The sequence below is a fragment of the Mobula birostris genome, chromosome 18 (assembly GCF_030028105.1).
Source record: "Mobula birostris isolate sMobBir1 chromosome 18, sMobBir1.hap1, whole genome shotgun sequence".
NCBI classification, from domain to species: Eukaryota; Metazoa; Chordata; class Chondrichthyes; order Myliobatiformes; family Myliobatidae; genus Mobula; species Mobula birostris.
Genome location: NC_092387.1, coordinates 3,065,562 through 3,209,740, shown reverse-complemented (window position 1 = coordinate 3,209,740; position 144,179 = coordinate 3,065,562). Strand labels below are relative to the sequence as shown.

The following is a 144,179-nucleotide window of genomic DNA, read 5'->3' as shown; positions in this document are numbered from 1 at the left end:
CACTTCACACCGACCAGCATTTCAACAAAATGTAAAAGTATTATCTTCAGGCACAGATCACCGGGTCTTGGCAACTTTTCTGTCTTTAATTATTTTACATTTCCAATGTACAGTTTACCAACATCCTGCATAGCTATAACTTCTCTTCAACTACAAAACATTCACAATAAGTCCAATATGTTATTTGCCTTCCAGCTAATTACTTCAGTCGCATGATACCTTATGTTTCATGCACAAGAACACCTGTAGCTTTCGGTACTTTAATCTTAATCTAACCCAGTGTCTGCCCTTTGATCCTTTCTACACAGTGCATGACCTCGCATACTCCCGTATTAAATCCACTTGCCAAATTTTTGCCGACTCATCTAACCTTCATTACAGTATTTATCATGCAAGTTTTTTATATTTTATATGTATTTATGTTTAAGGTATGTGTGTGTATATATACTTGCTCTCTTCAGTTACCCTGCTAGGAGCAGATGTCGTCAAGTGATGCCCAACCTTCGTGGACGATTTCGACCTTTAACCACTACACCCTCCAATTGGCGGGTTAGCAGTGGTGGTTAAGTCTCTGCCCATCTGCTCCTGAAAGTCTCTCTCTGCTTCCTCCCCCATCCTGCCAGCTGCTTGGTTCTTGCTCTTTTCATCAAGACCCAGCTACTACTACTATGTTGATTCAGGCCTAGGGGGCCGGGGTCGGGCACGATGACCCAGCGCAGACAGCAGTCTCCATGCTGACCTTGCGGGGAATCCTCTACAGCTCATCTCCGAATGCCATGTAGGCTTTCCTTTGTCCCTGCGCTCCTGGATTAAGGACTGGTACTTCAGGGCCTTCCTCTCCTGAGCCTCCTCGTATCTTTTCTCCCATGGTACTGTGAGCTCCAACAGGATGATTTTCTTGCTTTCAGTGGACCACAGTATGATGTCTGATCAAAGTGTGGTTTGCAGCACCTCCAGGAACTACAGCTTCCTGCCATATTGACTCTTCCCTTCCCCCCCCTCTTCCCTTCCCCTCTTCCCTTCCCCTCTTCCCTTCCCCTCTTCCCTTCCCCTCTTCCCTTCCCCTCTTCCCTTCCCCTCTTCCCTTCCCCTCTTCCCTTCCCCTCTTCCCTTCCCCTCTTCCCTTCCCCTCTTCCCTTCCCCTCTTCCCTTCCCCTCTTCCCTTCCCCTCTTCCCTTCCCCTCTTCCCTTCCCCTCTTCCCTTCCCCTCTTCCCTTCCCCTCTTCCCTTCCCCTCTTCCCTTCCCCTCTTCCCTTCCCCTCTTCCCTTCCCCTCTTCCCTTCCCCTCTTCCCTTCCCCTCTTCCCTTCCCCTCTTCCCTTCCCCTCTTCCCTTCCCCTCTTCCCTTCCCCTCTTCCCTTCCCCTCTTCCCTTCCCCTCTTCCCTTCCCCTCTTCCCTTCCCCTCTTCCCTTCCCCTCTTCCCTTCCCCTCTTCCCTTCCCCTCTTCCCTTCCCCTCTTCCCTTCCCCTCTTCCCTTCCCCTCTTCCCTTCCCCTCTTCCCTTCCCCTCTTCCCTCCCCCCCTTCCCTCCCCCCCCTTCCCTCCCCCCCCCTTCCCTCCCCCCCCTCTTCCCTCCCCCCCCCCTTCCCTCCCCCCCCTCTTCCCTCCCCCCCCTCTTCCCTCCCCCCCCTCTTCCCTCCCCCCCCCTCTTCCCTCCCCCCTCTTCCCTCCCCCCTCTTCCCTCCCCCCCTCTTCCCTCCCCCCCTCTTCCCTCCCCCCCTCTTCCCTCCCCCCCCTCTTCCCTCCCCCCCCTCTTCCCTCCCCCCCCTCTTCCCTCCCCCCCCTCTTCCCTCCCCCCCCTCTTCCCTCCCCCCCTCTTCCCTCCCCCCCCTCTTCCCTCCCCCCCCTCTTCCCTCCCCCCCCTTCCCTCCCCCCTCTTCCCTCCCCCCCCTCTTCCCTCCCCCCCCTCTTCCCTCCCCCCCCTCTTCCCTCCCCCCCCTTCCCTCCCCCCTCTTCCCTCCCCCCCCTCTTCCCTCCCCCCCCTCTTCCCTCCCCCCCCTCTTCCCCCCCCCCCTCTACTTATTAATTTTTCCATTCTGTTAACTTCTGAAATTTTTCAACTAATGGCTGCCCAAATTTTGATTCTCATAGGCACACCATCAGGTTCTGGAAACTTGCTTGTCTTTTCCTTTTTCCAACACTTTGCCCCTCATGACTGAGATCATTACATGTTCTGCTATGCCATTTGAAATTCACGCATCTCTGTATATTTGGGATATTTACAATGTCCACCATTGTGACATCCGATGTAAAGTATTAATTTAGCAGCAAATTCCTTGTTTCTCGTCACTAATTCCCCAGTCTGACTCTCTTGAAGTCTTGCAATTACTTAGCTATCCCTTTTTTATATTTCTATAGAAGCTCCTGCAGGTTGTTTTGATATTACTTGCCAGTTTTCAGAACAATTGTTGCTGTATAGGTAAGGGGAATATTTGAGAGAGCAAGCCTGAAGAAAGGGCGGTTCTGTTTGCTCTTCACCTGAGGGATTTGCGTAGTTTTTCCTCTCACCTGATCTACCGAGCATCTCCTACAGTTCTGCTGTGTGCAGCTTTTATTCTTTCTCTTTATCTGAAACTCATTTCACAGCTTTTACATGTTTTTAATTCATATTCTTCTCTATCTAGCTCCCTTATTATCTTATCAAACAGCTATATAGCTTTTACAGCTTAGTCCTGGACAGCCACAACCATATCCTTTGTTGATTTTACCTGGTCCCTCAGTCATCATTCCCTCACTCTCTGCAATTTAATAAGTACTTATTTTCTTTCTTTCCCAATTCTGGTGCAGAGTTTTCGAACTGTAGCATTAACTTTATTCCCCGGTCACAAATGCTGCTAATTTGTATTTCAGGATCTATGTCTTGACTTTGACATACTAGTGTTCAAAGAGGCAAGTGCTGAACTTTATGTTGTCTCTCAACAGCCAACCAAGTCCCAAAAGCAGCATTAGAAAGGAAAGAGCAGAAAGCAACAAACAAGAATTCAGTAAAGCTGAAAAGCCCCATAATTTAAGGTAATAACATGTCACTGTCACCTAATTGTACAATTGTCTCATCACTGGGCTCCCTATTGCAATGGCATTGTTAATGCTGTCTGACAACTTTTCAGTTCTATACAGGTTTTCAGCCTGATTCAGGGCAAGCATCTCACTTGACTGGTATCCATTCACTTTATTATGCATTCATCCCCTGCATCACAGGCTGTTGTGTGTACCACTGAGGACTGTATTCAGTGAAGTTCTCCACCTTTGCGACTGTAATAGCGTCCCCCACATCCATCAGGAGCATCAGCTATGGAAGTACCAACACTTCCAAGTTGCACATCACCCTGACTTGGAAACATCATTCATTAGGGATCTCAGTCCTGGAAATCCCTACTCAGCAGCACTGTGGGAGGAGCCACAAGACCATAAGATATAGGAGCAGTATTAGGCCATTCAGCCCATCAAGTCTGCTTTGGCATTCCATCATGCTGATCCCAGATCCCACTCAACCTCATACACCTGGCTTTTTGCCTTCTCCTTTGATGCCCTGACTGATCAGCAACTTATCAACTTCCATCTTAAATAAACCCACGGACTTGGCCTCCACCACAGTCTGTGGCAGAATATTACACAGATTCACTACTCTCTAGCTAAAAAAAATTCCTCCTTACCTCTGTTCTAAAAGGTCGCCCCTCAATTTTGTGGCAGTGCCCTCTAGTTCTGAATATCCCCACTAGAGGAAACATCCACCCTATCTAGTCCTTTCAACATTCGGTAGGTTTCAATGAGATCCCATGCATTCTTCTAAATTCCAGTGAGTACAGTCCCAAAGCTGCCAAATGCTCCTCATATGTTAACCCCTTCATTCCTGGAATCATTGTCATGAACCTCCTCTGGACTCTTTCTAATGACAATACATCCTTTCTGAGATATGGGGCCCAAAACTGTTGAGAATACTCCAAGTGCAGTCTGCTTAGTATCTTATAAAGCCTCCACATTATCTTTTTGCATTTATATTCTATTCCCTTTGAAATAAACACCAACATTGCATTTGCCTCCTTACCACAGATTCAACCTGTAAATTAACCTTCTGGGAGTCTTGAACAAGGACTCCGAAGTCCCTCTGCACCTCTGATGTTTAACCTTCTCCCCATTTAGATAATAGGCCACACAATTGTTCCTTTTACCAAGATGCATTGTCGTAAATTTCCCAACACTGTAATTCCATTTGCCACTTTTTTGCCCATTCTTCCAATTTGTCCAGGTCTTGCTGCAATCACATTGCTTCCTCAGCACTACCTACCCCTCCATCTATCTTGTATCATCCGCAAACTTTGCCACAAAGCCATCAATTCTATTATTCAAATCATTGACAAACAATGTGAAAAATAGCGGTCCCAGTACTGACCCCTGAGGAACACCACTAGTAACTGGAAGCCAACCAGAAAAGGCCCCCTTTATTCCCACTCACTGCCTCCTGCCTGTCAGTCATTCCTCTATCTATGCCAGTCTCTTTCCTGTCACACTATGGGATTTTATCTTGTTAAGTAGCCTCATGTGTGGAACCTTATCAAATGCCTTCTGAAAATCCAAGTAAATAACATCAACTGCCTCTTCCTTGTCAACCCTTCTTGTTATTTCCTCAAAGACCTCTTAACAGATTTGTCAGGCAATACTTCCTTTTACAGATTCCATGCTGACGTTGACTTATTTTATCCTTAGTCTCCAAGTACTGGAACCGAAACCTCATGCTTAATAATGGACTCCAACACTTTCCCAACCACGAGGTTAGGCAAACTGACCTATAATTTTCTTTCTTTTTGCCTTCCTCCCTTCTTAAAGAGTAGAGTGACATTTGTAATCTTCCAGTCCTCCGGAACAATGCTAGAATCAAGTGATTCTTGAAAGATCATGACCAATGCACCTGTTATCTCTTTAGCATCCTCTCTCAGGACTCTGGGATGTAGTCTGTCTGGTCCAGGTGACTTATCAACCTAAGACCCTTCAATTTGCCTGGCACTTTTACCTTTGTAATAGCAATGGCACTTACTCCCGCTCCCTGACACTCACAGACCTCTGGCACACTGCCAGTGTCTTCCACAGGGAACACAGATGCAAAGTACTTACTAAGTTCACCTGTCATTTCTTTGTCCTCCATTACTACCTCACTGGCATCATTTTCTAATATCAAATCTCACCTCTTCATATAACTGGAAAAACTTTTAGTATCCTGGTTTAGAATCAGAATCAGGTTTATTATCACCGGCATGTGACATGAAATTTGTTAACTTCGCAGCAACAGTTCAATGCAATACCTAATCTAGCAGAGAGAGAGAGAAAAAACATTAGTAATAAATAAAATAAAACATAATAAATAAACAAGTAAATTACGTATATTGAATAGATTATTAAAAAATTTGCAAAAACAGAAATACTGTATATTAAAAAAAAGTGAGGTAGTGTCCAAAGCTTCAATGTTCATTTAGGAATTGGATGGCAGAGGGGAAGAAGCTGTTCCTGAACCGCTGAGTGTGTGCCTTCAGGCTTCTGTGTCTCCTACCTGATGGTAACAGTGAGAAAAGGGCATGTCCTGGGTGCTGGAGGTCTTTAATAATGGACGCTGCCTTCCTGAGACACCACTTCCTAAAGATGTCCTGGGTATTAGGATGGAGCTGACTAGATTTACAACCTTCTGCAGCTTCTTTTGGTCCTGTGCAGTAGCTCCCCCATGCCAGACAGTGATGCAGCCTGTCAGAATGCTGTCCACGGTTACAGCTATTGAAGTTTTTGAGTATATTTGTTGACATGCCAAATCACTTCAAACTCCTAATAAAGTATAGCCTCTGTCTTGCCTTCTTTACGACTACATCAATATGTTGGGACCAGGTTAGATCCTTAGAGATCTTGACAGCCAGGAACTTGAAGCTGCTCACTCTGTCCACTTCTGATCCCTCTATGAGGATTGGTACGTATTTCTTCGTCTTACCCTTCCTGAAGTCCACAATCAGCTCTTTCCTCTTACTGACATTGAGTGCCAGGTTGTTGCTGTGGCACCATTCCATTAGTTGGCATATCTCACTTCTGTACGCCCTCTCGTCACCACCTGAGAACAATGATTGTATCGTCAGCAAATTTGTAGAAGGTATTTGAGTTATGCCTAGCCACACAGTCATGTGTATACAGAGAGTCGAGCAGTGGGCTAAGCACACACCCCTGAGGTGCGCCAGTGTTGATTGTCAGCGAAGAGGATATGTTATCACCAATCCACACAGACCGTGGTCTTTCGGTTAGGAAATCAAGGATCCAATTGCAGAGGGAGGTACAGGGGCCCGGTTCTGCAACTTCTCAGTCAGGATTGTGGGAATGATGGTATTAAATGCTGAGCTATAGTCGATGAACAGCATCCTGATGGTGGTGTTTGTGTTGTCTAAGTGGTATAAAGCCATGTGAAGAGCCACTGAGATTACATCTGCCATTGACCTATTGTGGCAATAGACAAATTGCAATGGTCCAGATCCTTGCTGAGGCAGGAGTTCAGTTTAGTCATAACCAACCTCTCAAAGTATTTCTTCATATATATATATATATATATGAGAGATATATAGATATAGTAACTGGGTTACCTGTCTGAATGCGCCCCTCTGCTGACTGCTCCTGTGGCTCCTCCCACAGAACCCTGAATAAAGGTGATTGCGCCATTGCTCCTCCCTCAGCCTGGGGCAGACACTCAGCATGCTGGAGGTCACATTTTACTGCTAATAAAAGCCTTTCAGTATTTACTGTACTTCCAGTCTTTTGGAGTTATTGATAGTGCATCAGGTATAATTGTTGCCTTTTTGGAGCAAGTGGGCACTTCTGCCCGTAGCAATGAGAGGTTGAAAATGTCCTTGAATACTCCCACTAGTTGGATGGCACAGGTTTTCAGAGCCTTACCAGGTACTCCATCGGGACCTTCTGCCTTGCCAGGGTTCACTCTCTTTAAAGACAGTCTAACATCGGCCTCTGAGACAGAGATCACAGGCTATATTATTGGCTAGTCTGCCTTCATATTTCATCTTTTCCCTTCTTATAGCTTTTTTAGTTGCCTTTTGTTCGATTTTAAAAGTTTCCCAATCATCCAACTTCCCACTCATTTTTGCTACCTTATCTGCCCTTTCCTTGGCTTTTATGCAGTCCTTAACTTCCTTTGTCAGCCACAGTTGCCTACCCCTGCCACTTGTGGGACTACTACTTTTGTGGGACATATCTATCCTACGTCTTGTGAATTATTCCCAGAGATGTCAGCCACCTCTGCTCTGCCGTCATCCTTGCCAGTATCCTTCACCAATCCACCTGAGTAAGCTCCTCTCTCAGGTCTCTGTAATTCCCTTTATTCCATTGCGATACAGATACATGTGACTTGTGCTTCTCCCTCTCAAATTGCAGTCTGAAAAGCCATCTCGGAGGCATTCAACAAATTACTTTTGCAAACAGACATCAACCTGATTTTCCCAATCCTCTTGCATATTGAAGTCCCCCGTTACAATTGTGTCATTACCCTTATTACATGCCTTTTCCAGCTCTCTTTGCAACCTCAGTCCATACCTTGGCTACTGTTTGGAGGCCTGTAATGGTTCCCATAATGGTTTTCTTTTAGCTTGCAGTTTCTTAACTCCACCCACAAAGGTTCAACATTCTCTGACCCTATGTCAACTCTTTCTAAAGATGTAATTCCATCTCTTACAAACAGAGCCACACCACCAGCTATGCCTTTCTGCCTGTCCTTTTGACAAACAATAGAACCACAGTTTTTCAAGAAGCTGGCTTCCACTACCTTCTCAGAGAAAATAAATGCTGGTCTTTTCTCAACATCCTGGTTACAAATACAAATTTGGGTCTTCATTACCACCAAATAAACCACCAAAAACAAACCACCCTTACAGGCAACTTCCCTCTTTTTCACCACACAGATTTTATTTCTATCTATTGCCTTTGATATTAAGATGGCAGAAGTCCTGGTCGTAATGGTCTCTCCAACTCCAACAAATGGTGCAGATGTGTGTCTTAAACATTTTTCTTGTGATCACAAGACCCTGTTAGACGTTAGTATTATAAAATATCTTATCAATTATAGGGATGAGTTACAGCGGATTGAAAAGCTTGAGCATATAGACCTTAAGAAAAAGGATGTGCTGGAGCTTTGGGAAAGCATCAAGTTGGATAATTCTCCAGAACCGGATGAGATGTACCCCAGGCTACTGTTTGAGGCGAGGGAGGAGATTGCTGAGCCCCTGGCAATGATCAATGCATCATCAATGGGGACGGGAGAGGCTCTGGAGGATTGGAGAGTTGCTGGAAAAGTTGATGGAAAGGATCCTGAGAGGCAGGATTTATGGATATTTGAAGAGGCATAGTATGATTAGGATTAGTCAGCATGGCTTTGTCAAAGGCAGGTCATGCCTTACAATCCTGATTGAATTTTTTTGAGGTTATGACTAAACATATTGATGAAGGTCGAGCAGTAGATGTAGTGCATATGGATTTCAGCAAGGCAATTGATAAGGTACCCCATACAAGGCTTATTGAGAAAGTAAGGAGGCATGGGATGCAAGGGGATCTTACTTTGTAGATCCAGAATTGGCTTGCTCATAGAAGGCAAAGAGTGGTTGTAGACAGGTCATATTCTGCCTGGAGGTCGGTCACCGGTAGTGTGCCTCAGGGATCTGTTCTGGGACCGCTTCTCTTCATGATTTTTATCAATGACCTGGATGAGGAAATGGGGGGATGGATTAGTAAATTTGCTGATGACACTAAGGTTGGGTTGTGGATAGTGTGGAGGGCTGTCAGAGGTTACAGCAGGACATCGATAGGATACAAAACTGGGCTGAGAAGTGGCAGATGGAGTTCAACCCAGGTAAGTGTGAGGTGGTTCATTTTGGTAGGTCAAATATGATGGCAGAATATATTAGTAATGGTAAGACTCTTGGCAATGTGGAGGATCAGAGGGATCTTGGGGTCCGAGTCCATAGCTCAAAGCTGCTGCGCATGTTGACTCTGTGATTAAGAAGGCCTACAGTGCATTGGCCTTCGTCAACTGTGGGATTGAGTTTAAGAGCCAAGAGGTAATGTTGCAGCTGTATAGGACCCTGGTCAGACCCCACTTGGAGTACTGTGCTCATTTCTGGTCACCTTACTAGAGGAAGGATGTGGAAACTATAGAATGGGTGCAGAAGAGATTTACAAGGATGTTGCCTGGATTGGGGAGCATGCCTTTTGAGAATAGGTTGAGTGATCTTGGCCTTTTCCGTGGAGCAATGGAGGATGAGAGGTGACGTGAGAGAGGTGTACAAGATGATGAGAGGCATTGATTGTGTGGATAAAGTAAAGGCATCCGTTAGTCTTGGGAGACCATGGATCTACGCCTGGAAAGTCTTCACTCTCCAGGGCACAGGCCTGGGCAAGGTTGTATGGAAGAGTAGCAGTTGCCCATGCTGCAAGTCTCCCCTCTCCACGACACCAATGTTGTCCAAGGGAAGGGCATTAGGACCCATACAGCTTGGCACCAGTGTTGTCACAGAGCAATGTGTGATTAAGTGCCTTGCTCAATGACACAACACATGTTGCCTCGGCTGGGGCTGGGGCTCGAACTCACGAGCTTCAGGTCGCTAGTCCAATGCCTTAACCGCTTGGCCGCGTGCCCACGGTTGTGTGGATAGTCAGAGGCTTTTTCCCAGGGCTGAAATGGCTAACACAAAAGGGCACAGTTTTAAGGTGCTTGGAAGTAGGTACAGAGGAAATGTCAGGGGTAATTTTTTTACACAGAGAGTGGTGAGTGCGTGGAATGGGCTGCCAGCAACGGTGGTGGAGATAGATATGTTAGGATTTTTTAACAGACTCCTGGATAGGTACATGGAGCTTAGAAAACTAGAGGGCTGTGGGTAACCCTAGATAATTTCTAAAGTAAGTACATGTTCGGCACAGCATTGTGGGCCAAGGACCTGTATTGTGCTGTAGGTTTTCTATGTTTCTAAAATACTGCAAGTCCGGTTCACTGGCGAGACCAAAAGTGGGGGGCAGTTGTTGAGTGAACCATTTCATCATACTACAGCATCACCTGTCACAGCTATCTTGGGGAGGGGGTGCCATAGGTGTTGTGGGAGAGAACAGAGGTGCAGTGAGCACACTGAAATCTGTGCTGGGTTGGGGACTGGCCTCTCCCATTGGTGCTGCTCTGCAGTGTTCACCTTCTGGAAGATTAGCTGGATTGCCTGCGGCTGAATGAGGAACTGCTGAGTACTTAACTTGCAGAAATGTGGATCCACGCACATTCACTCTTTAGACCATACCACTCAGAGACTTGGGCTGTATTATGTGACCGTATGTGCTGTAGAATGCTGTTGCATTTAACTTTCTCCACGTATGTGGTTGAATGACAATTAAACTTGAACTAATCTTTTCCCTGTTTGCTGTTAGAAGTTATTAGTGAGATTTGTTATCAAATCTCTGCAATTCGTTTGTTGGTAATCTTTAGACAGTTGCTGGGATTTAGCTGCACACTTGATGAGGGCGTGCAGATATACTTAAGGTTCATTTATTATCAAAGAATGTATAAATGATATAACCTTGAGATTTACTTGGCCACAGGTAAGCACAAAGCAAGAAACCTAAAAGAATACGTTCAGGATAGAGGCGGTGTTCCCATTGCTGGGCTGCTCAAAGCTGTTTCCTGGAGTTTAGAAGGATGAGGGTGATCTTCTTGAAGCTTGTAAGATCCTGAGAGGGCTTGACAGGGGAGATGTCAAGGTGGCACACACAAAAGCTGGGATCTCAGCAGGTCAGGCAGTATCTATGGAAAGGGTTAAAGAGTTTTGTATGTGTTCATCTGGATTTCCAGCATCTGCAGAATTCTTTTGTTTATGAGATTTTAAAGCCACCAGTGGTATCATGGCAACCGCACTGAACTTCAAGGCAAATGGTCTTGAGTACAAATCCGGTTGGCTCCTTGCACGTTTTCCATCTGTGCTGGGTTGAGTGTCGGTTGTAAAAAACAGTCAAATGCTACAGAAACAGCAAAAATGCTGCCTGATGTGCCGCAAGGAGAAGAAAGGAACCAAAATGCGATGTTAAGAGGCTCAAATGAGGGGAGGTGGGGCCTGGTAATTTAAAACTATAGTACAGAGAAATTTCTCCTCACTGAGTGGAATGAGGTCTGAAATTTTCAATCCTGTAGACTTGTGGAGGCTTTATCATTAGAAGTATTTGAAGTGGAGGTACAGTAGTTCATTTTTTAAAAGAAAGGAGATTGATGATGGTGGGGGTTTGGCACATCCTTTTCTTAATGGTGTGCATAGACTTTAAGGTTAGTAGCTAGACGGAGTAACTGTGCTCATTGTTCAGTGGGTACAGTTTTAGTTTGGGAGCAACAGCTAGCTCAGGAGCACATCTAAAGCACTGCGAGTGGATGTTGTCAGATATGTATCATATTCAATATACTTGACTATTTTCTGAATGACAGCTGCAATTGATCAAATTGGTTGAGACTACCTTGGGAATAAGCTAAAATGGTCATTCACAAGGCATTTTTAGTTTGAGATTCCAAATGCTTCACATTTGCCTTTTGCATTCAGGAACTGGACTCTGCTATTATTGAGGATGAGGAAGTCACTACAACTTACCAAGATCCGAGTTTTACACTGATAGCAGGTGTGAACATTGAAGAAAAGAATGAAAATAGTCAAACAGAACTGTTTTGGCTACCTGCCTGTTATGTTCTTTGGGAAGCTAAGGGTTTGGTATAAACCCAGCAAAAATTCCGTAGCATTGACGTGATGATAAAATACCATGTTCTTTTCAAATACAAGAGCGCTCTGACTAACAGTGCTGATTGAAAAATTCAGCAGTAAATTGTTCTGTATTCCCAAAGGGAGGAAACTGTTTCCAGTCTTTGTCAGAGAGTAGGGAACACCTTTCACTAAAAGGTGATACTGTTTGAAGTTGCCTGTCTGATGGCGCAAAAATTTCGGGTCCCAAAGTCTCAGTGAACTTTTACAAACTGTCTTCCCACACTTTAGAGATAAAGGTGATTGATAAAATTTAAAATTGAAGTTGTGTGTGTTTATGCAGGTCTGACGGGATGCTGACTTCTGGAGTGTCAGGGCTGTCAATTGCAGAGTCTCACCTGGCCGAGCTGGACAGAGACACATTACGCCTGTACGGGGTCGGTGCTCTGGAGTCCCTGGAACGCAGCTGGGGCGTCCAGGCTGCTGCTGCTGTCACAACAGTCTCTTTCATGTTTATTGACTTTGATGACATCATTCCCATATTGCCACGGTTAAGGATTAAATTCCCAAATATTTTGGTAAGTATTTTTGGATGGTAAGGAATTGAGAGAGGTAACTGTGAGAGTCAGATTGAAAGGAGATGTGATAACAGGACAGGGGCCTGTGAGAAAGTGTAAGGGTAAAAATGATGGTCTCTGGCCCAGAGCAACAAAGTGTCTCAGTGATCGAACAGTGAGATTACCTGGGGCCAGGACTGGGGAGAGATTACAAAGTGTCTCAGTGATTGAATAGTGAGATTACCTGGGGCCAGGACTGGGGAGAGATTACAAAGTGTCTCAGTGATTGAATAGTGAGATTACCTGGGGCCAGGACTGGGGAGAGATTACAAAGTGTCTCAGTGATCGAACAGTGAGATTACCTGGGGCCGGGACTGAGGAGAGATTACAAAGTGTCTCAGTGATTGAACAGTGAGATTGTGCAGGGCCAGGACTGAGGAGAGATTACAAAGTGTCTCAGTGATTGAATAGTGAGATTGTGCGGGGCCAGGAATGGGGAGAGATTACAAAGTGTCTCAGTGATTGAATAGTGAGATGACATGGGCCAGGATTGGGGAGAGATTACAAAGTGTCTCAGTGATCAAACAGTGAGATTACCTGGGGCCAGGACTGGGGAGAGATTACAAAGTGTCTCAGTGATTGAACAGTGAGATTGCGCAGGGTCAGGACTGAGGAGAGATTACAAAGTGTCTCAGTGATTGAATAGTGAGATGACATGGGCCAGGACTGGGGAGAGATTACAAGTGTCTCAGTGTTTGAATAGTGAGATTACCTGGGGCCAGGACTGGGAAGAGATTACAAAGTGTCTCAGTGATTGAACAGTGAGATGACATGGGCCAGGGCTGGGGAGAGATTACCAGGAAGGAGCTATCCTTAGTAAATAGGGAAAAGAGACAATAGGAAGGAATTCAGAATTAGTTATATGGGTGGGATCTGCACCCCTTCCAAGGGGTGGGGGACTGGAGCTCTCTGCACCTTTAGATATCCTGTGCTAAAACAGGAACCTACTAGTATGAAATAATAACCAAAAGCCATTGGGCACACTGAGCTAATCAGACAGAATTTGAGGTGTGCCATGCTGGTGAGGCAGTTAGCACGACACTATTACAGCTCGGAGTATCGGAATTCAATTCCGATGCTGCTCTGTAAGCAAGTTTGAATGTTCCTTCCCATGTTCCCGTGGATTTCCTCCAGGAGCTCTGGTTTCCTCCACAGTCCAAAGACTTGCCAATTAGCAGGTTAATTGGTCATTGTAAATTGTCCTATGATTGGGCTAGGGCTAAATCAGTGTTTTGCTGGGTGGTGTAGCTCATCGGGCTGGAAGGGTCTGTTCCTCACTGTATCCCTAAATAAATAACCAGGAATTTTACACATTAACCCTTCCCTCACCTGACACCTGTTTTCAGAATGTTTATTTGTATCCCAACACAGGTCATTCTGAGCAGAGCTTTCAGCCTCTCTTGTAGCTATGTGTCTGTTTCTGAAATTATACATCAGGACAATAGTTTTCCTTGAAATTTTGTCTATTGTTGTTTTTCCTGTTTATCTGTGATAACAATCGTTTTTGTTTCTTTAATACAGATTTTATATTGTTAGTGTTTATTGTCAGTGACCCTAATGAGAAGTTTGAGGCAAGAGCTTTGCATCCAATCCACTTCTTGTGTCACTTCCTCACAGCACTTCAAGTTCCAGGACACCAATCTGCACAAACTGCAGCAGTTCAACGCGCTGGCACTGGGTCGCCGACTGGACCAGCTTACCGTCAGTCCTCAGGGGAACCCAGTGGTGAACTTCACTCTCTGGAAGTACTATGTCCTCTTCAGGCTTAATCATTTTGGTCTCCAAAAAATAAACGGTGTAGAGGTAAGCCTGTCAATCTTTGGAACAACACACAAAGCTCCTGGACCTCCAGCTTCCTCCTCCTGCAGTCAGTAATCAGCACTTTTGTTTTGATATTGAGTAAATGGTTGTTGTTCTGGAAACCATTCAACCACATTTCAGTCTCCCTCCTATATGCTGTTTCATCACCACCTTTGATTCGGTCAATAGTGGTGTCTTCAGCAAACTTAAATACAGTATTGGAGCTGTACTTAGCCTCACAGTCATAGGTATAAGGTGAGTAGAGCAGGGAGCTAAGCGCTGATCTTTGTAGTACCTTACTGGTCACAGAGTGCCAACATGTAAAATACTGTTAATTCATATTCTCTCCCTCCTGACTATTAGTTAACCCACACAGATATAATAATCCTATGAGTCAGAATATTGTGTAATGACCTCATGTATCATGCCACAGTCTTCTGGTTTAAGATGGCAATGGTGAAACTCAGCGACTGCTTGCTGGCAGCAAAGAAAACTACTAACTATTTTATTCATCCTACATTCTATCAAAAGCAATCACTGTAATCTCACAGTAATTTCTCTTTTGGAGTTGAGCTTTTGAACTGCAGGTACAAACTGGCATTTTTGCGGTGTGAACTTAAGGATGGTTGTGGCATGGTGTGTACAGGTCGAATTGAAGCTGCAGGGCCTGGGCCAAGAGCAAGGAACAAGCTGATGTTTGACTGATTTAAGTGCTGGGAAGGTCAGGTACGGGCTGAATTGAGGTAGCGGGTCCCGGGCCCAAAGCGGTAGGGTCCAAGTCCGAGAGCAAGGAACCATCTGAGCCAGATTGAAAAGGTCAGGGTGTCGAAGCTGGAGGTGAGGGACGAGCCAGTGTTCAGCTCGCTGCTCCCAAGGTTTACTCATCTCTTTGCTAAACTGAGGCTGTATCCTGAAACTAACGGGCTCCTGGATCAGCTGTGCACTCACTTTCATGAACTTCAGTTCTGAGTGTTATTTGCTTCCTTTTATTGTTTGCATGATTGTTTTTTTTTTATTTCTGTACTTTGAGTGTTTGATGGTCTTTTTTGAATGGGTTCTATCAAGTTTTTAAGAGACTACTAGACAGGAATTTAAGGTGGGGGGTTATATGGGAGGCAGGGTTTGAGAGTCAGCACAACATTGTGGGCCGAAGGGCCTGTACTGTGCTGTACTATTCTATGTTCTATGTAAGTTTCTTTTGTGGCTCACTGTAAGAAGACGAATCTTAAGGTTGTATAAAATATACATAATTTGATAATAAATGTACTTTGAACTAACTTTGTAACAAATTCACTGGTTCCCTTTATGTTAATAACAGTTTGTGTTGTTCTTTTTCTGCCATTTCCATAGCACTTAACTGTTTTTTTTACGCTGAACCCAGCATAGATGGAAAGCGTGCAATCAGGTGGCCGGATTCGAACTCGGATCCATTCACCTCGAAGTCTGGTGCTGACGCCACTACGCCACCAGCCAGCTTAATTAATAACAGTTATATTTACTTATATTCCCTCCCTCCCTCCCTCCCTTCTTGGAGTGGAGTGACATTTGTAATTTTCCAGTCAAAGATCAAAGCAAATTTATTATCAAAGTACATATATGTCACCATATACAGCCCTGAGATTAATTTTCTTGCAAGCATAGTTAATAATTCCATAATAGAGAGGGGGGAATGTCGACTCAGACCATGAAAGGCCTGCGTCGGGCATTTTCATGCCTTACAAGGCGCAGGTTGGAAGTCTGTGTGGGGCGCCACTCCTCGCATAGACACTAGAGCAATGTGTGATTAAGTGCCTTGCTCAGGGACACAAACACGCTGCCACAGCTGAGGCTCGAACCAGCGACCTTGAGATCACTAGACGAACGCCTTAGCCACTTGCCCACGTGCCCAACACAACACATATTCCATAATAGAATAATAATCATAAAACAGTCAATGAAAGACCACACCAACTTTGACATTCAACAAACTGTGCAAATACTAAAAAGGAACAAATAATAATAATAAATAAAAAGCAAGTGTCGGGAAGATGAGATGAAGAGTTCTTGAAAGTGAGTTCATAGGTTGTGGGAGCGTTTTACTGATGGGGCAAGTGAAGTTGAGTAAACACTTTGGTTCAAGAGCCTGATGGTTGAGGGATAATAACTGTTCCTGAACCTGCTGGTGTGAGTACTGAGGCTCCTGTACCTTCTTCCTGAAGGCAGCACTGAGAAGAGAGCGTGACCAGATTGTGTGTGATCCCTGATGATGGATGCTACTTCTCTGCGTCAATGGTTTGTGTAGATGACATGGTTCCAAAGGATTTCATGTGACACTCTGGAACCATGCCAGAATCTATTGATTCTTGAAAGATCATTACTAATATCTTCACAATCTCTTCAGCTACCTCATTCAGAACCCTGGGGTGTAGTCCATACAGTCAAGTTGACATATCTACCTTCAGACCTCTCATTTTCCCAAGCACCTTCTCCCTTGTAGTAGCAGCTGCACTTACTCCTGCCCCCTGGACTCTTGAACTTCTGGCATACTGCAAGAGACTTTCACATTTCGGTCCGAAACGGCAACTGTTTATTCCCCTCCATAGATGCTGTCTGACCTGGTGAATTCCTCCAGCATTTTGTGTGTGTTGCTCTGGATTTCCAGCATCTGCAGAGTATCTTGTGTTTATGAATTATGTTACTATTAGAGAACATTAGAATGGAGAGGGTCAGTAGCTTTAAATTATTTGGCATTAACATATCAGAGGATATATTCTGGGAACAGCACATAAATGTCATCACAATGAAGGCACAACAGCACCTTTACTTCCTTAGAAGTTTCATTCCATTTCATTCTGTTGAAGTAATCTCAGAAAGTGAGCAGGCTGTCTCATGCCTCTACCACACTCATGACTTCTGACAAATTAATACCCCAAAGCAGCGGTCCCCAACCACCGGGCCGCGAGGAAACGATATGAGTCAGCTGCACCTTTCCTCCTTCCCTGTCACGCACTGTTGAACTTGAACATAGAGTTGCCAATTGTCCCATATTTGCCAGGACATCCTGTATATTGGGCTAAATTGGTTTGTCCCATACGGAACCTCCCGTGTCCCGTATTTCCCCCGCTAAGGTAGAGCGTTCCTATGAAACTGTTCGTAAGCTGAAATGGCGTAAAGCGAAGAAGCAATTACCATTAATTTATATGGGAAAAATTTTTGAGCGTTCTCAGACCCAAAAAATAACCGAACAAATCATACCAAATAACATATAAAACCTAAATTAACTGTAACATATAGTAAAAGCAGGAATGGTATGATAAATACACAGCCTATATAAAGTAGAAATAATATATGTACAGTGTAGTCGGGAAGATGAAGGCAAAACCGATTTGTGGGGAAAAAAATCAGCACGTACGCACATGCGCACACAGGTGCCCGCGCAAGGCTTCATGGTCATGGCAGTCTTTCTCGGGGTAAACACAAGTGTCCTGTCAACACACACAAAAATTGCTGGTGAATGCAGCAGGCCAGGCAGCATCTATAGGAAGAGGTACAGTCGACGTTTCAGGCCAGGACCCTTCATCAGGATTTGACTGCTACTTTTGTCCCTTATTTGGGAGTGAGAAAGTTGGCAACCCTAACTGTAAAAGACATGTTGAGGTGAGTTTAACCCGACTTGAACACCACCCCCCCCCCCCCCACCCCGGTCGGCCGGTCCGCAAGAATATTGTCAATATTAAACCGGTCCGCGGTGCAAAACAGGTTGGGGACCCCTGCCCTAAAGTATTTCATCTGCTTCTGAAGATATCTCTTGCATGATTACAAGGTTGACTGAAATGTGTACAACTGTTTGGCCCAATATTAGTTTCTTACCACAAGATTCGCCAGCGACTTGTTCCATTGTGATGTGAAAGTATTTGTTGGCAAAGACTTAAGATCCTCCCTTTAAAGTACAATACTTGTTCTATCATTTGTAACAGGTAACTCCCATGGATATAGCAATGAGTGAACGATTCTTTGGAATTTTATCACGTGTGGCTGCCTCTCATCTACCCCAGCCTCGACTCCTTTCATTACTTGGAGAAATCAAGTAAGAATTCAATTTAATGTTGGTTCAGTTCCTATACCATAAACACATTTATTGATGTTTGCAAAAAAAGTATTCGGGAATACATTAGGAGTAATCTAAGCATTTGAAAATGAGAGTTCAAGTCTCACCTGTGAGGGAGCAGTACGTTTTTGGTGCTGTCATTTTGGTGCTGTAGAACCGAGGGCCACTCTGTCCTGACTGGTGTGTACAAAAAAAATAGGGGGCCATTTGTGAAAAACGCATGAGCTTTCTTGTTCTCTGGTGAATATGTATTTGTTCTTGCATTGTCCACATTACAACACAACATTATCTTCTGTTCAAAGCATTTTTAGCCTTGACCTTTTGGGATGTTCTGAATATTGTGAAAGGTGCAATTATTCCTTCTTCCCATCTGTGGATGTTTGCAACTAACAGTTGTGTCCAAATGCTCCTTGGGTATTTCAAACGATTGGTGATGTAGCGCAGATGAAAAGGAATATTATACTGAGGCACTTCCTGTTGAATCCTGATCCATCAAAAACCTCATTGATATGTGATGTCACAGGCACCAAATTGTTGGTTACTGGGTATGTTCCACATTTCATTCTCTGACTTCCTGTAACTTACCTTGGATGAATATCACTTTTAAATATTGCCTGATGTTTCTACTCTATCTCTGAGGCTATTTTTGCTATTCATTTGTGGAATTATTGATGTGTTTTTTACTACCTACAGTATTTATCATGAGTCCTGATGGTGGAAATTATCTGCAGTAGCTGTTGTTAACCCTGCACGTGCAGTAATACAATAATAGCTGCATGTTGCACCCTATTTCCAAATTTGATTCCATTAGGCAACATGGTAGCGTAGCAGTTAGCTAAGCACGTTACAGTGCAAGTGATCGCAATCATTGGGGTTCAATTCTTGCTGCTGTCTGCAAGGAGTTTGTATGTTCTCCCTTTGACTGCATGGGTTTCCTCAGGTGTTCCGGTTTCCTCCCACATTCCAAAGATGTATGGGTTAGGATTAGTAATTTGTGGTTATGCTATGCTGACGTTGGAAGAATAGGGACACTTAATCATCCTCAGATTGCATTGGTCTTCAGCACAAAGGACACATTTCACTCTGTGTTTTGGTGTACACGTGACAGAAAGCTAATCTTTATCAGTGGAACTGGGTTTAACGTGAATGTTGCACAAAATTGCTTTATGTGTACGGTCATTAAAAATGACTGAGGATTAATTGCTTTGCCCAGGACCAGCAATATGGGAAGAACCAAGTGATGGGGTCTGGAGGCATCCAGTCTTCGGAGGTTTAGACAGCATGCATTCTCTTAAAGCCGTACAGGTCATACATGTTATGGAAACCAATTCTGCCCGAGGTATTGATTGCTGATCTCAGTACCAGAGAAAGTGCCACTGGCTAGTTTCAAACTGCTCCAAAGCAACCATAAACTGGCTTCCACTGGAGCATTGTTTACATGAGCGGCTCAGTTCACTGCCATAGACATAGGAGCAGAAGTAGGCCATTTGGCCCAGTGAGTCTACTTTGCCATTCAATCATGGCTGATCCTTTTTTCCCCTCCTCAGCACCACTCCTTCTCTCTGTCACCTTTTATGCTGTGTCCAATCAAAAACCTATCAATCTCTGCCTTAAATACATCCAATGACCTGGCCTGCACAGCTGCCTGTGGTAATAAATTCCACAAACCCTCCACCCTCTGGCTAAAGAAATTTATCCACATCTTTATTTTAAATAGATGCTCCTCTATCCTGAGGCTGTGCCCTCTTGTCCTAGACTCCCTCCACCATGGGAAACATCCTTTCCACATCTATTCTGTCTAGGCCTTTCAACATTCGAAAGGTTTCAGGGAGATTCTCCCTCATCCTTCTAAATTCCAGTGAGTACAGACTCAGCTATCAAACGTCCCTCATACGATAACCCTTTCATTCCCAAAATCATCCTTGTGGACATCCTCTGAACCCTCTCCAATGCCAGCATCTTTTCTGACATCTTTTTGTGCTAGAAATGCTTTACAGGCCACGCAGCATTTGTGCGGAGAGATACAGAATGAATGTTTGGGGTCAATGATATTTCATCAGAATGGTTCACCTGTACCTTGATTAGACTTCATTGAAAACATCAAGTCCCTTTGTCCCTTACACTTCCCAGAAATGCTTGTTCTACGCCAGGCTCAGGGATGTTTGAATGCCTCTGACACACACAGAGTAGTTAAAAAATTAAACTATTGATCAAGTTAGCTATACTGAATTATTTAAATTTTAATTGAGGTTTTGAAGATAATTATAAATAATTAAGCACCACAGTTGAAAATTATTCAAACAACTAAATGCATTTAAGTTAACTCAATAACTGCTGGAAATGGCAGGAACCAGTCCGAAGGTTGGTGGTGACAATCCTCAGGAACTTCAGGACCTCCATGTTCAGCTGAGTCGTCACCTGAGCTGTTCCGGACAATCACTTTTATTCTAACCTCAAAAATCATCTTACTCCTGTTCCATCAATGCCAGGCGTTGTTTAATACAATTTAAAATCCTACATAGACTACATTGCTCATCCCAGACGTGTCCCCAATGTGTGAGAAATGCAAGTCCTCGGGGGCAAATTTGTTGCATAGTTATGCTTTATGTCCCAGGATACAAGAGTATTGGAAGCAAGTATCTGAGGTCCTATCGAAGGTTCAGATAACACCAGGCCCCATTTTAATAATTTTTGGAACTTCTGCGAGGTCAGATAAATTCCAGGCTACCCAGCAACAACTCCTGACCTATGGCATACTTAATGGAAAGAAATTCATACTGATGTTCTGGAAAAAGGAGGAAACTCCATCACTCAGACAATGGCCGGCTGAATTAATGGATATTCTGCATCTAAAGAGGATAAGATACGTTATCAAGGACAGACTCAAGGAATTTGAAAAAAATCTGCCAACCGTTACTGTTGTATTTAGAAGAGACCGACAGCTGAACTAAGTGTGGGGGGGTGCTAGGACCTAAACAGCACATACGAGAGGGGTGAGGGGAGGGTGGGGCTGGGAAGGGGAAAGGAGATGGGGTGGTAGGGTTTCCTTTGCTTTTTGCTTGTTTACTGTACATACATTCATTTGACTTTCATTATGTTATAAGAAAGAAAAGAAAAAAGAAGCATTGTACTTTAGGACATTGTCGGTTGTGGTTAAGCTAATGTTGCTTCACAATAAAAATATCTGAAAACAAAAGAAAATCATCTTACTCAGCTGAGTGCAGGCTCTCAGGTTGAGGGTCATTTTGGTTTTTAATTTAGATTTCCAGCATCTGCCTTTGTGATAATGTCTTCATATTAACTTTGCTAAGGTTAAAAGCTTGCAATATTTCAAGCAACACACATAAAAGTTGCTGGTGAACGCAGGCCAGGCAGCATCTCTAGGAAGAGGTACAGTCAACGTTTCGGGCCAAGACCCTTCGTCAGGACTAACTGAAGGAAGAGTTAGTAAGAGATTTGAAAGTGGGAGGGGGAGGGGGAGATCCAAAATGACAGGAGAAGACAGGAGGGGGAGGGATGGAGCCAAGAGCTGGGCAGGTGATTGGCAAAAGGGATATGAGAGGATCATGGGACAAGGGCCCAGAGGGAAAGAAAAGGGGGAGGGGGAAGCCCAGAGGATGGACAAGGGGTATAGTCAGAGGGACAGAGGGAGAAACAGGAGAGAGAGAGAAAGAATGTGTGTATATAAATAAATAATGGATGGGGTACGACGGGGAGGTGGGGCATTAGCGGAAGTTTGAGAAGTCAATGTTCATGCCATCAGGTTGGAGGCTACCCAGACGGAATATAAGGTGTTGTTCCTCCAACCTGAGTGTGCTTCATCTTTACAGTAGAGGAGGCCGTGGATAGACATGTCAGAATGGGAATGGGACGTGGAATTAAAATGTGTGGCCACTGGGAGATCCTACTTCCCCATATTTCAAATACTCACTGGCTTCGGAGCTTTTTGGACATTTCTTACCTGGAACTTTCATCGGCAAGAGTAAATGATGCATGAACAAACACAATCTTAATGTGGGCAAATTTGATATCTAACTTAAAAGATCTTTTGTTAAAATAAGAATGCTTTGTCTGGGTATGCACTACTATTCAGTTGGTTGGTGGAGGGGATGGGGGAGAGAGGGGTGGAGGGGGCTGGTGATGAAGGTTGGAGGGTGGCTGGGTTAAACAGTCAAAATGTAATTGGCAATTGGTTGTATTGAAAGTAATTTGTTTGTGTTGCAATAAAAAATTTGTAATAAAAAAGATGAAACACACATGGTTGATAATGTTGCGTGCTTTCTGACGGTGTGACCAGACTTGAAATGAGATGAATTGCTAACATCATAAATTACAAAAGAGACCTCTTTCCCATCTCCCTTCGCAGACCAAAAGCGGCCCACGCCTTCGTTCTTGCTACTCCACCTGTCAGGATGACTTTGGTGTTTTCAGACCTGGTGCTTTATTCCACTGTGCAGTCACTGGTGTATAGTTCAAAAAACCCGTAGAGAGGCTCCTTAAACTGTAACAATTTTTTCTTCCAAGAAAGAAACAGCTGAATTTCATACTGGCGGGGAAAGGAAAGAAGCCTGGGATCACAGTGGATGAGTGTAAGGACAGCATAAAGCTTGGAGCTGAAAGCATAGGTCGTGCTATCCTGAATTACTCCAATAAGGACATCGCCACAGAACAATTAAAGGTAAATGCAGCCTGGACTCTCAAACCGATGGGTTTCTATTGCCTTTTGCTATGTGTGTGTCACTTGTTGACTGGACTTCGTATTCCTTTAGGTTTGTCTATTCCTCCAAATCCACCCCACAGCTCATACTGCCAAATTTTGTTTCATCAGCAGATGTAGATATATTGTACTTGACTTTATCTAGATAAACAACTGAGGTATTAGCACTGTTTCCTGCAGCACAACTTTTAGTCACAGCCTCCCAATTCAACAATGACCCATTCAATCCTGCTCCTTTCTTCTCTATTCTTTTCCTGCTTATATATTATCCCAATACATGCTCTCTAATTTTATTTTCTCATGCACAGCCCTAATTGAACACTATATCTGAAAGTCCAAATACATTATTTATACATACAATATTTATCAGGGCCCTTAGACAATAGACAATAGGTGCAGAAGTAGACCATTCAGCCCTTTGAGCCTGCACCGCCATTCTGAGATCATGGCTGATCATCTACTATCAATACCCGGTTCCTGCCTTGTCCCCATAACCCTTAATTCTCCTATCCATAAGATACCTATCTAGCTCCTTCTTGAAAGCATCCAGAGAATTGGCCTCCACTGCCTTCTGAGGCAGCGCGTTCCACACCTCCACAACTCTCTGGGAGAAGAAGTTCCTCCTCAACTCTGTCCTAAATGACCTACCCCTTCTTCTTAAACCATGCCCTCTGGTACTGGACTCTCCCAGCATCTGGAACATATTTCCTGCCTCTGTCTTGTCCAATCCCTTAATAATCTTATATGTCTCAATCAGATCCCCCCTCAATCTCCTTAATTCCAGCGTGTACAAGCCCAGTCTCTCTAACCTCTCTGTGTAAGACAGTCCGGACATCCCAGGAATTAACCTAGTGAACCTACGCTGCACCTCCTCCACAGCCAGGATGTCCTTTCTTAACCCTGGAGACCAAAACTGCACACAATACTCCAGGTGTGGTCTCACCAGGGCCCTGTACAAATGCAAAAGGATTTCCTTGCTCTTGTACTCAATTCCCTTTGTAATAAAGGCCAACATTCCATTAGCCTTCTTCACTGCCTGCTGCGCTTGCTCATTCACCTTCAGAGACTGATGAACAAGTACTCCTAGATCTCTTTGTATTTCACCCTTACCTAACTCCACACCGTTCAGATAATAATCTGCCTTCCTGTTCTTGCTCCCAAAGTGAATAACCTCACACTTATTCACATTAAACGCCATCTGCCAAGTTTCTGCCCACTCACCCAGCCTATCCAAGTCACCTTGAATTCTCCTAACATCCTCATCACATGTCACACTACCACCCAGCTTAGTATCATCAGCAAACTTGCTGATGTTATTCACAATGCCTTCCCCTAAATCATTGACGTAAATCATAAACAGCTGTGGTCCCAATACCGAGCCCTGTGGCACCCCACTAGTCACCACCTGCCATTCTGAGAAACACCCATTCACTGCTACCCTTTGCTTTCTATCTGCCAACCAGTTTTCTATCCATGTCAATATCCTCCCCCCAATGTCATGAGCTCTGATTTTACCCACCAATCTCCTATGTGGTACCTTATCAAATGCCTTCTGAAAGTCAAGGTACACCACATCCACTGGATCTCCTGCGTCTATCTTCCTGGTTACATCCTCGAAAAACTCCAATAGATTAGTCAAGCATAATTTGCCCTTGGTAAATCCATGCTGGCTCGGCCCAATCCTATCAAGATATGCCGCTATTTCATCTTTAATAATGGGCTCTAGCATCTTCCCCACTACTGATGTTAGGCTAACAGGGCGATAGTTCTCTGTTTTCTCCCTCCCTCCTTTCTTAAAAAGTAGGATAACATTAGCCATTCGCCAATCCTCAGGAACTGATCCTGAATCTAAGGAACATTGGAAAATGATCACCAATGCATCCACAATTTCCAGAGCCACCTCCTTTAGTACCCTAGGATGCAGACCATCTGGACCTGGGGATTTGTTAGCCTTCAGTCCCATTAGTCTACTCATCACCGTTTCCTTCCCTAGCATTGTCAGTAATCCCTGACATCCATCCAACAATCTCTTTTTCCCCTACCATCAGGCAGGAGGTACTGTAGCATCAGGACAAGATCTGTTCTGTTAGGATGGAAACAGCTTCTTCCCCAGGTCAAGAGATGATTGAACTCCATGCCAACACCCAGGTCTCACCGCATATGAAGCACCAGTAGCGTTATTCTGTTTACTTTTTAACTTGTGTCGTAAGTGCACTTTATTTGTTAATTTATCTGTGATAATATTACTTTGTGTTATGTGTGTGAGTTATATGTAGTGTGTTGTGCACCTTGGACGGGAAGAACATTCTGTTTGGTATACATGTGTACAGTTAAATGACAAATAATGGAATGTGAACTTAACTACGTCACATCAGTTGGACAGCTTCAACCACTAAGTGCATTTTTCTGTAAGTTTTGAACAGGGATCTCTGAATCTGCTTAGGATAGAGTGGGAAAGATTCAATCAGAACAAAGATGGAAAGTGCTGCCCATACTCAGCAAATCAGCCTGCTTTTGTGGAGAGAGAAAAACAGAATTGACATGTCAGAGCAAAAATACTGTGTAGTCAATAGTGAAATAACAAAATGCTGGAGGTACTCAGTGGGTCAGAGTGTGGAGGAAAATGGATAATCAATGTTCTAGATTGAGACTCATCAACCCTCCACAGATGCTGAGTTCCTCCAGTATTTTGTTTGTGTTACTTCAGATTTGCAGGATCTGCAAAATCTCATGTGGTTCCACTTAACTGTACAATAATCTTACTCAATAAACTTTGACTTTATTTTCACTTACTTAGTATCAGGAAACGAAGATGTTTTGCCAAGCATACGTGCGGGGACTGGTTAAAGATGCTGCCCTCATCAATGTTAAAAATGAATCCCTGCACAAGCTGTGGCCACAGATCTTCATTGAACTTGTGCGAGACTGTGTCATTCAGATGAGCAATAAAAATTCACATATGAAACTGTGCCTAAAGAACATAATGGAGCAGAAGTGAAGAGAACAGGCAACTCCACTGCAGTTTGTGCTCAGAATTAAACATCTATTTGAGAGCCCTCAGCACCAGAATCACTCCATCTCCATTTACAAAGCCCTTGGAGATGTTCCTTTGCATTTCCATTTCATCGGAACAAGTATTACCAAATCACAATCTGTAAGAAAATGAAATCCGACAGGGACTGTGCACACCAGTGAAAGGAAGGCAGAACAACTGTTAACCAGTCTTCCCCTGTGACTGCAGGTATGCAGAGCAGTGTGGTGCAACAGCCTGTCTGTATAGGTATTACATGGCCAGTGTCTCCTGATAACATTACCTCTTGTGGGTTTCAGCCAAAAGCATTCTAACTGAATGTTTGCTCTTCCAGTAGCATGTCACGGTATGTTTGGATGACATAGTACTTGCAGGCAGAGTCATAACCTGTGAATTTCAACTCGCTGTTTACTCATTGACGTGGAGCTCACTGGAATCTTTCTTGGAGGTGTTATACACAGCAGTTTAAAAGTACATTGTGTTTTAATTCCGTTTTAATGGCGAGTGGAGCACAGCCTTTCCTGGCTCATTGTGCAACTTTGAGGGTGCCTCGCCTGTTTCAGGATTGCTGTCTGTAAGCACAGTGGGATCTGTTATCTGTCTGTGTATTGGCTTTACCTGTTCCCACAGCTCAGCATTGCATGAGACACCAATAACAGTCTGATTTTACAGTAACTGTGTCCCACATCCTTTATATCATCAGGCAGGTGCCACAATGTTCTCTTAACCTAAGAAGGGTTTACAGTGGAATTTTTGCCAAATTCACTTTATCTCATTGACTGATGCTGTTTTTGTTTTTATCAGACTACTACAGGGAAATGAGTAAACATTATGCTTTGATAATATTTGATGTTTCAATAGTTAATGTCATGTCCCACTGTAGACACACAGGCACCATCTATCTTCCCCTGCCCCTTACTCTTCAGTATACTTTTGCAACAAATTTGCTGAGATTATCTAACAATCTCAGCAAAACTGTGCCCAAGTCCAGCTGTGTTAAACTTAAAATACTATCCACTGATACGTTTATTAAAATAGCCAACTCATTGCATCAAGACTTTAATGCCAAAGACGTGCCATGAATTCCCCATCGTGAGTTGATTGGAGGCAGCACACACATTAACATTGCAATACATGGGACACTGTGCTACAATAGATTGGCTACTTGGATGTGGATCCATTCTGGTGTGTGCCAAGTGTGCATTAACTCTATGTTGGGCACTTCACATGCATTAGATCTGGGCATTACTACATGCTGTATATTTTTGACAAAATGCACAGTTTAGTGTTTTGATATCAGTCAATTTCTCCAAAGAGTTGCAATTCACAATTTGTGTACCATTTTTAAAAAAATGATTCTGGCTTTTCTTCTGAAAAGTTGACATAATTTGCTTCGAATTGCTCTGTTTTGTTGTGGATCTGTACTGAAAGTTTCTCTGTTTTGTGGGGTGTGAGATAGGAAACAATTAATCTGGAATTGCTGCTTTATGAATGAAATTTTATAATTTCAATAATTCATCAAATATTCAATTTGAATTCAGTGGGTTACTAGACTGGCATCAACCATCAACTGTTGAAATTTACATACTATTCATTATTCTAACTTTTTATATGCTTGTTTAATTGATGTAATGCACTTAATGATTTTTCAGGTTACATAATCACTAGACATTGTTTATATCTCAATGAGATTTAATGTTTGTTCATTACTGGTTTAAAGTCAGAATATTATTAAAGTTTCTTTTAAATTCATTCATGATTGTTTTGTTTTTCCAACAATCCAGGCACAAAGCAGTTCTTCTTGGAGGCCAAAGTGGACCCTTCCCAGAAACAGTTGTGTGTGTGCCATTCCTGAGGGGGGTTTGGCAACCTCCCTCACTCTCAGATAGCTGAATTATGTGCCTGACGTGGTGTGCAATTCCTCTCTCTTGAGGATAGACTTCCCACTGAGTTTTTAGACAAGGTGATGAGAGAGATTGATGAGGGTGGGGCAGTGGATATTGTCTACATGGATTTTAGTAAGGCGTTTGACAAAGTCCCTCACAGGAGTCTAATCCAGAGGATTAAGATGCATGGGATCTGTTTGGATCCAGAACTGGCTTGTGCACAGAGGAGGACAGTGACTGAAGGAACTTATTTGAGCTGGAGGTCTGTGATTAGTGGTGCTTCACAGGGATGTGTGCTGGGGCCCCTGCTGTTTGTGATGTATGTACATGACCTGGATGAAAATGTAGATGGGTGGGTTAGTAAATTTGCGATGATACCAAGATTGGTGGAGCTGTGGACAGTGTAGGAGACTGGCAAAGAATACAGCACAATATAGATCAGTTGTAGATATGGGCAGAGAAATGACAGATGGAGTTTAACCCAGATAAATATGAGGTGTTGCACCTCAGCAGAGCAAATGCAAGGAGGCAGTGCACTGTTAGGGGCAAGATCTTAAACATGTTGCTGAACAGAGAGATCTTGGGATCCAAGCTCATAGCTCCTTGAAAGTGGCTACACAGGTTGATGAGGTGGTTAAAAGGGCTTATGGAATGCTTGCTTTCATTAGTCGAGGCATTGAGTTCAACTTTATAAAACTGGTTAGCAGACATCCCACCTCTCCCGGAAGTTCCGGGAGTCTCCCGCATATTGATAGTGGACACCCGGAAATTATATACAATATCCCAGAAATAGATTTTTTTGAGAGGGAGAGAGAGAGCGAGCATCCTAATTGGTCTCTCTTCGTGCTAAGAGTGGTCCCCGACCACCGGGCTGCAAGGAAACGATATGAGTCAGCTGCACCTTTCGTCATTCCCTGTCACGCACTGTTGAACTTGAATGCACGCGAGGTCATTACGCACGCGTCATCCATGTCAGCAGAGGAAGAAGATCAACTCCTCGAGCTTGCAAATGACGGCGGGCTGAAAAGAATGTTTGACATAACATCTCTGTCGGCATTCTGGATCAAAGTCAAGGCTCAATATCCTGAGATAGCCATGGAAGCACTGAAAACGTTGCTTCCATTTCCAACATCATATCTCTGCAAAGCAGAATCTTCCACAATGAATGCAACGAAAACTAAATTGCGGAATAGACTGGACATAAGGAACCCCCTTCGAGTATCACTGTCTCCCATCATCCCTCAATAGGACCGTGTTGTTGCAGGGAAACAAGCCCAGAGCTCCCACTGATTCACCAATATTGGTGTGTTGCAATGATTTTATATGTTCATACGCGGAAAATATGCGCTGTGTGTTTAATATCTAAACATTACTTAAAATGTTATGATGCTATTGACTTATAAGTGATTTATAATTGACTTATCACTATATTCATGGGAGGAAAATGTGTGCTGTGTTTAATATAAAATTCATTAGATAAACCCTTTTAGAAACAAAATTGAGTGTATTAGCCACTTACAGGTGACTGATATTCCGTTCGTGATTAACACCCACCCCCCATCGGCTGGTCCACAAGAATATTGTCAATATTAAACCGGTCCGCGGTGCAAAAAAGGTTGGGGACCCCTGATAAGTAGACCTGTCAGTTTTCTCTGTGGGCGGGCTTTACAGTCGACCTCAAAAATAACGACAGTGTTGCTCGCTGCACTGTTTGCAACAGTGACTTTTCTGTTGCCCGTGGTGGGTTAAAATGTAAAAAACATGTTGAGGTGAGTTTAACGGGGGTCATTCGTTCGTTAGCATAGCTAATGTTATTTAAACTAGCTGGCTGGCTGCTAAGAAGCTACTCTATTGATGTCCTACATAATGAGGCCAAACTCCCTGTAGGCTTGCTTAAAGTTAATAGGCATCCATTAGTCTCATGAGACCATGGATTTGCGCCTTGGAAGGTTTCCAGGGCACCGGCCTGGGCAACGTTATGTGGAAGACCAGCAGTTGCCCATGCTGCAAGTCTCCCCCCTCCATGCCACTGATGTTGTCCAAGGGAAGGGCACTAGGACCCATACAGCTTGGCACTGGTGTCGTCGCAGAGCAATGTGTGGTTAAGTGCCTTGCTCAAGGACACAACACGCTGCCTCAGCCAAGGCTCGAACTAGCAACGTTCAGATCACTAGGCGAAAGCCTAAACCACTTGGCCACGCCATGTAATAGAATAAACATGATAATATAATATAAGTACATATTTTAATGTCACATTTTCTGCATATACCCAACTTGGTTTACAGATTAGACAAAATCACTAGAAGTATTACGTACACCCTTGGAGGTCGACTGGAGGGGTGGTATATGGGGTTGCAGGGGGTGGGGGTGCTACCTCCCTGAAATGAGTTTTTGCAGGGTGGAATGTCTGGATTAGGCCACATCTAGAGTATTGTATACAGTTCTGGTCACCCCACTACAGGAAGGATGTTGAGGCTTTGGAGAGGGTGCAGAAGAGGATGCTGCCTGGTTTAGAGGGCATGTGCTATCACGAGAGGCTGGATAAGCTTAGGTTGTTTGCTGTGGAGTGCCAGAGGCTGAGGGGAGATCTGATAGAGGCTTACAAGATTATGAGAGACATAGATAGAGTGGACAGAGAGTTTGTGTTTTCTGAAGATGAAATGTCTAAACCCAGAGGGCATACATTGAAGGTGAGAGGGGGGTTCAAGGGGGATGTGAGGAGGAAGTTCTTTACTCAGAGACTGATGGATGCCTGGAATGTGCTGCCTGGCATGGTGATATAGGCTTTTAAGAGACATTTGGATAGACACATGGATGTAAGGAGGATGGAGGGATATGGACATGATGTCAGTAGGAGGGATTTGTGTTTGGGTGGTCTTGATTTGCTTTTCAGCTGGTTCAGCACAGCACCGTGGGCCGAATGGCTTGTTCCTGTTCTATGTTCAACGTAATCAACCAATGTGCAAAAGACAACACAAATACAAAAAGAAAAAAAAGGCATAATAATAAAAAAATAAAAAGGAAACAAAATAATAATAACAATAGTAATAAATAACAGCAACTCCACAGAGCTGGAGCCTCTGCAGAATGCTGATGACGAAGCTAAGCTCAGGAGCCTGATGGTTGAGCAGTAATAACTGTCCCTGAATCTGGTGATGTGGGTCCTGAGAGCCCTGTAGCTCCTTCCTGATGGCAGCAGCCAGAAGAGAGCGTGGCCTGGGTGCTGGGGTCATTGTTGCTTTCCCGCAGCAGCACTCTGTGTAGATGTGCTCAATGGTACATCTCTTTTGCCTGTTATTTCTTATCTCTGTATTCCTCTAGCAATATTTAGAACTGTGTTCTTCAAGTTGGGGAAGGTGGGAGAAGTTTTCTAACACAGTTGCAATTGTCAGACCCATTGGCCTCCAGAATAATCTCCAGAAACAGGCAGCAACGTCTCACTGTGATCAGCCTCGACAAGCACCAGTCTCTCTGAAAGCCTGTCCATCGCCTTTCCGCAGTGCTACCAGAACACTGTGCTTTGGTGAGATCACAGTGCCTGATGACACAAGAAAGAAAAAAAAAAGCCCCTTTCACATCCCCAGATTTCCTGCATCACTTCACATTTAATGATTGACTTCTGATGTAATCATTCCGTGCAGATCACAGGAAATGGTCTCAAATCTTGGTTAAAGGAGAGATATTGACCAAAACACCAGAAAACCAGGTCCATTATGGGACTGTTTACCCCACTTTAGAGCACTGACACAAGAAAGCAGTGTCCCTCATCGGGGACCCCACCATCATGGTGTGGGCCATACTCTCTTCTCACTGCTGCCATCAGGAAGTGTTAGGTCTCACACCACCAGGTTCAGGAACAGTTATTACCCCTCAACCATCAGGTCCCACACACCAGGTTTAGGAATGGTTATTACCCCTCAACCATCAGGCCCACACCACCATGTTCAGGAACAGTTATTACCCCTCAACCATCAGGTCCCACACCACGAGGTTCAGGAACAGTTATTACCCCTCAACCATCAGCTCCCACACCACCAGGTTCAGGAACAGTTAATACCCCTCAACCCTCAGGTCCCACACCACGAGGTTCAGGAACAGTTATTACCCCTCAACCATCAGCTCCCACACCACCAGGTTCAGGAACAGTTAATACCCCTCAACCATCAGGTCCCACACCACCAGGTTCAAGAACAGTTATTACCCCTCAACCATCAGGTCCCACACCACCAAGTTCAGGAACAGTTATTACCCCTCAACCATCAGGTCCCACACTACGAGGTTCAGGAATAGTTATTACCCCTTAACCATCAGGTCCCACACCACCAGGTTCAGGAACAGTTATTACCCCTTAACTATCAGGTCCCACACGCCAGGTTCAGGAACATTTATCACCCCTCAACCATCAGGTCCCACACCACTAGGTTCAGGAATAGTTATTACCCTGCAACCATCAGGTCCCACACCACCAGGTTCAGGAACAGTTATTACCCTGCAACCATCAGGTCCCACACCACCAGGTTCAGGAACAGTTATTACCCTAAAACCATCAGGTCCTACACCAGGTTCAGGGACAGTTATTACCCCTCAGTCATCAGGTCCCACACCACCAGGTTCAGGGACAGTTATTACCCCTCAACCATCAGGCCCACACCACCATGTTCAGGAACAGTTATTACCCCTCAACCATCAGGTCCCACACCACCAGCTTCAGGGACAGTTATTACCCCTCAACCATCAGGTCCCACACCACCAGGTTCAGGAATAGTTATTACCGCACAACCATCAGGTCCCACACTATCAGGTTCAGGAACAGTTATTACCCCAGAACCATCAGGCCCCACACCACCAGCTTCAGGGACAGTTATTACCCCTTAGCCATTAGGTCCCACACCACCAGGTTCAGGGACAGTTATTACCCCTCAACCATCAGGTCCACACCACCATGTTCAGGAACAGTTATTACCCCTCAACCATCAGGTCCCACACCACCAGGTTCAGGAACAGTTATTACCCCTCAGCCATCAGGTCCCACACCACCAGGTTCAGGAACAGTTATTACCCCACAACCACCAGGTTCAGGAACAGTTATAACCCTACAACCATCAGGCCCCACACCATCAGGTTCAGGAACAGTTATTACCCCTCAACCATCAGGTCCCACACCACCAGGTTCAGGAACAGTTATTACCCCTCAACCATCAGGTCCCACACCACCAGGTTCAGGAACAGTTATAACCCTACAACCATCAGGTCCCACACACCAGGTTCAGGAACAGTTATTACCCCTCAGCCATCAGGTCCCACACCACCATGTTCAGGAACAGTTATGACCCCAAAACCATCAGGCCCACACCACCATGTTCAGGAACAGTTATTACCCCTCAACCATCAGGTCCCACACCACCAGGTTCAGGAACAGTTATTACCCTGTAATCATCAGGTTCCTCACCACCATGGATAAACTCAATCATCTCAACACTCAACCGATTCCATAACCTACAGACCCACGTTCAAGGACCCTGCAACTCATGTTTTCAGTACTTTTTTATACTTCCACAGTTTGCCTTGCACGTTGGTTGTTTTCCAGTCTTGGTCTCTTTACGTATAGTTTTTTGTAACATTCTATTGTATTTCTTTATTTCCCCATAAATGCCTGCAAGAATATGAATCTCAAGGTAGTAAATGGTAACTTACTGTACATGCATGTATCTGTCAATAAATTTACTTTGAACTTTGAACATGGAGAAGCAGAGCACCCCCAACTTGAGCATCAATGTTGAAAAAAATCTCTAGCAGCTCAAAGCTCCGTTCCTGGACTGGATTTTAACTTTGAGAAGAGCAAGTATTGACTGTACAGCTGAAGCATTAGCTGTTTGCTAATGTGTGATCATTGAAAATGGCTGGCCATTAACCTGGGTGTTTTCCTTTCATAACCAGGTCCTGGTAAAATTCTGGTTTGTCCACCGCAGGAGCATTCTTGTAGTTCTTCTCACCACATGAGAGGAACAACATGATTACACTGTAGAAGATTCATCTGAATATCGCTTGGGATGTCATGTTTCAGTTATGGGGAGAGACTGGATAGGTATATTTGTTTTCTCTCAAGGAGGGGAGACTCAGGGGGAACTTGACAGAATTTTACAAAATTCTGAAGTATAAACAGGGTAGAAGGAAGAAGCTTTGTTCCATGACAGATATGAATGATCAGAGGGTGTACGTTTGAAGGGATCTGAGGAAGAATTTTGTCACCCCAAGGCTGATTGCAGAGTGGACTGAGGAGACGGGAGAGGCAGGTAATTTCACTACAATACAATATCAGAACATACTGTGAAATGCGTTGTCTTGTGTCAATGATCAACACTGTCTGAGATGAGCTGGGGGCAGCCCACAGGTGTCGCCACCCTGCTGGCACCAACATAGAATGCTCACAACTTACTAATTGTGTATTAACATTCCAGTAATTTTTGAGTAGGAGAAGGAAAACTCTGATTTTAAACCATCGCTGCCTTGCCGACATACCCACTCATGGAAAAGGCTTTGGGAGTAAACCCCGAGAAAGAAATCCGGGATTTACTCCCGAAGCCTTTTCCCCTTAAGGCTGTTTGATGTTGTTTACAACTTCACTCTGGCAACCTCTGCGACAACACTGGTGCCAAGCTGTATCGGTGCTTGCCCTTCCCTTGCACTATATCAGTGACGTGGTGAGGGGGAACCCACCGCATGGGCATCAGGCGGTTCTACAAATCCTCCCACCCTGGCTTGCACCCTGGAGAGAACACAGTCCACCAGAGGTGCAAACCCATGATCCCCTGGGATTGACAGCTGCCTACTACTAATATTTGAATAAAATTGTAAACATATTGTTTGATTAAACATTCTTTGTTGTTTACATAATGCATTGCAGGTTATATAAATGACAAATGTCATTATGTCGCCATATCATATTCTCTCTTTAAGTGGGAACGAAGTTAGACTTGCATTCTTGTTTTTCTTCCAATTAGTGTTCTGTTTTTGGAGTTCACAAACATAACAATGGCGACTAAGAAAATACAGGTGCTGTCGTGCCTTCTTCATAATGGCATTAACGTGCTGGACCCGGGACAGCTCCTCTGAAATGATAACACAGAGGAATTTAAAGCTGCTGACCCTCTCCAGCTCTAATCCTCTGATGAGGACTGGCTCACGGACCTCTGGTTTTCTCCTCCTGAAGTCAATAATCAGCTCCTTGGTCTTGCTGACATTGAGTGAGAGGTTGTTGTTATGGTACCACTCAGCCTGACTTTCAATCGCACTCCGATATAATCAATCATCACAACCTAATATGGTGTTGGAGCTGTACAGCCTCACAGGGAGAAGTGTAAAGTGAGTAGAGCAGGGGCAGAGCACACAGCCTTGGGTGCATCTGTACTGATGGAGATTGAGGACAAGATGTTGTTGCCTATCCAAACTGACTGGGGTCTCAATGTGAAGAAATCGAGGATCCAGCTGCACAAGGAGGTATTGAGGCCAAGGTCTTGAAGCTTATTGATTGTGAGGGTGATAGTATTGAATACTGAGCTGTAGGGTAATGACCTGGGGATCTGGGACTGCAGGGTGATGACCTGATGGTGTGGGACTGTAGAGTGATGATCTGGGGGTGTGGGACTGTAGGGTAATGACTTGGGGGTCTGGGACTGGAGGGTGATGACCTGGTGGTCTGGGACTGTAGGGTGATGACCTGGGGGTCTGGGACTGGAGGGTGATAACCTGGTGGTGTGAGACTGTAGGGTGATGACCTGGTGGTGTGAGACTGTAGTGTGATGACCTGGTGGTGTGAGACTGTAGGGTGATGACCTGGGGGTGTGGGACTGGAGGGTGATGACCTGGGGGTGTGAGACTGGAGGGTGATAACCTGGTGGTGTGAGACTGTAGGGTGATGACTTGGTGGTGTGGGACTGGAGGGTGATGACCTGGGGGTCTGGGACTGTAGGGTGATGACCTGGTGGTGTGAGACTGTAGGGTGATGACCTGGTGGTCTGGGGGTGTGGGACTGTAGGGTAATGACCTGGGGGTGTGAGACTGTAGGGTGATGACCTGGTGGTCTGGGACTGTAGGGTGATGACCTGGTGGTCTGGGCCCTTTAGAGACAGCACTGTTTATCAATTCCAAAGATAGTCAATGATTTAACCACATAACAATTACTGTATGGAAACAGGCCATCTCGGCCCTTCTAGTCCGTGCCGAACTCTTACTCTCACCTAGTCCCACCGACCTGCACTCAGCCCATAACCCTCCATTCCTTTCCTGTCCATATAGCTGTCCAGTTTAACTTTAAACGACAACATTGAACCTGCCTCAACCACTTCTGCTGGAAGCTCGTTCCACCAGCTACCACTCCCTGAGTAAAGAAGTTCCCCCTCATGTTACCCCTAAACTTTTGCCCTTTAACTCTCAACTCATGTCCTCTTGTTTGAATCTCCCCCATTCTCAATGGAAAAAGCCTATCCACGTCAACTCTATCAATCCCCCTTATAATTTTAAGCACCTCTATCAAGTCCCCCCTCAACCTTCTACGCTCCAAAGAATAAAGACCTAACTTGTTCAACCTTTCTCTGTAATTTAGGAGATGAAACCCAGGCAACATTTTAGTAAACCTCCTCTGTACTCTCTCAATTTTATTGACATCTTTCCTATAATTTGGTGACCAGAACTGTACACAATACTCCAAATCTGGCCTTACCAATTCCTTATACAATTTCAACATTACATCCCAACTCCTATACTCAATGCTCTGATTAATAAAGGTCAGCATACCAAAAGCTTTCTTTACCACTCTATCCACATGAGATTCCACCTTCAGGGAACTATGCACCATTATTCCTAGATCCCTCTGTTCTACAGCATTCTTCAATGCCCTACCATTTACCATGTATGTCCTATTTTGATTAGTCCTACCAAAATGTAGCACCTCACATTTTTCAGCATTAAACTCCATCTGCCATCTTTCAGCCCACTCTTCTAACTGGCCTAAATCTCTCTGCAAGCTTTGAAAACCTACTTCATTATCCACAACGCCACCTATCTTAGTATCGTCTGCATACTTACTAATCCAATTTACCACCCCATCACCCAGATCATTAATATATATGACAAACAACATTGGACCCAGTACAGATCCCTGAGGCACACCGCTACACACTGTCCTCTGATCTGACACACAGTTATCCACTACTACTCTCTGGCGTCTCCCATCCAGCCACTGCTGAATCCATTTTACTACTTCGATATTAATGCCTAACGATTGAACCTTCCTAACTAATCTTCCATGTGGAACCTCGTCAAAGACCTTACTGAAGTCCATATAGACAACATCCACCGCTTTACCCTTGTCAACTTTCCTAGTTAACCTCATCAAAAAATTCAATAAGATTTGTCAAACATGACCTTCCACGCACAAATCCATGTTGACTGTTCCTAATCAGACCCTGTCTATCCAGATAATTATATATACCATCTCTAAGAATACTTTCCATCAACTTATCCACCACTGATGTCAAACTCACAGGCCGATAATTGCTAGGTTTACTCTTAGACCCCTTTTTAAACAATGGAAAAACATGAGCAATACGCCAATCCTCCGGCACCATCCCGTTTCTAATGACATTTGAAATATTTCTGTCAGAGCCCCTGCTATTTCCACACTAACTTCCCTCAAGGTCCTAGGGAATATCTTGTCCAGACCTGGAGACGTATCCACTTTTATATTCTTTAAAAGCGCCAGTACTTCCTCTTCTTTAATTGTCATACTTTCCATAACTACCCTTCTTGTTTCCCTTACCTTACACAATTCAATATCCTTCTCCTTAGTGAATACCGAAGAAAAGAAATTGTTCAAAATCTCCCCCATCTCTTTTGGCTCCGCACATAGCCATCCACTCCGATTCTCTAAGGGACCAATTTTATCCTTCACTATCCTTTTGCTATTAATATAACTGTAGAAACCCTTTGGATTTATTTTCACCTTACTTGCCAAAGCAGCCTTGTATCTTCTTTTAGCTTTTCTAATTTCTTTCTTAAGATTATTTTTACATTCTTTATATTCCTCGAGCACCTCATTAACTCCAAGCTGCCTATATTTATTGAAGATCCCTCTCTTTTTCCGAACCAAGTTTTCTATATCCCTTGAAAACCATGGCTCTCTCAAACTTTTAACCTTTTCCTTTCAACCTAACAGGAACATAAAGATCCTGTACCCTCAAAATTTCACCTTTAAATGATCTCCATTTCTCTATTACATCCTTCCCATAAAACAAATTGTCCCAATCCACTCCTTCTAAATCCTTTCACATCTCCTCAAAATTATCCTTTCTCCAATCAAAAATCTCAACCCTGGGTCCAGTCCTATCCTTCTCCATAATTATATTGAAACTAATGGTATTGTGATCACTGGACCCGAAGTGCTCCCCAACACAAACCTCTGTCAACTGCCCTGTCTCATTCCCTAACAGGAGATCCAACACTGCCCCTTCTCTAGTTGATACCTCTATGTATTGCTCCAAAAAACTATCCTGCACACATTTGACAAACTCCAAACCATCCAGCCCTTTTACAGAATGGGCTTCCCAGTCTATGTGTGGAAAATTAAAATCTCCCACAACCACAACCTTGTGCTTACTACAAATATCTGCTATCTCCTTACAAATTTGCTCCTCCAGTTCTCGGTCCCCATTAGGTGGTCTATAATACACCCCCATAAGCTTCACTACACCTTTCCTATTCCTCAATTCCACCCAAATAGCCTCCCTGGACGAGTCCACTAATCTATCCTGCCAGAGCACCGCTGTTAGATTTTCTCTGACAAGCAATGCAACACCTCCCCCTCTTGCCCCTCCTATTCCATCACACCTGAAGAAACAAAATCCTGGAATATTTAGTTGCCAATCACATCCCTCCTGCAACCACGTTTCACTAATAGCTACAACATCATATTTCCAGGTATCAATCCATGCTTTAAGCTCATCCACCTTTCTTACAATGTTCCTAGCATTAAAATAGATGCATTTAAGAAACTCTCCACCTCTTACTCTCTGATTATCCTTAATGGAGCAAACAACTTTGTTATCTTTTTCTTCCTTGTCCCCTACATCTTTGGTCTGAGTGCTCCTGATCTCTGTCCCCTGCCTATCCTCCCTCACACACTGTCTACTAGCTTTCTCTATCTGTGAACTAACCTCCTCTTTCCTAGTCTCTTTAATTTGATTCCCACCCCCCAACCATTCTAGTTTAAGGTCACCTCAGTAGCCCTCGCAAATCTCCCCACCAGGATATTGGTCCCACTGGGATTCAAATGTAACCCGTCTTTTTTGTACAGGTCACGTCTGCGCCAAAAGAGGTCCCAATGATCCAAAAACTTGAATCCCTGCTCCCTGCTCCAATCCCTCAGCCACGCATTTATCCTCCACCTCATTGCATTCCTACTCTCAGTGTCACATGGCACAGGCAGTAATCCCGAGATTACTACCTTTGCGGTCCTTTTTCTCAACTCCCTTCCTAGCTCCCTATATTCTCCTTTCAGGACCTCTCCCCTTTACCTACCTATGTCATAGGTACCTATATATACCACGACCTCTGGTTCCTCACCCTCCCACTTCAGGATATCTTGGACGCGATCAGAAACATCCCGGACCCTGGCACCAGGGAAGCAAAGTACCATCCGGGTCTCTGGACTGCATCCACAGAATCGTCTATCTGACCCCTTAACTATCGAGTCCCCTATCACAACTGCCCTCCTCTTCCTTTCCCTACCCTTCTGAGCTACAGGGCCAGACTCTGTGCTGGAGGCACGGCCACTGTTGCTTCCCCCAGGTAAGCTGTCCCCTCCAACAGTACTCAAACAGGAATACTTATTGTCAAGGGGCACAGCCACTGGGGTACTCTCTGGTACCTGACCCTTCCCCTTCCCCTTCCTAACCGTGACCCACTTGTCTGCCTCCCGTGGCCCCGGTGTGACCACCTGCCTGTAACTCCTCTCTATCAACTCCTCACTCTCCCTGACCAGACGAAGGTCATCGAGCTGCAGTTCCAGTTCCATAACGCGGTCCCTTAGGAGCTGCACCTCGGCGCACCTGGTGCAGATGTGGTTGTCCAGGAGGCTGAGAGACTCCAGGACCTCCCACATCCGACACCGAGAACAACAAACTGCCCTCACACTCATACTTCCCCCCTCCCCAAATAACAACAAAAAATGAATACCAAACCTTCCTCGCCTTGCCCATTTCTGCCTAAGCCTGTTGAGCCAAAGTCCTTAAGCCTTCACTCTGCTCCCGGCTCACTCCGCTGCCCGCAAAACAACGCTGCCCGCTGTATAAGGCTCTGTTCCTTTTAAATCTTCCGCGCTTCACTGCCCAATGTCACATGCCTGTACAGTCCCGTCTTTCTGAAAGCCGATGGAAAAAAACCAAAAAATTCAAAATGACTTCCTCCGCACTTCCGCGAATTTAGTGTTCTGTGGGTTTTCCTCTCCTTTACATATCTGCAGGGAGCACTGCACAACTCCTAGGAGATGAGTTACAAATTCCAGAGTGGATGCATTCCTCATCCCAATCCATAATGGATGTCTGTAATTCTGGCTGAGATTTAATCACTGAGATCTCTGCTCCTCCTGTCCTCACAGTCTGTAGTTCAGTTCACTTTCTTCCAGTTCTCTCTGACTTCTGACTTCACCCCCCCCACCCACCTTCTGCCTCACCTGCCAGATTGTACTCCTTCCCCTCCCCCCACCTTCTTGTTCTGTTTCTGCCCCCTCCTCCCTTTCCAATCCTGATGAAGAGTCTCAGTCCGAAACACTAGACACTAGAATACTACAGCACAGTACAGGCTCTTCAGCCCTTCCGACCCATATATTCCTTAAAAACACATACTAAACCCACACTACCCCATAACTCTCTATTTTTCTTTCATCCATGTGCCTGTCCAAGAGGCTCTTAAATACCCCTAATGTTTTAATCTCCACTACCATTCCTGGCAAGTCATTCCAGGCACCCACAACCCTCTGTGTAAAAAAAAAAAAACTTACCCCTGATGTCTCCCCTAAACTTCCCTCCCTTAACTTTGTACATATGCCCTCTGGTGTTTGCTATTCATGCCCTGGGAAACAGGTACTGGCTATCCACCCTATCTATCCCTCTCATAATCTTGTAGACCTCTATCAAGTCCCCTCTCATCCTTCTACGCTCCAAAGAGAAAAGTCCCAGCTCTGCTAACCTTGCCTCATAAGACTTGTTTTCCAATCCAGGCAACATCCTGGTAAATCTCCTCTGCACCCTCTCTATAGCTTCCACATCCTTCCTATAATGAGATGACCAGAACTGAACACAATACTCTAAGTGTGGTCTCACCAGAGATTTGTAGAGTTACAACATGACCTCTCTACTTCTGAACTCAATCCCCCTATTAATGAAGCCCAGCATCCCATAGGCCTTCTTAACTATCCTATCAACCTGTGCAGCAACCTTGAGGGATGTATGGATTTGAACCCCAAGGTCCCTCCGTTCATCCACACTCTTAAGTAACCGACCATTAACCCTATACTCAGCCTTCTGGTTTGTCCTTCCAAAATGCATCACCTCACACTTATCTGGATTGAACTCCATCTGCCACTTTTCTGCCCAACTCTGCATCCTGTCTATATCCTCTTGTAACCTTTGACAACCTCCAGCTCTATCCACAACTACTCCAACCTTCGTGTCATCCGCAAACTTACTCACCCATCCTTCCGCCTCTTCATCCAGATCATTTATAAAAATCACAAAGAGCAGGGGTCCCAGGGCAGATCCTAGTGGCACTCCACTAGTCACCGACCTCCAGGCAGAATACTTTCCTTCCACTACTACCCTCTGCTTTCTTCCTGTAAGCCAATATTTTATCCAAACGGCCAAGGTTCCACTGATCCCATGCCTCATGACTTTCTGGATGAGTCTCTCGTGGGGGACCTTGTCAAATATCTTGCTAAAATCCATGTAGACCACATCTACTGCCCTACCCTCATCAATTTCTTTTGTTACCTCTTCAAAAAACTCAATGAGGCTCGTGAAGCATGACCTTCCCTTCACAAAGCCATGTTGACTATCCTTGAGTAGACTGTACTTCTCCAAGTGCTCGTACATCCTATCCTTAAGAATCCTTTCCAATAGTTTGCAGACCACCGATGTAAGACTCACTGGTCTATAGTTCCCAGGATTCTCCCTGTTACCTTTTCTAAACAAGGGAACTACATTTGCCATTCTCCAATCCTCCGGCACCTCCCCTGCAGCCAAAGAGGATTCAAAGATCAGAGCTGCTGCTCCAGCGATCTCTTCTCTCACTTCCCACAGCATCCTGGAGTATATCACGTCCGGCCCTGGGGACTTATCAATCTTGATGTTTTTAAGAAGATCCGACACTACTTCTTCCTTAATCTCCACATTGTCCAACACACAAGCCTGTTCTATTTCGACCTCACCCTGATCAAGGTCCTTTTCGCTTGTGAATACTGAAGCAAAGTATTCATTTAGGAATTTCCCAACCTCCTCTGCCTCCAGGCAAATGTTGCCTTCTTTATCCTTTAGTGGCCCCACCTTCATTCCTGTCATCCTTCTGTTCTTCACATATGCATAGATCGCCTTGGGGTTCTCCTTAATCCTACATGCCAAGGCCTTCTCATGCCCCCTTCGAGCTCTCCTAAGTCCTTTCTTAAGCTCCTTCCTGGCTACCCTATATTTCTCATGAGCCCCTCCTGCTTCCTGCTTCTTATATCTAACATATGCTTCCTTCTTCCTTGTGACGAGTTGCCTCATGTGTTTCGTCAGCCATGGTTCCCTTTTCCTACCATTTTTTCCTTGTCTCAGTGGGACAAACCTATCCTGAACCCAGCACAAGTGGCCCCTAAACTTCCTCCACATTACTTCTGTGCTTTCACCCTTGAACATCTGTTTCCAGTTTACTCTCGCTAGCTCCTGCCTCATCAGTTCATAGTTAGCCCTTCTCCAGTTAAGCACTTTCCCATTTTGTCTGTTTTTATCCTTTTCCATAGCTATGCTGAAGCTAAGGGAGTTGTGGCCAGTCTCACCAAAATGCTCCCCCACCAAAAGGTCTGCCACCTGACCAAGTTCATTACCCAGAACTAGATCCAGTATGGCCTCTCCTCTCGTCGGCCGGTCCACATACTGTGTCAGGAGTCCTTCTTGAACACACCTGACAAATTCAGCCCCATCTATCCCCCTTGCAGTCAGGAGGTGCCAGTCAATATGAGGGAAGTTGAAATCACCCCTAACTACAACCCTGTATTTCCTGCACCATTCGAAAATCTGCCTGCTTATCTGCTCCTCGGTGTCCCGAGGACTATTTGGGGGCCTATAGACTACTCCCAGCACGGTGATTGATCCGTTCCTATTTCTGACTTCCAACCAGACCGACTCAGTGGATGCTCCCTCTGCAGCGTCCTCCCTTTCTACAGCCATGATACTATCCCTGACCAGTAATGCTACTCCCCTCACCTTTTCTACCTCCCATCCTATTCCTTTTAAAGCACCTAAACCCAGGCACCTCCATTAGCCAATCCTGCCCTTCCTCCAGCCAAGTTTCAGTAACAGCCACAACATCGTAGTTCCACGTACTGATCCATGCTCAGTAATCCGTGATCCATGATCCAAGTTCATCCCCTTTATTCCTAATACTCCTAGTGTTGAAATAGACACATTTCAACCCCTCTAACTGGCTACATTTATGTTTTGTCCCCTGCCTGTCCTTCGTCACCAACTCAGAACACACAGCATCATGCTCTTGTCCTTCTACTCTCATCTCTGCACTCACATTCTGATTCCCACCCCCCTGACAAACGAGTTTAAACCCTCCCCAACAGCTCTAGCAAACCTGCCCGCCAGGATATTGGTCCCTTTCCAGTTCAGGTGTAGCCCGACCTTTTGGTACAGGTCAGACCTTCCCCAGAAGAGATCCCAATGATCCAGAAATCTGAACCCCTGCCCCCTGCACCAACTCTTCAGCCATAACCTGCCATTCATCTGCCATAACCTCCCGTTCCTACCCTCTCTGTCTCGTGGCACCAGGCAGCAATCCCGAGATTACCACTTTAAAAGGTCCTGCTTTTTAACTTCTTTCCTAACTCCTTATATTCCTTCTTCAGGACCTCACCCCTACTCCTATCTATGTCATTGGTCCCCACGTGGACCACGACATCCGGCTGCTCATCTTCTGTCCTGAGAATACCGAGAACTCGATTCGAGATATCGCGGACCCTGGCACCAGGGAGGCAACAGACCATCCAGGATTCTCAATCTCTCCCACAGAACCTCTTATCTGTCCCCTAACTATCGAATCCCCTATCACTACTGCTCTCCTCTTTTCCCTCCTTCCCCTCTGAGCTGGCTTTTTATTTCCCTCTACATATGCTGCCTGACCTGCTGAGTTCCTCCAGCGTTTTGTGTGTGTGTTCCTCTGAACTTTAATGATTTCACTGTGATTACTTGTCCAGTAACTCAGTGATCTCCCCCGTGTTACTCTGACCTTTATCTGACTGCCTGCCCAGGAAGGTATTAACCTTCCCTTATTCTGTATATCCCTGTCATGTTGAACACAGAACATGCTGGAAAATCTCTGTGAGTCAGGCAGTAGCTGTGCACAGAGACAGCAGATGGCCTAACTCCGTCTGACAAAGTTAGATCATGTTTAATGTTGTTAATTTGTTCTATTTATTCGGCTCTACCCGAGTTCGAGATGCAGAATGGAAAATGCTTGTAATGACATTTCCCACTTCATCCAATGTGCCTGTCAAATGTAATCGAGCAAAGTTAAAGTTACAAATGTCCTTGTTTATCCTTGTAACCTGAATTTACTTTCCTCTGTAACTTGATAGTTACTCATCATTCTCTGAGCAATCTAATTTATTTTTAATTATTTTTACAAGTGTCACATATGTTTTTCCTCGGAGAGGGTGGAGTTTCTGAGACTGGTTTCATTCAATACCCCATCCCTTCATTCTGCATTTACAAAGACACTGCCATTCTAACCAGCGGCCCTTCAACGGAACCAGTTCTCTGAAGGCCTATGCCAAACAAGGTGGTGAAATTACCACAAAACCCCTCTGAATCCTCCTTGCCTCAAAGTTCCATCACACTGGAGGTGATCTTCAGAGCAGATCGTCCTGTGCCCAGGAACCAATGCTGCCCCTGTCTCAGTAATAGGGCTCTGGTAATCAGGAAAGAGTCAGTGCCTGGAGACGGAGCTCCAAACCATGAGCAGAGCATGAGATTTGCCCCCTTCTCTTTCTCTTCAAAAGTAAACTTCATCCGTGAAAAATGCAGGTAAGAAAATGGCTTTCTTTGCATCCGGGGCGTTGTCCTGTCCCGACATTTGGAGGAATATGGATCGAGTACAGGTAGATAGGTCTGCTTTAACTTGGCCTGGAGCAAGGGAGGACCAGTTCCTCTGCGTGTTTGGTGTCATCCAGTCAGTACAAATCACCAGCTGGACAATTGAACGGTAGTTTTCAAATGTTGGTGAGGGCATGTCAGCTAAATCAAAGGGCCAGTTACTTTCTGTTTCTGACCATTAGACAATCTCAAAATGAAAAAAAAACATAAATAAGTATTTGTATATTCCTGTTTTTGAAGGTCAAGTGTTTCAGTGCATTTTTTCTCTGCCCCATGACGTGTTTAGGCTGTTCTAGCTATTACATTTACAATGATTATAAACTGGGTAAGATATTTTGTAGTAAGCTGCAGAGGGATAGGAGCAGAGAATTTGGGAAAACATTTAATTGGGGTAGGAGAAAATACTGTGCTATCAGGCAGGAACTGTGGAGCATAGATTGACAGCAGATGTTCTCATGGAAATGCACGTCAGAAATGTGGCAAATGTTCAGGGAACATTTGCATGGCGTTCTGCATAGTTATGTTCCATTGAGGCAGGGAAAAGATAGGAGGGTTAAAGAACCATGGTGTGCAAAGGATGTACAAAATCTAGTCAAGCAGAAAAGAAACAACAAACAACAGGAATTCTGCAGATGCTGGAAATTCAAGCAACGCACATCAAAGTTGCTGGTGAACACAGCAGGCCAGGCAGCATCTCTAGGAAGAGGTACAGTCGATGTTTCAGGCCGAGACCCTTCAGTCCTGACGAAGGGTCTCAGCCTGAAACGTCGACTGTACCTCTTCCTAGAGATGCTGCCTGGCCTGCTGCGTTCACCAGCAACTTTGATGTGTGTTGCTTCAAGCAGAAAAGAAATGCTTTTGAAGGTTCAAGGAACTAGATACTGTTAGAGCTCTAGAAAATACAAGGGTGCCAGGAAGAAGCTCAAGAATGAAATTAGGAGAGTTAGAAGGGGCCATGAGAAGGCCTTGGCAAGCAGGATTAAGGAAAACACCAAGGCATTCTACAAGTACGAGGGGTGATTGGTAAGTTCGTGGCCCAAGGTAGAAGGAGTCAATCTTAGAAAACCTAGCACATTTATTTTTCCTACATTTACACACTTAGTCCAGTGGTCGTGGAGTATATGGATCTCTTCTTTGTAGAAGTCAGTGTCTTGGACCTCCAGATAGTGGTCTACAGCAGGGGTGATTGATAAGTTCGTGGCCTAAGGTAGACTCCCTGTGATGGCTTGGGTTTCTTCCCAAATTCCAGTGTGTCGTTGGGTTAATTCGTCACGTGGGTGCAATTGGGCAGCCGGCCTTGAGTGCCTGCTATCTTTTGAAACAAAGGCAGGTAGAATGGTGGAGTGGTGGGATGGGATTTGGCAGCTATTGCAGGGCTACAGGCATCTTCGGCCGAATGGAACAGGGTATACCTCATGTCCTGCATGATAGTGATGGTAAGAATCGGAGGAGATGGCAGTTGAATGCATGGCTGAGGATTTGGGCAGGGAGCAGGGTTTAAGATTTTTGGATCATTGGGATCTCTTCTGGGGAAGGTGGGACCTGTACAGATGGAATGGGTGCACCTCTACTCAAGGGGGAGCAATATCCTTGCATGTGGTTTGCTAGCATGATTCAGGAGGGTTTAAACTAATTTGCAAGGGGGATGGGACTCGGAGCGATAGAGCAGTGGAAGAAGTGCATGGGGTAAAGCCAGATCTAACATATAGAGAGGCTTTGAGGAAAATGAAGCAGAATAAAGGGTGTAAAGGTAGTAAGGTAGAAGGGCTAAAGTGCGTGTACTTCAATGTAAGAAGCATCAAGAACAAAGGTGATGAACTGAGAGCTTGGATACATACATAGAATAATGATGTAGTGGCCATTACAGAGACTTGGCTGGCACCAGGGCAGGAATGGATTCTCAATATTCCTGGATTTCATTGCTTTAAAAGGGATGGCGGGGGGAGGGGAGGCATTACTGGTCAGGGATACTAATACAGCTACAGAAGGGGTGGGTAATGTAGCAGGATCCTCTTTTGAGTCAGTATGGGTGGAAGTCAGGAACAGGAAGGGAGCAGTTACTCTATTGGGAATATTCTATAGGCCCCCTGGTAGCAGCAGACATACCGAGGAGTAGATTGGGAGGCAGATTTTGGAAAGGTGCAAAAATAACAGGGTTGTTATCATGGGTGATTTTAACTTCCCTAATATTGATTGGCACCTGATGAGTTCCAAGGGTTTAGACGGTGCAGTTTGTTAAGTGTGTCCAGGATGGATTCCTGTCACAGTATGTTGACAGGCTGACTAAGGGGAATGCCATACTAGATCTAGTACTAGGTAACGAACCGGAACGGATGCTCACCCACTGAGAGATCTGTGACCACCGCTCCCTGGCCTTTAACATTATCATGGAAAAGGATAGAATCAGAGAGGACAGTAAAATGTTTAATTGCAGAAGGGCAAATTATGAGGCTATAAGGCTAGAACTTGCGGGTGTGAATTGGGATGACGTTTTTGCAGGGAAATGTACTATGGACGTGGTCGATGTTTAGAGATCTCTTGCCGGATGTTAGGGATAAATTTGTCCCGTGAGGAAGATGAAGAATGGTAGAGTGAAGGAACCATGGGTGACAAGTGAGGTGGAAAATCTAGTCAGGTGGAAGAAGGCAGCATACATGAGGTTTAGGAAGCAAAGATCAGATGGGTCTATTGAGGAATATAGGGAAGCAAGAAAGGAGCTTAAGAAGGGGCTGAGAAGAACAAGAAGGGGGCATGAGAAGGCCTTGGCGAGTAGGGTAAAGGAAAACCCCAAGGCATTCTTCAGTTACGTGAAGAACAAAAGGATGACAGGAGTGAAGGTAGGACCGATTAGAGGTAAAGGCGGGAAGACGTGCCTGGAGGCTGTGGAAGTGAGCGAGGTCCTCAATTAATACTTCTCTTTGGTACTCACCAATGAGAGGGAACTTGATGATGGTGAGGACAATATGAGTGAGGTTGATGTTCTGGAGCATGTTGATATTAAGGGGGTGTTGGAGTTATTAAAATACATTGGGATGGATAAGTCCCTGGGGCCTGATGGAATATTTCCCAGGCTGCTCCATGAAGTGGGGGAAGAGATTGCTGAGCCTCCGGCTAGGATCTTTATGTCCCCATTGTCCACAGGAATGGTACTGGAGGATTCGAGGGAGGCGAATGTTGTCCCCTTGTTCAAAAAAGGTAGTAGGGATAGTCTGGGTAATTATAGACCAGTGAGCCTTACGTCTGTGATGGGAAAGCTGTTGGAAAAGATTCTTAGAGATAGGATCTACGGGCATTTAGAGAATCATGGTCTGATCAGGGACAGTCAGCATGGCTTTGTGAAGGGCAGATTGTGTCTCACAAGCCTGATAGAGTTCTTTGAGGAGGTGACCAGGCATATAGATGGGGGTAGTGCAGTGGATGTGATTTATATGGATTTTAGTAAGGCATTTGACAAGATTCCACACGGTAGGCTTATTCAGAAAGTCAGAAGGCATGAGATACAGGGAAGTTTGGCCAGGTGGATTCAGAATTGGCTTGCCTGCAGAAGGCAAAGGGTCGTGGTGGAGAGAGTACATTTGGATTGGAGGGTTGTGACTAGTGGTGTCCCACAAGGATCTGTTCTGGGACCTTACTTTTCGTGATTTTTATTAACAACCTGGATGTGGGGGTAGAGGGGTGGGTTGGCAAGTTTGCAGATGACACAAAGGTTGGTGGTGTTGTAGATAGTGTAGAGGATTGTCAAAGATTGCAGAGAGACATTGATAGGTTGCAGAAGTGGGCTGAGAAGTGGCAGATGGAGTCCAACACAGAGAAGTGTGAGGTGGTACACTTTGGAAGGACAAAGTCCAAGGCAGAGTACAAAGTAAATGGCAGGATACTTGGTAGTGTGGAGGAGCAGAGGAATCTGGGGGTACATGTCCACAGATCCCTGAAAGTTGTCTCACAGGTAGATAGGGTAGTTAAGAAAGCTTATGAGGTGTTAGCTTTCATAAGTCGAGGGATAGAGTTTAAGAGTCACGAGGCAATGATGCAGTTCTGTAAAACTCTGGTTAGGCCACAATTGGAGTACTGTGTCCAGTTCTGGTCGCCTCACTATAGGAAGGATGTGGAAACATTGGAAAGGGTACAGAGGAGATTTACCAGGATGCTGCCTGGTTTAGAGAGTATGCATTATGATCAGAGATTAAGGGAGCTAGGGCTTTACTCTTTGGAGAGAAGGAGGATGAGAGGAGACATGATAGGGGTATACAAGATATTAAGATGAATAGATAGAGTGGATAGCCACCGCCTCTTCCCCAGGGCACCACTGCTCGATATAAGGTAAGGGGTGGGAAGTTCAAGGGGATATTATTTTACTCAGGGAGTGGTTGGTGCGTGGAATGCACTGCCTGAGTCAGTGGTGGAGGCAGATACACTAGTGAAATTTAAGACTACTAGACAGGTATATGGAGGAATTTAAGGTGCGGGGAGGAGGTTATATGGGAGGCAGGGTTTGAGAGTCGGCACAACAATGTGGACTGAAGGGCCTGTACTGTGCTGTACTATTCTATGTTCTATTCTCTCCCCATCCACCTCCATGAGCTGGTTTAGGCAAATGGGATCAATTAGATTGACATCATGGTTAGGACAGACAGGATGCGCCAAGTGGCCTGCACTTGTGCTTTACCGTCCCATGTTGCAATCCACTAAATATCAGAAGAAAGATTTGCACAAGTAGTCAGCTGCCAGGGAGGTACACAGCATCAGCACAAAAATCAAACATTACTGTTGTGGTTCCTTTTTATTTTATTGTTACTTGCTTCATGTAACATACATACAGTGAGCTGTAATCCCCTCCTAAACACCACTTTATGGACATGCAATCAATCTACGTAAGCCATCTTATATTTAGTGTTTTTTTACTGTTATTTTTGTGTTCTTTACTATACAGTTTTTTAGCAGCATCGGATCCAGAGTGATAAGTATTTCATTCTCCTTTACACTTATGTACTGGAAATGACAATCTTGGAAATTTATAACTTTAGGTATTAAAGACGTTTATTGAAGAGGCTACCTTGCACTTCAGACAGGTATTAAACTCGCATTTGCAGTTAGCAATTCATTTCAATATTTCCAAACTATCCTTAGTTTTATATTTTTCATGCCTCAGTTTTCTGCTGCATGCAACCATTGAGATGGAAATCTAAAACTTTTCCTCAGCTCTAAGGACTTGCTGCTCCTGCAGCTGCCTTAGTCTCTCCAACGTTGCAGCTAGGGAGTGTTCACCGTGTACTTTGTCATCTCTTGAGTGGACCGTCACTGTGCGACTCACTTCCTCCTTCTCTCCAACCACTGTAGGCAAACATGAGGTGCAATAAAAATTGACTTGTCTTCAGTACAACTAACCAACAGTGGAACAAAAACTTCAGTGAGATAATAGAGTGCAGTAGGACACTGGGTCACCCATGCATATCGTAAATAATCGTTCCTTCTACACAAATCTTTATTCCCCTTTGGGATGGACAGGACTATTCAAAGCCTCCACAAACCTCAGCCCAAGTTTACCTCTTCTGGATTGAGTCTTGTTGCTGACCTGACCTTGCTTTTCTCTGGCTAGTCTAATTCAATGATAACCTGCTTACTTTGTCATATCCATACCGGGGACACTCACCTTCCACACCCAAGCTCCCTGATATCTTCATGGTCAGGAAACAGAGCCTGGAACTGCAGAGCTCCCACCCCCACTCTGTCACTTCCCCAGCTTGACCCATGTACTCCATGGCTTCCCACAGAGGGGTCCTGCTCACCCAGACCCATTCCCCCGCAGCCCCATGACCCCATTCCCATCAACCCTCAGCCCTCTGCCCCGTCCTCATTGCCCCTTGGCCTACTGCCTTATCCTCCGCCTCTCACCCTCTGCCCCATTGACTCTCAGCCTTCTGCTCCATCACTCTTCTACCTAACCACCCCATTGCCCCTCAGCACCCAGCCCCACTGCTCCACGTTGCCTCTTTCTTTCTCCCTTCCCTTGACCCTGAATATTCAGAGATTCCTCTTTCCGGAGAGTTCAGGATGGCACCAAAATGAATAAATTAATCTGCCATAGTAAATGCAAAATTTTTAGACTGTCCAGTGAAACTGGGTTCAAAGTGCACCATTAATTCTAGCAATAGCCGTCTATTCCAGGAGGGATCTCTCCACATCCTCGGTACAACACAAGATCTGCCAAAAGAGCTGTACCTCCCAGAGCAAAGACAACAAGTGTGAAGGTCAGGATATCTCAGCGTGGAGTAATTTACCAAAGATAAAATTGTACTGAGCAAGTTGAGCATTCCGAATCTTCATACTCAGCAAAGAGCCAGAGTCCAGGTTCACGTCAGCCAAGAAACCAGCCTCAAGCAATTCCTGGCAAACCTACAAGAGACAAGTGTTAGGAGCAGTTTGTACCAAGTAGCACACGTGACCTGTGAGGAAATTGCACTTTGCCTACCCTCTGGCCATACTCCTCACTGCTTGGGCCAGCAGGGACCACCATAACCTGCCGAGGGGAAAGCCAGAATGGCCTAGAGTTTAAAAATAAAACAGAAACAGTTAAAAACATGTTGCACAAAATCAGCCTTAACAACTCACTGCATTTCATGGATAATGTAGTCGGCATGGACTGGATGAGCTGAAGGGCCTGTAGCCATGCTGTAGTGCTATAGATTCCATTCCACACACATTCTCCTGCAGCAGTATTTCCCAACCTTTTTTAGCCCGACACCCCCAAAAGCACCTTCATAGTTGCCAATGCCCCTCTTAGGCACAATATACTTTCCAGCGCCCTTGTGGTGTAAAAACAGGTCCACCATTTTCAACAGTTCATCTCTGTGCGACAGGAGAACACACATCATAGTACAACAGTTTCTGTTTATTGTTTTGTACATTATTGCATTATTACACTGGTAAATTATTGTGTATACGTATTATTCTTTATTACTTATAGTTATTATTATTATTATTTATTATCATTGCTGAGTGTGTTTTTAAATGTTGCTGCTGTTATGAAATAATTTCCCACTCAGGATCAATAAAGTACTTATTATAATTATGAGAAAAATGATTCTGCTTTAAATTTTTACTTGTCTTTAAACCTAGCTTACACAGTACCTGTGCACTGTACAGAAGCTCTGATATCTATCTGATCCTTGAGCTTCATGGTTTTTATCAAGAGTTGAAATATCTGGTTCAAGCTGTTACAGCAAAAGCCTCACAAGTCCCCACGCACAACAATGTTCAAGCAGGTTCTGTTTTTTATGAGTATGTGGTTCACTGTATTGAAGCCTCTTTCAACAAGGTAGGAATGAAGAGCAGTTTGGCTCTTCTCCAAAGACCAGGAAACTTTGTATGACAGCATAGTCACGTACCATAAAAGCCGACATTTTTGAAAAGCATTTTTGCTTCTTCATCATTCTGAATTTTGATAATTTCTTCTTGTAAGCTCTCTTCCTGTTCTTCCACCTTGCAAAGAAATGGGTTAATTACCCTGTCTGAAATTTCCAGATTGTTCAAATCCTTGAATCGATTTTGAAAATCCTCCTTCAGTGACTGCAGGTGTAAGCAGTACTCTTGCGAATCACTGTCTGTGAAAGAGAGTACCATACTGGCCATGCAGGAAAACTGTGAGAACATTCTTCTCCCAATTTTTGGCTTATATGTTTCCAATTTTCAGATGATAGAGGACACTGCACTTTTTGCCAGGACTAAATTGAAATTCTCACCCAGCAGTTTCATTTTTAGAATGTTCATTTTGTCATACAGATTGGCTAGGTATACCACATCTCCACAGAGAAGTTTAATCATGTTTCCCAAGTTCTTGATGACTTTAAGTGAAAGTTCAACCACAGTGTCAAAAAGAAAAAAAGATATGTCTTAGGCAGCAGCACAGCCAATGCACTTCAGTGTGAAGGAGCAAGTGTTTAAACTCTTTATCATAATTTTGAATAACTGGTGAAATATTCTGCTATTTAATAGATGGGCTTTCATTTGGTTGATAGAAGATATTTCAAGAGTCATGCTTGGAAAAAAAAGTGCTGGCTGAGGTTTTTGGCTGTGGGACGTTGATGATGAATTACACAGTGGATTGCAAACATATTTTGGAATTCCTTTTTGCATAAATGCCACTAAACCAACATGGCGACATGTCATATATGGTGCTCCATCTGTTGCACAAAAAATTATGTTCCTAATCGGAATGTTTTTATACATTTTGAGATCATAGATTGATCCTTCGTTGATAATTGTTTTTAACTTTTTACGAAAGAGAATCTCTTCATTAACTTTTCCATTTTTGATAAACCGTACATATGCTATTAGCAATGCCTCGTTGTCTTGAAGTTGACTCATCCAGTTGTATCCCAAATTCTGTCTTGTAGCTCTGTGCACAGTTGACACTCAATGTCTTCACTCATTTCATCAATATGACAAGCAACAGAGTTATTACTCAGAGGATTTGATTTTAAAATACTGGCATCCATTTTGAGAACAGTGGTGGACACTTCTGATACAGCAGTTATTGTTAATCTTTCACCAATTGTGTGAGATTATCCACACTTTACTATCATTTTGGAAATGTTATAAGAAGCAACAAGACCACTATCAAGGTCATTTTTAGCTTTCTTGGCAAATGACTCCAGTGTGTAAAGCATTTGAAATTGAAAATGCTTCTTTCATCTTCTGAAAAGGTTTATCTTCTAAAACAGTAAGTAGCCTCTTCAGGGTGTCTTTTACGGAAGTGTTCCTGCAACCTTGATGGCTTGGTTAGACAGTACAGTATTACAGATAAGACACATGGGAACGGAATAAACCCATACCCCAGTTGTGAAACATTGTATTGATGCACTCTCCGTAGTTTCTATTTCTTAGCAGGATTAGAATTCAAGGCTTCTTTGCCTTCATACTGATCAAGACCACGCTGACATATTTATCCACCATTAATGGGGCTAAATTAAAATAAAAAATTAACACAAACTGGGAATGCCTATTGGATGTTCACAGCGACAGCAAGATGACATGCCAAGGAATGGTGAGGCAAAGATGAAGACAATCACAACAGCAAGAATTACACTGGCAAGGATTCAGGTTGGAATCTGAGTGTTAGTCAGGATGGAGCTGGTGTTTGGCAAGCTATTGCAGTTAGCGCAATTGACTAATCACACAATTCTTAACCACAAATATGAAGCCAAGGTCGCTTTGAACACCTCAGGAGGAATCCTTGGGGTTGTCAGGTTCACTGATTGGTTCTGGCCTCCGCTGTAACATTGCGTGACCTGTTTTCCGTAGACCTGTAGAGAAAGTTGAGAGAGTGTACTTGACCTACCAACTGTAAATTGCATGAACTCTTTCCATGCTGTGAGTCAGGAGGAACTGTTGGGCACTCTGAGTGCTAATTTACACATCCCCAATAATGTCTGTTTGGTTGGGAAGGTCGGATGAGATTGCTGTGTTTCAGACGCGTTGTGACGACAAGTGCTCACCGCCTGCTATGGCTCTTCCTGTATTCCAGTGCCTCATCCTTTTTTTTGGGAACTGCCTGCTGTACAAACAATTGGTCGGGTCTCATGCTTCAAGTTAGGGTGCTGCTTATCGACCCCCCCCCCGCCAAAGAATCTTGAACACCTCCTGACGACTTCTATTTCCTCTAACTCTGGACACTTAACTGCCCCTGTTGGGAATCACTGTCCTACTGCTACCTTGCATAATTTGGGAGGAAGCTGGAGAGAAACCAGTCACAATCTGAAGCAGAGCATAGACATCTAGTGCAGCAACTTCCTCCTCTCCTTCCACTCTCCTCCCCTCCCTCCTCCTCCACCAACGAATGGTGGGGGGTTGCCGGCAGGGCAGGGGAAAGCCCGATAAACTGGTTATACACCTCAGCCAAAAGAGTACAGTCACAATCCACACAGGCAACATTCATCAGTCTGCTCCAACAAGCATTGTCAATCATGTTGTTAACAAGGCGTATGGTGTGTAAACAACAGGAATTCTGCAGATGCTGGAAATTCATGCAACACACATCAAAGTTGCTGGTGAACGCAGCGGGCCAGGCAGCATCTCCAGGAAGAGGTACAGTCGACGTTTCAGGCCGAGACCCTTCATCAGGACTCATGGTGTATGGTGTGTAAAGGCCAACTTATACTTCTGCATCAAATCTACGCCGTAGGTACGCCGTAGCCTGATGCGCACCTCCTCAAAAATGTTACTATGCATCGCGGCGACACAGACCGCAACAACTGTGATTGGTCCGCTTGGTAGCATCGCATTTCCTCCTGCGCTGCAAAAGCTTACAAAGCTTTACAGACCTTTGAAATTATGGAGGACCCCGTGCTTGACGCCAGTTTGTAGCTAGCTGCTACAGCCTGTTGACTTCCACCTGAAGCTAAAACTCGAATGGTGATTGCCAGACTCTGAGTATACTGTGCGTATGAAGAAACTCAACACAGTGGCATAGAAACCCCACCGCCAGCTAGTGTTTTGGTGGTGAACTGCAGAGCGACATAGACTCACCAATGCACAAGTATAAATGCTCACAATGGCATAGGCCACTTGTGTAGGCTACTACGCAGAAGTATAAATCAACCTTTAGCCTTCATCAACCGTGGGACTGAGTTCAAGATCCATGAGGGTAATGTTACGGCTATATAAGACTTTGGTACTGTGTTCAGTTCTGGTCACCTCACGACAGGAAGGATGCAGATACTACAGTGGGAGTGCAAAGGAGATTTACGAGGATGTTGCCTGGATTGGAGAGCATGCCTTATGAGAATAGGTTGAGTGAATTTGGCTTTTTCACCTTGGAGCGATGGAGGAGAGGTGACCTGATAGAGGAGAGGCATTGATTGTGTGGATAGCCAGAGGCTTTATCCCAGAGCTGAAATGGCTAACATGAGGGGGCATTGTTTTTAATGTGTTTGGAAGTAGGTACAGGGAGGATGGCACAGGTAAGTTTTTCAAGAGAGGTGGGTGTGTGGAATGGGCTGCCAGCAACAGTGCCAGAGGTGGATACAACGGGGTCTTTTAAGAGACTCTTAAATGGGTACGTGGAGCTTAGAAAAATAGTGCGGTAGGGAAATTCTAGGCAGCTCCTAGAGTAGGTCTCATGGTCGGCACAACATTGTGGGCCGAAGGGCCTGTAATGTGCTGTAGATTTTTATGTTCTATGTTCTATTCAGCAATTGAAGATGGCCCAGAGGAGGAGCATGAGGATTATTCCAGGAATGAAAGGGTTAACTTATGAGGAGTGTTAGATGGTCCTGTACCTGTACTCACGGGAATTTCGATGAATGGGGGGGGGGGCGGGGGAATCCTCATTGAAACCTATCGAATCTTGAAAGGCCGAGATAGAGTGAATGTGGAGAGGAGGTTTCCTATAGTGAAGGAGTCGAGGACCAGAGGGCACAGGCTCAGAACAGAGTGAGCAACATTGGTCTCCATATTTAAGGGAAGAAGTGGGTCCAGAGTCAGTTCACAAGCATGATCCTGGGAATGGAAGGCCAAGTGCATGAAATTGTGTCTAGCTGGCTGGGTGGACACCATGGACTGTTTAGGCTGAAGGGTTTATATCCATGCTGTATTTTTCTATGACACGAAGACAAAGGTCAGTCTTGGCTGAGTGTGATAATCACAGGGAAAGCCTGTGAGGCAGACAGAGTGAGGATAAATTCTGGTCTCATCCCCACAGCCCATCTGTTACGGAGTCTCCTCTGACAGTGATGATTTCCTTATCAACATCTACTCTTCTTTAACCCAATAGCATTCCTGTGCTCAGATCTGATCAGCCAAATGAGCCCAATACAAAGTGAAACCTCTTAATGGCTGCAGACGGGAGCTGGGCACCTCTATACAGTAAGCAAGGATGGATCATCTGTTTGTTACTTCTGTCCAAACCCGGTTGCGAATTCCAGCCAGGATGAGAGGTGCAATCCCGGACAAGATCCATTCCTGTCACATTGCATGAACCATTGTCAAGGCAACAAAAATGATGAAGCATGCTCTGCATTTGATTCACCAGAGTTCAAACCAAGCTCAAAAAGGCTGTATCCATCATTAAAGACCTCCATCACCATGAACATGCCAGGAAAATCTTCTCATTGCTATCTGAAGACATACATTCAATGTTTCAGGAACAGCTTCTTCTCCTCCATCATCATCAGATTTCTGAACGGACAACGAATCCATAGACAATATCTCACCTTTTTCTCTCTGTTTTTGCAGGACTTTCATATATACATATTGGGAGGGGGGTCTCTACCAAAGGAGGTATGAGGTGCTCCTTCCCTTGATTAGCCTGTAGGTCACACTTGGGCAAGATGTGCACCTGCTTAGCCCCTCAAACAGGGTCATGTGAAGCCATGGCAGCAGGTGGTGGATGGTTGTATGAGCAGCTGGTGCACATCACAAGTCTTGGTTATGCCAGGCAGAAAATTTCTGATCATGGCTGGGGTCACCCATCTTGTAAAGACACTGTGCAAAAGAAGGCTTGGCAGCAATTACAGCCTTGTCTGATCAGAGAGGTCTCTACTAGCTTTGTACATCTGGACACTACAATTTTTCCCTATTCTTCATTACAAAACTGCTCAAGCTCTGTCTTCAAGAGGATTGTCAGTGAACAGCCCTTTTCAAGTTCAGCCTCAAATTTTCAATTGTACTGAGGTCTAGACTCTAACTTGGCCACTCCAGGACATTAACTTTGTTGTTTTAACCTATTCCTGTGTAGCTTTGGTTTTATGTTTGGGGTCATTGTCTTGCTGGAAAACAAATCTTCTCCCAAGTTGCAGTTCTCTTGCAGGCATCAGGTTTTCCTCCCTGTATTTTGCTGCATTCATTTTACCCTCTACCTTCACAAGCCTTCCAGGGCCTGCTGCAGTGAAGCATCCTCACAGCATGATGCAGCCACCATCAGTAGGGATGGTGTGTTTTTGATGATGTGCGCTGTTTGGCTTATGCCAAACATAGCATTTAGTCTAATAGCCAAAAAGCTCAATTTTGGTTTCATTAGAACATAGAACCTTCTTCCAGCTATCTTCAGGGTCTCCCATGTGCCATCTAGCGAACTCTAGCCAAGATTTCACGTGTTTTTTTTCCCCAACACTGACTTTTTTATTTGCCACTCTCCCATAAAGCTGTGAAGCACCCAGCCAATAATTGTTGTATGTGCAGTCTCAACCAACTCAGCCACTGAAGCTTGTAACTCCTCCAGAGTTGTCATAGTTCTCTTGGTGGCCTCCTTCACTAGTCCCCTTCCGTCAGGGTCACTCAGTTTTTGAGGATGGCCTGCTCTAGGCAGATTTACAGCTGTGCCGTATTCTCTCCATTTGTTGAAGATTGCCTTAACTGTCCTCCAAGTGATTTGGAAATTTTCTTCTATCTATCTCCTGACTGGTGCTTTTCAATAACCTTTTTGCGGAGTTGCTTGGACTGCTCTTTTGTCTTCATGGTGTAGATTTTGCCAGGATACTGACTCACCAGAAGTTGGACCTTCGAATACAGGTGTATTTTTACTACAATCAATTTGAAACATCTTGACTGTATACAGGTAATCTCTATTTAACTAATCAGGTGACTTTGAAAACCAATTCAAAATCAGGTGCGTAAAAAGGGCCTGAAGGATCATTGGGGACCCGAGTCACCCCAACCACAAACGATTCCAGCTGCTACCATCCGGAAATGGTACCACAGCATAAAAGCCAGGACCAACAGGCTCCGGGACAGCTTCTTCCACCAGGCCATCAGACTGATTAATTCACGCTGATACAATTGTATTTCTGTGCTACATTGACTGTTCTGTTGTGCCTATAATTTACAGATTTCCCCCGCCATCCGAAGGTAGAGCGTTCCTATGAAATGGTTCGTAAGCAGGAATGTCGTAAAGCGAAGAAGCAATTACCATTTATTTATATGGGAAAATTTTGAGAGCATTCGCAGACCCAAAAATAACCTACCAAATCATGCCAAATAACACATAAAACCTAAAATAACAGTAACATACAGTTAAAGCAGGAATGATAATGATAAATACACAGCTTATATAAAGTAGAAATATTTTTCCACAATCATTGCCTGAACTGTTCTACGTAGCGAAAATCTCACGCAAGCACTGTTGGCAAAAACACGGCGCAAGTGCTCTCCAGTAACCTTTAATTTATGAAGCTGCCAAATCATACCAAATAATACGTAAAAATACACAGCCGATATAAAGCAGAAATAATGTATGTACAGTGTAGTATCACTTACCAGAATTGGGACAGCATCGAGCACACTGATGATGGTGTGTTAGGCTGAGTCGGAGGTTGGGGTAGTGCAGTGGCCCCCACCCTCCGGGCAGCGACCCGATACATTGCCGCGAAGCATGCAGCGGTAGCCAGGAGGCACACAGCACATCTTCAAGAAAAAAGCCGAAATAAACAAGCTAATTAATTAGGTGCTGCCCGGCTGCATCCCAGAGTGCTTAAGGAAGTAGCCCCAGAAATAGTGGATGCATTAGTGATAATTTTTCAAAACTCGTTAGATTCTGGACTAGTTCCTGAGGATTGGAGGGTGGCTAATGTAACCCCACTTTTTAAAAAAGGAGGGAGAGAGAAACCGGGGAATTATAGACTGGTTAGCCTAACGTCGGTGGTGGGGAAACTGCTGGAGTCAGTTATCAAAGATGTGATAACAGCACATTTGGAAAGCGGTGAAATCATCGGACAAAGTCAGCATGGATTTGTGAAAGAAAAATCATGTCTGACGAATCTCATAGAATTTTTTGAGGATGTAACTAGTAGAGTGGATAGGGGAGAACCAGTGGATGTGGTATATTCGGATTTTCAAAAGGCTTTTGACAAGGTCCCACACAGGAGATTAGTGTGCAAACTTAAAGCACACGGTATTGGGGGTAAGGTATTGATGTGGATAGAGAATTGGTTAGCAGACAGGAAGCAAAGAGTGGGAATAAACGGGACCTTTTCAGAATGGCAGGCAGTGACTAGTGGGGTACCGCAAGGCTCAGTGCTGGGACCCCAGTTGTTTATAATCTATATTAATGACTTGGATGAGGGAATTAAATGCAGCATCTCCAAGTTTGTGGATGACACGAAGCTGGGCAACAGTGTTAGCTGTGAGGAGGATGCTAAGAGAATGCAGGGTGACTTGGATAGGTTGGGTGAGTGGGCAAATTCATGGCAGATGCAATTTAATGTGGATAAATGTGAAGTTATCCACTTTGGTGGCAAAAATAGGAAAACAGATTATTATCTGAATGGTGGCCGATTAGGAAAAGGGGAGGTGCAACGAGACTTGGGTGTCATTATACACCAGTCATTGAAAGTGGGCATGCAGGTACAGCAGGCGGTGAAAAAGGCAAATGGTATGCTGGCATTTATAGCGAGAGGATTCGAGTACAGGAGCAGGGAGGTACTACTGCAATTGTACAAGGCCTTGGTGAGACCATACCTGGAGTATTGTGTGCAGTTTTGGTCCCCTAATCTGAGGAAAGACATCCTTGCCATAGAGGGAGTACAAAGAAGGTTCACCAGATTGATTCCTGGGATGGCAGGACTTTCATATGAAGAAAGACTGGATGAACTGGGCTTGTACTCGTTGGAATTTAGAAGATTGAGGGGGGATCTGATTGAAACGTATAAAATCCTAAAGGGATTGGACAGGCTAGATGCAGGAAGATTGTTCCCAATGTTGGGGAAGTCCAGAACGAGGGGTCACAGTTTGAGGATAAAGGGGAAGCCTTTTAGGAGTGAGATTAGGAAAAAGTTCTTCACACAGAGAGTGGTGAATCTGTGGAATTCTCTGCCACAGGAAACAGTTGAGGCCAGTTCATTGGCTATATTTAAGAGGGAGTTAGATATGGCCCTTGTGGCTACGGGGATCAGGGGGTATGGAGGGAAGGCTGGGGCGGGGTTCTGAGTTGGATGATCAGCCATGATCATAATAAATGGCGGTGCAGGCTCGAAGGGCCGAATGGCCTACTCCTGCACCTATTTTCTATGTTTCTATGTTTATTTCGGCTTTTTTCTTAATGATGTGCTGTGTGTCTCCTGGCTACCGCTGCATTCTCCGCGAATTGGTATCTGTCCGCAGCCTGGGTGTTGGGGTGGTGGGTCACTGGGGTGACATCTCATCGTCTGTTTCCATTAGAGCAGGCAGCTCATCTTCTCCTATGACTGCCCGCCTCGATGTCGAAGGTCATCTGATGTGGAAGGCTTGCTTGACTGCTGAGCCTCACGCATTTTTCTATCATACAGTTCTTTGTAAGCACTCAAACCATCCTGCAAATATCCCCTAAACCTATGTACCCTTTCAAAATTAAAGTCGTACTTTATCATTACTCATTTGGTTTCGATTGTTATCCTTTCTTCTTCCAATTGCATCAGCTCTTCATCTATCAGTTCTTGGTCATGGGATGCCAAAACCTCTTCAACATTATCTTCGTCAGCTTCCACAAGCCAAACTCACTTTGTCCTTACTTCGTTCACCACGATCAAAACGCTTAATTATGTCTAGTTTTACGCTAAGTGTAACACCCTTGCGCGCTCTTTCAGGCTTTTCCAATACCGTAGTACTCATCTTGCAAACGGCTGCTCACAGGCACGTGTTTAAGCAATGCTGGTGAGAATGCCGTTCCAAATCCGGGGGAGAGCGGCGCGCTGATTTTTTTTCCCGTGTGGCCTTTTTCGTAACAGTGAAAACACCTTCTGTTAGCTAAATCAGGGTACTAATGTAGGTCTTTTGTAACAGTGAGATTTCGTAAAGCGAACGTTCGAAAAGCGGGGAACACCTGTATTATAAATTAATATAAATTGCACATTCAGACGGAGACATAATGTAAAGATTTTTACTCATGTATATAAAAGATGTCAGTAATAAAGTCAATTCAATTCAATTGGCTCCACCAGTGATGATTTGGTGTGTCATATTAAAGGGGGTGAATACTTATGCAATCAATTATTTTGTTTTATATTTGTAATTAATTTAGATCACTTTGTAGAGATCTGTTTTCACTTCGACATGAAAGTCTTTTTCTGTTGATCAGTGTCAAAAAAGCCAAATCCACTGTGATTCAACGTTGTGAAACAATAAAACATAAAAACTTTGTGTGTGGTTTTTTGTGTGTGTGTGTGTGTATATATATATATATATATATATACATATACGCACACTATTGTAATTTATAGTTGTTTTTGTTATTATGTATTGTGACCACAACACAACAAATGTCACAACACATGCCAGTAATATGAAACCTGATTCTGATTCAATTCATTGTGAAGATGGCCCTAGGACACAAGGCACGGTGTCTGTGGAAAACTCATTCTCCCTGCAGTGTTTGGTATTGGAACATTACCATTTCCCCGCATAGTTCTCTGCAAGAATAGCCACCATGCGTTCCAGTGACCCCAGCACGGCGCGATGGATGATAACGGGACAGTTGTCATCTGCTCCATCCTTGCTGAAGAGAGCAACACACAGATACAGAGATGAGTCTTCACTCTGCCACAATACCCATGGTTTTACTGGTCCCGCAAACTCATCATTCTTCAACTGAACTATTCAACCTTGGCACAGCACACATCAGACCCAAGCTCGTCAAAGTAAATTTATTAACACCATACACTACCCTGAGATTCATTTTCCAGCAGGCATTTACAGGAAAATAAAATACAACATAATTTATGAAAAAAACTATGCATAAACAAAAACTGACAAACAAAAAAGCAGATAAATTGTGCAAAAAAAAGTTTGAGAACATGAGATGCAGTGTCTTTGAAAGTGAGCCTGCAGGTTGTGAAATCAGTTCAGAGACGAGATTAGTGAAGTTATCCGCCCTGGTTCAGGAGCCTGATGTTAAGTGGTAATAACTGTTCCTGAAGCTGGTGGCATAGGAATCTGCACTTGTGGGTCTCAATGTGCACCGTGACCTGCAGGGCAGAATGGACAGTGACTCCCTCACCCGCAAGCTCAAAATGATTGTGTATCCTATCATCAATCTGCCTGATGATGTATTTACCTACTACTCAAGCACTCTACATGCAGGGAAAGGAACAGGTTTAATATTGAAACACAGGATCCCATCAACAACTTGAAACCGTGCTCACCCAACGTAGGTCAAATTAAAGCGAATGGGAAGCTGGAAGTCCAACTGGATGGTGGCACACTGATGGTATCTGCCCAGGGCATCCTTCAGGTCAACATCAATCTGCAGTCAATTAAGAGAATTTGAAAGCCTCTGGGAGGTTCAGATTGACAGCATACTCTGAAACCACACACACTCCCCAGTCTAACCTTTGGTCCGTAGAAGGCTCCGTCTTCTGCACTCAGTCTCCAGGGTTCTCCAAATGCATCCAAACTGCATTTCAGCTGCTAAAACATGGCAAATAAACCAAGCTCAGCTCTAACTGTAACACCTTTAAAACTGAAATTAATAATTTTTATGTTCATTCAAGACCAGGTCTCATTCACTGGCAACCCAATATTTACCCTTTCCAGGTAACCTGGACAGGAATCAAATACCTCCTTGCTGGTGAAACATGTTGGATTAGACGGTATAATTGTTATTGACACAACAATTGTCAGCTGTATCTTGGGTAATGATGAGTTTGAGTACAGAGAGGAAATTAAGAACCTGGTGGCATCGTGCAAAGACAATAACCTATCCCTCAACATCAGCAAGATGAAGGAATTGGTTGTTGACTTCAGAAGGAGTAGCGGACTACAAGACCCAATTCACATCGGTAGTGTGCAAGTGGAACAGGTCAAAAGCTTTAAGTTCCTTGGGGTCAATATCACAAATGACCTGACTTGGTCCAACCAAGCAGAGTTCACTGCCAAGAAGGTCCACCAGCGCCTTTACTTCCTGAGAAAACTAAAGAAATTTGGCCTGTTCCCTAAAACCCTCACTAATTTTTATAGTTGCACCATAGAAAGCATTCTTCTAGGGTGCATCACAACTTGGTATGGAAGTTGTCCTGTCCAAGACTGGAAGAAGCTGCAGAAGATCGTGAACACGGCGCAGCACATCGCACAAACCAATCTTCCGTCCTTGGACTCACTTTACACCGCATGCTGTTGGAGCAGTGCTGCCAGGACAATCAAGGACACGACCCACCCAGCCAACACACTTTTCGTCCCTCTTCCCTCTGGGAGAAGGTTCAGGAGCTTGAAGACTCGTACGGCCAGATTTGGGAACAGCTTCTTTCCAATTGTGATAAGACTGCTGAACGGATCCTGACCTGGATCTGGGCCGTACCCTCCAAATACCCAAACCTGCCTGTCGGTTTTTTTGTACTACCTTACTTTCCATCTTTCTATTTTCTATTTATGATTTATAGCTTAAATTTTTAATATTTACTGATTTTTACTATTTTTAATATTTAACATTTGTAATCCAGGGAGCGGGAAATGCAGAATCAAATATCGCTGTGATGATTGTGCATTCTAGTATCAATTGTTTGACGACAATAAAGTATAAAGTATAAGTATTTTCTGTGCAGTTTAGTCATCTATACTTGCTTGGATTTTATATAATTTTCCCTAACATAACTGTTTAGTGTATCCCCTAGTGGTCATAGTATGTACATGCAGTTGTTCAGACTGGCTCCTCGTGGTCACAACACGTAATGCAGCTGTTCAGTGTGTCCCCTAGTGGTCATAGTATGTACATGCAGTTGTTCAGTGTGTCCTCTAGTGGTCCCAACATGTAGTGCAGTTGTTCAGTGAGTCCCTTAGTGGTCATAGCATGAATATACTGTGATGATTGTAGCTGGGAGCTCAATACCCAGGATTATTGGAGGAATAGGAAGGTAAGCAGACAGGATGGTGTGGCTCTGCTGGTACAGAATGGCATCAAATCTGTAAGACGTGACATAGGATTGGAAGAAGTTGAATCCTTGTGGGTTGAGTTAAGAAACTGCAGGGTAAAAGGACCCTGATGGCAGTTATATGCAGGCCTCCCGAAAGAAGCTAGGATGTGGATCACAGTTTACAATGGGAAATAGAAAAGGCGTGTCAAAAGGGAAACGTTATGATAGTCATGGGTGATTTCAACATGCAGGTCGATTGGGAAAATTAGGCTGGTAATGGATCTCAAGAGAGTGAGTTTGTTGAATGCCTACGAGATGGCTTTTTAGAGTAGTTTGTCTTTGATCATACCAGGGGATCAGCTATACTGGATTGGGTGTTATGTAATAAACCAGAGGCAATTAGGGAGTTTCAGGTAAAAGAACCCTAATGAGGCAGTGATCACACTATGATTTGAGTTCAACTTGAAATTTGATAGGGAGAAAGTAAAGTCTAATGCAGCAGTATTTCAGTGGAGTAAAGGAAATTACAGAGGTATGAGAGAGGATTTGGCCAAAGTAAATTGGAAGGAGCTGCTGGCAGGGATGACAGCAGACCAGAAACAGTGTGAGTTTCTGGGAAAACTGAGGAAGATGCAAGGTAGATGCATTCCAAAAATGAAGAAATACTCAAATGTCAAAATAGGACAACTGTAGCTGACAAGGTATGTCAAAGCTGATATAAAAGCAAAAGAGAGGACATACAGCAAAACAAAAATTAGCAGTTAGATAGAGAATTGGGAAGCTTTTAAAAACCTACAGCGAGCAACAAAAAGAATCATTAGGAGGGAAAAGATGAAATATGGAAGCAAGCTAGTAAACAACATCAAACTGGAGAGTGGAAGTTTTTTTCCAAGTGAAAAAGAAAAGAGCGATGAAAGTGGACATAGGACCACTAGAAAATGAGGCTGGAGAAATTATGATGGGGGACAAGGAGATGGCTGATGAACTAAATGAGTATTTTGCATCAGTCTTCACTGTAGAAGACACTAGCAGTGTGCCAGATGTTGTAGTTTGTGAGGGAAGAGAGGTGAGTGCAGTTACTGTTTACAAGGGAGATGTTCAAAAAGTTGAAAGACCCAAGGGTACATAAGTCACCCAGACCAGATGAGCTGCACCCCAGAGTTCTGAAAGGGGTTGCGCTAGAGATTATGGAGGCATTAGTAGTGATCTTTAAAAAAAATCACTAGACTCTGGCATGGTGCCAGAAGAATAGAAAATTGCAAATGTCACTCCACTCTTTAAGAAAAGAGGAAGGCAGCAGAAAGGAAATTATAGTCCAGTTAGAGAATAAAAGGATCCTTTTCTGGTTGGCTGCCAGTATATTTTGCATCAGTCTTCACTGAGGAAGACATCAGCAGTACACCGGACACTCAAGGGTGGCAGGGAAGAGAAGTGTGCGCAGTCACAATTACGACAGAGAAAGTACTCAGGAAGCTGAATAGTCTAAAGCAAGATAAATCTCCCAGACCAGATGGAATGCACCCACGTGTTCTGAAGGAAGTAGCTGTGGAGATTGCAGAGGCATTAGCGATGATCATTCAAAAGTCAATAGATTCTGGCATGGTTCCGGAGGACTGGAAGATTGCAAATGTCACTCTGCTATTTAAGAAGGGGGCAAGGAAGCAAAAAGGAAATTATAGACCTGTTAGCTTGACATCGGTGGTTGGGAAGTTGTTGGAGTCGATTGTCAAGGATGAGGTTACAGAGTACCTGGAGGCATATGACAAGATAGGCAGAACTCAGCATGGATTCCTTAAAGGAAAATCCTGCCTGACAAACCTATTACAAATTTTTGAGGAAATTACCAGTAGGCTAGACAAGGGAGATGCAGTGGATGTTGTATATTTGGATTTTCAGAAGGCCTTTGACAAGGTGCCACACATGAGGCTACTTAACAAGATAAGAGCCCATGGAATTACGGGAAAGTTGCATATGTGGATAGAGCGTTGGCTGATTGGCAGGAAACAGAGAGTGGGAATAAAGGGATCCTATTCTGGTTGGCTGCCGGTCACCAGTGGTGTTCCACAGGGGTCCGCGTTGGGGCCGCTTCTTTTTACATTGTACATCAACGATTTGGATTATGGAATAGATGGCTTTGTGGCTAAGTTTGCTGACGATACAAAGATAGGTGGAGGGGCTGGTAGTGCTGAGGAAATGGAGAGTCTGCAGAGAGCCTTGGATAGATTGGAAAAATGGGCAGAGAAGTGGTAAATGAAGTACAATGTTGGGAAGTGTATGGTTATGCACTTTGGCAGAAAAAATAAACAGGCATATTATTATTTAAATGGGGAAAGAATTCAAAGTGAGGAGATGCAACGGGACTTGGGAGTCCTCGTACAAGATACCCTTAAAGTTAACCTCCAGGTTGAGTCAGTAGTGAAGAGGGCGAATACAATGTTGGCATTCATTTTCAGAGGAATAGAGTACAGGAGCAGGGATGTGATGTTGAGTCTCCATAAGGCGCTGGTGAGACCTCACTTGGAGTACTGTGGGCAGTTTTGGTCTCCTTATTTAAGAAAGGATGTGCTGACGTTGGAGAGGGTACAGAGAAGATTCATTAGAATGATTCCGGGAATGAGAGGGTTAACATATGAGGAACGTTTGTCCGCTCTTGGACTGTATTCCTTGGAGTTTAGAAGGATGAGTGGAGACCTCATAGAAACATTTCAAACGTTGAAAGGCATGGACAGAGTGGATGTGGCAAAGTTGTTTCCCATGATGGGGGAGTCTAGTACGAGAGGGCATGACTAAAGGATTGAAGGGCGCCCATTCAGAACGGAAATGTGAAGGAATTTTTTTAGTCAGAGGGTGGTGAATCTATGGAATTTGTTGCCACGGGCAGCAGTGGAGGCCAAGTCATTGGGTGTATTTAAGGCAGAGATTGATAGGTATCTGAGTAGCCAGGGCATCAAAGGTTATGGTGAGAAGGCGGGGGAGTGGGACTAAATGGGAGAATGGATCAGCTCATGATAAAATGGCAGAGCAGACTCGATGGGCCGAATGGCCGACTTCTGCTCCTTTGTCTTGTCTTATGGTCTATATCAATGATTTAGATGATGGAATAGATGGCTTTGTTGCCAAGGTGGCAGATGATACCAAGATTGGTGGAGGGGCAGGTAGTGTTGAGGAAACAGATAGGCTGCAGAAGGACTGTGGCAGATTAGGAGAATGGGCATGAAAGTGCCAAATGAATTACAATGTTGGAAAATGCATGGTCATGCGCTTTGGTCATAGAAATAAATGTGCAAACTATTTCCAAAATGTGGAGAAAATCCAAAAATCTGAGATGCAAAAGGATTTGGGAGTCCTTATGCAGAACACCCTAAAGGTTAACTTGCAGGTTGAGTTGGTGGTGAAGAAGGCAAATGCAATGTTAATATTCATTTCAAGAGGTCTAGAATACAAGAGCAGGGATGTGATGCTGAGGCTTTATAAGGCACTGGTGAGGCCTCACCTTGAGTATTGTGAACAGTCTTAGGCTCCTTATCTCAAAAAAGATGGGCTGGCATTGGAGAGGGTCTAGAGGAGGTTCACAAGGATGATTCCAGAAATGAAAAGGTTATCATACAAGGATGGCTCTGGGTCTGTACTCGCTGAAATTTAGAAGGATGAGGGAGCATCTCATTGAAACCTTTCAAATGTTGAAAGGCTTAGACAGAGTAAGATGTGGAAAGAATGTTTCCCATGGTGGGGGAATCTAGGACAAGAGGGCACAGCCTCAGGACAGAGGGGCATCTTTTTAAAACAAAGATACAGAGAAATTTCTTTAGCCTGAGGGTGGTAAATTTGAAAAATTTATTGTACAAATGTGCAGGCCAGGTTGTTGGGCAAACTTAAGGCAGAGATTGACAGGTTCTTGATTAGAAAAAGGTTATGGGGAGAAGGTCAGGGAACGTGGTTGAGGAGGGGAATAAAGAATCTGCCATGATTGAATGGCGGAGCATACTTGATGGGCCAAATGGCCTCATTCTGCTCCTTTGTCTTGTGGTCAATACACAATATGTTCACTATGTCCCCTGGTGGTTACAGTTCTTTACATGATTCTGGAAACTTCTTGGTTTCGATCTATTGGAATACAGACTGTCTGATCGGATAACTCTTATCTGCAAATTTGAATGGAATGTTTCTTCCATTCAAAATGCAGAAGAGCTGAACATATTGCCCTGCTATCTTTTCTTCTTTCTCGGTTCTTTTTTCATAGCCTCTTGACTTTTGCAACTCTACATTTCTGATTCTCTTTGTTCTATTCGAGCTTAACAAAATGATCATGAAGCAAAACGTTCTGTGCCACTTTCCTGACTTCAAAATAAACCTTGGATTAAAAACACACATGACAACAAATGTTGGAACCTGGAGGAAAATACTAACACTGGAGCAACTCAGTAGGTCCAGCAGCATCTGTGGGTGGAGGAATGAACCAGATGAAGGATCTATTTTCCCCTCCCTCATCCCCAGATGCTGCCTGACCCACTGAGTTCCTCCAGCATATTGGTCGGATCCCTGACTGTTACAGCATGGTTGGATTCTGAAGAAATCTCTTGATGTTATCATCAAACACTCTCAGAGCAGGTATACTGCAGGCTGGAGACAGAAAAAAAACTCCCTATGGATTTTCCCAAGAGGTAGTGCAGAATAAATATAAACTCCTCAAAACTGTGACTCATAACATTAAGGTTAGAAATAAAAAAGGCCAGATGTTGTACAGGATGTATTCAGTACAATCCAGAACATTCCTTTATACCATGGCCCCAAATGGATGGCACAGTATCATAGCGGTTGGTGTAACGCTTTACAGTGCCAGCGACCCTGGTTCAATTCCACCGCTGTCTGCAAAGAGTTTCTACCATCTCCCCATGACCACATGGGTTTCCTCTGGATGTTCCCGTTTCCTCCCACATTCCGAATACATACTGGTTCTGGTCAGTGAGTTGTGGGCATGCTCTATTGGCACCAGAAGTGTGGTGGGTGGCAACACTTGGGTTGGCCGATGACATAAACAACGCATTTCACTGTGTGTTTCAATGTGCATGTGACAAATAAAGCTAACCTTTCATCTTTAATTTGAAATATTGGACAACAAAAATGCTGGATTGGGATGCTTGCTTTCCAGCTAGCTTGAACTCGGCTCCTGCGTCCATGAGTAAGAGGGCCCAAGGGCAGCCTCTTATTCAATGTTGTTGTCCTTCCACAGATAATCGTGCTGCCCAGTCAACACTCACCTCTTCTGCTTTATTCCATGTGTCCACATCTCCCAGAAACATCTCTGGCCGTGTGGAGAGTTTCAGCTGGAAAGTGAAGCCAAGTACTCCATACACCGAATGCAAGAAGTCAAGGCAACCCTGTATCTCCTCCTCAATCTGCAAGATATAATCCTTCAGGTTTAACAGTCACCAAGTACACTCCAGACACACACGCCAACAATTCAAGAAGTCGAGGCAACCCTTTATCTCCTCCTTAATCTGCAGGAAGATATAATCCTTCAGGTTTAACAGTCCCCAAGTACATTTCAGACACACACACCAACAATTCAAGATAATCCACATCTTTTGTCCTCAACTGCAAATTTATACGTGGCGATTCATCATCTAGTCACAGTTTAAATACTCTCGGCTCTGATGATACTGTCCTCCATAATACAATAAAACAAACAGACCTAGGACACATGCCAGTCTTACGATTCAAGCATCCTTTATTTCACACTGTGCTGAACAGAAAACTGCTATTTTTATGCAGAATTGGCTTACCAGCTATGGATATTGACCATTTGGTAAAGTGTGTTTCTTTGAATTTCTTTCTTGCAAGATCAACCACCATTCACAACAGAGATATTAAAAGTCAATCGAGACTACAAGATGACAACCAATCACACTTTGAAGTTAGTAAAGTAATTGTCTCTTTGTTGTTGGGTATTTCACATCCGTCAGTTATATTCCTATCTTGTCAGTCTCCGGCATGCCCTGTTGTGTAAAGGAAAGCAATGTTCTTCAAAGATCTTTCGACAGAAGGTCTCACTTTTGAGGCCCCACTTGACTGGTTTAATGACACACTACCACAGTCACCCCAGCCTGTCTACAGGTGGCTTCAGCATTGTCACTTCAAAGGTCTCCTTGCCTGGGTTGACTACACACTGCTGTGGTCATCCTCGCCTGGACATTGTCTTTCCCTTTGCCTTACGGCAACCCACACAATCCTCTCAGTCTGAAAGGACGGGGATAAAAGCCTCGCACCTGAACAGAATCCAGAAAGATCCATGAGACCAGTCACAGATATTCCTCTTTCTTCTGACTACACAGAGTAAAGGCCCATAGCTTAGCCAGGGCTGCCACAGACTAACAGTGAGCACATCAGTTCGGCCAACAGAACAGTCAGTATCTCTAGGGGCCATGCCCCAGGGAGAGTCAGCACCTTAAGTGTAAGAAACTGAGCTGATTTCTCTTCGTGGTTTGAGGAAGTAGCACTGATCAAGACCAAGCTGAGCTGTAAGCCCAGGAGCACTTTGTCACCCACCTGCTCCACCGTGCAAAAGATGTGGCCGTCGTCCTGCTCAAACCGCCGCACCCTGGTCAGCCCGGTCAATGTCTCTGATAGCTCATTGCGATGAAGAACGCCAAAGTCAGCTAAGCGAAGTGGCAGCTCACGCCAAGATCGTGGGCGATGGTTGAAGATCAAGCTGAAAGAGAGTACAGCAGATGAGCAAAGTGTTCTAATGAAGAAACATTTATCTGAAGCCTCTTCCCACAGATGCAGCTTGACCAAAACTGCACTTTCTGCTTATTTCAGATTTTCACCATTTGCAGTTTTTCTTATTTTCACTGAGATTTAGTTGACTGGTTTGTAACCAATCACTGTGAAGGCCATGGGCCCAGACAAAATCCCGACTTGTGCTCCAGAACTTGCCACACCACTAACCAAGTTGTTCCAGTACAGTTATAACACCGGCATCGACCCGGCAATGTGGAAAATTGGTCAGGTATGTCCTGTACACAAGAAACAGGACAAGTCCAACCCAACTAAATACTGGCCTATCAGCCTACCCTCAATCATCGGCAAAGCAATGAAAGGGGTCATCAGCAGTGCTATCATGCAGCACCTACTCAGCAATAACCTGCTTACGGATGTCCAGTTTGGGTCCGTCAAGGCCACTCAGCTCCTGACCTCATCACCTCCTTGGTCCTAACCTGGACCAAAGAGCTAAATACCAGAGGTGAGGTGAGGTGAGAGTGAGAGTCCTTGACATCACAGCAGCATTTGACTGAGTATGGCATCAAGGTGCCCTAGCTAAAATGGAGTCAATGGGAATTAGGGGGAAAACCCTCAGCTGTTTGGAATCATACCTGACACAAAGGAAGATGGTTGTGGTGATTGGAAGTCAATCATCTCATCCTCAGGACATCACTGCAGGAGTTCCTCCGGGAAGTGTCCTAGAGCCAACCATCTTCAGCTGCTTCATCGATGATTTCCTTCTGTCACGAGGTCAGAAGTGAAAATGTTCACAGATGATTGCACAATGTTCTGCACCATTCTCAACTCCTCAGATAGTGAAGCAGCTCATACCCGAATTCAGAAGGACTTGGACAATATCCAGGCTTGGGCTGACAAGTGGCAAGTGACATTCGAGCCACACAAGTGCCAGGCAATGACCATCTCCACCAGGAGAGGCCCTAACCATTGTTCCTTGACATTCAATGGCATCACCATCATTGAATCCCCTACTATAAACATCCTGGGGGTTATCATTGACAGGAAATTGAACTGGTCTAGCCATATAAACACAGTGGCTACCAAAGCAGGTCAAAGGTTAGGAATCCTGCAATGTGTAACTCACCTCCTGAACCTGCACTCCCCCCACCCCCCCAAAGCCTGTTCACCATCTACAAAGCTCAGGTCAGGAGTGAAATGGAATACTCGCCACTCGCCTGGATGAGTGCAGCTCCATCAACACTTACGAAGCTCAACACCATCCAGTACAAGGCAGCCCATGATTAGTACCCCTTCCACCAGCATCCAATCCCTCCACCATCGACAAACGGTTGCAGCAGTGTGTACTGTCTACAAGATGCACAGCAACAACACACCGATGTTCCCAAGGCAGCACCTTCTAGACCCATGACCACTACCATCTAGAAGGACGAAAACAGCAGATACCTGGGAACACCACCACTTGGAAATCCCCCTCCAAGTCACTCACCATCCTGACTTGGAAACATATCGCCACTCACTGTTGCTGGGTCAAAATAGTCATAGTCATACTTTATTGATCCCGGGGGAAACTGGTTTTCGTGACAGTTGCACCATAAATAATAAATAGTAATAAACCATAAATAGTTAAATAGTAAAAAGTAGAAAGTAAATTATGCCAGGAATAGTTAAATAGTAAAAAGTAAATTATGCCAGGAATCATGGAATTCCCTCCCTGACAGCACTGTGGGTGTACCTATACCTCAGGGACTGCAGCTCATCATCACCTTCTCAAGGACAACTAGGGAAGAACAATAACTGCTGGCTTAGCTGGTGACACCCACAGTAAATGAATAAAAAAACAACCTCAGCTACAAGCCGGACACTGTGGGGTCTACGAGGGTCTGCATAGACTCTGTGGTTAAAGATGGTGCCGGTAACCGGCGATTTTGCGTGTGCTCTCCCAAGCAAACTGCCCTCTCCACTATCCTATATCTGAGAAACCCTTCTAAACCTCCAATTTAGCAAGATCAAGATAAACAACACCCTGGTGAATCTACTGACCCAGCTGGAGGCCACCGCGCCAGAATTGCTTCTTAAACTCCAGACCGCACCTGGACCTGACCAACGAGGCCCACCACGTTCCCGGAGACCCGCGGTCTGCTACCGTGCCGGAGCGCTTGGATACATGGCCCATTCCGATCAGCACCTCTCCGGAGCAGACGACCACACAGAAGTGACGGCAGAGACCTCAAGGTTCCCCAGACGCTTCCCTGGAGCAACCACCATAAAGCCCCATTGGTGGCCATCCACAGCAGCCGGAAGTGAGGCCTCCGCCGCCGACCTTGGAAATCGAGCCCGAGGCTCGGCTGGAGCGGCAGCCTCCGCAACCGTGACTCAGCTTAAGGACTTGTTTCAGCCAGGAGCTTGGCCATCCGGGATTAAGTGTCAGCTTCGGGGCCCAACCCAATCGACAGCCTGGGCCCCCGGCAGCTGGAAGTGGCAGTGGAACCTCCCCCGTTACTCAGCCCGACCCGGAGCACACGACGACGTGCCCCCCCCCCGCCGATTGATTCCCGTGGGACGAGTCCACCTACCTCAAAGAGCTGACAACACACTGCATCGACGGAAACCTGGAAAGATGCACTATTTACCGAGGAAGCGTGGGAAAAGAGCTGGACTGCTGGTCAGATTGAAGCTGAAGGGCTTCAGGGTCCCGATGCCCACCATCCTACTAGCTAAAGTGCAAGCCATAGAGAACAAGGTGGATGATCTTAAAGGGAGACTCACCTACTGCAGGGAGATGCAGAACTGCTGTGTATATTGTTTCACTGAGACCTGGCTCTCCCCTGCCACCCCCGACTGTGCCATCCGACCAGAGGGATTTTCGATCCATCGGATGGACCGCACGGTATCTTTGGGCAAGACGAGGGGAGGTGGTGTCTGCCTACTGATCAACACTGGGTGGTGCTCGGACACAGTGTTACTGACAAGCTCCTGCAGCCCAAACCTGGAACACCTGTCGGTGAAGTGTTGTCCCTACTATCTGCCACGGGAATTCACCTCGGTCATACTGACAGCGGTCTACATTCCTCCCCAGGCGGACCTGGAGTGTGCTCTGAACATACTGTATGCCAACATCAGTGAACTTGAGACCAGGTACCAGGAGGCTTTGCTCATTACAGCTGGGGACTTTAACCAGGCCAGCCTCAGAACCGCGCTGCCAAAGTTATACCAACATGTCTCCTGCTCCACTAGAGGCCTGAATATACTTGACCACTGCTAAACAGCAGTCAAGGATCCCCACCGTTCCGTCCCACGACCTCACTTCAGAAAATCAGACCATCAGGCCGTACTCCTCCTACCGGTTTACAAACAGAAACTGAAGCGGGAGGTCACGGTGTCAAAAGCAGTAATGCGTTGGACGGAGGAAACGGATAAGGTCCTCTGTGACTGCTTTGAATCGGTGGACTGGTTAGTATTCAGGGACTCGGCAGCTAACCTCGATGAGTATGCCTCGGCTGTCATGGACTTTATTTGGAAATGCACGGAGGACTGTGTGTCTTGCAAGACGATCTGGGTATTCCCTAACCGGAAACCTTGGATGAATTATGAGGTCAAGTCCCTTTTGAAGGCTAGAGCTGTGGCTTTTAGGTCCGGGGATACCAGTCGCTACACGGAATCCAGGCGTGAACTCCGGAAAGCCATTAAGGGTACCAAGAGGAAATATCGAGCCAAGTTGTTAGCCCAGGCTAACCAGAGGGATGCCAGTAGACTATGGCAGGGTCTAAATGAGATCACTGGGCGCAAAGAAAAGGCTGGGAATATCAATAACTGTGGCGCTTCTCTTCTTGACGAACTTAACGTATTCTACGCAAGATTCAAAAAGAAGAAGAGTGTCCTGCTCCCTCCGGATGAACCGGACCTGGTGGCCTCGAGATTCATCGTCACCGAGGAGGACGTTAGAAGAGCCTTCCTGAAGATAAATCCAAGGAAGGCGATGGGCCCAGATGGCGTCCCAGGACAGGTTTTCCGGGCCTGTGCAAGCGAACTAGCTGGAGTGTTTGCTGACATCTTCAACTGCTCCTTGCTTCAGTCTAAGATCCCCTCGTGTTTTAAGAAGGCAAAGATAATCCCAGTGCCGAAGAAGAGCAAGGTGGCATGCCTGAATGACTATTGACCTGTGGCTCTGACATCAATTGCTATGAAGTGCTTCGAGAGATTCGTTATGGCACACATCAACTACAGCCTACCGGTCAACCTCGACACTTTGCAATTCGCCTACCGGAGCAACAGGTCAACGGCAGATGCCATCTCTCTGGCCCTACATTCCTCCTTAGAACACATGGAGAATAAAGACGCATACGTAAGGCTCCTTTTCACTGACTACAGCTCTGCCTTTAATACCATCATTCCAAATAAACTGATTCCTAAGCTCCAGAACCTGGGCCTTAGCACTCAGATCTGCAGCTGGATCTTCAACTTCCTCACAGACAGGACCCAGGCTGTTAAAATAGGGGACAAGCTCTCCTCTACAATCACTCTGAGTACCGGTGCCCCACAAGACTGTGTACTCAGCCTGCTGCTGTACTCACTGTACACCCATGATTGTGTAGCTGATGACACAACAACTGTAGGCCGTATCTCAGGTAATGATGAGTTTGAGTACAGAGAGGAAATTAAGAACCTGGTGGCATGGTGCAAAGACAATAACCTATCCCTCAACGTCAGCAAGACGAAGGAATTGGTTGTTGACTTCAGAAGGAGTAGCGGACCACACGACCCAATTTACATATCGGTGGTGCGCAAGTGGAACAGGTCAAAAGCTTTAAGTTCCTCGGGGTCAATATCACAAATGACCTGACTTGGTCCAACCAAGCAGAGTCCACTGCTAAGAAGGCCCACCAGCGCCTCTACTTCCTGAGAAAACTAAAGAAATTTGGCCTGTCCCCTAAAACCCTCACTAATTTTTATAGATGCACCGTAGAAAGCATTCTTCTAGGGTGCATCACAACCTGGTATGGAAGTTGTCCTGTCCAAGACCGAAAGAAGCTGCAGAAGATTGTGAACACGGCGCAGCACATCACACAAACCAATCTTCCGTCCTTGGACTCACTTTACATCGCATGCTGTCGGAGTAGTGCTGCCAGGATAATCGAGGACACGACCCACCCAGCCAACACACTTTTTGTCCCCCTTCCCTCCGGGAGAAGGCTCAGGAGCTTGAAGACTCGTATGGCTAGATTTGGGAACAGCTTCTTTCCAACTGTGATCAGACTGCTGAACGGATCCTGACCCGGATCTGGGCCGTACCCTCCAAATATCCGGACCTGCCTCTCAGTTTTTTTTGCACTACCTTACTTTCCATTGTTCTATTTTCTACTTATGATTTATAATTTGAATTTTTAATATTTACTAATTTTTACTATTTTTAATATTTAATATTTGTAATCCAGGGAGTGGGAAGTGCAGAATCAAATATTGCTGTGATGATTGTACGTTCTAGTATCAATTGTTTGGCGACAATAAAGTATAAAGTATAAAGGGTCGAGAGCTTTGAGGGAAAGACCATTAGACCATAAGAGATAGGACCAAGTCATTCGGTCCATTGAGTCTGCTCCACCATTCCATCATGGCTGATTCATTTGCCTCTCAACCCATTCTCCTGCCTTCTCCCCGAAACCTTTCACAGCATGATTTATCAAGAATCTATTAACCTCCACCTTAAATACACTCCATGACTTGGCCTCCACAGCCATCTGTGGCGATGAATTCCACAGATTCACCATCCTCTGGCTAAAAAAGATTCCTTCTCATCTCTGTTACAAATGGATGTCCCTCAATTCTGTGGATGCGCCCTCTGGTCCAAGACTCACCCACTACAGGAAACATCTTCTCCACATCCTACAGGAAACATCTTCTCCACATCCAGCCTATCGAGGGCTTTCAATATTCGAAAGGTTTCAATGAGACCCTCCCCCTCACCTCATTCTTCTAAATTCCAGTGTAATTCCAGAGGCATCGGATGTGCCTTTCATTCCCAGAATCCTTCTTGGGAACCTCCAATGTCAGCATACCCTTTCTTAGACAAGGGGGCCCAAAACTGCTCACAATACTCCAAGTGAGGCCTCGCCAATGCCTTAAAATGCCTTAGTGTTGCATCCTTGTTTTTACATTCTGGTCCACAAGAAAGAGACCTTGGATTGCTCCAGATAGATGAATGTAGGTCCATGCAGAAAACTAAACTGGCAACAAGCACTGGTTCACCCACAGGACAAAACAAATCCTCCAAATATCTGCTGAGAATTTAAAAATAGTCAATTTTCCAAAACCAGACTTTGCACTTGATACATACCAGTGTCCGGGACAGTTCATGGGTTTCAGGGCAAACATCTCCTTCTCCACATCGAAGGTGAACATGTTATTGTAGTAGTGTTGCCAGTGGCCAGACAACTCCCACAGATGGCTGCTGTAAATATTTGGAGAGACCACTTCAGTGAATCCACGTCTTCGATACTCTGACTGTAACAGGAACAGACAGTCAGTCAAACCTGACATCCCTGTATTCACTTAACGTTTCACATCTGATGAAGCACCTTTTTAAAAAAAGGTGTCTGAAAAGAGGATGCTGTCTAAGTTGCATGCCATCTTGGTCAATGTCTCCCACCCACTACATATTGTACTGGGTGGGCACAGGAGTACATTTAGCCAGAGACTCATTCCACCGAGATGCAGCACAGAGCGTCATAGGAAGTCATTCCTGCCTGTGGCCATCAAACTTTACAACTCCTCCCTTGGAGGGTCAGACACCCTGAGCCAATAGGCTGGTCCTGGACTTATTTCATAATTTACTGGCATAATTTACATATTACTATTTAACTATTTATGGTTCTATTGCTATTTATTATTTATGGTGCAACTGTAACGAAAACTAATTTCCCCCGGGATCAATAAAGTATGACTATGACTATGACTTAAGGACAATGTGATAAACAGAAAATGCTGGAACTTAATAAGTCAGGCAGATAATGAAACAGTTAACATTTCAAGTCAAAGATTCTCTGTCATATGAAAGGTCTTTGACGCGAAACATTAACTGCTTACTTTCCACCCAAACTATTTCCAACATTTCCTGTTTTTATTTCTGAAGAGTAACATCTGCTGCTGGATGTTTCATTGGGCTGACGGTTTCCGCAGAGCAAGCTGTTGAACACAGCAGTGCAGAAAGACCAGCTGGTTGACTTTGGTAACGGTGGTCCAGGAACACCAGCTCAGGGACAGCTCCAAACTCCTCTTTAAAAAAGTGCAAGTACACCATCAATGTCAAATAACTTGTGAATGACAATTCTCTGGCAACACCCCCAGATTTTCCTGCCGACATCCTGAATTCACCTGTTGACACTTCCAGATTCTCCTGCTCGCACCCCCGGGTTCCCCCGCCCACACCCCCAGGATCCCCCGCCTGCACCCGCGGGTTTCCCCGCCCGCACCCCCAGGTTCCCTCCCCTCCCGCGCCCCCGGGTTCCCCCGCCCACACTCTCCCATCATCAACCCCATATTCTACCACTCACCAACACATGAATAATTTAGAGAAATCAATTCACTTCCCAAACCGCACATCTTGGAATGTGGGAGGAAATCATCACGTCCACAGGAAACCCACGTAGTCACAAGGAGAACATGCAAACTTCACAAAGACAGTACCCGGGTCTGGATTGAACTCAGGTCTCTGGAACTGTGAGGCAGTGGCTCTATCAGCTTTGTCACTGTTTGGGAGGAGTTGGTCAACCCCCAGAAGATCAAAACACGTCACCCCTTTGCTTTCACTACTCCTCACTTGAGCCTGACCTGTCTGCAGTCTATACCCCTGTGAGAACCATCACAGCACAAGCCCTATCGTGTTTACACATAAACTTGAGTTTTTTTTACAACATGCTGATGAAGCAGCAGTCTGTCCAACTTTCTCCACCCTTTGGCAGACGCAGTTCAAGCCAGCAAAGTGTGAGATGATTCACTCTGGAAGGTCAAATGTGAAGGCAGAATACAGGGTTAGTGGCAGGATTCTCAGCACTGCGGAGGAACAGTTGCTGCACAAGATGATAGGGTTGTTATGAAGGTGTATGGTGTGTTGGCCTTCATTAGTTGGAGGATTGAGTTCAAGACCACGAGGTAATGTTGTAGCTCCATAAAACTCTGGTTGGACCAAACCTGGAATTATTGAATTCAATTTGGCTTGTCTCATTATAGAAGACATGGAAGCTTTTGAGTGGGTGCAGAGGAGATTTACCAGAATGCCGCCTGGATTAGAGTGCACATCTTATCAATTGAGCGAGATCAGGCTTTTCCCTTTGGAGTGGAGGAGGATGCGAGGCGACTTGACAGAGGTGTACAAAACAATAAAAGTATTGACAGAATGGACAGTCAGAGACTTTTTCCCAGGGCAGAATTGGCTGATATGATGTGTGTTGCTTGAATTTCCAGCATCTGTAGAATTCCTCGTGATATGAGGGGGCATCATTTTAAAGTGATTGGAAGAAAGTACAGGGGATGTTGGAGATAAGTTTTATACACAGAGTGGTGAATACGTGGAACACCCTGCCAGGGGTGGTGTTAGAGGCAGATACATTAGGGACATTTAAGAAACTCTTAGATAGACGCATGGAAGAGAGAAAGATAGAGGGCCATGTATGAGGGAGAGTAACCAATGAGGGAGTGGGAAGATTAAGAGGTGCCCTTTCCTACCACCTGCACATTGCTCATGTGCCTGCTGCTCAAGTGAGTCCAGTAAACAGATCCGTGAATGAGCCCCCTACCTGTATAAAAGTCATCAGTGTGTTGTAAATGACAGCTCCTCTGGGGAGAAAGAAACAGCTCCCAGGGCTGAGTTCATGGAAGAAAAACAATTCCTGCTCCTGGAAGCATATAAAAGGGACAGAAATGAGAAATAGTATCAGTCACACATCATCCCACAGCCCAAACATTAGTGGAATACAGAAAAAGCATGGAGACACAACCATGTCCTGACGAAGGGTCTCGGCCCAAAAAGTCGACTGTTTATTCATTTCCATTGATGCTTCCCGACCTGCTGAGTTCCTCCAGCTTTTTGCGTGTGTTGTTCTCGATTTCCAGCAAAATCTCTTCTGTTTATTTATCTGTCTATCGAGATACAGCGTGGAATGGGCCCTTCTGGCCCTTTGAGACATGCCACCCAGCAACCTGAGTCTAATCAGAGGACACTTTACAGGACTGAGGAAGGAAACCAGGACACCCGGAGGAAACCCACATGGTGCGGCTACAGGGAGCACAGTCAGTGCTTCATGTCCATTGCTGAAGTTAGCTTGCTCATCCCTATAGCCCATCCATCAGTCTGGAGGGCAATAGTTATAAGCAATAAGTTAGATGGAATTTTACAACAATAATAATAACTTAGCAGGTCAGGTCACTTGCTCAGAAGGCAAAGGAAATTCAGCATGACACCGACAACCTTCACCAATTTTTATACAGGCACCATAGAAAGTGTCCTCTCCAGGTACATCAGAGCTTGGTACGGCAACTACTCTGCCCATAACTGCAAGAAGCTGCAGAGAGTGTGGACAGTCCAGTCCATCATGCAAACCATTCTCACCTCCACTGACTCAGTCTGATCTTCCTACTGCCTTGGGAAAGCAAGTAACATTGAAGTCCCGCCCAGCCTGTTATCCTCTCTTCCCCCACCCACCATTCAGGCAGAAGATACAAAAGCTTGACAACACATCTCACCAGACTGAACGACAGCCCTTAGCCCAGTTATCAGATACCCTGAGAATGTGTACACCAGACTGAACGACAGCCCTTATCAAAACTCTTTAGATTCTGGATTAGTTCCTGAGGATTGGAGGGTGGCTAATGTAACCCCACTTTTTAAAAAAGGAGGGAGAGAGAAACCGGGGAATTATAGACCGGTTAGCCTAACATCTGTGGTGGGGAAAATGCTAGAGTCAGTTATCAAAGATGTGATAACAGCACATTCAGAAAGCGGTAAAATCGTCGGACAAAGTCAGTATGGATTTGTGAATGGAAAATCATGTCTGACGAATCTCATAGAATTTTTTGAAGATGTAACTAGCAGAGTGAAACATAAAAAATAGGTGCAGGAGTAGGCCATTCGGCCCTTCGAGCCTGCACCGCCATTTATTATGATCATGGCTGATCATCCAACTCAGAACCCCGCCCCAGCCTTCCCTCCATACCCCCTGATCCCCGTAGCCACAAGGGCCATATCTAACTCATGGTGGATAGGGGAGAACCAGTGGATGTGGTATATTTGGATTTTCAAAAGGCTTTTGACAAGGTCCCACACAGGAGATTAGTGTGCAAACTTAAAGCACACGGTATTGGGGGTAAGGTATTGATGTGGATAGAGAATTGGTTAGCAGACAGGAAGCAAAGAGTGGGAATAAACGGGACCTTTTCAGAATGGCAGGCGGTGACTAGTGGGGTACCGCAAGGCTCAGTGCTGGGACCCCAGTTGTTTACAATATATATTAATGACTTAGACGAGGGAATTAAATGCAGCATCTCCAAGTTTGCGGATGACACGAAGCTGGGCGGCAGTGTTAGCTGTGAGGAGGATGCTAAGAGGATGCAGGGTGACTTGGGTAGGTTAGGTGAGTGGGCAAATTCATGGCAGATGCAATTTAATGTGGATCAATATGAGGTTATCCACTTTGGTCGCAAGAACAGGAGAACAGATTATTATCTGAATGGTGGCCGATTAGGAAAAGGGGAGGTGCAATGAGACCTGGGTGTCATTGTACACCAGTCATTGAAAGTGGGCATGCAGGTACAGCAGGCGGTGAAAAAGGCGAATGGTATGCTGGCATTCATAGCAAGAGGATTCGAGTACAGGAGCAGGGAGGTACTATTGCAGCTGTACAAGGCCTTGGTGAGACCACACCTGGAGTATTGTGTGCAGTTTTGGTCCCCTAATCTGAAGAAAGGCATCCTTGCCATAGAGGGAGTACAAAGAAGGTTCACCAGATTGATTCCTGGGATGGCAGGACTTTCATATGATGAAAGACTGGATCGACTAGGCTTGTACTCTCTGGAATTTAGAAGATTGAGGGAGGATCTGATTGAAACGTATAAAATTCTAAAGGGATTGGACAGGCTAGATGCAGGAAGATTGTTCCCGATGTTGAGGAAGACCAGAACGAGGGGTCACAGTTTGAGGATAAAGGGGAAGCCTTTTAGGACCGAGATGAGGAAAAACTTCTTCACACAGAGAGTAGTGAATCTGTGGAATTCTCTGCCACAGGAAACAGTTGAGGCCAGTTCATTGGCTATATTTAAGAGGGAGTTAGATATGGCCCTTGTTGCTGAGGGATCAGGGGGAATGGAGAGAAGGCAGATACAGGGTTCTGAGTTCGATGATCAGCCATGATCATACTGAATGGCGGTGCAGGCTCAAAGGGCCGAATGGCCTACTCCTGCACCTATTTTCTATGTTTCTATTTCATAACATATGCCAGTGATAATAAATTTGAATGGACCTCTCCTACACAAAACGATGAACTTTTTAATCTCTCAGCTACCTTGATGTGGTAGCACAGCAGTAAGCATAATGCAAAAGAACACCGGCTGTAAGATTAGAGTTCAGTTTCCACTGCTGTCTTCAGGAGTTTAAGCATTCTTTGGGTGACCCATGGGGTTTCCTCTGGGTGCTCCGGTTTCCTCCCACATTTCAAAACTGTGTAAGTTACGGTTAGTACGTTATGCTGGAAACATGGTGACACTTGCAAGCTGCCCAGCACAATCCTCACTGATATGACTTGGCATAAACAACATATTTGACTGTATGTTTTGATCTCATGTGACAAGAAATAAATAAGTCATGGTCCTTTCCTTCATCTGTCTGCCTGTACTGCACTTTCCCTGTAACTGTAACACCATATCCTACATTTTCTTTCTTTTTCTATTACCTTGATGTACTTGAAATGATTGGTCTGGATTACATGCAAGCAAAAGCTTTTCACTGTATCTTGGTATGTGACAATAATAAACCAATTACATCTGTGGACGAAGACCTTTCTTCAGAAAGGGGACTTTATAGCATTTGGTAAGTTCTGGTGGCCGATTCTTCTCAATTTATTCAATTAACTGAATTAAAATTCTGCTGTTGCTCTTGCAGGGTTTAAACTTGTGTTTCTGGACCATTTGTTCAAGCTTCCCTACTGCTATATCAGTAATGGACCCCTATACCAGTGATTTCAGCCATTTTAGATCACACACATCCCCCAGTTTGATTCCAGAAGGCACGTGCTAGTAATAACCCTGCAGACCTTTCCATTATCAACACAAGAAATTCTGCAGATTCTGCAAATCCAGAGCCATACACACAAAATACTTGACAAACTCAGCAGCAGGTCAGGCAGCATCTACGGAGGGGAAGAAACAGCTGACATTTCTGGTTGAAACACCTCTTCAGGATCTTTTACCATGCCTTCACTTGTTCCATCATTGCTTTGTACAAGACCATAAGACATAGGAGCAGAATTAGGCCATTCGGCCCATCAGATCTGCTCCGCCATTCAATCACGGCTGGTCCTCTTATCCCTTGCTCAACCCCACTCCCCAGCCTTCTCCCCGTAACCTTTGATGCCGTGTCCAGTCAGGAAGCTATCAAGCTCTGCCTTAAATACACCCAATGACCTGGCCTGCACAGCTGCCTGTGGTAATAAATTCCACAAACTCTCCACCCTCTGGCTAAAGAAATTTCCCCGCATCTCTGTTTTGAAAGGGCGCCCCTCTATCCTGAGGCTATGCCCTCTTGTCCTAGGTTCCCTCACCCTAGGAAATATTCTTTCCACATTTACTGTCTAAGCCTTTCAACATTTGAAAGGTTTCAATGAGATCTCCCCTCATCCTTCTAAATTCCAGTGAGTATAGGCTCAGAGCTATCAAACGTTCCTCGTATGATAACCCTTTCATTCGGGAATCATCTTTGTGAACCTCCTTTGAACCCTCTCCAATGCCAGCACAGTTTTTCTTATACAAGGAGCCCAAAAGTGTTCACAGTATCTAAGGTGAGGCCTCACCAGTGCCTTATAAAGCCTCAGCATCACATCCCTGCTCTTGTATTCTCGACCTCTTGAAATGAATGCTAACATTGCATTTGCCTTCCTCACCATCAACTCTACTTGCAAATTAACCTTCAGGGTGTTCTGCAGAAGGACTCCCAAGTTCCTTTCCATCCCAGATTTTTGGATTTTCTCCACGTTTAGGAAATTGTTTGCACATTTATTTCTACGACCAAAGTGCATGACCATGCATTTTCTAACACCGTATTTCATTTGTCACTCTGTTGCCCATTCTCCAAATCTGTTTGAGTGCTTCTGCAGCCTGTTTCCTCAACACTCCCTGCCCCTCTACCAATCTTCATATCATCTGAAAACATGGCAGCAAAGCCATCTATTCCATCATTAAAAGCAGTCCCATCACTGACCCCTGCAGAACACCACTAGTCGCTGGCAGCCAACTAGAAAAAGATCCTTTTATCCCTACCCGCTGCCTTCTACCAATCAACCAATGCTCTAACCATTCCAGTAAATGTCCTGTAATACCATTGGCTCTTCACTTGGTATGCAGCCTCATGTGTGGCACCTTGTCGGAGGCCTTCTGAAAGTCCAAATATATAACATCCACTACATTCCCTTTATCTATCCTACATGTAATCTCCTCAAAGAATTCCAACAGGTTTGTTAGGCAAGATTTTCTCTCAAGAAAACCATGTTGACTACTCCTATTTTATCATGTGTCACCAAGTACTCCATAACCTTATCCTTAACAATTGAGTCCAACATCTTCCCAACCACTGAGGTCAGGTGAACTGATCTATAATTTCTGTTCTGTTGCCTTCCTCCTTTCTTAAAAAGTAGAGCAACATTTTCAATTTTCCATCATTACTAATGCCTCCACAATCTCTAACTCTTTCAGAACCCTTGGGTGCAGTTCATCTGGTCTAGGTGACTTATGTACCCTTAAGTCTTTCTGTTTTTTGAGCATCTTCTCCCTTGTAATAGTAACTGCACTCACTTCTCTTCCCTCACAAACTACAACATCTAGCACAATGCTAGTGTCTTCCACAGTGAAGACTGATGCAAAATACTCATTTCATTCACCTGCCATCTCCTTGTTCCCCATTATTATTTATCCAGCCTCATTTTCTAGTGGTCCTATATCCACTTTCATCTCTCTTTTCTTTTTTACATGCTTGGAAAAAACTTTTGCTATCCACTTTGATGTTGTTTACTAGCTTGCTTTCATATTTCATCTTTTCCTTCCTAATGATTCTTTTAGTTGCTCTCTGTAGGTTTTTAAAAGCTTCCCAATTCTCTATCTAACTGCTAATTTTTGTCTTGTTGTATGCCCTCTCTTTTGCTTTTACATTAGCTTTGACATCCCTTGTCAGCCACAGTTGTACTATTTTACCATTTGAGTATTTTTTCATTTTTGGAATACATCGATCCTGCATCTTCCTCAGTTTTCCCAGAAACTCACACCATTTCTGGTCTACTGTCATCCCAGCCAGCAGCTCCTTCCAATTTACTTTGGCCAACTCCTCTCTGATACCTCTGTAATTTCCTTTACTCCATTGAAATACTGCTACATCAGACTTTACTTTCTCCCTTTCAAATTACAACTTGAACTCATTCATATTGTGATCACTGCCTCCTGACTGTTCTTTTAACTTAAGTTCCCTCATCACTTTCACTTCATTACGTAACACCCAATCCAGTATAGTTGATCCCTTAGTAGGCTCAATGACAAACTGCTCTAAAAAGCCATCTCTTGGGCATTCAACAAACTCACTCTCTTGAGATCCGTTACCAACCTGATTTTCCCAATTGACCTGCATGTTGAAATGTCCCATGACTATCAAAACATTGCACTTCTGATACGCCTTTTCTATTTCCTATAGTCCACATCCCAGCTACTGTTGGGAGGCCTGTATATAACTGCCATCAGATTCCTTTTGCCCTGCAGTTTCTTAACTGAACCCACAAGGATTCAACATCTTCCAATCCTATGTCACATCTTTCTACTGATTTGATGCCATTCTTTACCAGCAGAGTCACACCACTCTGTCTGCCAACCTTCCTATCCCTCTGATACAACGTGTAACCTTGGACATTCAGCTCACAATTACAACCATCCTTTAGCCACAATTCAGTGTTGGCCACAATATCATACCTGACAATTTGTAATAGTGCATCAAGATCATCCACCTTATTTCTTAAACTCCATGCATTGAGATATAACACTTTCAGTACTGTATTTGCTACTCTTTTTGATTCTCCCTAATGCACCAATACTCACTCTGGTGGCTGCAATTATGTCCGATCATCTGCTTGCCCTTCCTGACAGTCTGGCTGCACACTATCTTTGCTTTTAACTATCCATCGTATCCTGAGTCCCTTCACTCTGATTCCCAATCCCCTGCCAAATTAGTTTAGACCCTCCCCAATAGCTCGAACAAACCTGCTTGTCAGAATATTGGTTCCCCTCGAGTTCAGGTGCAACCCGTCACTTTTGAACAGGTCACACATCCCCCAGAAGAGATCCCAATGATCCAAGAACCTGAAGCTCTGCCCCCTGCACCAGCTTCTCAGCCATGCATTAATCTGCCAAATCATCCTGCTTCTACCCTCACTGGTGTGTGCAGCAGAAATCCAGAAGTTACTATCTGGGAGGTCCTGCTTCTCAGCTTTCTACCCAGCTCTCTAAATTCTCTTTTCAGGACCTCTGCTTTTCCTTCCTATGTCATTGATACCAATATGTACCAAGACATCAGACTGCTCTCCCTCCCTCTCCAAAATGTAGTGGATGTGATCCGAGATGTCCCTGACCCTGGCAGCTGGAAGGCAACATACCATCCTGGTATCCCGTTCACATCCACAGAATCTCCTGTCTGTTCCCCTATCACTATCGCTCCCCCCTTCTCCCCCTTTCCCTTCCGCACCATGGACCCATGCTGAGTGCCAGTAAACCGGTCTCTGTTGCATTCCCCTGGGAGGTCATCCTCCACCCCCACATCAGTACAATCATCATTCTTGTCTGGTGACTCCTCTGGCTTCCACCCTTTCACAGACAGCCTTATTTGTACCGTCCTTCACTCCCACTTACTTCTGGTTCACACTCAACAGACATTGCCGGACTCACACTTTTTCTTCACAAGCGTCAGACGAATTTTTAATTAATTAATTTATTTAGTGGTACGTCACGGTAACAGGCCTTTCTAGCCCAACAAGCCCACACTGGCCAATTACACTCATGAGACCAATTAACCTACTATACATAGAACATAGAATAGTACAGCACAGTACAGGCCCTTCCGCCCACAACGTTGTGCCGACCCTTAAACCCTACCTCCCATATAACCCTCCACCTTAAATTCCTTCATATACCTGTCTAGCAGTCTCTTAAATTTCACTAGTGTATCTGCCTCCACCACTGACTCAGGCAGTGCATTCCACGCACCAACCACGCTCTGAGTAAAAAACCTTCCTCGAATATCCCCCTTGAACTTCCCACCCCTTACCTTAAAACCAAGTCCTCTTGTACTGAGCAGTAGTGCCCTGGGGAAGAGGTGCTTACCTCTTACAAAGTGAAACCAAGCAACATAGGTGACAACAAGGCTTTGCTTCTAGAGGAGCTCAATGAGTGGAATAGATGTCCATTCCATCTATTCTTCTAATATATTTTGTATACCTCTATCATGTCTCCTCTCATTCTCCTTCTCTCCAGAGAGTAAAGCCCTAGCTCCCTTAATCTCTGATCATAATGCATACTCTCTAAACCAGGCAGCGTCCTGGTAAATCTCCTCTGTACCCTTTCCAATACTTCCACATCCTTCTTATAGTGAGGCGACCAGAATTGGACACAGTACTCCAAGTGTGGCCTAACCAGAGTTTTATAGAGCTGCATCATTACCCCGCGACTCTTAAACTCTACCCCTCAACTTATGAAAGCTAACACCTCATAAGCTTTCTTAACTACCCTATCTACCTGTGAGGCAACTTTCAGGGATCTGTGGACATGTACCCCCAGATCCCTCAGCTCCTCCACATTACCAAGTTTCCTGCCACTTACTTTGTACTCTGCCTTGGAGTTTGTCCTTCCAAAGTGTACCACCTCACACTTCTCCGGGTTGAACTCCAGCTGCCACTTCTCGGCCCACTTCTGCATCCTATCAATGTCTCTCTGCAATCTTCAACAATCCTCTACACTATCCACAACACCATCAACCTTTGTGTCGTCTGCAAACTTGCCAACCCACCTTTCTACCCCAACATCCAGGCTGTTAATAAAAATCACGAAAAATAGAGGTCCCAGGACAGATCCTTGTGGGACACCACTAGTGACAATCCTCCAATCTGACTGTACTCCCTCCACCACCACCCGCTGCCTTCTGCAGCCAAGCCATTTCTGAATCCACCTGGCCAAAGTTCCCTGGATCCCATGCCTTCTGACTTTCTGAATAAGCCTACCATGTGGAATCTTGTCAAATGCCTTACTAAAATCCATGTAGATCACATCCACTGCATTACCCTCATCAATATGCCTGGTCACCTCCTCAAAGAACTCTATCAGGCTTGTTAGACACAAAGCCATGCTGACTGTCCCTGATCAGACCATGATTCTCTAAATGCCCATAGATCCTATCTCTAAGAATCTTTTCCAACAGCTTTCCCACCACAGGCGTAAGGCTCACTGGTCTATAATTACCCAGACTATCCCTACTACCTTTTTTGAACAAGGGGACAATATTCGTCTCCCTCCAATCCTCCGGTACCATTCCCGTGGACAACGAGGTCATGAAGATCCTAGCCAAAGGCTCAGCAATCTCTTCCCTTGCCTCGTGGCTAGGATGTAACCCATATGTCACTGGAAATGGGAGGAAACACAAGCACCTGGAGGAAACCACGCGGTCATGGGAGAACATGCAAACTTCTCACAGACAGCGGGGGGATTCAATGAAAAGACTGATGTGGATCAAAGAAATTATTTTAAAACAGTCAGACAATGCAACGTCCTGTGTTGTGTATATACCCATTAATTTGAAATGGAGACTTAAACTGAACCACAGAAACGATCTCATACCTGTCCAATCTTCCTGTGATCCTGCTTCTTGGCTTCTTTCTGCACTTGCTCCCATTCTTTTAGCATGCTGTGGTCAGGAAATGAGATCCCATAGATTCTTTGCAATGTCTCCACGTCAGACTTGCCCTCCCAAGAAGCTGAAGAGCTCTTTGAATTTGCATATGAACAAAAACACTTCAATTTTAGCAATAGTATTCTCCTGTTTGGGTGGAGTTATGAAGCACTCTACCTGGTCAGAGATTGGAGAGCAGGTGCTCCCTCACCTTATAAACTCTGAAAACTTTAATTTTGCCGGTGTGTCTGACATGGGGTCCCTTGCACAGATCAACCAATGGGCCGCACCTACAGAAAAGAGTCAAAATCAGCAAGGATGAAGACCAGATCTGGTGTCAGCACTTGTACATAGAGGAGCTACAATAGCCCCAGGACCCTACCCATCATGAACACAAGAGATTCTGCAGATGGTGGAAATCCACAGAAACTCACGCAAAATGCTGGAGGCAGCACCAATGGAGGGGAATAAACAGTCAACGTTTCAGGCCAAGTCCATTCATCAGGACTGGAAAGGAATCAGAAACTTCAGTCTTTTTCAATCTTGATGAAGGGTCTTGGCCCAAAACGTCGACTGTTCAGTGTCCTCAATAGTTATTGGCTGATTTGCTAAGTTCCTCCAGCATTTTGTGTGTTACACAGGTTCTGCCTGCAGGTGAGGGAACATTGCAGTGCCAGATCCATGCTCCCAGTGATTCCTACAGTGCCTGCCTGGATCAGCCACAGTCAACTTAGCGAGCCCAAACTGTGCTAATTGACATCAGGACAGAGTAACAGAACCTCAGGACAACACCTTCAGCATAGCCACACTACATGACAGATTTCATCCATTTATCACCCATTTTATTCCATATCTGTACTTTAACCTCTAAATGTATTTTTTTTTATTCTTTATAATTGTTGAATGCTGTTTTTTGTTTCATGTCACACCCTGAGCAACACACCACAGCAAATTCTGAACACATGTAACTGAATATGCCAAATAAAGTTGATCTTTGAGTAATGACTCAGTGCTGCCACCCAGTGCCCATAGTTAGTTATAACAGGCTCAATGGAGGTAGTGACCACAAGAGAGCAGATGAATAACTGGTCACTTACTTGTTCCCCACCACTACGACACGATTATAAGTAAAAAGAACATGTAAATCACGGCTCTTCCTGACCTGCAGACTGTGGTAGTCGGTGTGTCAATCTTCTCATTTAGTATCTGCACCTTAAATTTATTGTACTGCGAAAGAACAGAAAGTTTCATTGGCAACTCAAACAGCTTTTACAACAGTCACAATGAAGCACAAGGCACCAACTTACACAGTTCAAACATGATAAAAGGGGCTGAGAACTCATTAACTAAGAATGGCTAGAACCTGGGTCTGTGAACCTATGCGAGTCCACTGGGGAAGTCGAAGGCCCAAAGTTTGCTGGAGGCCAAAGCGGGTCTGTCCTGGGGTTAAAGGACTGTGCATGTGTGTGGGTTGGGAAGCTTGTTTTGCAGCTGTTGCTTTGTCACTTGGTATGTTCTGATTTGTTGTGTCCTGTGTTGTTCTGATGAACTTTGGGGGCATGCTGTGTTGGCACTGGAATGTGTGGTAACACTTGCGGGCTGCCCCCAGGACAACCTTGGGTCAGTTGTTCACACAAATGATGCATTTCACTGTGTGTTTCACGTACACGTGTTAAACAAATCTGAACCTGAACCTGAAATCCACTGCTACACAAAGCACCACTGGCCATACTAACCCACTGGTCAGTGGGCACTCAGAGCCTGAAGTTCAACAGAGAAATGAAACTCTGAAATGATACACCACCACCCCAAACAAAGCCTCCTCCCCCAGGAATGGAACAGTGACAGAGTACAGTTCAGTCATGTGGGTGGAGCAGTGAACACAGTGGGTGAGATGGAGCCCGGATCACACAGTTACAGTGCGGGGCATCAGAGACCAGTCAGTCCAGCCAACCAATCGTTCATCTCCCCAGAGAGCATTCACAAGACACGCAAGCACTGGAAACGAATCATGGTTATTACCTTAAACATCTCAAGCAAGTTCTCCTTGCTCACTTCCAGTCTCTCAAATGTCTGACAATCCATCATGATTGATTTACAGATATTCTCCAAGTGGGGAAAATCACTGGCAGACACACCTCTAAGAGAGGAAAAGAACAGGTGAGGCAGTGGAACCCCTTTTGGACTATGAATGACATCAGAAAGAGGGGAGCTGGAGAGAATGTGAAGCAAAATAGCAATCAAAAGCCTTTTGTTTCTGCTTTCTCCACTGAGACAAGAATTAGAGGTCAGGGGCCAAGGTTGAAAGGTACAAGGGAAACACGAGGGGGAACTTCTTCACTCAAGAGGGTGAAACAAGCTGCCAGCTCAAGTGGTGTATGCGGGTTTGATTTCAACGTTTAAGAGAAATTTGTAGAAGTAAATAGATGGGAGGGGTATGGAAGGTTGCAGAATGATGGAACCAGGCAGATTTGGTACAGACTAAATGGGCTGAAGGGTCTGTTTCTGTGTGCAGTGTTCTTATATGCAATGTGTAGAGCAATAAACATGGAACTAATTTCCTTTCACTGATGAGAGCACTGACACTGGAGCATAGGGACAATGGAAATGTGTGATGATTTTGCTCAGGAGATATCAGCAACTTTATTCAATCTGTGCAAGCAAAGGTTCAGTCAAATAACGGAGACCAAAAAGATACCCCACACCACAAGGCTGACAGTTAATACCGCCCCCTTCAAATGTAAAGAGTGAGCAGCAGACGGTGAGCAACACACACAAAATGCAGGAGGAACTCAGCAGGTCAGCCAGTATCTATGGAGATAAATAAACAGTCAGTGTTTCAGGCTGAAACCCTTCATCAGGACTGGAAAGGAAGGGGGAAGATGTCGGAATGAAAAGGTTGGGGGGGGGGGTTGAAGAGGAGGATGAGCTAGAAGGTGATAGGTGAAGCCAGGTGGGAGGGAAAGGTAAATGTCAAAGAAAAAGGAATCCAGTAGGGAAGGAGAGTGGACCACGGGAGAAAGGGAAGAAGGAGGGGCACCGGGGGAGGTGAAAGGCAGGTGAGAAGAGGTAAAAAGCCAGAGTGGAGAATAGAAGAGGAGGGAAGGAGGAGGGAAATAAAAAAAAATCAAACGGAGAAACCGACGTTCATGCCATCTGGTTGCAGGCTACCTAGACAGACTATGAAGTCCATCAGGTTGGAAGCTCCTTCTCTCTGAGGGTGCATCATCATGGCACAACATGTCAGAACGGGAATGGAAATTAGAATTAAAATGGTCGGCCACTGGGAGGTTCTGCTTTCAGGAGATAAAGTGGAGGTGCTCAACGAAGCCGTCTCTTAATTTATGATAGATCTTGCCAATGTAGAGGCCACCACATCGGGAGCACTGGACATAACAGACAACCACAGCAGATTTGTAGTGTTGCCGCACCAGGGGGATTGTTTGAGACCTTGAACGGAGGTAAGGGAGGAGGTGAATGGACAGGTGTAGCATTTCTGTCACTTGCAGGGATAAGTGCTGGGAAGGATATTAGAGGGAAGGGATGTATGGACAAGGGAATCATAGAAGTAGCAGTTCCTGAACCACAGGAGGGTTGGAGATGGGAGAAAAGGTCATTGGTATGGGGTGGGAATTTTTGCAAAAGAAGTGGACTCGGAGACAGAGGCAACGGAAGAAAAGCTTGGCATTGTGGCGGGCGAGGAACTCAGAGAGCTGTGTGCAAAGGGGGACAAAGGTAAGGCCCTGGCTGAGGACGAACATTCTGCTTCAGAGAGGGGAAGGCCACAAGGAATGGGGAAGGCATGGAAGAAATTAGCTGGGCTCAGAGGGGGCAGGGTAGTTGAGGGCATCAGAGGAAAGGAGAGGGTCAGGGTGCTTAGGGAAGGTAAGGTGGGAGGAAGATGCTGGCTTTGAGGACCCAAGAAGTAACTGAGTGCCTGAGAGACCTGGGGTTGGAGAGTGATAGTGGGGCAAGAATCCCAAAAGCAGTAAGGTGGTCTTGGCTAAGGTCCCGGCTAGAGCTGCAGCAAGAGGCTGTGTAATTTGCAGTCTGAAGGCATCCGGGATCTTTGGAACCTGAGCTGGCAGCAGTGTAGCCTGTGGTCTCGAGCTGCCTAGGCTTGGAGTCACTGAGATCTGCATTTTGAAAATGTCCAATTCAATCGTGGTTCAAGCAGGAGATGGCAGGCTCTGTGATCTGGAGGCACCAGGGGTTGCAAATGCTGTCTGAAGATGTCCAATTGAATCGAGGTCTGAGTGAAAGACAACAGGGACTGTGGGGAGTAAGCAAGTGCAAGAAAATCAGGAGTATTTGGGAGATTGCAGTATGATGCAGTTCAACCTGGTGGGAAGGTGGTATGGGGAATGATAAGGTGGGCGACAAAGTGGAATTCCATGATTCCACAGAAAGATAAGGCTTTGTTTTAGATGGTCCCGTACTAACTGAAATCCAATGCTAAATGGGAGCCTATTGCTCAGAAGGAGCTTGTTAGACACAATACCTGTCTCCCAGGAACAAGTCACAACAGAATCCATTCTCTGCAGGTGGGTCAGTAAACAGGTAGCCTCCATAATATCGCTCCAAGGCTTCGCCCAAGATGTGGGCACTAGAGTGCCAGTATACCTGTGTTAAAAAGAACGGTAGTCCATGTGAAATAGTTCCACATACGCACACAACAGCTCGAATGACTTCAATGACATTAAACTATATGGTGATGAGATGGACACATGGAACAATGTCTGTAGTTATTCCTGTCAGTGTAGTTCCCAAATGATTTCACAATTAGACTTTGTGGCCTTGAAGACTTAGAAGGCTGCAGCAAATATGTAACAAAATAACAGTCAGGTTATTAAAAGGTTATTGGCAGAAGGCAGGAAAATGGGGTCAAGAGGGAAAATAAATCAGCCATGACTGAATGGCAGAGAAGATTCAATGGCAAAAGTCCTAATTCTGCTCCAATGTCTAATAGTTTAATACAAAAAATGATGCACCATGTTTTAAAGCAGGGGTCTCCAATCTTTTTTGCACCGCGGACTGGTTTAATATTGACAATATTCTTGTGGACCAGCTGACCGGGGGTGGGGGATGTTCAAGTAGGGTTGCCAACTCTCTCACTCCCAAATAAGGGACAAAAGTAGCGGTCAAATACGGGACATTTGTGTTTACCCCAAGAAAGACTACCATGACCATGAAGCCTTGCGCAGACACCTGTGTGCGCACGCGTGATGTGTGCATACATGACACGCGCATGCGTGTACGTGCTGATTTTTTTCAACAAATCGGTTTTGGAGTAATCTTCCCGATTCTGTTAAGTGAAACTACACTGTACATACATTATTTCTACTTTATATAGGCTGTGTATTTATCATATCATTCCTGCTTTTACTATATGTTACTGTTATTTTAGGTTTTATATGTTATTTGGTATGATTTGGTAGGTTATTTTTTGGGTCTGGGAAAGCTCAAAAAATTTTCCTATATAAATTAATGGTAATTGCTTCTTCACTTTACGCCATTTTGGCTTACGAACAGTTTCATAGGAACGCTCTACCTTAGTGGGGGAAATATGGGACAAGGGCGGTCCCATATGGGACAAACCAATTTAGCCCAATATACGGGATGTCCCGGCTAATATTGGACAGTTGGCAACCCTATGTTCAAGTTCAACAGTGCGTGACAGGGAAGGAGGAAAGGTGCAGCTGACTCATATTGTTTCATATCGCCAAATCATATCGTTTCATCGTGGCCCGGTAGCACATGCTTTGCGGCCCAGTGGTTAGGGACCACTGTCTTAAAGATCTCACTATCACCAGAAACCAAAGCAAGGATTAAAGAACCCAAACGTTACGTTCCAATTGGTGAGTTTCAATGGTCCAGTCCTGCATTTAATTCAACTGTACAGACAGTTTATATCAACACTCAGCACTGTATTTACAGCAACAATCCGACAATGTGTTTATACCAACAGTCAGCCCATTGTTTACATCAATAGACCGATATTCCATTCATATCAACAGTCCCGCCGTGAGATTATATCAACAGTCCAGCCCTGACTTTATATCAACAGCCCAGCCCTGAGTTAATATCAACAGCCCACCCGTAAATTTATGTCAAAAGCCCAGCTCAGAGTTTATATCAACAGCCAGGCCTGAGTTTCTATTAAAACCTCTGCAGTGTTTATATCAACATCAGCCCTGAATTTATATCATCAGCCCAGACCTGAGTTATACCAATACCTCCGCCGTGTTTATATCAACAGCCCGGCCCTGATTTTATATCAACAGCCCGGCCCTGATTTTATATCAACAGCCAGGCCCTGAGTTTAAATCAACAGCCCAGCCCCGAGCTTGTATCAACAGAAAACCTCTGCCATGTTTATACCTACAGCACAGCCGTTACTTTATGTCAAGTCATCTGCCGTGTTTACAATGCAGCCGAGTTTATATCAACAGCCCAGCCCTGAGTTTGTATCAACAGTCCAGTCCTGAGTTTCTATCAACAGCCCAGCCCTGAGTTTGTATCCACAGCCCAGCCTGGAGTTTATATCAACAGCCCAGCCCTGAGTTTGTATCCACAGCCCAGCCCTGAGCTTCTATCAACAGAATACCTCTGCCGCGTTTATATCAAAAGTCCAGCCTTGAGTTTATTCCAATACCCATGCCATTCTTTAACAACAACTCAGTCGTGAGTTTATATCAACAGCCCAGCCCTGTTTATATCAACAGCCCAGCCCTGATTTTATATCAACAGTCAAACCCTGAGTTTAAATCAACAGCCCAGCCCTGAGTATATATCAACAGAAAACCTCTGCCATGTTTATATCTACAGCACAGCAGTTGCTTTATGTCAGTACATCTGCCGTGTTTATAACAAGAACCCAGCCCTCAGTTTATATCAACAGCCCAGCGCAGCCCTGAATTTATATGAACAGCATATTCCTGAGTTTATATCAACAGCCCATCCCTGAGTTGATATCAACAGCCAAGCCCAGCACTGTGTTTATTGGAACAGCACACTACTGAGTTTATATCAACAGCCCAGCCCTGAGTTTATATCTACACGCAGGCCTAAGTTTCTACCAAAACATCTGCTATGTTTATATCAACATCAGCTCTGAGTTTATCTCAACATCGCAGCCCTGAGTTTATCTCAACAACTTAGTTTATATGATCAGAAAACCTCTGCCGTGTTTATATCAACAGCCGAGTCCCGAGATTATAACAATATATCTGCCATGTTTACATCAACAGAAAACCTCTGCCATAATTATATCTACAGCAGAGCCAGTACTTTATGTCAATATATCTGCCTTGTTAATAACAACACAGCCCTGAGTTCAGATCAATACCTCTGCCGTTTTTTAACAACTCAGCCCTGAGTTTCCATCAACAGCTGAGCCCTGAATTTATATCAATAGCCCAGCCCTGAATTTCTATCAATAGAATACCTCTGCCGTGTTTATATCAACAGCCCAGCCCTGAGTTTATCTTAATACCTCTGCCATTTTTTAACAAGAACCCAGTCCTGAGTTTCTATCAACAGCACAGTCCTGAATTTACGAGGGGTGATTGCTAAGTTCATGGCCTAAGGTAGGAGGAGTCAATTTTAGAAAACCTAGCACATTTATTTTTCAACATACTCCCCTCCTACATTTACACACTTACTCCAGCGGTTGTGGAGCACATGGTTCCCTTCTTTGTAGAGGTCGGCATCTTGGACCTCCAGAAAGTGGTCCACTGCAGGGATGATTGATAGGTTCGTGGCCCAAGGTAGAAAGAGATGAGTTATTAACTTCAAACTTTCTGCATTTTCATTCAAAGAGTTGAACTGGCCACACATTTTAATTCCGCATCCCATTCCCATTCTGACATGTCTATCCACGGCCTCCTCTACTGTAAAGATGAAGCCACACTCAGGTTGGAGGAACAACACCTTATATTCCGTCTGGGAAGCCTCCAACCTGATGGCATGAACATTGACTTCTCTAACTTCCGCTAATGCCCCACCTCCCCCTCGTACCCCATCCGTTATTTATTTTTATACACACATTCTTTCTCTCACTCTCCTTTTTCTCCCTCTGACTATTCCCCTTGCCCATCCTCTGGGTCCCCCCCCTTGTCTTTCTCCCCAGACCTCCTGTCCCATGATCCTCTCATATCCCCTTTGCCAATCACCTGTCCAGCTCTTGGCTCCATCCCTCCCCCTCCTGTCTTCTCCTATCATTTTGGATCTCCCCCTCCCACTTTCAAATCTCTTACTAACTCTTCCTTCAGTTAGTCCTGACGAAGGGTCTCGGCCTGAAACGTCGACTGTACCTCTTCCTAGAGATGCTGCCTGGCCTGCTGTGTTCACCAGCAACTTTGATGTGTGTTGCTCACATTCCATTTTATCCTTGCCTTCTTTCGGTATAGTTGAGATTATCGCCTCCTTCCAGCTGGGTGGCATTTGTGCGTCTTTCTTAGAGCCCAGTTCAGTGTGGGGAGTAAAACAGGAATTAACTCACTTCTAAACTCTTTATACCACTCTGCCGTATATTCATCTGATCCTGGTGACTTGCTTAACTTAAGCCAACTAATTGCAGTTTTTAGTTCAGCTTCAGTTATGTTTTCGTTTTATTTTGTTCTTTGCTTAAAGTGGGTAACTCTAAAGAATTCAGGAAGGTGTCAATTTGGGTTATGCTTTCCCCTGGAACTTTGGAATATAGTGTTTTGTAAAACATTCAAAAGCTTCTTGAATTTCACTTAGCTTATTTTTTTATCACTTTTGTTCTTGGATCCCTGATTCTATGAATTGTATTTTCTTCTATCTTTTTTTTTGTTTCCACGCCAGTGTTTTAATAGACTTAGATCTATTTTCATAGTGTCTCTGTTTCAGAAACATCAATTTTTTTCTAATTTCTTATGTAGCCAAACTATTAATTTCATTCCTAATTTTTTAAATTTCCTCTAGTATATCCTGTGCCAAACTCAATTTGTTTTTTTTTCTAGTTCCTTCAGCTTATTTTGTAATTCCTCTAATGTTCTATTCCTTATTTTTTCTTATATGAAGATATTGCTATAATTTTCTCTTTAAGACAGCCTTCAGAGTATCCCATAGAATGGGAGGTGAAACCTCTCCATTATCATTGAATTCTAAGTAAAGACCAATTTCTTTTTTAATTTGTTCCTTAAAATAGGGATCATTGAGTAGACTTGAATTTAGTTTCCAAATAGTATTCTTTGGTTGTAGGTCAAAATCAACAGATAAATATATAGGTGCATGGTCACTTACATCTATTGTCCCAATTCCACAGGTGATTATTTTGTCACTATCTTTTTCAAATGTTATGAAATAGTCTATTCTTGTATATACAGAATGGGGGGCAGAATAATGAGTGTAATCCCTTCTGTTGGGGAAAAGGTCCCTCCATATATCAATTAGACCAACATCCTCAAAAAGAGTGTTAACTTTCTTATGTAAGGACTTTGTTTCATAAGTTTTTCTATTGGAAGAGTTTAACTTTGGTTGTAATTGTAAATTTAAGTCTCCCCCACATATCAAGAGACTTTCTGTTTCCATTACCGTAATATTAGTAATTTTCTGGAATAAACTAATATCACTTCCTGGGGGTGCGTATATATTCAATAAAGTAACTGGATTTCCGTTTATATTCCCTCTTACCAGAAAATATCTGCCCTCCTTATCTCCCATTTCGAATACTTTTTCAAAACTTAGCTTGCTTGAGATGAGAATAGCAACTCCTCTTCTATGTCCTGATTTATGAGGAGAAAAACAAATTAGCGAAGCCCATTCTCTTTAATTTTCCATGCTTATTATCACTTAAGTGAGTTTCTTATAAAAGAACATGGGCTTGTTCTTTTTTCATTCGATAGAATTTTACTGCATTTGATTGGATTTAACAGCCCATTGATATTAAAAGAAATGAATTTTACTATGTCCTTAGCCATATGTATTTATCTGTTAGTATATCATTGAAATTTGCAGAATATAACTTAATCAATCTACTCCCTGAACAAATAAGAGCCAAAAAACGCGAATACAGGTGTCCCCTGCTTTTCGAACGTTCGCTTTACGAAACCTCACTGTTATGAAAGACCTACATTAGTACCCCGTTTTCGCTTTCAGAAGGTGTTTTCACTGTTACGCAAAAAAGGAGCGCGCTTGAAAAAATCAGCGCGCGATAAAAGGCAGCGCGCGCCCCGAGCAGCCGCTCTCCCCCGGGTTCAGAACAGCATTCTCGCCAGCATTGCTTAAACACAGTCGTTTGCAAGATGAGTTCTATGGTATCGGAAAAGCCTAAAAGAGCTCGTAAGGGTGTTACACTTAGCGTAAAACTAGACATAATTAAGTGTTTCGATCGTGGTGAACGAAGTAAGGACAAAGTGAGTTTGGCTTGTGGAAGCTGACGAACATGATGTTGAAGAGATTTTGGCACCCCATGACCAAGAACTAATAGATGAAGAGCTGATGCAATTGGAAGAAAAAGGATAACAATCGAAACCGAATGAGTAATGATAAAGTACGACTTTAATTTTTAAAGGGTACGTCGGTTTAGGGGATATTTGCAGGATGGTTTGAGTCCTTATTAAAGAACTGTATGGTAGAAAAATGCGCGAGGCTTAGCAGTCAAGCAAGCCTTCCACATCAGCCACAGCAGACGACAAACCTCGACCTTTGACATCGAGTCGGGCAGAGATAGAAGATGACCTGCCTGCCCTAATGGAAACAGACGATGACGAGATAACACCCCAGTGTCCCACCACCCCAACCCCCGGACAGATACCCATTTGCGGAGAATGCAACGGTAGCCAGGAGGCACACAGCACATCTTTAAGAAAAAAGCTGAAATAAACAAGCTAATTAATTAGGTGCCGTCCGACACATAATTGTCCACCCGGATCAGAGATGACGCAATCGGAAATCGGCACTGATCTGGGCCGACAATTATGTGCCGGGTGACACCTAATTAATTAGCATGTTTATTTTGGTTTTTTTTTTAAAGATGTGCTGTGTGCCTCCCAGCTACCGCTGTACCCCTGCAGGCTTCGTGGTTCGGTATCTGTCGGTTGCCTGGAGGGTGGGGGCCACTGCACCACCCAACCTGCGAGTCTAACACACCATCATCCATGTGCTCGGCGCTGAACCAATTCTGGTAAGTGATACTACACTGTACTTACATTATTTCTACTTTATATAGGCTGTGTATTTTTACATGTTATTTGGTATGATTTGGCAGCTTCATAGCTTAATGGTTACTGGAGAGCGCTTGCGCCGTGTTTTTGCCAACAGCGCTTGCGTGAGATTTTCTGCCGACGGCGCTTGTGTGAGATTTTCGCTACGGATAACAGTGCAGTAATGATTGTGGAAAAGTATTTCTACTTTATATAAGCTGTGTATTTATCATATCATTCCTGCTTTTACTATATGTTACTGTTATTTTAGGTTTTATGTGTTATTTGGCATGATTTGGTAGGTTATTTTTGGGTCTGTGAACGCTCACAAGATTTTCCCATATAAATAAATGGTAATTGCTTCTTCACTTTACAACATTTTGGCTTACGAACCGTTTCATAGGAACGCTCTACCTTCGGATGGCGGGGGAAACCTGTAATTAAAACAAAAGGTAACAAAGGTATGATTCCAAGGTTGGGATCTCTAGATGACCCTGGGTTGAGTTGGAAGAAACATCTAGATGTGGGGGAAAGCCCCTCCTACCTGTGAGTTGAGGGCCCCCACTGCAGTACCTATAAAAGTAAGTAAAAAAAATCTATGTCTATTGCACAGAAATGATTTCCCTGTGTATTCCTCCCATGCATATATTCGCATTTAGGTGGGGATAAAGGAGTGAATAAATGAATTTTGAAAAATTGAGTAATATAAAATCCAAATTTTAATACGTATTTCTCGAGATAGGTATATCATCATCTATTTTTGCTTCCGTTTAGTTTATCAGCACTTTTAAAGTTAGCCAGATCTTATGGCTCTTCTGGAGGAGGTGAGGGCTGTCTTCGGAGAACTCACAGTCTCTTCCTAATATCCTTCTCTCGTCCTCCTCCTGTCCCCGATAACTGCTCAGCCAGGCTTTCCCTCGGTCTGACCACACTAATGGGCAGCCCTCTGTTCTTCATGTCTGTAGTCGCCTCTTCCACCGTCTGATATAGCTGTATCCCTCCTCCGTAAAACACCCTCAGTTTAGCAGGGTACGGGGTTTGGAATTTAATCTTTTCTTGCTTTAATACTTGTTTCACTTCGGTATATTCCTTCCATTTCTGTAGGACCACTGGGGAGTAATCTTGATCGAAGTATATTAACTTCCCGTTCCAAAACACCCTCTTCTTACCCCAGGCCCTTCGTAGAATCTCTGCCTTGCTCTTGAATGGAAGGAATCTAAGTACTATTGAGCGCGGCTTACTTTCTCTGTCTCCGGGAGGCCGCGGGACTAGCGCACGATGCGCCCTCTCAATTTCAATCTCCATAGTTGGGGGAATCTCCAGCGTGTCCCGCAGCAATTTTTCTACAAACTTCATCATCGGCAGCACCTCCGCTCCTTCGGGAACATTATAAATCCTGATATTTTTCCGTCGCGATCTTCCCTCCTGGTCAAGCAATTTATTTTCCTGTTCATTTAATATTTTTATCGTCTTACTTAGTATCTGTTCCACATTTTGCACGTGATCTTCCACTTCTCAATTCAAGTCTCTGCCACCGCTATTTTCTGATTGGCGTTGGCGAGCTCTGACTTTATATCATTGAGTTTTATATCCTTTTGGACTTCCCTCATCTCTTCCAAAATCCTTATCATATTTGCCGCTTCGCCTGCACGAAGCCCCGTGTCAGCTTCGCCACCATGCGCACGTGTAGGGGAGCTGCTCGTTGTACCTCTCTCTTCCATAGGCTCCGCAGAGATGCTTTTTTAAATCTCCATTCTTGCCCCCCTTATCAATTCAGATATTTTCGAAAGATCTTATATGGATTAACAGGGCAAAATATGCGTTTTTCCAGAGTGGCTATTGATTTAACCTGCCATTCTGGACGATGACGTCACCGGAACCCTCCCGAGCCCTGAGTTTCTATCAATAGCCCAACCCTGAGATATATCAATACTTCTGCCGTGTTTATAACAAAAACCCAGCCCTCAGTATATATCAACATTCCAGCCCTGACTTTATATCAAAAGACCAGACATGAGTGTATATGCACATCACAGCATTGAGTTTATATTAACAACCCAGCCCTGCGTTTCTATCAACAGCCTAGCCCGAAATTTATATCAACATCACAGCCCTGAGTGTATACCAACAGCCCAGATCTGAGTTTGTATCAACAGTCCAAACCTGCGTTTATATCAATAGCCCAGCCGAGCTTAAATCAGCAGCCCACCCGTGTTTATATCAACAGCCCAGCCCTGAATTTATATGTTCAGAAAACTTCTGCCGTTTTTTTCTATCAAAAGCTGAGATTATATCAATACCTCTGCCGTGTCTATATCAACAGCTCAGCCCTGAGCTTATTTCAATAACTCTGCCGTTTTTAACAAGAACCCATCCGTGAGTTTATCAACAGCCCAGACCTGAGTTTATATCGAGAGAATACCTGGGGTTTATATCAACAGCCCAGCCCTGCGATATATCAATACCTCTGCCATGTTTATTACAAAAACCCAGACCTCAGTATATATCAACAGCCCAGACATGAGAATACATTCACATCACTGCACTGAGTGTATATTAACAGCCCAGCCCTGAGTCCATATCCACAGCACAGCCCTGAGTTTATATCAACAGCCCAACCCTGAGTTTATTTCAATACCTCTGCAGTTTTTAACAACTCAGCCCCGAGTTTATATCAACACCCGAGCCCTAAATTTATATCAATAGTCCAGCCCTATGTTTATATCAACAGCCCAGCACTGAGTTTATATCTACAGCACAGCCCTGAGTTTATATCAACACCCAGGCCTAAGTTTCTATCAAAACATCTGCTATGTTTATCTCAACATCCCAGCCCTGAGTTTATATCAACAGCCCAGCCCCGAGTTGAAATCAACATCCCAGCCCTGAGTTTATATGATTAGAAAACCTCTGGGTACTGCCTGCTGGCTGCTGATGGAGTAACAGCTCTCTACTGCTGCTCCTAATTTACTTACTTTTCTCTCCAACCTTTTGAAATACTGTTGTTAGACAGGATATCATTTTAATATTACTACTAAAGCAGCTTTGGAAGCTATTACAAGTTCAATTCAAAAGCTTACTGAGAAGTTTCAACAGTTTAGAAAAGAAATCAGCATTGAAATTAAACAAATAGGTACAAAACTAGAAGACATTCAAGCAATTCTAACGAACATGATAAGAAAATAAAGGAACATGAAGATGTTATTACTTTACTGGACAGGAGAATGGATGATATGCAAAAGCTATATGAAAAACAATTTAGGACCAACGAAATGATGAGAAATAAGATTGTTGATTTGGAAAACAGAAGTAGGAGAAACAACTTATGAATCCTGGGACTTAAAGAACAAATGGAAGGAGATAATCCTAAAGAATTCTTTGCAAATCTTTTGATGGAATTATTCCCTGATATTATAAAGTCTCTGCCTTTGATTGATCGTGCTCACCGGTCACCAATCTACCAATCGGCTTCAAAATCTAAACCAAGATCAGTCATTATATGTTTCCATGAATTTCAAGTAAAGGATCGTCTGATTCGTGCCGCCCGTGGAAAAGGTATGATTGACTATCAAGATCAAAAGATACCTATTGCTCAAGATTTTTCATCAGAAGTCATGGCAGAACATGTTAAGTTCAAAAAAGTTATGATGGAGTTAAACTGTCAAAATTTTAAACCCTCTCTTTGTTCTCCAAAAACTGAGGATTACATTGGAAGATGGATCATTTAAATGGCTTTATACGAAGGAACAGGTGCACAAATTTTTAGACTTTAAAAAAAGTGAATGACTGTGTGTGTGTGTATATATATATATATATATATATATATAGACTAAAACTCTTGCAAAACAGAAATACTACATGTTAAAAAATGACTTTAATATTTTTTAGTATGAACAATTGTTATTTCTGTTTGATAAACCTGTCTAAGCTTGTTTCTCACTGTATTATTTAGACTAGGTTGGAAAGTAAATAACCTTGAATTCTTGGAGCGGTTCCAACAGGCTTTCTAAGGGAATGGGTTTAGGGAAAGCAGATAACGGTTGCTCTATGGCCGAGTTTCTTTCTTTGGGAGGGAGAGGAGAGATGGGTAGTCTTTTTTTCTTGAAGCTGATTTGGGAATTTAGTCAATTCTGTTGCTTAGTTAATATATTTCAAGGTTTATTATTTGGGTTTGATATAGATTTTTCTGATTGTTATTTTAATCTTTCTTATAAAGAGCCTTAAAATGTATCAAAGTATTATTTTATTTTTTTAATGTAAAAGGACTAAATCACCCTGTGAAAAAAAAGATTTTTGCCTATACTAAAAAACTTAAGGTACCCATTGTTTTTCTTCAAGAAACACATGTACATAAGTGTGACAATTCACACTTTTTTAAAAATCGACCGAGAGGCACTCATTTTCATTCTTCGTTTCAGGCCAAAGCAAGAGGGGTTTCGATCCTTACAGATAACAAAGTTCCCTTTGTTCAACATAAAGTAATTTCTGATACTAATGGGCATTTTGTTATAGTATCAGGGAAACTAAATAACAAATTAATGGTATTTGCCAATGTATATGCTCCGAATATAGATGACCCAGGTTTCTTTTTTTTCATTGTTTTCAGTTTCCAGTGTTTTTTTTCATTTTTGCCAGATCTAAGTCTGTACTCATTGGTGATGGGTGGAGACTTTAATTGTTGCTTAGATCCAGTTTTAGATCGTTCATCTTTTAAACCAATGATTCCATATAAATTAGCTGTGTTTATTAAATCTTCTTTAATGAAATATGGCATTGTTGATGCCTGGCGTTTTTTTTATCCAGTAGATAAGGAATATTCGTTTTTTTCTCATGTTCATCATACATATTCCGGGATTGATTTTTTTTTACTGATAGCCAACTGATTCCATTAGTTTGATTCTGTGAATATAAAGAGATTGCTGTTTCAGATCACGCTGTGTTTCTATCTTTAAATCTTCCTGGTCTTCTTCAAACAAATAGATTTTGGCAATTTAATCTGACTTTGTTATCTGATAAAGATTTTTTAAAGTTTATGGAGAGACAAATTACCTTTTTTTTTGAAGAGAATACGTTAGAGGAGATTTCTAGTCTTATTAGATGGAATGCCTTTAAGGCGTATATTAGAGGACAAATTATTTCTTATACTGCAAGTATTAAGAGGAAAGCTAATAAAGAGAGAAGTGATTTAGCTAATCAGCTGAAACAGTTAGACCAAGAGTATGCCTTGGCTCCAGAACCTGCTTTATATAAAAGATGTGCTGAAATTAAAACTAAATATGATCTTCTTTTAACTTATCCAATGAAACCCAACTCCTAAAAGATAAAAGTTAATTTTATATTCATGGAGATAAAACAGGTAAATTATTGGCTGATCAAATTAAAACCTTTAGAGCTAAACAACAGATTAAAGAAATATGCAAAGCTAATGGCGATAGGACAACTGATTATTTAGAAATAAATGATACTTTCAGAGAATTTTACTCTAAACTTTATAGTTCTGAATCTTCTAAGGATGATACTATAATGAACAATTTTTTAGATCAAATAAATATTCCTACAATTTCTGCTGACAACAGAAAATTGTTGGAACAACCTATTTCTTTTGAGGAAATTGTTGAGGCTGTGCGCTCATTACATTTGAGGAAGGCTTCGGGTCCATACGGATTTTCTGGAGAATTTTATAAGACCTTTTCCTCACTGCTTATACCTCATTTATGTTCAGTTTTTTCGGATTCATTTAAGTCAGGCAGACTCCCTCAATCTTTTTATGAGGCTTCCATTTCGCTCATTCTTAAAATAGTCATAGTCATACTTTATTGATCCCGAGGGAAACTGGTTTTCATTACAGTTGCACCATAAATAATAAATAGTAATAAAACAATAAATATTTAAATAGTAATATGCAAATTGTGCCAGGAAATAAGTCCAGGACCAGCCTATTGGTTCAGGGTGTCTGACCCTCCAAGGGAGGAGTTGTAAAGTTTGATGGCCACAGGCAGGAATGACTTCCTATGATGCTTTGTGTTGCATCTCGGTGGAATAAGTCTCTGGCTGAATATACTCCTGTGCCCACCTAGTACATTATGTAGTGGATGGGAGACATTGTCCAAGATGGCATGCAACTTGGACAGTATCCTCTTTTCAGACACCACCAAAGGAATAAGAATCCAACTGAATGCTCTTCTTATAGACCAATTTATTTACTTAATGTTGTTGCTAAGATCTTATCTAAAGTTTTGGCCCATAGGATTGAGAATATTTTACCATCTGTCATTTCTGATAACCAAACCGAATTCATCAAAAATCGATATTCTCACTTTAATATTCGCCGGTTATTAAATGTTATTTATTCTCTTCTAACACGGTATCGAAATGACTGGTATCCCTAGATGCTGAGAAAGCTTTCGACAGAGTTGAATGGAATTATTTATTTAATAACCTTCAGTAGTGGCATAGACACCTGAAGAGCAGACAATCTGTTGGATGGAAGTGAACAACAACTCTGATAGAGGCAGATGCCAAGTTTTTAAGCTCACCAGTGGGAGGTGGTGCTTTAGCACTGCTGGCCCACCACCTCGAGGGAGTCTTGATCATAAGCGGGCTGAAACTCCTGAAGATAGGTGGCAGATCAACTGATGATCCCACTGGTGATAGCACAGGACAGTTAACATTTTAGTCCACGTGTATTTTTTAAACTCTTTTGTTCTGGACACCAGTGACTGCCAGGAATAATCTGGTTGGCAACCGGGAATAGTCCGGTGACAGCGTGGAGAGACAGCGGACAGCCAGGAAAGACTGGCACCGGAGGTGTCGGGATTGGCAGTCCGAGCACCAGCTCAGATGAGCACCCACCTCTCGAAGCTTCTAGTTTACAGGGAGAAACATACCCTCAGGGTCCACCGAGAGGGAGGGAGAATGATGGACCCAATCGGACTGATACAGTTAATTACAGGGAATGGCTACGACCAAGAGCTAGGATAAGAGGCTCTGAGTGTCCAGTATGTTGGTGTGGGAGTGCGTTTTCCAGCATTAAAAGTTTATGAGTCCACCAAGCAAAGTTGAGGTGCTATTCCATCCCAGTGGATGAAGATGAGATTACTTCACCAAGCACAGATGATGTGGCCTTTTCAACCACTGATTCACAAGCCACAGCAATTCGCTCTGGAGAGAGTCATCATACTCCAGGTCAGAGGAGAGATAACCCAGGTCAGGTTTCAGACCACAGTACCCAGGTAGATCCTTCGCATGATGGTGGCGGTGAGGAGGTAGAGAAGAAGAGGGAGGTCAAGTGGCCAGCAATGGCAGATGAGAAGGCTTGGTGTGTATTTGAAGAGGATATCAGTAGGATGTTGGAGAACACTCTCAGGGGAACATCAAAGAGAAAGTTGGAAGTGATGGGCGATATGATTTACGAAGTTGGAAAGCACAGGTTTGGTTTGGTTGAGTTGAAGAAAGCAAAGTCTACGCAGCAACCAAGCAGGTGCCAGAAGGAGATTAGTAGGTCGAGGAGAGAGCTTAGGTCAGTGAGACAGAGGTAGAAGGTAGCAAGTGAGGGTGACAAGTCAGGGCTAGATGATCTCCGAGAGCATTTTCAAATAAAGTTAGCATCACTCCGTCGTGCAGAGTCACAACGTAAAAAAAGAAAGAAAAGAGAGAAGGCAAAAAAAGCGTTCTTTGAGAACCCTCACGAGTTCACAAAGAAACTGTCTGAACAAAGTAAGAGCGGGCAGCTTAACATCTCTCAACAAGAACTTGAGGATCACCTGGCAAGCACTTACTCTAATGAACAGTGGGAGGCTCCTTTGCTTGACATTTCAGGGCTTGTGAAGCCTACCAAGCCAGGAGTGAAGTTTGATCTGTCAGAACCCAGACTGGCAGAAGTTGAACGGTTCATCAGAAAGGCAAGGTCAGGCTCAGTGGCAGGACCTAATGGAGTGCCGTATAAAGTGTTCAAGAAGTGTGAAGAGCTGAGGAAATACTTGTGGAGCTTGTTAAAGGTGGTGTGGAGACAAGGTGTTGTTCCTTTGTCATGGAGTGAGGCTGAAGGAGTATACATCCCGAAGGAAGAGAATTCTTCTGCGTTGAATCAGTTCCGACCAATTTCACTCCTGAATGTAGAGGGGAAGATTATGTTTGGCATTCTGACAAAAAGAATATCTTCACTTGTGATAGAGAATGGATTAGTAAATACATCTGTGCAGATGGCAGGAATACCAGGCTTCCCAGGATGCCTTGAACATTCTAGTATGATATGGCATACCATCCAGGAGTCAAAAAGGTTGAGAAGAAATTTGGCTGTAGTTTGGCTTGATCTGGCAAATGCGTGTGGTTCTGTTCCACATGTCCTGATTGAGTTTGCAATGGAATTCCTATGGATTCCTGCTAAGGTGAGGAACTTTGTTTTGCAGTACTACAACGATTTCTGGATGAGGTTTTCCACTCAGCAGTTTACAACTAGGTGGCAGAGCTTGGATGTTGGAATCCCAATGGGATGTGCGATTTCACCCATCCTTTTTGTGTTAGCCATGGAGGTCACTGTGAGGGCTGCAGAATCCGTGGGACCAGGTGTCACACTTGATGGCGAAGGGGAGTTACCACCAATACGAGCATTCATGGACAATCTCACCCTTTTGGGTCCCAGCACAGAGGCAGTGGAAAATGTACTATCTAGACTCGAGGAGCTAATGGATTGGGGAAGAATGAAGTTCAAGACCAAGAAGTCAAGGAGCCTTGTTCTTAGGAGAGGAAAGCTGGTTGACTTTCATCTCACTCTTTGTGGAGAGGAGATTCCATCCATTCAGCACCAACCAGTTAAGAGCCTCGGGCGATGGTACACAGAGGAGCTGAGAGACACCAAGAGGGTTCAAGAGACAGGAGAACAGATCAGCAGAGGTCTGATGTCTGTTGACAGGTGTGCCTTGCCTGGCAAGTTGAAGATGTGGTGCTTGCAGTATGGACTGATGCCACGGATAATGTGGCCACTAACTGTCTACGAAGTGGCAACGTCCCATGTTGAGGTAATGGAACGGAAGATCAACAAGTATGCGAAGAAGTGGCTTGGAGTACCGAGCAGCCTCATCAATGTTGCAATCCACAGTAGCCAGACAAAGCTTACCATCCCAGTGCATTCCCTTGTTGAAGAGGTCAAGATAGCCAAGGTAAGATCATTCTTGATGCTTCGAGACCCAAAAGACCCTGTCATCAAGAACACCCAGCCGGATGTGAGATCAGGCAGGAAGTGGTCAGCCCGTGTAGCAGTTGATGAAGCAGAGTCTAGATTGAAGCACAAGGAGACGGCTGGGGCTATCCAGCTAGGCCCCCAGGGACTTGGATGGACAACCCACAAGTGGTGGTCAACTTCTACAGGTAAGGAGCGCCGTGAGCTTGTAACACGAGAAATATGAGAGGTAGAAGAGGAGAAGAGGTTAGCTAAAACAGCTCTCCTGGCCAAACAAGGGGCTTGGACCTGGTGGGAAAGTGTTGAACAATGACATCAATCTTGGAATGTTCTGTGGCAGATGGAACCACTCCGCATTTCTTTTCTATGCAGAGCAGCTTACGATCTGCTCCCAACACCTGCCAACCTTAGCACCTAGTATGAAGATAAGACAGACAGGTGTGCTGCTTGTGGCGAGAAGGGAACACTTCAACATATTTTGAGTGCATACAGAGTCAATTTTTCCAGCAGCATGTACACTTGGAGACATAACAACGTTCTCAAAGTTGTAACAGAAGCGGTTGAGCAGAGAGTACTGCAGCACAACTTATCTCATGTCCCATGCTGCACAGAACATCGCATATCATTTGTGAAAGAAAGCTCCAAGTCAAGGGTGTACAGCGCAGGCTCACAATCAAGTATACTTTCTTCAGCCAATGATTGCTGTGTCAAGGCTGACCTGGATGGGAAAGGCAGTTTCCCGGAGCAAATAGCTTTCATCACATTGCGTCCAGATATAATCATATGGTCTGACACCAGTAGAGAAGTGGTTATTGGTGAACTCACAGTCCCCTGGGAAGACAACATCGATGAAGCCCATGAGTGCAAGTTAACTAAGTATGCAGAATTAAGAGCAGAGTGCAGAGACAGAGGGTGGCAGGTCTCATGCTATCCATTCAAAGTAGGCTGCCGTGGGTTTATTGCGTTCACTTTCCAGAAGTGGCTGCATGACCTTGGCTTCACTAGAAGAGAGATCAAGTCAACCAGCAGGGCTGTAGCTGAGAAAAGATCAGCATGGGTGTGGACCAAGTATGTCCAGAGCGGCAGATAGGCAGACAGTGTACACAGATCTTGCAAACACTTCAGTAGTGGCATAGACACCTGAAGAGCAGACTATCTGTGGGATGGAAGTGACCAACAACTCTGACAGAGGGAGATGCCAAGTTTTTAAGCTCACCAGTGGGAAGTGGTGCTTTAGCACTGCTGGCCCACCACCTTGAGGGAGTCATAAGCGGGCCGAAACTCCTGAAGACAGGTGGCAGATCAACTGATGATCCCACTGGTGATAGCACAGGACAGTTAACATCTTAGTCCACGTGTATTTTTTAACTCTTTAAAAAACTTTAGAAAAATTTAATTTTGGACCTGTTTTCATTCAATGGATTAAATTACTTTATTTAGCCCCTTCTGCCAGGGTTATCACTAACTTTCATAACTCCAAACCAGTTAAGCTTCAATGTGGCACTAGACAAGGTTGTCCATTCAGCCCCTTGCTTTTTGATCTGGCCTTAGAACCCTTAGCCATTGCTTTTCGAGAATCTAATGATATCACCGGTATTTTAAGGAGAGACACTATTCATAAAATCTCGTTGTATGCTGATGATTTGCTATTTATTTCTAATATTGAGACTTCATTACCCCATGTGCTTTCTTTACTCTCCTATATTAGCCAGTTTTCAGGTTATAAATTAAACCTACAAAAAAGTGAACTTTTCCCCTTGAACAATTTGATACCAACAAATTCTAACCTTCCTTTTAAAACTGTAAGAAACCAATTTACTTATTTAGATGTAACAATTACTAAAAATTATAAGTGTCAATTTAAAGAAAATTTTCTTACTCTATTGAATCATGTAAAAAGAATACTATTAAATTGGTCGCCTCTTTCGTTATCATTAATTGGTCGAATTAACTCTATTAAAATGAATATATTAACTAAATTTATTTTTCAGGCATTGCCAGTTTTCATTCCTAAATCCTTTTTTGATTCTCTTGGCTCTATTATATCTTCTTATATATGGAAGAATAAGTGTTCTAGATTAAATAAAATTTATCTTCAGAAAGATAAGAAGAATGGAGGATTAGCCTTACCAAATTTTAGATTTTATTACTGGGCAGTTAATATAAGAAATCTTACCTTCTGGTTATACTATATGAATCGTGAGGATTGCCCGATGTGGGTTTTCTTAGAAGCTAATTCTGTTAATAAATTCTCTATTATCTCTCTTCTTGGATCCTCACTTCCTTTGACTTTGAGCAAGTTAACTGATACTCTGGTAGTTAAACACACTATGAGGATTTGGATACAATTCCGAAAATATTTTGGCTTATTAAGATTTTTTCTTTCGAGTCCCATTTTTTCTAATTATTTTTTAAAACCCTCTATGATTGTTATGGCTTTTAAAGAATGGGATAGATTAGGTATTAAATGCTTTCAGGACTTGTTTGTTAGAGGGAAGTCTTTTTTCGTTTGAACAATTGTCAACTAAATATAGTTTACCCAAAACTCATTTTTTTCAATACCTACAAATAGAGATTTATGAGTTGAGAATAAGAAGTGTTCCTTTCGATAAAATTTAAAATCTTTGGGAACAAGATTTACAGACTTCAATTTCTGAGGAAACTTGGAATGAAATTTTTTAATTGGTCAACACTTCATTGTTATATGCCCGTCACTCTCTCCTTCAATTTAAAGTGGTCCATAGGGTCCATATGACAAAGGATAAGTTGTCTCGTTTTTATTTAGATACATCTCCGTATTGTGATAAATGTAATAATGGAGAAGCTTCACTCATTCATATGTTTTGGACACGTCCAAGTCTTAGAAAATATTGAAAAGTAGTATTTCAAACCTTTTCGATACTTTTTAAAGTAAATTTCAAGCCTAATCTTTTGACTGCTTTATTTGGTATTGTTGTGAGCACGTGGCCAAGTGGTTAAGGTATTGGACTAGCACACCTGAAGGTCGTGAGTTCGAGCCCCAGCTGAGGCAACATGTGTTGTGTCCTTGAGCAAGGCACTTAATCACACATTGCTCTGCGATGACACTGGTGCCAAGCTTTATGGGTCCTAATGTCCTTCCCTTGGATAACCATTGGTGTCGTAGAGAGGGGAGACTTGCAGCATGGGCAACTGCCGGTCTTCCGTAGAACCTTGTCCAGGCCTGCGCCCTGGAGAGTGAAGACTTTCCAGGTGCAGATCCATGGTCTCGCAAGACTAATGGGTGCCTTTATTGGAGGAAAGGATATTATTTTGGAGCCATCTGATTAGCTTTTATGTCTCTTATGGCCAGAAGGATGCTTTTGCTTAAATGGAAAGATGTGGCCCCTCTTATTCACGCCAAATGGTTACGAGATGTGATGTCATGTTTAAATTTAGAGAAGATTCAATGTTCGGTCCTTGAATCTAATCAAGACTTTCAAACATTGTGGGGACCTTTTCTGAATTATTTAAAAAATCTTTGATTTGCTGTTAAAGCACAGATGATGACTTACAATATTTTTGTCTTTTTTTTCTACTAATCAGCTTCGGTCTTGGTAGGGGGTTGGATTATTTTTATATAATAAAATTATTATTTTTCAATGCTACGAACTAATTGACTTGTGAATATAGGGTTAGGAGTCTTTATACGCGATTTAGCTCAATGTATTCACAAACGTATTTTTTTCCTGTACTCTGTATTTATATATAAATAAAAATATTGAAGGAGAAAACCTCTGCCGTGTTTATATCAACCGCTGAGTCCCGAGATTATATCAACACCCCTGCTGTGTTTCTATCAACAGCCCAGCCCTGATTTTAAATCATCAGCCAGGCCCCGAGTACAACTCCACAGCCCACCCCGAAGTTTATATCAACAGCCAGTTCTTAGTTTCTCTCAAAACATCTGCTGTGTTTATATCAACATCAGCCCAGAGTTTATCTCAACAGCGCTGCCCTGAATTTATATGATCAGAAAACCTTTGCCGTGTTTATATCAACAGCAGAGTCCCAAGATTATATCAATACCTCTGCAGTGTTTGTATCAACATCCATGCCCTAGGTTAAATCAACAGCCCAGCCTTGAGCTTATATCAACAGAAAACTTTATACTTATACTTTCTACTTTATTGTTGCCGAACAATTGATACTAGAACGTACAATCATCACAGCGATATTTGATCCCGCGCTTCCTGCTCCCTGGATTACAAATATTAAATATTAAAAATAGTAAACAATTAGTAAATATAAAAATTTAAATTATAAATCATAAATAGAAAATAGAAAAATGGGAAGTAAGGTAGCGCAAAAAAACCGAGAGGCAGGTCCGGATATTTGGAGGGTATGGCCCAGATCCGGGTTAGGACCAGTTCAGCAGTCTTATCACAGTTCGAAAGAAGCTGTTCCCAAATCTGGCCGTACGAGTCTTCAAGCTCCTGAGCCTTCTCCCGGAGGGAAGAGGGACGAAAAGTGTGTTGGCTGGGTGGGTCGTGTCCTTGATTATCCTGGCAGCACTGCTCCAACAGCGTGTGGTGTAAGGTGAGTCCAAGGACGGAAGATTGGTTTGTGTGATGTGATATGTCATGTTCATGATCTTCTGCAGCTTCTTTTGGTCTTGGACAGGACAACTTCCATACCAAGTTGTGATGCACCCTAGAAGAATGCTTTCTATGGTGCATCTATAAAAATTAGTGAGAGTGTTAGGGGACAGGTCAAATTTCTTTAGTTTTCTCAGGAAGTAAAGGTGCTGGTGGGCCTTCTTGGCAGTGAACTCTGCTTGGTTGGACCAAGTCAGATCATTTGTGATATTGACCCCAAGGAAGTTAAAGCTTTTGACCTGTTCCACTTGCGCACCACCGATGTAAGTTGGGTTGTGCGGTCCACTACTCCTTCTGAAGTCAACAACCAATTCTTTCGTCTTGCTGACGTTGAGGGATAGGTTATTGTCTTCGCACCATGCCACCAGGTTCTTAATTTCCTCTCTGTACTCAAAATCATCATTACCCGAGATACGGCCTACAATTGTTGAGTCATCAGCAAACTTATATATCGAGTTTGATGGAAACTTGGCTACACAATCATGGGTGTACAGTGAGTACAGCAGGGGGCTGAGTACACAGCCTTGTGGGGCACCAGTGCTCAGAGTGGTTGCAGAGGAGAGCTTATCCCCTATTTTTATAGCCTGGGTCCTGTCTGTGAGGAAGTTGAAGATCCAGCTGCAGATCCGAGTGCTAAGGCCCAGGTTCCAGAGCTTAGGAATCAGTTTATTTGGAATGATGGTATTAAAGGCAGAGCTGTAGTCAATGAAAAGGAGACTTACGTATGCATCTTTATTCTCCAGGTGTTCGAAGGAGGAATGTAGGGCCAGAGAGATGGCATCTGCTGTTGACCTGTTGCTCCGGTAGGCAAATTGCAAAGCATCGAGGTTGACCGGTAGGCTGTGGTTGATGTGTGCCATAATCAATCTCTCAAAGCACTTCATAGCAATTGATGTCAGAGCCACAGGTCAATAGTCATTCAGGCATGCCACCTTGCTCTTCTTCGGCACTGGGATTATCATTGTCTTCTTAAAACATGAGGGGATCTTAGACTGAAGCAAGGAGCAGTTGAAGATGTCAGTAAACACTCCAGCCAGCTCACTTGCCCAAGCCCGGAGAACCCATCCTGGGACGCCATCTGGGCCCATCGCCTTTCCTGGATTTATCTTCAGGAAGGCCCTTCTAACGTCCTCCTCCTTGGTGACGATGAATCTCGATGCCACCAGGTCTGGTACATCCGGAGGGAGCGGGACGCTCCTTTTCTGTTCGAATCTTGCGTAGAATACGTTAAGTTCGTCAGGAAGAGAAGCACCACAGTTATTGATATTCCCAGCCTTTTCATTGCGCCCAGTGATCTCATTTAGACCCTGCCATAGTCTACTGGCATCCCTCTGGTTAGTCTGGGCTTCCAACTTGGCTCAATATTGCCTCTTGGTACCCTTAATGGCTTTCCAGAGTTCACGCCTGGATTCCATGTAGCGACTGGTATCCCCGGACCTAAAAGCCGCAGCTCTAGCCTTCAAAAGGGACTTGACCTCATAATTCATCCAAGGTTTCCGGTTAGGGAATACCCAGATCGTCTTGCAAGACACACAGTCCTCCGTGCATTTCCAAATAAAGTCCGTGACAGCTGAGGCATACTCATCGAGGTTAGCTGCCGAGTCCTCGAATACTAACCAGTCCACCGATTCAAAGCAGTCACGGAGGGCCTCATCCGTTTCCTCCGTCCAAAGTGACACTACTTTTGACACCGTGACCTCCCGCTTCAGTTTCTGTTTGTAAGCCGGGAGGAGGAGTACGGCCCGATGGTCCGATTTTCTGAAGTGGGGTCGTGGGACGGAACGGTGGGGATCCTTGACTGCTGTTTAGCAGTGGTCAAGTATATTCGGGCCTCTAGTGGGGCAGGAGACATGTTGGTATAACTTTGGCAGCGCGTTTCTGAGGTTGGCCTGGTTAAAGTCATCGGCTGTAATGAGCAAAGCCTCCGGATACCTGGTCTCAAGTTCACTAATGTTGGCATACAGTATGTTCAGAGCACACTCCACATCCGCCTGGGGGGGGGAATGTAGACTGCTGTCAGTATGACCGAGGTGAATTCCCGTGGCAGATAGTAGGGACAACACTTCATCGACAGGTGTTCCAGGTCTGGGCTGCAGGAGCTTGTCAGTGCCACTGTGTCCGAGCACCACGCGGTGTTGATCAGTAGGCAGACACCACCTCCCCTTGTCTTGCCCGAAGATACCGTGCGGTCCATCCGATGGATCGAAAATCCCTCCGGACGGATGGCAGTCAGGGGTGGCAGGGGAGAGCCAGGTCTCGGTGAAACAGAATACACAGCAGTTCTGCATCTCCCTGCAGTAGGTGAGTCTCCCTTTAAGATCATCCACCTTGTTCTCTATGGCTTGCACATTAGCTAGTAGGATGGTGGGCATAGGGACCCTGAAGCCCCTCAGCTTCAATCTGACCAGCAGACCAGCTCTTTTAATAGTGCATCTTTCCAGGTTTTTATTGATGCAGTGTTGTTGGCAACTCTTTGAGGTTGGTGGACGCGTCCCATGGGGATCGATCAGCGGGTTGCGTCGTCAGGCGCTCCGGGTCGGGCTGAGTTACGGGGGAGGCTCCGCTGCCACTTCCAGCTGCTGGGGACCCAGGCTGTCGACTGGGTCGGGCCCTGAAGCTGACACTTAATGATGGCCGGGCTCCTGGCTGAAACAAGTCCTTAAGCCAAGCCACAGTTGCGGAGGCCTCCGCTCCAGCCGAGCCTCGGGCTCCATTTCCGAGGTCAACGGTGGAGGCCTCACTTCCGGCAGCTGTGGATGTCCACCAATGGGGCTTTACGGTGGTCGCTCCAGAGAAACGTCTGAGGCACCTTGAGGTCTCCGTTGTCACTTCTGTGTGGTCATCTGCTCCGGAGAGGTGCTGGTCGGAATGGGCCGCGTCTTCAAGCGCTCCGGCACGGTAGCAGACCGCGAGTCTCTGGGAACGTAGTGGGCCTCACTGGTCAGGTCCAGGTGCGGTCTGGAGTTTAAGAAGCAATTCTGGCGCGGTGGCCTCCAGCTGGGTCAGTAGATTCGCCAGGGTGTTGTTGATCTTGATCTTGCTAAATTGGAGGTTTAGAAGGGTTTCTCGGGTATAGGATCGTGGAGAGGGCAGTTTACTCGGGAGAGCACGCGCAAAGTCACCAGTTACCGGCGCCATCTTTATATGACAGCAGAGTCGCTACTTTATGTCAATATATCAGCTGTGTTTATAACAACAACCCAGCCCTGAGTTCATACTTTGGGAAGATGGCGGCGCGATGCAGCTCGCAGCAGCCACTTCGGTGGTGATGTCTGTTAATTGTCAAGTAGGGTGCCGTGCACAATCCTGATTTGATGGAGACGGACGTGAGAGCACGGAGGAACATCTGGTGAAACTTCTGAAATGCCTGCTTCGCTGCTGCTGCTACTGTGTGGTCCAGAATCTCCGGAGGAGAAGGCCCCGAGTCCTCGGCTTTACTTGTTGCTTGGCAGCCAGGGCGGGATCGAAGCGCTTGGCAGAGGATGGTGCTTGGAGAGGCTGTGTCGGAGGGGCTGGTCGAGGCTTGAAGTTTTCCGATGGACTCAGAGTCCGCTGCAGTCGGGTGCTTCCAATGGTGCTGCATCGGCAAGTTGGCGGCGCTTGGAGGTTCATGGCGGGGAGAGCTCCTCCCTTCTGCCGCCTGCCTGAGATGACGAGCCTATCGGGACCTTGAGACCTTTTTTTTACCGTGCCCATGGTCTGCTCTTTATCAAATTATGGTATTGCTTTGCACTGCAGTAACTATATGTTATAATTACGTGGTTTTGTCAGTTTTAGTCTTGATTTGTCCTGTGTTTTCTTGTGATATCATTCTGGAGGAACGTGATATCATTCTGGAGGAACATGGTATCATTTTTTAATGCATGCATTTCTAAATGACAATAAATGAGGACTGAGTGTCCTCATAATCTAACCTAATATCAACAGCTCAGCCTTGAGTTTCAATCAACAAAATACCTCTGCTGTGTTTATATCAACAGCCCAGTCCTGAGTTTATTTCAATACCTCTGCCATTTTTTAAACAGGAACCGAGCCCTGAGTTCGTATCCACAGCCCGGCCCCGAGTTCGTATCCACAGCCCGGCCCCGAGTTTACATCCACAGCCTGGTTCTAAGTTTATAAATCCTGAGATTATATCAATACCTCTGCCGCGTCTAAATCAACAGCCCAGCCATGATTTTATAAAAATCAGCCCAGTCCTGAGTTTCCAACAACAGCCCAGCCCTGAGTTTATAAAAAAACAACCAAGCCCTTGTTTGTTTCCACAGCCCAGCCCTGACTTCACACCCACAGCCCAGCCCTGAGTTTATATGTTCAGAAAACCTCTTCATGTTAATATTATAAGCCAAGTCCTGAGATTATATCAATACGTCTGCCATGTTTATATTGTGAGGGGATCCAGGAGTGCCCCTATTAACTGTTTGGAGAGAGACATTTATCATTGATGGTTTGTTTGGAAAGGAGAGAGAGACAGAGTTATTTACCACCAATATGTTGCTTTTTGAAAAGAGAGAGAGAGAGAGACGAAGATCAACGGTTGGACTGTCACTTTAAGGCATTGGAAGTAATTTTGGATTTCTACTGAGTTTGGAGTTGGAGACAGCACCGAGCAGCTCGAAGGTTGCTATGGTGACCAAAGGCAGATTGTTGATGTTACATTCAAGGACTTGTTGCCTGCTTGTACTCCTTTATAGACAAAGGAGGGAGGGACTCTGAATGACAGGTGATGCTCAGCCTGGTGAAATAAGTGGGGGGTCAGATGATACAGACCTCAGGACACATGATCTGGACACTGAATGAGCATTGCTGTGCCCGCAGAGAAAGTGGGTTTTTGGAGGATCGATCAGGCGGATCGATCCAAATTGCTATTCCAACAGTGAAGAAGGAGTTGACTGGTGGGGAGTTGTCTATGTGTCCACCCTCGCCTGGGTGATAGCTCCACCACAGAAGACCGGTCCCCATGGTTAAAGTCACAGTCGGTGACTTGTAAAGGATTTCCGAGGACGACGAGAAGATCGACGGTATCAGCTCACCTGAAGACTCAACTCACTCTCTCTCTCTCTCCATCACTACTCAACTAAATACCACGAACTGAACTGAACTTTACTCAACATCGTAAGGCTGTATCTTTTTACCCTTAGACTTAAAGGAGCTTGTTTTTTTCATACAAATATATATTCCACACTTACTTTTATATATAATCATTGTTAACCTGTTTGATTTATCTACATTTATATTACTGTATTGCATAGTTACTAATAAATATTATTAGTTTTTAGCAATACGAGACTCCAAAGTGGTTTCTATTTCTGCTGTTTCTTTATCCCTGTCACGGGGTCCGTGACAGTATCAACAGCCCAGCCCTGAATTTATATCAACAGCCAGGGCCTGAGTTTAAGTCAACAGCCCAGCCCTGAGTTTATATCAACAGAAAACCTCTGCCATGTTTATATCTACAGCACAGCCGTTACTTTATGTCACATCATCAAGTTCGCCGATGACCCGACCGTGGTGGGTCTCATCAGCAAGAATGATGAGTCAGCATACAGAGAGGAGGTGCAGCGGCTAACGGACTGGTGCAGAGCCAACAACCTGTCTTCGAAGGTGAACAGAACAGATGGTTGTTTACTTCAGGAGGACACGGAGCGACCACTCTCCGCTGAACATCGGCAACTCCTCCATCGAGATCGTTAAGAGCACCAAATTTCTTGGTGTTCATCTGGTGCAGAACCGGGTTCACCTGGTTCCTCAACACCAGCTCCTGAGCAAAGAAAGCCCAGCAGCGTCTCTACTTTTTACGAAGGCTGAGAAAAGTCCATCTCCCACCCCCCCATCCCCACCACATTCTACAGAGGTTGTATTGAGAACATCCTGAGCAGCTGCATCACTGCCTGGTTCGGGAATTGCACAATCTTGGATCGCAGACCCTGCAGCAGATAGTGAGGTCAGCTGAGAAGATCATCGGGGTCTCTCTTCCCGCCATTACAGACATTTACACTACACGCTGCATCCACAAAGCAAACAGCATTATGAAGGACCCCACGCACCCCTCATACAGACTCTTCTCCCTCCTGCCATCTGGCAAAAGGTACCGAAGCATTCGGGCTCTCATGACCAGACCATGTAACAGTTTCTACCCCCAAGCCATCAGATTCCTCAATACCCAGAGCCTGGACTGACACCAACCTACTGCCCTCTACTGTACCTATTGTCCTGTTTATTATTTATTGTAATGCCTGCATTGTTTTGTGCACTTTATGCAGTCCTGGGTAGGTCTGTAGTCTAGTGTAGTTTTTGTGTTGTTTTACATAGTTCAGTGTCATTTTTGTATTGTTTCATGTAGCACCACAGCCCTGAAAAATGTTGTCTCGTTCTTACTGTGCACTGTACCAGCAGTTATGGTCGAAATGACAATTAAAAAGTGGCTTGACTTGACTTGACTTGACAATACGTCTGCCGAGGTTATAACAACAACCCAGAATTGAGTTGATATCAACAGTCCGCCCTGACTTTCTATCAACATCCCAGCCCTGAGTTATATCAACAGCTCAGCCCTACGTTTATTTCAATAACTCTGCCATTTTTTAACAAGAACCCAGCCGTGAGTTTATATCAACAGTCCAGCCCTGTGTTTATATCAACAGCTCTGCCCTGCGTTTATTTCAATAATCATATAACAATTACAGCACGGAAACAGGCCATTTCGGCCCTTTTAGTCCATGCCAAGCTCCCACTCTCACCTAGTTCCACCAACCTGCACGCGGTCCATAACCCTTTTGACCCTTCTTGTCCATATATCTATCCAATTTAACTTTAAACAACAACATCGAACCTGCCTCAACCACTTCTGCTGGAAGCTCGTTCCACACAGCTACCACTCTCTGAGTAAAGAAGTTCCCCCTCATGTTACCCCTAAACTTTTGCCCTTTAACTCTCAACTCATGTCCTCTTGTTTGAATCTCCCCCATTCTCAATGGAAAAAGCCTTTCCACGTCAACTCTATCAATCCCCCTCATAATTTTAAACACCTCTATCAAGTCCCCTCTCAACCTTCTACGCTCCAAAGAATAAAGACCTAACTTGTCCAACCTTTCTCTGTAACTTAGGAGATGAAACCCAGGCAACATTTTAGTAAACCTCCTCTGTACTCTCTCAATTTTATTGACAACTTTCCTATAATTCGGTGACTAGAACTGTACACAATACTCCAAATTTGGCCTCACCAATGCCTTATACAATTTCAACATTACATCCCAACTCCTATACTCAATGCTCTGATTAATAAAGGCCAGCATACCAAAAGCTTTCTTCACCACCCTATCCACATGAGATTCCACCTTCAGGGAACTATGGACCATTATTCCTAGATCCCTCTGTTCTACAGCACTCTTCAATGCCCTACCATTTACCATGTATGTCCCATTTTGATTAGTCCTACCAAAATGCAGCACCTCACATTTTACAGCATTAAACGCCATCTGCCATCTTTCAGCCCACCCTTCTAACTGGCCTAAATCTCTCTGCAAGCTTTGAAAACCTACTTCATTATCCACAACGCCACCAATCTTAGTATCATCTGCATACTTACTAATCCAATTTACCACTCCATCATCCAGATCATTAATATATATGACAAACAACATTGGACCCAGTACAGATCCCTGAGGCACACCACTATACACCGTCCTCCAATCTGACACACAGTTATCCACCACTACTCTCTGGCGTCTCCCATCCAGCCACTGCTGAATCCATTTTACTACTTCGATATTAATGCCTAACAATTGAACCTTCCTAACTAACCTTCCGTGTGGAACCTTGTCAAAGGCCTTACTGAAGTCCATATAGACAACATCCACCGCTTTACCCTCGTCAACATTCCTAGTAACCTCATCAAAAAATTCAATAAGATTTGTCAAACATGACCTTCCACGCACAAATCCATGTTGACTGTTCCTAATCAGACCCTGTCTATCCAGATAATTATATGTACCATCTCTAAGAATACTTTCCATCAACTTATCCACCACTGAGGTCAAACTCACAGGCCGATAATTGCTAGGTTTACTTCTAGAACCCTTTTTAAACAATGGAACCACATGACCACCATCCCCGTTTCTAATGTCTAATGACATTTGAAATATTTCTGTCAGAGCCCCTGCTATTTCCACACTAACTTCCCTCAAGTTCCTAGGGAATATCTTGTCCGGACCCGGAGACTTATCCGCTTTTATATTCCTTAGAAGTGCCAGTGCTTCCTCTTCTTTAATCGTCATATTTTCCATAACTACCCTTCTTGTTTCTTTTACCTTACACAATTCAATATCCTTCTCCTTCGTGAATACCGAAGAAAAGAAATTGTTCAAAATCTCCCCCACCTCTTTTGGCTCCACACATAGCCGTCCGCTCTGATTCTCTAAGGGACCAATTTTATCCCTCACTATCCTTTTGCTATTAATATAACTGTAGAAACCCTTTGGATTTATTTTCACCTTACTTGCTAAAGCTGCCTCGTATCTTTTAGCTTTTCTAATTTCTTTCTTAAGATTCTTTTTACATTCTTTATATTCCTCGAACACCTCATTAACTCCAAGCTGCCTATATTTATTATAAATCCCTCTCTTTTTCCGAACCAAGTTTCCTATATCCCTTGAAAACCATTGCTCTCTCAAACTTTTAACCTTTCCTTTCAACCTAACAGGAACATAAAGATCCTGTACCCTCAAAATTTCACCTTTAAATGTCCTCCATTTCTCTATTATATTCTTCCCATAAAACAAATTGTCCCAATCCACTCCTTCTAAATCCTTTCGCATCTCCTCAAATTTAGCCTTTCTCCAATCAAAAATCTCAACCCTGGGTCCAGTCCTATCCTTCTCCATAATTATATTGAAACTAATGGTATTGTGATCACTGGACCCGAAGAGCTCCCCAACACATACCTCCGTCACCTGCCCTATCTTATTCCCTAACAGGAGATTCAACACTGCCCCTTCTCTCGTTGGTACCTCTATGTATTGTTGCAAAAAACTATCTTGCACACATTTGACAAACTCCAAACCATGCAGCCCTTTTACAGAATGGGCTTCCCAGTCTATGTGTGGAAAATTAAAATCTCCTACAATCACAACCTTGTGCTTACTACAAATATCTGCTATCTCCTTACAAATTTGCTCCTCCAGTTCTCGGTCCCCATTAGGTGGTCTATAATACACTCCTATAAGCGTCACTACACCTTTCCTATTCCTCAATTCCACCCAAATAGCCTCCCTGGACGAGTCCACTAATCTATCCTGCCAGAGCACCGCTGTTATATTTTCTCTGACAAGCAATGCAACACCTCCCCCTCTTGCCCCTCCTATTCTATCACACCTGAAGCAATGAAATCCTGGAATATTTAGTTGCCAATCACACCCCTCCTGCAACCACGTTTCACTAATAGCTACAACATCATATTTCCAGGTATCAATCCATGCTCTAAGCTCATCCACCTCTGCCATTTTTTAATAAGAACCCAGCCATGAGCTTATATCAACAGTCCAGCCCTGTGTTTATATCAACAGCTCAGCCCTGCGTTTATATCAATACCACGCCGCGTTTATAACAACATTCCAGCCATGACTTTGTATCAACAGCCCAGCCCTGAGTTTATATCAACAGCCCAGCCTTGAGTTACTGTCAACAGAATACCTCTGCCGTGTTTTTATCAACAGCCCAGCCCTGAGTTTATGTGTTCAGAAAACCTCTACCGTGTTTATATCAAAAGCCGAGTCCCGAGATTATATCAACACCCCTGCAGTGTTTGTATCAACAGCCGAGCCCTGAGTTTGTATCAATACCTCTGCCCTGTGGAAAGCAACAGTCCAGCCCTGTGTTTACATCAACAGCACAGCCATGCATATATATCAACAGCCCATCCCTGAGCTTTTTTCAGCAGCCCAGCACTGAGTTTATATCAACAACCCAGCCCTGAGTTTGTATCTACAACCCAGGCCTGAGTTTGTATCAAAACCTCGGCCGTGTTTATATCAGCATCAGCCCTGGGCTTATATCAACAGACCAGCCCTGAGTTTAAGCAACATACATAAAAGTTGCTGGTGAACGCAGCAGGCCAGGCAGCATCTCTAGGAAGAGGTGCAGCCCTGAGTTTATAACAGTTGCCCAGCCCTGAGTTGATATCAACTGCCCCGCGCTTATATCACGATGAAGTGAACAGTCTGCACTAACTTTGATGGGTAACTTACAGCTTGTGCCTCAGGATCTTCAAATGTCAACAGCTGAACACTGGTGTCTCCTTCAAGGGGCCGATCCAAGTCCCAAAGCTCACCACCGACCTTGGCTACAAGCGAATTCTCTGCTAATTCCCAGCTGCAACCAGAGAGTGTTAATTAACAGAACAAGTGCACAGGTTTTTTTCTAATCCTCAATATAAAATCAAAAATCAGAAATCAGACCAACATATGGATACAGCGTCGCTTTCTGCTCACAACAACTAAATGCACTGTGCAGTGCAAAGGGAAAAATGAAAATAGGGTGGCCAATCCAAGAGTGAGGAGTGATATTGGGTTAAAAGAGATGTCCTCAGGGAAATGTGTGGAAGAAATGTGGCAAATGTTCAGGTCGGTTGCCTGTGCAGAATACAGACAGGAAGAATGTGTGTGAGGCTGGTGTCAGATGTGGGAAGTCTGGGAGACTCCCAGCCTCTCGGGCGTCCACATTTGCACCAGGTGCGTCAAGCTGCAGCTCCCTAGTGACCGTGTTAAGGAACTGGAGATGCAGCTTGATGACCTTCGTCTGGTCAGGGAGAGTGAGGAGGTGACAGAGAGGAGCTATAGGCAGGTAGTCACACCGGGGCCTCGGGAAACAGATAGGTGGGTAACAGTCAGAAGATGGAAGGGCAGGAGTCAGAGGCTTAGAGAGTACCCCTGTGGTGTACCCCTTGACAATAAATACTCCTGCTTGACTACTGTTGGGGGGAGCGGCCTACCTGGGGGAAGCAACAGTGACCGCATCTCTGGCACAGAGTCCGGCCTTGTGGCTCAGAAGGGTAGGGAAAAGAAGAGAAAGGCAGTTGTGATAGGGGACTCTATAGTTAGGGGGTCAGACAGGCGATTCTGTGGACGCAGGAAAGAAGCACGGATGGTAGTTTGCCTCCCAGGTGCCAGGGTCTGGGATGTTTCAGATTGCGTCCACAGTAGCCTGAAGTGGGAGGGAGAACAGCCAGAGGTCGTGGTCCATATTTGGTACCAACGACATAGGCAGGAAAAGGGAGGAGGTCCTGAAAACAGACTACAGAGAGTTAGGAAGGAAGTTGAGACGCAGGACCACAAAGGTAGGAATCTCAGAATTACTGCCTGGGCCACGTGACAATGAGCATAGGAAGAAAATGAGGTGGAGGATAAATGCGTGGCTGAGGGATTGGAGCAAAGGGCAGGGATTCAGATTTCTGGATCATTGGGACTTCTTTTGGGGCAGGAGTGGCCAGTACAAAAAGGACAGGTTCCACTTGAATCCCAAGGGGACCAATATCCTGGCAAGGAGGTTTACTAAGGCTATTGGGGAGAGTTTAAACTAGGATTGCTGGGGGGTGGGAACCAAACTGAAGAGACGGAGGAAGAGGTGGTTGGCTCACAAATAGAGAAGGCTTGGAGACAGTGCGAGAGGGAGGATAGGCAGGTGATAAAGAAGGGACGTGCTCAGACTGCTGGTTTGAGATGTGTCTATTTTAATGCGAGGAGTATTATGAACAAAGTGGATGAGCTTCAATCGTGGATCAGTACTTGGAGCTATGATGCTGTGGCCATTACAGAGACTTGGATGGCTCAGGGGCTGGAATGGATATTTCGAGTGCCAGGCTTCAGATGTCAGATGTCAGGTCAGGTGTCAGATCTCTCAGTGGGAGAGCATTTTGGAGATAGTGATCACAATTCTATCTCCTTTACGATAACATTGGAGAGGGATAGGAACAGACAAGTTAGGAAAGCATAAATTGGGAACAGATGTTCTCAGGGAAATGTACAGAAGAAATATGCCAAATGTTCAGGGCATATTTGCGTGGAATTCTGCATAGGTACGTTCCATTGAGACAGGGAAAGGATGTAGGGTACAGGAACCGTGGTGTACAAAGGCTGTTGTAAATCCAGTCAAGAAGAGCTTATGAAAGATTCAAAAAACTAAGTAATGATAGAGATCTAGAAGATTATAAGGCTAGCAGGAAGGAGCTTATGAGAGAAATTAGGAGAGCCAGAAGGGGCCATGAGAAGGCCTTGGTAGACTTTACTTTATTGTCGCCAAACAATTGATACTAGTGTGTACAATCACAGCGATATTTAATTCTGCGCTTCCCGCTCCCTGGAGTACAAATCAATAGTAAATAGTAAAAATTTAAATTATTAATCATAAATGGAAAATAGAAAAGGGAAAGTACGGAAGTGCAAAAAAACCGAGAGACACGTCCGGATATTTGGAGGGTACAGCCCAGATCCCGATCAGGATCCGTTCAGCAGTCTTATCACAGTTGGAAAGAAGCTGATCCCAAATCTGGCCGTACGAGTCAAGCTCCTGAGCCTTCTCCGGAGGGAAGAGGGACAAAAAGTGTGTTGGCTGGGTGGGTCGTGTCCTTGATTATCCTGGCAGCACTGCTCCGACAGCGTGCGGTGTAAAGTGAGCCCAAGGACAGAAGATTGGTTGGTGTGATGTGCTGCGCTGTGTTCACGATCTTCTGCAGCTTCTTCCGGTCTTGGACAGGACAACTTCCATACCAGGTTGTGATGCACCCTAGAAGAATGCTTTCTACGGTGCATCTATAAAAATTAGTGAGGGTTTTAGGGGACAGGCCAGATTTCTTTAGTTTTCTCAGGAAGTAAAGGCGCTGGTGGGCCTTCTTGGCAATGGATTCTGCTTGGTTGGACCAAGTCAGGTCATTTGTGATATTGACCCCGAAGAACTTAAAGCTTTTGACCTGTTCCACTAGCGCACCACCGATATGTAAATGGGGTCGTGCGGTCCGCTACTCCTTCCGAAGTCAACAACCAATTCCTTCGTCTTGCTGACGTTGAGGGATATGTCGCACCATGCCACAGGTTCTTAATTTCCTCTCTGTACTCAAACTCATCATTACCCGAGATACAGCCTACAATTGTTGTGTCATCAGCAAACTTATATATTGAGTTCGATGGAAACTTGGCTACACAATCATGGGTGTACAGTGAGTACAGCAGGGTGCTGAGTACACAGCCTTGTGGGGCACCAGTGCTCAAAGTGATTGTAGAGGAGAGCTTGTCCACTATTTTTACAGCCTGTGTCCTGTCTGTGAGGAAGTTGAAGATCCAGCTGCTGTATCCAGTGCTAAGGCCCAGGTTCCGGAGCTTAGGAATCAGTTTAGCATGAGAGGGCAAAGTTTTCAGATGCTTGCAAGTAGTTGCAGAGGAGATGTCAGGGGTAAGTTTGTTTGTTTTTTTTTTACGCAGAGAGTGGTGAGTGCGTGGCATGGGCTGCCAGCGACGGTAGTGGAGGCAGATACAATAGGGTCTTTTAAGAGGCTCTTGGACGGGTTTATGGAGCTCAGAAAAATGGAGGGTTATGGGTAACCCTTGGTAATTTCTCAGGTAAGGACATGTTCAGTACAGCTTTGTGGGCCGAAGGGCCTGTATTGTGCTGTAGGTTTTCTCTGTTCCAAGCTTTGATAGATAATACAACACAGGGTAAATTATTACTTGCAAGCTTCTCACTTGCTGCTCACTCTTCATTACTAAGGTAGCATGGCAGTTAGCACCACACTATTACACCTTGTTGTGTTGGATTTCTTTGTTCAATTCTGACGTCATCTGAAAAGAGTCTGTTCATCCTCCCCTTGGAAAGCATTGGTTTCCTCCAGGTGCTCCGGCTTCCTCCCGCAGTCGAAAGATGTCCCAGTTGGTAGGTTAATTGGTCACTGCAAATTCCTCCTTGATTTGTGTGGCCCTCCAAGGTTAACCATGGATGTTGCTTCCTAACTACGCTGTTGGTGAAGTGCCGTATGTGACTGACGAGACTAATGCAAAAGTGGCAGTCTCTGTTGCAAAGGTCACATTTGTAATTGGTTCGAGCTCTGCTGGAGGTGCAGTGATCCTTTCTATCAGCCCATTTGTCTTATGCCACTTTCAGGAATTTTTCCTCACTTTACTAATGGTGTTGTTTCAGGGTTCTTTTCCATCTGGTGCAGTGAGCTACAAGTTCCTGCCAGGACTCCATGTTGATGTCCAGCACCTTCATCCCCTACTTGCAGACGTCCTTGTAGCATAGTTGCAGACGGCCAGCAGTCCTCTTGCCTGAAGCCAGCTCACCATAGAGGGTGTCTTTTGGGATTTGGTCATCTTGCATGCGGGAGACATGGTCTAGCCTACGCAGCCTGAGCAGGGTGTACTTGCCAGGGAGGCCAGTATGGCGTTCAGGGCCAATGTGGTGACAGTGTTCCCTCTAGAAGTGAGGTCAGAGTAATGTTCCATCCATAACTCCATGTTCGCCCATCTGTGATTCCATCCCCATTGATGAATTTAAGGGAAGCCATCTTGCTCTGAGAGGGGACCCAAGTGCTTTCTTGATGCTATCATATATACCCTTCGTGCTGCAGTCTGGATGTCTTCAACGTGCTGCATCCAGTGTCTGCTGACCTAGCAGCCATGAGGACCCATAGATTCCTCTCAGTTGGTGAATTCTTACACTCTGCTAGGGCAGGATGTTTGGTTTCAATAACGAGTCATCTCATTGGATTTGGTTTCGAACCAGTCATTTGTTTTCATGGTCTTCTTCCCAAAAGTAGCTCAGGCTGTGCTGTAGGTGGCATTCCACATAAATCCCCATTTCTCTGTTACAGTTCCCAGGCTGCTGGGCGCTCAGTTCTTTCTCAAAGGACTTATCAAACTGCTCCAGCAGGTCTGGATGAGACATCTTGCTTATATCACTGCGAGAGTTCCCTTCTTGTTTCGTGCCATGGAATTTCTTTGTCTGCAGTCTGATCACGCAAGTGGTCTGTGTTGCCATCTACACTGTGATAAGATTGTGTGAAAAGCATGCTTTGGAGGCAGAAAGGTCTGACCGGCAGGAAGGTCTGACCAGCATCAAGTCCAGCTGGTTTCTTAAGGTTGTCAGAACCGGGTGGGGAGTTATGGGGATAAACTCCCACTACCTATTCAAAGCTCCCAATGGTGTACGTCTCAAATAGCCTCTGGCAACCAAGTCCAGCTCCTGACCTTCACATGTGGCTTAGCTACTCAGTCTGGAGAAATTGTTTCTTCCGACAGGAGAAGGGTCAACAATGGGTTACTGGCACCTTAAAACCAATTGCTTTGGGAAGATGGGGCTCATCAGCCACGGCTGGTAGCTCACCTGGGAGAAGGAAAATTCTGATCTCAAACCTCTGCTGCCTTGCAGCTGTATCCACAAAACCCAATGATTAGGCTAGGGTTAAATTGAGGGTTGCTGCGGTGTGGCTCGAAGGGTCAGAAGGGCCTATTCTGTGATGTATCTCTAAATAAATTTTATAAAGGTGATGACACGGTGACAACAAGAACAGTGTTGTGAGTAGACATGATATTTAAATGCAGTGACCATAGGAGTTTGAAATACTGATAGTTCCTCTTACAACACAGATCTTGATGGAGGAGAAAGAGGAAACAAAAATGTGAGAGTGACAGGAGGTAGTCAGTAGGTGAATTGTATATGCAGGCATCAGGCAGGTCACAATTATCTGGGTCTTAGCTGCAATTTGTGGGACACAGTGTGCATACAGTGCTGAATAAGCAGGAGCTGGACAACCAGCAGGAACACAGTTGCATTTACCTGATTTGACAAGCAATTTGATATGGCGTTGTCCTCCAAGATTCTCCTGTGATCTCAGTCCCATCTTGAAGGGTGACAGTGATGACTCTGCTGTGCTGTGCTGCCCTTTCTCTCAGGATAGAGTCATGAACCTGTTTGAGATTCTCATACAGGTGTATTCGCTCCTCAATATAAGATGGCCACTCTATGCACTGAAAGCACAATCAGAACAGCGTCAGCCATCTATCTGCCTCCCACTCTTAGAGTGTGCACACAGGGCAAGTAATTATATGAAAAACCCTTGTTCCCTTGGCTGCATAAATCTCGGGAAGACAGTCTCCGGCCCACCCCAAACCCTGTTTGTGTGGATGTTGCTAATTAGTGCCATGAACTAACAGACTGTACACCGCATAGGATTAAAAATTTATCTTTATAATTCTTAATTTGACCAAAGAGTTAGTAAAGAAAAGTGCCTATTTTAATGAAACAGTTGAATGTGCACAAGTTGGAGCTCACAGTTTCCCCAAGTCACCACTCCTCAATCGATCTCACCCCAGGCTTTGTCGAATCACGGTTCCACTCCGAGTTGAATCCTATGACCTCTTCTCTCCAGCGTCTCCCCTTTTCATCTCCTCTCGAACAAAAACCCCAAGCCCAACCTTAGTGTCCCTCACAGAGAAACCTCCCCTTCAATTCGACCATCAATGGCACACATTTGTCCTCATCTCTTATTTTCAACAATAACCCAAGCTGAAAACAAGCAGTTCTCCCAGAACTGCCAAAATGAAATGCATACAGTGTAACAGTAAAAATATGAACCAGGGCATTACATACACAACACTCTTCCACCCTCTCCTCACTGTCCTTGTCTGCTTCAGTGCATCACACACTCTTTCAACCTACAAACTCTCAAAAGAAGGTCCCACTGGCTTCAACTAACTCATGCAAGTAGTTAAGCCCACCTACTCTTATATCTCAGTCAATCAATTGTGATGAAAGAGGGTTACAAAGATTAAGATTAAGATGTTAACTGTCCTGTGCTGGCACCAGTGGGATCAACAGTTGATCTGCCACCTGTCTTCAGGAGAAAGAGAGATAAGGAAGACAATGGAGCAGCATTTGGAAATGTTAATGAAGAGATGGGAGAGTTTAACGGAAGGAGACATGGTCTGAGAGCTGTCAAGATCGGCTCCTTTTTGAACCCTGAACTGTTTGAAGTGATGGACAGGCGATACCCCAGCAGGGGGGATAAAAAGGGACAGGTTCGCTAAGGCAACACACACACACGACACCACGAGGTAACGAGACCCTGGAAGCAGTGTGCCCCCACAAGTCAGTGGGAGTAGTTGGAGGGCTGGTCGCGGGACCAAGCCATAGACGCACAGGGTGGAAAGGTACGATCGGCGGGAACCTGGTGTGTGTCCGCCCTTGCCTGGGTGCCAGGTTCACTGCAGAGGAACAATCGTATCTGAAACGGAGGGGTCACAGTCGGTGACCTCAGAAGACATTACAAAGGGCTCGCCCGAAAGCTAACTGCGAGGAATATCGAAGGTCTGTGTGGAAGCCGTTTTGAATATTCATTCGCTTTCGCCCTCTCTCTCCTTCCTCCCCCCCTCCCTCCACCGGCATGGAACTGATTACTGTGAACTGAACTGAACTCAATTGAACTGAACTTTGCGTCACTTTGAAACTGGTCATTTACCCCTAGACGACGATAGAGCTTGATTGATCCTATTATCCTAGTTCTGTGTACATGTGTGTTTATTCATTGCTGAACTGTTGCATTTATATCCTTACTATTAGAGTACTGTGTTGCTTATTTCTTTAATAAAACTTTCTTAGTTCCAGTAATCCAGACTCCAACTGAGTGATCCATTTCTGCTGGTTTGGCAACCCAGTTACGGGGTACGTAACACAATATATTTTCCATTTATGTCTCCTTGATCTAGTTTACCCTGAATTTAACAGTGCATTCAACTTGACTATAGTCATAGTCATACTTTATTGATCCTAGGGGGAAATTGGTCCAGAGGGAAGCTATATTGCAAGAGCAAATGTTTCTCCCAAAGACCAAGCAAATTTCGCCTGAACTCACTTTTAGTTTATGAGCTCTTAATTCATACCCAAGGGACAAGTCAAAACATCACCTTCTACAATTCATTCCAAACATGAGTGTCATGACTACCCCTTTGATTCTTCTGTTCCAAAAGGTATTCTCAGACTGTTTAACCTTCCCTATTGAGCACAATTACAATTCTGTTATCTAAAATCAAACTTCATTTGGGTCTGGCATACCCTATCTCTATAGCGAAGATATAAGGTGTGTGGTTGGGATTTCTGGTTTTAGTAATCTGGTGCACAACTCCGCCATGGACACTTCCAACGAACTGCAGCTGGCAGCCTATGCCCCAGTGGGGGTAAAGGTTTTAAGAAGAAAAATCTGGTGCACAGCTGATTTTTTAATGCTGTCTACTGCTGTACCTCCAAACCTTTGTGGTCCTTAATCTCACTTTGAAGCTTTTTCCAAGGAGCACATGGCCTCTGAATAGTATATTTCCAAGGCAAGGAGCAGAGCAGAACACTGAATATACAAAATGGGGGCACAGATAGAAAACATTTCCCATTAGAAAAGGTGCCTAAAACTAGGTTTAGAGTTATAAGTTTAGAAAGATGATGTTTTCTTTCGTATGGTAAGTGGAACCTGGGTGACAGACTAAGGCGTGCAAATCTACAGACCCAATGCTCATAAATAGGATTAGAACAGATAAGAGATTGATGGTGAGCATTGGGATAATGGGCTGAAAGGTATTTCTGTGTTGGATAAATCAATGACCACTCAAAGTAGATTCGGAGAATTTGGTTTGGTACCAAAAACCAGGGAAATGGAGGCCCCAAGTATGCAGCAGCAGCAGGCCACCTGAGATTACCTACCCCACCTGCCCCATCTGTATGAGAGACCCAAGCTCCCACATTGTCCTTCCGTTACCTGAGAACCCAGAAAGCCAGAGTGGAAGCAAGTCATACTCAATCCCAAACAACTCCAATACAATCCTGTTCTGATCTTCAGTGCCTTTTTAATCACCTGTACCAGGATCTGTGGACATGCTTTCTGATATCCTTGTTCCTTCACATGGCTTATTATTCACATACACATACTGCTCGTCCTACAACCAGACTGTTCAGGGGTTGTGTCACTAAATTTAGATAATCCCATAGCTTGCATCCTGGAGCAGTTCCTTACACCAGCCTCAATCCACCTCATCTACATCCATTTCAAAGACAACCTTCGCTTCCTATTTCTAACTCAAACTTTCTCTCCCATCACTCTTCGGAACAGCACCAATGAAAAGTGGCTTTGAGCCTGCAATACTAACATTTACCCTCTACTCTTCAGGATGCTCGAAGGATTGGGGGGGGGGGAAGGGTGCGGGGTGGGAACAGAGCCACAATACCGTCAAAAACTCCTGTATTGACTCGTTTGTAAAGACTGACCGAAGTACCATTGATATCAACCCAGAAATGGTATACTTGTAAATGATTTTGTGAGCCCCCAAGCCAGACCACAAGTTAAACCAGAATAAAACCACAAATAATTATCACAATTACCTACCGTGGTGGCAACCTGGATGTTATGAACAGGAATCATCAAGGACTTTTATTGAAGTTCAGCACCAGAAGATTTATTCGTTCATAGATTGTGGGTGCCCCTGTCAAGGACATTTACTGTTCAGTTATAATCACCCTTCCACTCAGTGGGAGATTCATTGGGTCAGTTCAGGGAATACTCGTGGGCATTTGGGGTCAGAGCAGAATGCCATAAGAAAACAGATTTTTTTTTAAACAATCAGCAGTTTCATAATCACCACTATGCAAACAATAATGCAGAAAAAATTGCCAAGAACAATCATGATCAAGGAAAGACCACGATCGCTCATGTCATACGACATGGCACATAACCAGTGAATGTATACAGAATTATGAGGGGATCAATACAGTAAATGCGTGCAGGTGTTTTCCACTAGGGTTGGGTGAGATAAGAACTAGAGGTGATGGGTTAAGGGTGAAAAATGAAACATTTAAGTGGAACATGAGGAGGAACTTCTACACCCAGAGGATGGAGTGAGTGTGGATCAAGTTGCCAGCAGAAGTGGTGGATGCGAGTTCAATTGCAACATTTAAGAGATGAGAGGGGTATGGAGGGCTACGGTCCAGGTGCAGGTCAATTGGTCTGGGCAGAATAGCAGTTTGGCATGGACTAGATGGGCCAAAGTGCCTGTGTCTGTGTTGTGTTGCTCTATCACTCTAAACATTCGTTTATGTAATTTTTTTCAGATGGGAAGCATCAATGTTAAGGCCAGCATGCACTATGAAGCTCCTCCATGGACGGTCCCATACCTGGTTGCGAAAGGAGGAAATTTGGGCATGAGGTTAGCAACTCCATCCCATAAAAACCCAGAAGCTCCAAAAATCTCCTTGGGGAAGAACAGATACATAAGAAGATGGGCAATACCTAGAGACAATATGAAAGACTGGCCCAGGATAGAGGATTCCAGGGAGTTACTGTCAGTGGCCTATGCCCCAGAAGAGGCGATGGGGCTGAAGCTTAAGCTTAAGCTTAATTAGTATCAAGAAAGTGGCAGAATGTCCACATGAACAGCAGCACATGTTACTTGATGAGGATTTAGATCCCATGACGATAGAGAAATGGTAATATGTCTGCAGGTCAGGATGGTGCACGTCTTGGAGAACCTGAAGATAGTGTTGTTCATCTGCACATTTCCCCCCTTCAACTTACGTTCTCCGTATTTACTGCTTATTTATTATTTCCTTTTTTTTGTATTTGCAGCTTGTCGTCTTTTGCACACTATCCATCCCATTGGTTGCATTCTTTCATTGATCCGATTCTGGTTCTTGGATTTACTGTGAATGCCCACAAGAACTCAGGGGGATATGTACTTTGATAATAAATTTACTGTGAACTTTGAATGTTTGTCTTTCTCAGGCCACAGGGTTATAAAGTTCTGTTAGAATAGGCTTTGGGATTGAATCCATTTTGTAAGTGACACTACAGTAACAGTTCATCTGTGTGGAGTGACGACGTTTGAACCAAGCAGGCTGCTATATCCTGGATAGTGCTTTGAAGGGCTGCAGTATCTGTACTAGTCACGTGCAGTGTATTACACCATGCTCCTGACCCTTGCTATTTAAGTGTCAGAATAAGCTGCTTGCAAGAGGATACCCAGCCACCGATCTATTCCTGAAGCAATAGTATTTATGTGTTATGTATTTATCTCTTCAGCAGAAGAGGGTGACTAAAGTCAATGTAGGTCCCTTGGAAGACGAGAAGGGGAAATTGATATTGGGTGATAAGGAAATAGCTGAGGCATTGAACGACTATTGTGTGTCGGTCTTCACGGTGGAGGACACGCCTAATATGCCAAAGAATGATGTCATGGCCAAAATGGGAGGTGAGGACCTCGATAAAATCACTGTCACTAAGGAGATAGTGATGAGCAAACAAGAGGGCCTGAAGGTAGACAAGTCGCCCGTCTTGATGGGATGCATCCCAGGGTACCGAAGGAATTGGCGGAGGTTATAGTTAACACGTTGGTAATCATTTACCAAAACTCTCTCGACTCTGGGCAGGTCCTGGCAGAATGGAAGACAGCAAATGTCACACCACTTTTTAAAAAAGGATGTAGGCAAAAGACGGGCAACTAGAGGCCAGTTAGCTTAACATCTGTAGTCAGGAAAATGCCTGAAGCTGTCATTAAGGAAGAAATAGCGAAACATTTAGAAAGGAGTGGTTCCATTAGACAGACACAGTATGGATTCAGAAAGGGCAGGTCCTGTTTGACAAACTTACTGGAGTTCTTTGAGGGCATAATGAGTGCAGTGGATAGAGGGGAACAGGTGGATGTCGTATACCTGGATTTCTAGAAGGCATTTGATAAGGTGCCGCACAAGAGACTTATTTATAAGATATGGATGCATTAAGTCGGAGGAAGTGTATTGGCATGGATAGTGGATTGGTTAACCAATAGTAGGCAGAGAGTTGGTATAAATGGGTGTTTCTCCAGTTGGCAATCAGTGGCGAGTGGGGTGCCGCAGGGGTTGGTGCTGGGCCCACAGCTGTTTACCATTTACATTGATGATTTGGAAGAGGGGACTGAGTGTAGTGTCGCAAAATTTGCTGATGACACTAAACTGAGTGGAAAAGCAAATTATACAGAGGATGTGGAAAGTCTGCAGAGGGATATAGATAGGTTAAGTGAGTGGGCCAAGATCTGGCGGATGGAATACAATGTTGGTAAATGCGAAATCATCCACTTTGAAGGAATAATAGAAGAGCAGATTATTATTTAAATGGTGAAAGATTGCAGCATGCTGTTGTGCAGAGGGACTTGGGAGTGCTCGTGCATGAATCGCAAAAAGTTGGCTTGCAGGTACAACAGGTTATTAAGAAGGCAAACGGAATGTTGGCCTTCATTGCGAGAGGGATTGAATTCAAGAGCAGGGAGGTCATGCTGCAACTATGCAGGGTACTGGTGGGACCGCACCTGGAGTACTGTGCGCATTTCTGGTCTTCATACTTGAGGAAGGATATACTGGCTTTAAAGGCAGTGCAGAGGAGGTTCACCAGGTTGATTCCAGAGATGAAGGGGTTAATTTATGAGGCGAGATTGAGTTGACTGGGACCATACTCTCTGGAATTCAGAAGAATGAGAGGGGATCTTATAGAAACATACAAAATTTTGAAGGGGCTAGATAAGATAGAAGTAGGAAAGTTGTTTCCATTGGTAGGTGAGACTAGAACTAGGGTACATTGCCTCAAGATTCAGGGGAGAAGATTTAGGACAGAGCTGAGGAGAAACTGTTTTTCCCAGAGAGTGGTGAATCTGTGGTATTCTCTGCCCAGGGAAGCAGTTGAGGCTTCTTCACTAAATATATCTAAGATACAGTTAGATAGATTTTTACATATTAGGGGAATTAAGGGTTATGGGGGAAAGGCAGGTAGATGGAGCTGAGTTTACGGACAGATCAGCCATGATCTTATTGAATGGCGGGGCACGTTCAATGGGCGGGATGGCCTACTCCTGCTCCTATTTATGTTCTTATCCAGTTCAGTTTCTAGTCAATGGTGACTCACAGCTCACTGACTGATGCAAGGGTTCAGATGTCTATATAGGGTGCTGATAAGACCATGTCTTTAATATTGTGTATAAGTCTCATCTTCCCTACCCAAGGAATAATATACCTGTGATTGAGGGAGTGCAGTCAAGGGTCAGCAGTGTGGTTTGAGAGATTTAGCAATGTCAAATGCACCAATTGTTCACAACACTGACCCCACACTTCAGATTTCTTGGAGTTTCAAAGAAATTTCAAGTGTGATGACAGGCTGATGGTTGAAAAGTATTGAACTCAAGGTCTCAAAATAAGGGGCAACCTCTCAGAACAAAAACAGCTTCTTGACCCAGAAATTGGTGCATCTTTGGAATCCTCTATCCAAAAGGGCTGTGAAAGTTTAGTCATGGAGTAAATGAAGAAAAAAAATTGACCGATTTTTGATTATTAAGGTAATGCAGAAGCCTGGGATTCATGCAACAAAATGGCACAAAGGTGGAAAATCTGCTGTGTACTTATTGAATAGTAAACTAGAACAATGTTAAGTTACTGTTTCTACCTCTATGATTTATGCAGGAAGCAGATGACTGTTGAACTATTGTTAATATGGCTTTGGTGTTGAGGGAAACTCAGGAGGAGGTCAAGATGAATCATTCTCTTGGTGCTTCTGTCTGAACGTGGGTGTAACTGCTTCAGCCGTCACATGCTAAACCTGCTCAGAGTTGTGGACAGAAGACCATGACCACTTAACTCCCATAGTCCACTCAGTTTTCCAACACAACTGAAAACTACCAACACAGGATTGCAGAGCTTTAATCTGATCTTTTGGTTGTGTAATTGTATAGCTCTCTTAACTACACTCCATTCCTTCACTTTGTGATAATGCAGCAGTTTTGACAGGTCAGAATTTCATTTCTAAGTATGCATGGCGCAACTTTCAGTTTGGCTGTCTGCTTTCCTCTTTGAACCAGAATTGATAGCTACAGAAACATAATGATTTGGCCAGTACAGACCCATGAAAACTTTTGTTGGATTCTTTTTGGACGTTGCTAATGGTCCAGTATCTCACATATGTCCAGCTTTGGGCTGCCAGATCTGATGAGTCATTCTCTCTCAGCACATTATTGTGTCCTTCATGTGAAAGCTGAACTGTACAAGCATGTTAGAAAGAGATACATTGATAAAGGTTTATCACTGATGTTGATTCATTCACTCTCTGCCACTGAGCAAGATTGGCAGCTGCATCCTCAGCCAGCCACATCAGAGGTAATGCTCTGCAGCCACATGAGGTGATGAATGCCAACTCCACAGCACAGATGTACTGCTACAGAAGATCACAGAAGTACTTGCTACATTCAGTGATGTTAGTCAACATGGTTGATTTATCAGGCAAGGTAGGCCAGGCATCACTTCCCTTGATCATTTGGTCTCAAGCCAAGACTTCATAAGATCAGGAGCTTTGACTGAGGACTTCCAAGAATGCTGAAGTCCCACTTGTACAGCACCGTGCTACAAACTGCAGTGGGTCCTGCCAATGGGAACAAACAAACTCAATGATAACAATATCAGGGACCAGCACAGGACTTCCAAGATGTGATTCTATAAGTGAAACTATTAGTGGCTGTTCTTCAATTACAACAGGGGGTAGAGCTCCCAACTTAGACATCTTGGTGTCTGCGAAAAGGACTTTACAAAAATTAGTGCACTGGTAATTTACTTTACAATTCAGTGTTTTTATTAACGCCAAATGCTATCTGGCTTTATCCTTCTTCTGTATTAATGTCACAGCTCTGAGACAACTGAGAGGCGACAGCAGATAAAGATGACAGACTTCCTCCATTGAATGACACTGGCGAACTGGACAACACGGTAGCTATCTTCACTCTGGGACTATTGTGTAGACTATAGGTCTCCCTACTTACAGAGTGATGTAAGTTTGTTAAAAACAGATGATTAGAGAATGTTTACCATATGAATATATGGAATATTCCGGTTGTTTTACATATACATACGTTGGAGAGACTGATGCGTTCAGGGAGTATTGCGCCAGTACAGGGCTGGGAAAAAATGCCTAGTTGACCCGGGGCTCTTTGGGACTGCCGCCCCGTCTCACGGGTGCAGCCCAGCCGTCCTACCTGGGGTTCACGCCCGGTGCTGAGTGGGGCCTGGCATCTCGCCAGCTCCGCCCGCAAGCTCCGCTGCAGGTGTAGTCGCCGGTACTTCAGCCTCTCGTTCTCCTCTCTGAGGCTCCGCAGGTCCGGGCTGACCACCAGTTCCTCATCTCCACTTCGGAGCCACTCCATCACCTGGCTAAGCCGGTGAACCTCAGCCTCCTGCCTCGCCAACAGCCGTTCGATCACCGCCGCCGCCATCCGCTCCACCCCCGTGTCCCCGCAGCGAGGGGGGTGTCTGTTCTGCGCAAGCGTATCAAGGATTGCCGGCGCATGCGCAAGCGTACTGAGCAATGCCGGCCCCGGATCCCGTTGCCCCGGGTAACGGAAACAACAGGAATTCTGCAGATGCTGGAAATTCAAGCAACACACATCAAAGTTGCTGGTGAACGCAGCAGGCCAGGCAGCATCTCCAGGAAGAGGTACAGTCGACGTTTCGGGCCGAGACCCTTCGTCAGGACTAACTGAAGGAAGAGCTAGTAAGAGATTTGAAAGTGGGAGGGGGAGATCGAAAATGATAGGAGAAGACAGGAGGGGGAGGGATGGAGCCAAGAGCTGGACAGGTGATTGGCAAAAGGATATGAGAGGATCATGGGACAGGAGGCCCAGGGAGAAAGACAAGGGGGAGGGGGCGGAAGCCCAGAGGATGGGCAAGGGGTATAGTCAGAGGGACAGAGGGACAAAAAGGTGAGGGGAGAAAGAATGTGTGTATATAAATAAATAACAGATGGGGTACGGGGGGGAGGTGGGGCATTAGCGGAAGTTTGAGAAGTCAATGTTCATGCCATCAGGTTGGAGGCTACCCAGATGGAATATAAGGTGTTGTTCCTCCAACCTGAGTGTGGCTTCATCTTTACAGTAGAGGAGGCCGTGGATAGACATATCAGAATGAGAATGGGACGTGGAATTAAAATGTGTGGCCACTGGGAGATCCTGCTTTCTCTGGCGGACAGAGCGTAGGTGTTCACCGAAACGATTTCCCAGTCTGCGTTGGGTCTCGCCAATATATAGTGTGACAAGAATACACATAGATGTTAGCTGTCCTGTGTGATCAGCAGTTGGTCTGCCACCTGTCTTCCGGAGAGAGAGAGATAAGGAAAACAATGGAGCAGCATTTGGAGTGTGTAATGAAGGGACGGGAGAGAGAGCTGTCTAGAGCGGCTCCCCCTTTGAACCCTGAACTGTTTGAAGTGATGGACAGGCGATACCCCAGCAGGGGGATAAAAAGGGACAGGTTCGCTAAGGCAGGACACACACGACACCCGAGGTAACGAGACCCTGGAAGCGGTGCGCCTCTCACAAGTCGGTGGGAAGCTTTTGGACGGCTGATCGCGGGATCAAGCCATAAACTCACAGGGTGGAAAGGCGCGATCGGCGGGAACCTGGTGTGTATCCACCCTTGCCTGGGTGCCAGGTTCAGCGCAGAGAAACGGTCGTATCTGGAAATGGAGGGGTCACGGTCGGTGACCTCAGATGACATCACAAAAGGACTCGCCCGAAAGCTGACTGCGAAGGTCTGTGTGTGGAAGCTGTTTTGAATATTCATTCGTTTTGCTCTCTCTCCTTCCTCCCCCCACTGTCCATCGCCATGGCAACGATTACTGCGAACTGAACTAAATTGAACTGGACTTTGTGTCACTTTGAAGCTGGTCATTTACCCCTAGACAACGATAGAGCTTGATTGATCCTGTTATCTTAATTCTGTGTACATGTGTGTTTATCATTGCTGAACTGTTGCATTTATTATCCTTTTTGATTAGAGTACTGTGTTGCTTGTTTCTTTAATAAAACTTTCTTAGTTCTAGTAATCCAGACTCCAACTGAGTGATCCATTTCTGCTGGTTTGGCAACCCAGTTGCGGGGTACGTAACAATAGAAGGCCACATCGGGAGCACCGCACGTAGTATATCACCCCAGCCGACTCACAGGTGAAGTGTCGCCTCACCTGGAAGGACTGTTTGGGGCCCTGAACGGTAGTGAGGGAGGAAGTGTAAGGGCATGTGTAGCACTTGTTCCGCTTACAAGCATATGTACCAGGAGGGAGATCGGTGGGGAGGGATGGAGGGGGAACGAATTGACAAGGGAGTCGCATAGGGAGCGATCCCCGCAGAAAGTGGGAGGCGGGGAGGGAAAGATGTGCTTAGTGGTAGGATCCCATTGGAGGTGGCGGAAGTTACAGAGAATTATATGTTGGACCCGGAGGCTGATGGGGTGGTAAGTGAGGACAAGGGGAACCCTAATCCTAGTGGGGTGGTGGGAGGATGGAGTGAGAGCAGGTGTACGTGAAATGGGGGAGATGCGTTTAAGAGCAGAGTTGATGGTGGAGGAAAGGAAGCCCCTTTCTTTAAAAAGGGAGGACATCGCCTTTGCCCTGGAATGAAAGCCTCATCCTGAGAGCAGATGCGGCGGAGAAGGAGGAATTGCGAGAAGGGGATAGCATTTTTGCAAGCGACAGGGTGAGAAGAGGAATAGTCTAGATAGCTGTGAGAGTCAGTAGGCTTATTGTAGACATCAGTGGATAAGCTGTCTCCAGAGACAGAGACAGAAAATTCTAGAAAGGGGAGGGAGGTGTCGGAAATGGACCAGGTAAACTTGAGGGCAGGGTGAAAGTTGGAGGCAAAGTTAATGAAGTCAACAAGCTCAGCATGCGTGCAGGAAGCAGCACCATTGCGGTCGTCGATGTAGCGAAGGAAATGTGGGGGACAGATACCAGAATAGGTTTGGAACATAGATTGTTCCACAAAGCCAACAAAAAGGCAGGCGTAGCTGGGACCCATACGGGTGCCCATGGCTACATCTTTAGTTTGGAGGAAGTGGGAGGAGCCAAAGGAGAAATTATTAAGAGTAAGGACTAATTCCACTAGACGGCGCAGAGTGGTGATAGAGGGGAACTGGTTAGGTCTGGAATCCAAAAAGAAGCGGAGAGCTTTGAGACCTTCCTGATGGTGGATGGAAGTATATAGGGACTGGACATCCATGGTGAAAATAAAGCAGTGGGGGCCAGGGAACTTAAAATCATCGAAAAGTTTCAGAGCGTGAGAAGTATAACGAACATAGGTAGGAAGGGATTGAACAAGGGGGGATAAAACCATGTCAAGGTATGCAGAAATGAGTTCGGTGGGGCAGGAGCAAGCTGAGACAATAGGTCTGCCAGGACAGGCAGGTTTGTGGATCTTGGGTAGGAGGTAGAAATGGGAAGTGTGGGGTGTGGGAACTATAAGGCTGGTAGCAGTGGATGGGAGATCCTCTGAGCGGATAAAGTCAGTGGTGGTGTGGGAGACAATGGCCTGGTGCTCCTTAGTGGGGTCACGATCAAGGGGTAAATAAGAGGAGGTATCCGCGAGTTGTCGCTGTGCCTCGACAAGGTAGAGGTCAGTACACCAGACTACAACAGCACCCCCTTTATTGGCAGGTTTTATAGTAAGGTTAGGATTAGTGCTGAGGGAGTGGAGAGCAGAGCGTTCAGAAGGAGTGAGGTTGGCATAGGAACAAGGTGTGGTGAAGTCGAGACGGTTGATGTCCCGTCGGCAGTTAGCAATAAAGAAACATCAACTATTGCTCTTCCTAGAGATGCTGCCTGGCCTGCTGTGTTCACCAGCAACTTTTATGTGTGTTGTGTAAACATCCTGGACAGCTTGGGGTGAGAGACAGGAGGAATCAGTGGTGGTTTCCCTTGGCTTTTGGTTGGCCTGTTTATTTAATTTTACGTATTTTATTAATTTATTTTCTTCCCCTTTATTCAGCCCAGTAGTTTGGAAAGGGTTAGTTTGTAGCCTATGGCCGCAAAGTGGGGAGCGGGGTTAAGATTGGAGGAGGAGGGTGGGAGACTGTGGAATACTCCAGATGTAAGGGTAGCCAAAAAAGGGGTGCATCAAGTGAAAGACCCGATGTAATGGGGGACAACAAATTGAGGAGAATGGGTGACTTGGAGGAAATTATAGTTCTGTATGAAATTAAAGGTCAGAAGGAAGGGGAAGGAGGATTTAGAGTCCTTAATGCCTTGAAAGTGGCAGCAGCATTAGAGAACCAAATAGGTAAAGGATTCCAGGCCAACATTTTGTCTAATGGATTGCTGAAAATTTATTGCAAAGATGTTGACCAATATAGCAGTGCTAA

General features: G+C 44.5%; 2 protein-coding genes across 8 annotated transcripts in view; one reads left to right on the top strand and one right to left on the bottom strand.

Moving 5' to 3' along the window:
• Window positions 1-27,657, top strand: part of LOC140211781 (leucine-rich repeat-containing protein 49) — a 127,315-nt gene extending 99,658 nt beyond the window's left edge. For 4 of the 6 annotated variants that reach the window (XM_072281928.1, XM_072281930.1, XM_072281927.1 and 1 more), the window contains 6 exons: window positions 2,922-3,011; window positions 12,084-12,318; window positions 13,975-14,160; window positions 18,114-18,223; window positions 22,769-22,922; window positions 25,759-27,657. In XM_072281928.1, the coding sequence (XP_072138029.1) occupies window positions 2,922-3,011; window positions 12,084-12,318; window positions 13,975-14,160; window positions 18,114-18,223; window positions 22,769-22,922; window positions 25,759-25,959 (976 nt within the window). In that variant the 3' untranslated portion in view covers window positions 25,960-27,657. Of the gene's footprint in view, window positions 1-2,921; window positions 3,012-12,083; window positions 12,319-13,974; window positions 14,161-18,113; window positions 18,224-22,768; window positions 22,923-25,009; window positions 25,069-25,758 lie in introns of those variants that run through there. The other 2 variants (XM_072281925.1, XM_072281929.1) reach the window with 2 other exon arrangements.
• Window positions 27,658-50,081: 22,424 nt separating this feature from the next.
• LOC140211779 (threonine--tRNA ligase 1, cytoplasmic-like) lies at window positions 50,082-140,272 on the bottom strand. Of its 2 annotated transcripts, XM_072281924.1 has the most exons (19): window positions 140,028-140,079; window positions 134,378-134,474; window positions 130,789-130,979; window positions 125,214-125,337; window positions 94,506-94,627; window positions 92,027-92,144; window positions 91,167-91,231; window positions 90,216-90,294; window positions 89,953-90,099; window positions 80,625-80,723; window positions 78,167-78,333; window positions 71,641-71,803; window positions 70,353-70,490; window positions 63,578-63,655; window positions 63,391-63,491; window positions 62,640-62,744; window positions 51,753-51,825; window positions 51,562-51,676; window positions 50,082-50,614 (listed from the first exon to the last, which is right to left on the bottom strand). In XM_072281924.1, the coding sequence occupies exons 2-19, from the start codon at window positions 134,411-134,413 to the stop codon at window positions 50,466-50,468; spliced, it is 2,070 nt and encodes a 689-aa protein (XP_072138025.1). In that variant the 5' UTR covers window positions 134,414-134,474; window positions 140,028-140,079; the 3' UTR covers window positions 50,082-50,465. The 2 variants fall into 2 exon arrangements, with proteins under 2 accessions (XP_072138025.1, XP_072138023.1); XM_072281922.1 differs by lacking the exon at window positions 134,378-134,474 and having other exon boundaries at window positions 140,028-140,272.
• Window positions 140,273-144,179: the final 3,907 nt, after the last annotated feature.

What these genes read in the sequence shown, in the direction of transcription:
- LOC140211779 (XM_072281922.1), bottom strand. Translation starts at nt 140,264, where the DNA reads ATGGCGGCGGCGGTGATCGAACGGCTGTTGGCGAGGCAGGAGGCTGAG. An exon ending in GCACCGGGCGTGAACCCCAG is followed by an intron (nt 130,980 to 140,027) that starts GTAGGACGGCTG and finishes TTGTGCTTTCAG; the next exon opens with TGCATAGAGTGGCCATCTTA. An exon ending in TCAGTACAATTTTATCTTTG is followed by an intron (nt 50,615 to 51,561) that starts GTAAATTACTCC and finishes GTTTGCCTACAG; the next exon opens with TGGTTGGAGAGAAGGAGGAA.